The sequence below is a fragment of the Notolepis coatsorum genome (assembly GCF_963971535.1).
Source record: "Notolepis coatsorum genome assembly, chromosome: 9".
NCBI classification, from domain to species: Eukaryota; Metazoa; Chordata; class Actinopteri; order Aulopiformes; family Paralepididae; genus Notolepis; species Notolepis coatsorum.
The window spans coordinates 11,548,518-11,692,696 of NC_140173.1; the positions used below are offsets into that span (position 1 = coordinate 11,548,518).

Below are 144,179 nucleotides of genomic sequence, written 5' to 3' on the forward strand. Positions count from 1 at the left end.
GTATAGAAGACTAGGTAGGCTAGATATAAAGACTAGGTATGCTAGATATAAAGACTAGGTATGCTAGATGTATAGAAGACTAGGTATGCTAGATGTATAGAAGACTAGGTATGCTAGATGTATAGAAGACTAGGTATGCTAGATATAAAGACTAGGTATGCTAGATATAAAGACTAGGTATGCTAGATATAAAGACTAGGTAGGCTAGATGTATAGAAGACTAGGTAGGCTAGATGTATAGAAGACTAGGTAGGCTAGATATAAAGACTAGGTATGCTAGATATAAAGACTAGGTATGCTAGATATAAAGACTAGGTAGGCTAGATGTATAGAAGACTAGGTATGCTAGATATAAAGACTAGGTATGCTAGATGTATAGAAGACTAGGTAGGCTAGATATAAAGACTAGGTATGCTAGATATAAAGACTAGGTATGCTAGATATAAAGACTAGGTAGGCTAGATGTATAGAAGACTAGGTAGGCTAGATGTATAGAAGACTAGGTAGGCTAGATATAAAGACTAGGTATGCTAGATGTATAGAAGACTAGGTAGGCTAGATATAAAGACTAGGTATGCTAGATATAAAGACTAGGTATGCTAGATATAAAGACTAGGTATGCTAGATATAAAGACTAGGTATGCTAGATATAAAGACTAGGTATGCTAGATATAAAGACTAGGTAGGCTAGATGTATAGAAGACTAGGTATGCTAGATATAAAGACTAGGTATGCTAGATATAAAGACTAGGTATGCTAGATGTATAGAAGACTAGGTATGCTAGATATAAAGACTAGGTAGGCTAGATATAAAGACTAGGTATGCTAGATATAAAGACTAGGTAGGCTAGATATAAAGACTAGGTATGCTAGATGTATAGAAGACTAGGTATGCTAGATATAAAGACTAGGTATGCTAGATATAAAGACTAGGTATGCTAGATATAAAGACTAGGTATGCTAGATATAAAGACTAGGTATGCTAGATATAAAGACTAGGTATGCTAGATATAAAGACTAGGTAGGCTAGATGTATAGAAGACTAGGTATGCTAGATATAAAGACTAGGTATGCTAGATATAAAGACTAGGTATGCTAGATGTATAGAAGACTAGGTATGCTAGATGTATAGAAGACTAGGTAGGCTAGATATAAAGACTAGGTATGCTAGATATAAAGACTAGGTATGCTAGATATAAAGACTAGGTAGGCTAGATATAAAGACTAGGTATGCTAGATATAAAGACTAGGTAGGTTAGATATAAAGACTAGGTAGGCTAGATATAAAGACTAGGTATGCTAGATATAAAGACTAGGTATGCTAGATGTATAGAAGACTAGGTAGGCTAGATATAAAGACTAGGTATGCTAGATATAAAGACTAGGTATGCTAGATATAAAGACTAGGTATGCTAGATATAAAGACTAGGTATGCTAGATATAAAGACTAGGTAGGCTAGATGTATAGAAGACTAGGTATGCTAGATGTATAGAAGACTAGGTAGGCTAGATATAAAGACTAGGTATGCTAGATATAAAGACTAGGTAGGTTAGATATAGTAAAGCTTTGGTCTTTTAGTGAGTAGTGAGTAGTGACCGGTTGGTTTTTTCACCGCGGTGCCCGTCTCTGCATTAGCAACATAGTTCTGAGGTCATAATACGGAACAATGAAAGATGAAACCTCAGCCTTCAAAGAACAAGCTGAGTGACAAGCTGTTATTTACATCACAGGGAGGAACACAACAACAAGTCTTTGGCTGAACGTGCTCTTCATTCTGGCTAGCTCCGCGTGAGAAGGGTGAGAGGGGTTCTCCAGGATGGCTTCTAGCTTTTTCCTCATCCTCCTCTCGGCCACCACCTGTAGATTATCCAGCTCACTACGGAGCTAGCCTTCTTCACCAGTTTATTCAGCTTGCTGGAGTCCCTCGAGCTGATGTTGTCCCCCCAGCACACCACAGCAAAAAAGAGGAACGCTGGCTACAACCGACTGGTAGAAAGATAGCAGCAGTCGGTTGCACACGTCAAACGACCTGAGTCTCCTCAGGAAGAACAGCCTGCTCTGTCCCTTCCTGTCGAGGGCCTCAGTGTTGTCCGACCAGTCCAGTTTTTTGTTCAGGTGAACTCCAAAGAACTTGGCGTCCTCCACACCTATGTTTGCCTGGTAAGCAAACTGCAGGGGGTCCAGGGAGTCACTCACCAGGGGCTTGATGTGCTGCAGGACCAGCCGCTCAAAGGTCTTCATTACGTGTGACGTCAGAGCGACCGGCCTGTAGTCATTGAGGGCACTTGGGCGCCCCTTTTTGGGCACCGGGACAATGCAGGAGGTCTTCCAGAGCTGGGGGCACCCTCTCCAGTCTCAGGGAGAGGTTGAAAAGGTGCTGGAATGGTGCCGCCAGTTGTCCAGCGCACACCTTGAGCACCCTGGGGTTGGTGTCGTCAGGTCCTCTGGCACGCCTTGAGCACCCTGGGGTTGGTGTTGTCAGGTCCTCTGGTACCCCTTGAGCACCCTGGGGTTGGTGTCGTCAGGTCCTCTGGTACGCCTTGAGCACCCTGGGGTTGGTGTTGTCAGGTCCTCTGGTACGCCTTGAGCACCCTGGGGTTGGTGTCGTCAGGTCCTCTGGTACGCCTTGAGCACCCTGGGGTTGGTGTCGTCAGGTCCTCTGGTACGCCTTGAGCACCCTGGGGTTGGTGTTGTCAGGTCCTCTGGTACGCCTTGAGCACCCTGGGGTTGGTGTTGTCAGGTCCTCTGGTACGCCTTGAGCACCCTGGGGTTGGTGTTGTCAGGTCCTCTGGTACGCCTTGAGCACCTGGGGTTGGTGTTGTCAGGTCCTCTGGTACGCCTTGAGCACCCTGGGGTTGGTGTTGTCAGGTCCTCTGGTACGCCTTGAGCACCCTGGGGTTGGTGTCGTCAGGTCCTCTGGTACGCCTTGAGCACCCTGGGGTTGGTGTTGTCAGGTCCTCTGGTACACCTTGAGCACCCTGGGGTTGGTGTTGTCAGGTCCTCTGGTACGCCTTGAGCACCCTGGGGTTGGTGTCGTCAGGTCCTCTGGTACGCCTTGAGCACCCTGGGGTTGGTGTTGTCAGGTCCTCTGGTACGCCTTGAGCACCCTGGGGTTGGTGTTGTCAGGTCCTCTGGTACGCCTTGAGCACCCTGGGGTTGGTGTCGTCAGGTCCTCTGGTACGCCTTGAGCACCCTGGGGTTGGTGTTGTCAGGTCCTCTGGTACGCCTTGAGCACCCTGGGGTTGGTGTTGTCAGGTCCTCTGGTACGCCTTGAGCACCCTGGGGTTGGTGTCGTCAGGTCCTCTGGTACGCCTTGAGCACCCTGGGGTTGGTGTTGTCAGGTCCTCTGGTACGCCTTGAGCACCCTGGGGTTGGTGTTGTCAGGTCCTCTGGTACGCCTTGAGCACCCTGGGGTTGGTGTTGTCAGGTCCTCTGGTACGCCTTGAGCACCCTGGGGTTGGTGTTGTCAGGTCCTCTGGTATGGTATAATATATCTTGTTGAATTTAGAGGTTGTATGTAGGGTTGTAACTAACTGTAACTGTACTCTACTGCTTACATGACTGCATATATATCTGTGTCCACTGGAGGGCACTATATGCGGAGCTTCTACTGTCTACGCCAGGTTGGGAGTATTTAAGCCTTTGTTCCCTCCCCCTCTATCTTCTTACCACATCTGCCTCTCACGGAGAGGAGTGCCCATGTGCTGTGCTGCTGTGAATCACTATGAATGAATAAACAAGCCAAAGGCTGAAGATGGAATTCATGCCTCCTACATATATTATTGTCGCCCCATAGCCAATTCTGTCAACATATCTATATGAGTCTTTGGCCTGAGTGTAGACTGGTGAACTGTATGGTTTGGTTTTCTGGAGATAGCCATGCAGTGAACCTGGCCAAACCTGGACCCTGGCTGAGACAGCCACCTTGCACAACCTGGTTTAGCTAATAGGGACAAGGCACTAGTCAACCAGGACTATTCAGATCTGACCACAGAGTCATAGTCAACCAGGACTATTCAGATCTGACCACAGAGTCATAGTCAACCAGGACTATTCAGATCTGACCACTGAGTCGAGTCATAGTCAACCAGGACTATTCATATCTGACCACTGAGTCGAGTCATAGTCAACCAGGACTATTCAGATCTGACCACTGAGTCACAGTCAACCAGGACTATTCAGATCTGACCACTGAGTCACAGTCAACCAGGACTATTCAGATCTGACCACAGAGTCATAGTCAACCAGGACTATTCAGATCTGACCACAGAGTCACATAGTCAACCAGGACTATTCAGATCTGACCACTGAGTCACAGTCAACCAGGACTATTCAGATCTGACCACAGAGTCATAGTCAACCAGGACTATTCAGATCTGACCACAGAGTCATAGTCAACCAGGACTATTCAGATCTGACCACTGAGTCACATAGTCAACCAGGACTATTCAGATCTGACCACAGAGTCATAGTCAACCAGGACTATTCAGATCTGACCACTGAGTCACATAGTCAACCAGGACTATTCAGATCTGACCACAGAGTCATAGTCAACCAGGACTATTCAGATCTGACCACTGAGTCATAGTCAACCAGGACTATTCAGATCTGACCACTGAGTCACATAGTCAACCAGGACTATTCAGATCTGACCACTGAGTCACATAGTCAACCAGGACTATTCAGATCTGACCACAGAGTCATAGTCAACCAGGACTATTCAGATTTGGAGAACAGTCATCTTCAGTTCTTATAAAACATTAGAACCATGACACATGTTGCAGTCAACTCAACTGTCATTTCAGAATCAGAATCAGCTTTACATTACATACAGAGGAGTGGAATGGTTTGTTCTTGGCTCCTCCGCCTAGCAGCAGCATATACATAAAGTAGTACAAAAAAGAAGCAATAAAATAGTGTAAAGATAAAAAAAAATTATAATAATACAATTTAATATTAGCAGCATAGCAATGGTAAAAAAGTGTGGGTGCAAAGTGTAGCTCTTGCTCCTTTAACTCATTCTGCGTCATCGCTTAATCCGCGAGAACGCCACCGCTTTAATCAATGGGGGGACTGGGAGATTTGCGAGTGCTTAAAATATATCTTAAAGTATAGCTATGGGTCTAATACACCCGTCGATTATCAGTGCGTTGCTTCCAGTCAACATGTACAAAACGGATTGTTTTTTCATTGGTACACTTCCGTTTTATACCGTTTTGAATACGAGTAGTTTTGGTGATTTCTAGTAATCCCAGGAAAAGACGCGATAATAGCCCTTTAGTGGAATACACAAAACACGTTGTAATTTTTTTCGCCTGATTATCGAATCTTCCTGAAATCAACGCTAGATCATCATTATTATCCTTCCTCGTGCAAGAATGAAAAGAGCCCTGGACCGCAGGGCTCCCCCCCCCCCCTCCTGCCACCAACGGCACACAGCCACACACACACACACACAGCCACACACACAGAGACAGTGTCGATCGGGGTAGAAATAAATATCAGATCAACGATCAAATTTATATATAGTGTTCTTACCTTGTATCTGATGTAATGCAAAAGAAACAATCCAATTATCTGATCGCCATTCCAAATACTGCTTGTGGAGGTCCGTCATACATTACCGAGCGGTACACACGAACGGCTCCTAATGGAGTGCAATACCAGCTAGAAGGCGTAGGCGGCGGTATTTGCCCTTTTGCAAGCTCAGACCCATTCCCAATGATAACATCCGGCTGGATGGATGAAAATGAATGGATATCGCTAATAAAGGAAATAACGATTAAAACCCGACTATACTCGGGACTGGCGCTGAATGGTCGGCGAGTTTAACCCGACTATCATCGTGACTGGCGCTAAATGAGTTAACAAACACCACGTTGGTGTAGAGCGTGCAAATCAGTGGCAGAGACAGCGATAAAATAGTGTTACTCCAGTTAAGGCCGGGAGCCGGCCGCTAGTGTTATTTGTTGTTTGTAGGAGTCTGACTGGTCCGGGCCTTGAGGCTGTGGTACCGTTTGCAGCACGGCAGCAGCTGAAACAGTTTGTGGTTGGGGTGGCTGTGGTCTTTGCAGACCCACCATCAGTTGTATATATCCTGGGTGGAGGGGAGCTCAGTGGCTCAGGAGGTAGAGCGGTCGTCTGGTAATCTGAAGGTTTTCCCGGTGTGATTCCAGCTCCTCCCGGGCAGCGTGTCGAGACACTTAGCACGGTTTCTTCCACCGTCGGTGTGTGAATGTGTGAGTGAATGGCCATAAGTTGTAAAAGTGCTATATAAATAAGTGCCATTCCATTTACAACCACAGATGTTCTGGGTTATTCGCACTGTAGTGCTTTGTGGTCGAGGGCAGAGCGGTGTGTCGGTGGTTCCTCCTGTAGGAGGCCGGTGGGGTCTGGAGCCCCGTGCAGAGCACACAACACTTGGTGTGCTAAACTGTGCCATGTTTGTTGCAGGGTGATTACCAGAGAAATGTTCATTCCAGATTAATTTAGTTAAGTATTTCTTGATGAGGATGGTACCAAGGGGGGGCATTGGGGCAACTATTTTCAGGCCAAAGAGCCACCTCAATATCGCATGGATAAAAAGGGGAATTACCATTTAATGTCATCATTTAAATGGCGAGACTGAAGCCAGATCCACAGGGGGGCGTCTGGTTTCAGACTGTGGTGTCTCGAGTGCGTAGTCTTTGGGCTCGGGCACAGGACCTGGTATGGGAGGCCAGACAACCCAGTTAGCTGACTAAACTATGCCTATAAGTGGAGCTGTGGCTGTCTGGCTCATCACAGTCATCCAGCCAGGTGAGTAATGGAGGGAGGATCATGGGACGCATGAGACTGAAGAACCCCACAGAGACATTACATCAACAACATACACATGCATGCACATGTGCACGGTTACACACAGAGAGAGACACACAGGCACACGCACACGCACACACACACACACACACACACGCACACACGCGCACACACACACACACACACACACACACACACACACACACACACACGCACACACGCGCACACACACACACACACACACACACACACACACACACACACACACACACACACACACACACACACACACACACACACACTGTACATACCAGGATTTGGGGGTAGAAATGATTTGGCAGTGGCAGTACACCGTTACAAAACCGTTCCTCATTTGCTCTCCTACCCAAAGCACATTACTCCACTGACTCGCATCTCACTCATGAACACTTTCTGGCCTAATATCCTGCCATAAATCTGGCTCAGCCGACCCTATAGCTCCAGCGAGGTGAGATGAGGGGCAACTCAAGGGGCACAAAAATGCAATTAGTCAGAAATCTGACTGGAAGGCAAGGCAATATTACACTTTTTCACCTTCAACATATTACATAACTGTGTAACATTGAATGGGTGAGCAGCCAGTGGGGCCGAGCCAGCCCTTAGGGAAACACTCGCATACTACAACAACAACAACAGTACACTCAGTAGACTTAGCTGGTAATAATAATATATTTTACAAGCCCTTTGAATACATGGAGCCTTGGTTAAATGGATGAGGTTAGTACTTTTTATCATCTCTTCACATTGAAAATATAGCTGCTGGCTATGACTCCGGTGTTCTTCAGCCTGTGCTATAGTGCACAGCTGACCTCGCAGAGGTGGAAGAGGGCCCCTTTTTACTCCACAACAAGAGGAAGCCATCTGTGCAAGGGTGATGGCAAACAATGCCATAAGGTTGAGAGAGATACAAAGCGCTGTTATAGAGGATGACAATATCTTTGGGAATATTGAATCCGTTTCAATCGCTACAATTGACAGAGTGAGAAATTAAATGCGCATGAAACAATTGTAGTACAATGTGCCATTTGACCAGAACAGCGACAGAGTGAAGGAGATCCGGCACCAGTATGTATCTAAAACATTTACGTGTTCTATGCATACTCTAATGTTCAGTGCTGTAAACTGGTTACTTTGTGTAGTGCCATGCAGTACACTTACATGACGGTTCATACTGTACAATATGTTGTCCAAATGCATTATGTTACACAGGAAAAGTTTTTATAGTTTTTCTCTCTCTCTTTCTTCTGTACCAGGGAACCGCTGCACACATTCATATACGTTGATGAGGCCGGTTTCAATCTGGCAAAAGGTAGAAGGTGTGGAAGAAATCACATTGGACAGAGAGCAACCATTGATGTTACAGACAGACAAGGAGGGAGTATTACAATGTGTACAGTGTGTACAGTAATGTGTAACTGTAGATTTCAAATGGCTGTGCAAATAGTGTTTAGGGCTGTCTTGAGCATTTTCAGGAAGTGTTACCAAGATCTGACTTTTTTGCATTGGAAAACACTTACAGAGTGATCTGTCATAATGAAAACATGACAAAGCCATTTGACTATCTTGTTCATAAACAATGGTGTCAGGATTTTTCATTTTGATGACAGTGACACTTTCATTGACATGGATACTTGCTTTTGAGGAAGGAACTATCCATTTTGAGCAAGTGACACGCTTCTGCATGTTATCAACTAGGTTTTGCAGTTTGTACTAATTGTTTTGAGACTGTTGTGCAAAATGTTAAAAGTGATGTGAGAAATGCACCAAAGTGAATGAGAAAAACTGTAAGAGGGCTGAGAGGGAGACACTGTTCTGTCAGGTTCTGGTGGGGACTGATCCCAGGCCAGCAGGGTTACATGTGATTCCTGAGGTGAAGGAGCGGGGACTGATCCCAGGCCAGCAGGGTTACATGTGATTCCTGAGGTGAAGGAGTGACGCGGAAGAGAGAAACCCATCTACAATTCTGACAATATTTAGTTGGTTCTATAGTCTATTTACTGTAGTAGTCAATTGTCTAATAATATATTGATTTAACATGTCATATATCGTGCCCATAGAATATATAACTTCACACTGACATTATACTCATACTGAACCTGACAGCATACTCAAGGGTTCCCACAGACATTGCAAAATGAAATTCAAGGACTTTCAAGTACTTTTCCAAGCACTCTTTTTCATTTGAAAAGGGTACAATTCCCTTTTAAATGCAGTTTCTTTTATTGAAAAGAAAAATCGGATCCAATATTTATGAGAAACGTACAAGCCTCTGTGTGTGTGTGTGTGTGTGTGTGTGTGTGTGTGTGTGTGTGTGTGTGTGTGTGTGTGTGTGTGTCTGTGTGTATGTGTGTGCACGAGCTGGATACAATCCTACCTGGAGGGGAGAGAACAGATGGTGGAGGACTGGAGGTAAACGGTACCCTATCCCCCCCCTCACAGTGAACTGTGGTGTTCCACAAGGAAGCATACTAGGACCACTACTGTTCCTAATTTATGCAAATGACATGTCGTCAGCTTGTGACTGCAACTTGTTCCTGTTTGCGGACGACTCAGCCCTGCTGGTCTCTGACAAGAACAAGTTACAGGTTGAAAAAACCCTCAGCTCGGAACTAGGCAAAATCTGCATATGGCTCGCTGATAACAAACTATCATTACACATGGGCAAAACAGAGTCCATTCTCTTCGGTTCAAATAACAAACTCAGCAAAACCGACGGCTTCTCAGTTACAGTGGGTGACAATATTGTCACGAGGAAAGAAGATATTACCTACCTGGGTTCCATCCTAGAGGCAAATCTTTCCTGTGACAAAATGGCATCCAATGTAATAAAAAAAGTCAATCAACGAACTCGATTCTTGTACCGGATCTCCTCCCTGGTAAACAAGAATACCCTGAAGACTCTGGCAGGAGCACTCATTCAAGGGTACTACGACTATGCTTGCACCTCATGGTACCAAAGCACCTCAAAGGCACTAAAAACCAAATTACAAACATCTCAAAACAAACTAGTCAGACTACTGCTTGACCTGACTCCTAGAACCCACCTCACCCCTGCACACTTTGCCAACCTAGGATGGCTTAGAGTAGACGACAGAGTACAGCAACTTGCAATGGGCCTGGTCTACAAGATACACATTGGCAAGATACACTACACGACCAAGGTACCCATGTACATGTCAAAATACGTCCCAAAGGTCAGTGAATACCACGATCACAACACCAGAGGGAGCTCCACAAATCATGTAAAACCCAGATTCGGCTCAAACAAGGGACTAAACACGTTTCGCAATTATGCCACAACAATGTGGAACGCCCTACCCACAGCCGTAAACAAATGTGAATCACTACCCACCTTCAAAAACACTCTCAAAGAACACCTACGGGAGACTGCAATTCAAAACTGGCCCCTACAAATGTCCTAACCCAGTTGTACAATAAAGACCAAGCATGGCTTTGTCAGTATTCCAATGTACAGCCCCACCCAACCGCACCCCACCTACCCAACCTCCCCCAATGCACAGTGTCAAATGTATATACACTCTTTTTCTGGATTTTTTTAGTATCACAAACAGTACTGTATTTGAAAATCTGGTATGTCATAAATGTATAGATGTAGCAGTACTGTCTATCTGTATGTCGTGTATGTCATATGATGAATTGAAAATGGGGGACCCTGATGTAAACAAGACGAAAGTCTTTCTCTGGTCTGCATCCTCTTAACAATTGTATGTATTGAGCTGTACTGTATTTGTACCCATTCTGCAATCTGTTAATAAACTTTTCAATCAATTCAATCAATCAAAGCAAGCATGTGTGTATATGTAAGGTATTTAACGTACATAATGCTGAGTGAGGTGCTTTGTTTAAGATATGAAAACAAAAAACAAACCTGAGCTGATTTACTTATGGAAATCAAACAAGCCCATGTTCCAATGTCTACAAATGAAACACAACCTGTGAGGATCATCCAGCCTGGTGTTCTGAAGACCCTGAGCCTGAGGACTGTAGCCTGGAGGGGAGGCCCCATGCTGGCTCTCCCAGGCTGCACCACAGAGGACTGTACTGGAGGCCCCATGCTGGCTCTCCCAGGCTGCACCACAGAGGACTGTACTGGAGGCCCCATGCTGGCTCTCCCAGGCTGCACCACAGAGGACTGTACTGGAGGCCCCATGCTGGCTCTCCCAGGCTGCACCACAGAGGACTGTACTGGAGGCCCCATGCTGGCTCTCCCAGGCTGCACCACAGAGGACTGTACTGGAGGCCCCACGCTGGCTCTCCCAGGCTGCACCACAGAGGACTGTACTGGAGGCCCCATGCTGGCTCTCCCAGGCTGCACCACAGAGGACTGTACTGGAGGCCCCACGCTGGCTCTCCCAGGCTGCACCACAGAGGACTGTACTGGAGGCCCCATGCTGGCTCTCCCAGGCTGCACCACAGAGGACTGTACTGGAGGCCCCATGCTGGCTCTCCCAGGCTGCACCACAGAGGACTGTACTGGAGGCCCCATGCTGGCTCTCCCAGGCTGCACCACAGAGGACTGTACTGGAGGCCCCATGCTGGCTCTCCCAGGCTGCACCACAGAGGACTGTACTGGAGGCCCCACGCTGGCTCTCCCAGGCTGCACCACAGAGGACTGTACTGGAGGCCCCATGCTGGCTCTCCCAGGCTGCACCACAGAGGACTGTACTGGAGGCCCCATGCTGGCTCTCCCAGGCTGCACCACAGAGGACTGTACTGGAGGCCCCATGCTGGCTCTCCCAGGCTGCACCACTGTCATACTACATCTTCCACGCTATAACCAAGAACTCTGCATGATAGTGTGCTAATATGATTATGAATACCTCATATTTCCAGTTTAAACAATCACTGACTAGTATCTTGATAATGGCATTTTCTTGGAACCTGATTTGATTTTAAGGACAACGCCTGAGACATCAAAACAAGTCCATTGTTTGCAAAGGTTGGAATATGATCAACACGGAAACTAATTTACATAATATAGGTGTGACCCACAGTTGTAACCTCAGAGCACACAGGGAGTCAGCTAGTGATGCACCGATGTGAAAATTGTGGCCGATACCGATAACCGATATTAATATTGCTGTTCTGGCCGATACCGTTATTTACCGATGTCGATATCTCTGTATAGAAAACACTTTTTTATGATAATCAAATAAAGAGCTATTTTCCAAAACGCATATTTTCTTTACTTTTGTAACTTATTTTCAGAATGACTGATATTTTGAAACTATTTAAGGCCAAAACATCTAAAAAAAAAAAAATATATATATATAAAAAAAAAGAAAAAAAATCTTTTTTAATATCGGCCCATATCGGCCCTATCTTGATATCGGACCGATACCGATGTGTAAAAAAAACTGCCATATCGGCCGATATTATATCGGCGGCCGATATATCGTTAAGTTATTATTATTATCGTGCATCACTAGAGTCAGCAGCATGTACTGGTCTACAAGATACACTACACGACCAAGGTACCCATGTACATGTCAAATACTTCCCAAAGGTCAGTGAATACCACGATCACTACACCAGAGGGAGCTCCACAAATCATATTAAACCCAGATTCGGCTCAAACAAGGGACTAAACACGTTTCGCAATTATGCCACATCAATGTGGAACGCCCTACCCAAAGCTGTAAAGGAATGTGAATCACTACCCATCTTCAAAACCTCTCTCAAAGAGCACCTACGGGAGGCTGCAATTAGAAACTGGCTCCTGTAAATGTCCAAACCCAACCCCCTCCAATGTACAGTTTCCCCCTCCCCACCCCACGTACTCAACCCCCTCCCCACCCCACCTACCTCCAATGTACAGTTTCTTCCCCCTCAAATGTATATACAAGATACAAGATACTTTAATGCCACACAACAATGGTTGGTGGTAATTGTTTTCGGTACAGATTGTTAAGCACTGGTTACATCAAACATGAAACAGACATCAAACATCAAAAATGTCATATACTCACGTATATACTCTCAAATGTATATAATGTATATACTCTCTTTTTTTTTGGAAACTCTGTCTATTAATCAGAGTTTCCAACGTCAGGGTCTATATGACAGGCGTACTCTTAAACAGTACTGTATAGGGGCGCACCGCATAGTGCCTCGCACACACCTACGCGGCCGCCCCGGGTTCGCCTCCCGCTCCCGGTGACATTTGTCGCATGTCTTCCCCACCTCCTCTCCCGTTCATCCTCTCCTCATCTGTCGGTCATGTCTGACCATGAAAAAGCAATAAATGCTAAAAAATCAATCTAAAAAAAATATGAAAAAAACAGTATTTTATATTTGTAGATCTGGTATGTCATAAATGTCTGGATTTAGCAGTACTGTCTATCTGTATGTCATGGTATGTTATATATGTCATTATGAATTGAAAATGGGGGACCCTGATGTAAACAAGACGAAAGTCTTTCTCTGGTCTGCATTCCCTTAACAATTGTGTGTATTGAGCTGTACTGTATTGTACCCATTCTGCAATATGTTAATAAGATTTTCAATCAATCAATCAATCAATCAATCTATCTGCATCTGACTGTCTACCTGTCTGTCTAACATCTGTCTAACATCTGTCTAACATCTGTCTAACATCTGTCTCTGACTGTCTAACATCTGTCTAACATCTGTCTAACATCTGTCTCTGACTGTCTAACATATGTCTCTGACTGTCTAACATCTGTCTAACATCTGTCTAACATCTGTCTCTGACTGTCTAACATCTGTCTAACATCTGTCTCTGACTGTCTAACATCTGTCTAACATCTGTCTCTGACTGTCTAACATATGTCTAACATCTGTCTAACATCTGTCTAACATCTGTCTCTGACTGTCTAACATCTGTCTAACATCTGTCTAACATCTGTCTCTGACTGTCTAACATCTGTCTAACATCTGTCTAACATCTGTCTAACATCTGTCTAACATCTGTCTAACATCTGTCTAACATCTGTATAACATCTGTCTAACATCTGTCTAACATCTGTCTAACATCTGTCTCTGACTGTCTAACATCTGTCTAACATCTGTCTAACATCTGTCTAACATCTGTCTAACATCTGTCTAACATCTGTCTCTGACTGTCTAACATCTGTCTAACATCTGTCTAACATCTGTCTAACATCTGTCTCTGACTGTCTAACATCTGTCTAACATCTGTCTAACATCTGTCTAACATCTGTCTAACATCTGTCTCTGACTGTCTAACATCTGTCTAACATCTGTCTAACATCTGTCTCTGACTGTCTAACATCTGTCTAACATCTGTCTAACATCTGTCTAACATCTGTCTAACATCTGTCTCTGACTGTCTAACATCTGTCTAACATCTGTCTCTGACTGTCTAACATCTGTCTAACATCTGTCTAACATCTGTCTAACATCTGTCTAACATCTGTCTCTGACTGTCTAACATCTGTCTAACATCTGTCTAACATCTGTCTAACATCTGTCTCTGACTGTCTAACATCTGTCTAACATCTGTCTAACATCTGTCTCTGACTGTCTAACATCTGTCTAACATCTGTCTAACATCTGTCTAACATCTGTCTAACATCTGTCTCTGACTGTCTAACATCTGTCTAACATCTGTCTAACATCTGTCTAACATCTGTCTAACATCTGTCTCTGACTGTCTAACATCTGTCTAACATCTGTCTAACATCTGTCTAACATCTGTCTCTGACTGTCTAACATCTGTCTAACATCTGTCTAACATCTGTCTCTGACTGTCTAACATCTGTCTAACATCTGTCTCTGACTGTCTAACATCTGTCTAACATCTGTCTAACATCTGTCTAACATCTGTCTAACATCTGTCTCTGACTGTCTAACATCTGTCTAACATCTGTCTAACATCTGTCTAACATCTGTCTAACATATGTCTAACATCTGTCTCTGACTGTCTAACATCTGTCTAACATCTGTCTAACATCTGTCTAACATCTGTCTCTGACTGTCTAACATCTGTCTAACATCTGTCTAACATCTGTCTCTGACTGTCTACATCTGTCTAACATCTGTCTAACATCTGTCTAACATCTGTCTAACATCTGTCTCTGACTGTCTAACATCTGTCTAACACCTGTCTAACATCTGTCTAACATCTGTCTAACATCTGTCTCTGACTGTCTAACATCTGTCTAACATCTGTCTAACATCTGTCTCTGACTGTCTAACATCTGTCTCTGACTGTCTAACATCTGTCTAACATCTGTCTAACATCTGTCTCTGACTGTCTAACATCTGTCTAACACCTGTCTAACATCTGTCTAACATCTGTCTAACATCTGTCTCTGACTGTCTAACATCTGTCTAACATCTGTCTAACATCTGTCTCTGACTGTCTAACATCTGTCTAACATCTGTCTAACATCTGTCTAACATCTGTCTCTGACTGTCTAACATCTGTCTAACATCTGTCTAACATCTGTCTCTGACTGTCTAACATCTGTCTAACATCTGTCTAACATCTGTCTAACATCTGTCTAACATCTGTCTCTGACTGTCTAACATCTGTCTAACATCTGTCTAACATCTGTCTAACATCTGTCTAACATCTGTCTCTGACTGTCTAACATCTGTCTAACATCTGTCTAACATCTGTCTCTGACTGTCTAACATCTGTCTAACATCTGTCTAACATCTGTCTAACATCTGTCTCTGACTGTCTAACATCTGTCTAACATCTGTCTAACATCTGTCTAACATCTGTCTAACATCTGTCTAACATCTGTCTCTGACTGTCTAACATCTGTCTAACATCTGTCTAACATCTGTCTAACATCTGTCTAACATCTGTCTAACATCTGTCTCTGACTGTCTAACATCTGTCTAACATCTGTCTAACATCTGTCTCTGACTGTCTAACATCTGTCTAACATCTGTCTAACATCTGTCTAACATCTGTCTAACATCTGTCTCTGACTGTCTAACATCTGTCTAACATCTGTCTAACATCTGTCTAACATCTGTCTCTGACTGTCTAACATCTGTCTAACATCTGTCTCTGACTGTCTAACATCTGTCTAACATCTGTCTCTGACTGTCTAACATCTGTCTAACATCTGTCTCTGACTGTCTAACATCTGTCTAACATCTGTCTAACATCTGTCTAACATCTGTCTAACATCTGTCTAACATCTGTCTCTGACTGTCTAACATCTGTCTAACATCTGTCTAACATCTGTCTAACATCTGTCTAACATCTGTCTAACATCTGTCTCTGACTGTCTAACATCTGTCTAACATCTGTCTAACATCTGTCTAACATCTGTCTCTGACTGTCTAACATCTGTCTAACATCTGTCTAACATCTGTCTAACATCTGTCTAACATCTGTCTCTGACTGTCTAACATCTGTCTAACATCTGTCTAACATCTGTCTAACATCTGTCTAACATCTGTCTCTGACTGTCTAACATCTGTCTAACATCTGTCTCTGACTGTCTAACATCTGTCTAACATCTGTCTCTGACTGTCTAACATCTGTCTAACATCTGTCTAACATCTGTTTAACATCTGTCTAACATCTGTCTAACATCTGTCTCTGACTGTCTAACATCTGTCTAACATCTGTCTAACATCTGTCTAACATCTGTCTCTGACTGTCTAACATCTGTCTAACATCTGTTTAACATCTGTCTAACATCTGTCTCTGACTGTCTAACATCTGTCTAACATCTGTCTAACATCTGTCTAACATCTGTCTAACATCTGTCTCTGACTGTCTAACATCTGTCTAACATCTGTCTAACATCTGTCTCTGACTGTCTAACATCTGTCTAACATCTGTCTAACATCTGTCTCTGACTGTCTAACATCTGTCTAACATCTGTCTAACATCTGTCTAACATCTGTCTCTGACTGTCTAACATCTGTCTAACATCTGTCTAACATCTGTCTCTGACTGTCTAACATCTGTCTAACATCTGTCTAACATCTGTCTCTGACTGTCTAACATCTGTCTAACATCTGTCTCTGACTGTCTAACATCTGTCTAACATCTGTCTAACATCTGTCTAACATCTGTCTCTGACTGTCTAACATCTGTCTAACATCTGTCTAACATCTGTCTCTGACTGTCTAACATCTGTCTAACATCTGTCTAACATCTGTCTAACATCTGTCTAACATCTGTCTCTGACTGTCTAACATCTGTCTAACATCTGTCTAACATCTGTCTCTGACTGTCTAACATCTGTCTAACATCTGTCTAACATCTGTCTAACATCTGTCTCTGACTGTCTAACATCTGTCTAACATCTGTCTAACATCTGTCTAACATCTGTCTCTGACTGTCTAACATCTGTCTAACATCTGTCTAACATCTGTCTAACATCTGTCTCTGACTGTCTAACATCTGTCTAACATCTGTCTAACATCTGTCTAACATATGTCTAACATCTGTCTAACATCTGTCTAACATCTGTCTCTGACTGTCTAACATCTGTCTAACATCTGTCTAACATCTGTCTCTGTCTGTCTAACATCTGTCTAACATCTGTCTAACATCTGTCTAACATCTGTCTCTGACTGTCTAACATCTGTCTAACATCTGTCTAACATCTGTCTCTGACTGTCTAACATCTGTCTAACATCTGTCTAACATCTGTCTCTGACTGTCTAACATCTGTCTAACATCTGTCTAACATCTGTCTCTGTCTGTTTAACATCTGTCTAACATCTGTCTAACATCTGTCTAACATCTGTCTCTGACTGTCTAACATCTGTCTAACATCTGTCTAACATCTGTCTAACATATGTCTAACATCTGTCTAACATCTGTCTAACATCTGTCTCTGACTGTCTAACATCTGTCTAACATCTGTCTCTGTCTGTCTAACATCTGTCTAACATCTGTCTAACATCTGTCTAACATCTGTCTAACATCTGTCTCTGACTGTCTAACATCTGTCTAACATCTGTTTAACATCTGTCTAACATCTGTCTCTGACTGTCTAACATCTGTCTAACATCTGTCTAACATCTGTCTAACATCTGTCTAACATCTGTCTCTGACTGTCTAACATCTGTCTAACATCTGTCTAACATCTGTCTCTGACTGTCTAACATCTGTCTAACATCTGTCTAACATCTGTCTCTGACTGTCTAACATCTGTCTAACATCTGTCTAACATCTGTCTAACATCTGTCTCTGACTGTCTAACATCTGTCTAACATCTGTCTAACATCTGTCTCTGACTGTCTAACATCTGTCTAACATCTGTCTAACATCTGTCTAACATCTGTCTCTGACTGTCTAACATCTGTCTAACATCTGTCTAACATCTGTCTAACATCTGTCTCTGACTGTCTAACATCTGTCTAACATCTGTCTAACATCTGTCTCTGACTGTCTAACATCTGTCTAACATCTGTCTAACATCTGTCTAACATCTGTCTAACATCTGTCTCTGACTGTCTAACATCTGTCTAACATCTGTCTAACATCTGTCTCTGACTGTCTAACATCTGTCTAACATCTGTCTAACATCTGTCTAACATCTGTCTCTGACTGTCTAACATCTGTCTAACATCTGTCTAACATCTGTCTAACATCTGTCTAACATCTGTCTAACATCTGTCTCTGACTGTCTAACATCTGTCTAACATCTGTCTAACATCTGTATAACATCTGTCTCTGACTGTCTAACATCTGTCTCTGACTGTCTAACATCTGTCTAACATCTGTCTCTGACTGTCTAACATCTGTCTAACATCTGTCTCTGACTGTCTAACATCTGTCTAACATCTGTCTAACATCTGTCTAACATCTGTCTCTGACTGTCTAACATCTGTCTAACATCTGTCTAACATCTGTCTAACATATGTCTAACATCTGTCTAACATCTGTCTAACATCTGTCTCTGACTGTCTAACATCTGTCTAACATCTGTCTAACATCTGTCTCTGTCTGTCTAACATCTGTCTAACATCTGTCTAACATCTGTCTAACATCTGTCTAACATCTGTCTCTGACTGTCTAACATCTGTCTAACATCTGTCTAACATCTGTCTAACATCTGTCTCTGACTGTCTAACATCTGTCTAACATCTGTCTAACATCTGTCTCTGACTGTCTAACATCTGTCTCTGACTGTCTAACATCTGTCTCTGACTGTCTAAAGAGGACAAGAGGAAGGGGAACTATGTGAGAATGCTATTCATCGACTACAGCTCAGCATTCAATACCATAGTCCCCTCATAGCCAAGCTCAGGGACCTGGGCTTGAACTATGACCTCTGCCAGTGGGTCTTGGACTTCCTGATGGGCAGACCCCAGGTGGTGAGAGCAGGCAACTGCACCTCCTCATCCATCACCCTCAACATAGGGGCCCCCCAGGGCTGTGTTCCGAGTCCCCTCTTCCACTCCCTGTACACACATGACTGTGTGGCTCAGCGGAACAACAACACAATCATCAAATTTGCTGACGACACAGTAGTGGTGGGCCTGATCTCTGCAAACGATGAGAGGGCCTACCTGGAAGAGGTCAAGGTCCTGGCGGGATGGTGCCAGGAGAACAGCCTCTCCCTGAACGTCAGCAAAACAAAGGAGATGATTGTGGACTTTAGGAGGTCGGGGGTCAGGGACTACAGCCCCCTCAGCATCGACGAGGCACCGGTTGAGAGAGTGAACAGTTTTAAGTGCCTCGGCGCCCACATATCCGAGGACTTGACATGGACCACACACATTGACAGTGTTGTGAAGAAGGCACGACAACGCCTCTACTTCCTCAGGCGCCTAAGGAAGTTCCAAGTCAGTCAGAAGATCCTTAAGAACTTCTACTCGTGTACAATAGAGAGCATCCTGACTGGCAATATCACCTCCTGGTTTGGGAATAGCACCGCACAAGACCGTAGCAGACTACAGAGAGTGACACGTTCAGCCGAACGCACAATTGGAGGGTGGCTTCCCACCCTCCAGAACATTTACAACAAGCGGTGCAGGGGTAAGGCTAAGAGAATCATCAAGGACTCCAGCCACCCAAACAACTGCCTCTTTGAACTGCTGCAGTCAGGCAAGCGATACCGGAGTCTTAAGGCGAGCACAGAAAGACTCAGAAGAAGCTTCTATCCCCAGGCCATCAGGCTGCTCAACGAACAATAAACACTATGCAACAACCATCAAATGCACACAGCACACACATCCACACGCACACACTCACTTTAAACAAACAACACACTGCAGCACCCACTCTCCACACTTTAGATCACACAAACACACTTTATATTTATTGGTAAAGGATTTGCACTACAACTCGTACACCTTACTGTAAATTGTACCTAAATTGTACCTCATCCCATTTCTGCTTTGCACTATATAGTATTGTATATTAGTATATTGCATAGTATATTGTATATTGTATGGTAACTCAGTTACTTCTATTCTGCATCGAACATTGTACATATGTCTATACTGAACACTGGGACCTCTATTTTTACTTCTATTTCTACATGCTATACTATTTTATTTCATACTTATCTTGTCTAGCACAGTCTCTGGAGCGTAACAGTAAGAAGCATTTTGTATAAAAGTATTCTGTACTTCTGTATGACAACTATTAAAGAAACTTGAAACTCTAACATCTGCACAAGAGAGATTACTGCCAGTCACCAGGAGGTTTCCACTCGGGGCCAGAAGGCCGGTGGGTTGTTATGACGATGGTGGGCGGTGGCGGTGATGAAGATGCATCCACCAAGCCACAGAATCACGCCGCGCCGCCACTTAATACATCCTGTCTGACGCCGCGCCTGACTATGAAGTCAAACTGTAGTCTAATTATAGACGGCCCGTTGGCCCGGGTCTGGAGCTGGTGGAGGACAGGATGAAGACAGGAGGGAGCGGACCATGACATCTAACTGATGTTAATGAAAGCAGAATTAGGCTCCACCACACTAACTAGATCCAGTGTGGGGGGGGGGGGGGGATGGTGTCTAGTGTCTACGCTTCAACACAGGGTGATATCTGTGGACCGCTAGAAGAACCCACGGTGGCGGTCTTCATCTAACCACCTCTGACAGTGTGGTTAGTGGCTTCAGCGTGTCATCGACCATCGCCTGCCAACATCATGTCAGCGTGGCAGACGTTTCCCGCCATAGTATAACATCATCACATCCCCTCATAATATTTATAATAATCATGTATCACTTCAGTTTGAATGAATTGTAATTTGAATCATGCTCTCCAGTTGTCTATAAAATGTTATCTTGCTACACTAAAGTCAGTCGTGTTTACCCCACAGGTGACAGAAGGGATGGCTCGTCTGACTGGCAGCTTTTTAAAAGCCACAAGATTACAAGAATGCTGATAAGCAGGCAGCGTGGAACATTATCACACCCTCGTTATCTAGTGTACACCCATTACCTGGAGTACAAAGGGAATGTTTTTAATTAGTGTGTGTGCCGCCGAGTAAACACAGCATCAAGTGTTTGATGATGATACAGTGAGTACGGCTCAATAGCTCAGTTGGGTCTATTCTTGGATCACTCTTGTGTTGTTCCCTATATAGTGTGCAGTGTGTGTGCAGTGTGTGTGCAGTGTGTGTGCAGTGTGTGCAGTGTGTGTGCAGTGTGTGTGCAGTGTGTGTGCAGTGTGTGTGCAGTGTGTGTGCAGTGTGTGCGCAGTGTGTGTGCAGTGTGTGTGCAGTGTGTGTGCAGTGTGTGTGCAGTGTGTGTGCAGTGTGTGTGCAGTGTGTGTGCAGTGTGTGTGCAGTGTGTGTGCAGTGTGTGCGCAGTGTGTGTGCAGTGTGTGTGCAGTGTGTGTGCAGTGTGTGTGCAGTGTGTGCAGTGTGTGTGCAGTGTGTGTGCAGTGTGTGTGCAGTGTGTGTGCAGTGTGTGTGCAGTGTGTGTGCAGTGTGTGTGCAGTGTGTGCAGTGTGTGTGCAGTGTGTGTGCAGTGTGTGTGCAGTGTGTGTGCAGTGTGTGCAGTGTGTGTGCAGTGTGTGTGTGTGCAGTGTGTGTGCAGTGTGTGCAGTGTGTGTGCAGTGTGTGTGCTGTGTGTGTGCAGTGTGTGTGTGCTGTGTGTGTGCAGTGTGTGTGTGTGCAGTGTGTGTGCAGTGTGTGCAGTGTGTGTGCAGTGTGTGTGTGCAGTGTGTGTGCAGTGTGTGTGTGGACATAATATATTCTCATAGTGCCGCCTGCTGTGTGAGACCCTGCAGAATCAAGAGTTCAGGGTTGTCTACAAATACAGATCTGTCCAACAGCACGTTTAATCCAGTCTGTTTGTAACTTCCTTTACAGCTATCATAACATAGGCTGCGGAATCACATGAGAGAGAGAGGGAGAGGGAGAGAGAGGGGGAGAGAGAGAGAGAGAGAGGGAGAGAGAGAGAGAGAGAGAGAGAGAGAGAGAGAGAGAGAGGGGAGAGAGAGAGAGAGAGAGGGAGGGAGAGAGAGAGAGAGGGGGAGAGAGAGAGAGAGAGAGAGAGAGAGAGGGGGAGAGAGACAGAGAGAGAGAGAGAGAGAGAGAGAGAGAGAGAGAGAGGAGGGAGGGAGGGAGGGAGGGAGGGAGGGAGGGAGGGAGGGAGGGAGGGAGGGAGGGAATTGATATGGCTATTAATGTTGTAGGTTGTAGCCTATACATCCATAGTCTATATATGGAGGTTGAGGCTCTTATCAAGTGTCCATCAGACGACAGGTGTAAAAAAATAGGCTATTAACCCTTTCACTGCCACACTACCAACCGGTTAACCCTTTCACTGCGACAATACACAGAAGGTTAACCCTTTCACTGCCACGTGACACAACAGCCGGTTAACCCTTTCACTGCGACACTACACAGAATGTTAACCCTTTCACTGCCACACAACACAAGTTACACAACCACCCAGAACCGTCGGTAGTGTGATAGTAAAGGGTTAACCTTCTGTCGTGTGGCAGTGAAAGGGTTAAACCATTTAAATGCATTACTCAACGCGCAAGTTTGTAAAGCGAACAGCGCATGCGCCACTGCGCACACCAGTGGAAGGTGATGCACCTGTCACTGGAGCGCACTGCGATTTTGCGACCATTTGACCTTCATCATCATCATCAACGTGTCCTTTATGTTGCTGTTCTGAGTGACACCGCTCCATCAGGACACACGGTGCTGCTATATTCTCGAAGACAGACCCGCCATGATCGATACTGTAGCCCGTCTGTCTGTCTGTCTGTCTGTCTGTCTCTCGAGCGCCTTCCGTGACTGTGATGCACCGAGTGGAGCCACAGTCACTTGCTCCTCCACAGGAAACCAACCTAGATTTACCCTGAAGGACTGGTTCTAACCGAACCGTTCGTGATACAAGAATCACAGAGACATTACAAAGGTACTCACAGTTGCACGAGGGTTTCGGACAGAGATACGGGATGGTTTGAAAGCTCGGCGTTGCTAATAAACATTTTAAATAATTCTTTATAAACTGCTCAAAACGGCATTATTTCCGGCGTTGGGTGCATGATGCGCATGCGCTGTAATCACCCAACGCCGGAAATAATGCCGTGTTGACCAGTTTATAAAAGTTATTAAAAATGTTTATTAGCAACGCAGAGCTTTCAAACCATCCCGTATCTCTGTCCGAAACCCTCGTGCAACTGTGAGCACCTTTGTAATGTCTCTGTGATTCTTGTATCACGAACGGTTCGGCCAGAACCAGTCCTTCCGGGTAAATCTAGGTTGGTTTCCTATTGAGGAGCAAGTGACTGTGGATTCACTCGGTGCAGCAGTTGTTTAGCTGCTACCAGCGCATCACTGTCTGCAGCAGTGTTTCTTGTTGGCATGAGCAGCAGACTGACTCCTTTTCCGCAAAAGAAAGATGGACTTACCTACATGAACTCTGTCCTGATGCGATATCTTGGCATTATTATTAATATTTTTTTTAGCAGCGCTTAATTTAATAGTTTAATTCATTTAATTCCCCACGACTCCAAAAACTCAGCTCAACATCCCGTCTCCACTGTGCTGCTGCAGGGGGGGCGCAGGTCCTCACAGGGGGGGGGGGGCTGGCTGGAGGTCCAACACCAATAGAGAACCCAGTTACTCTGGATATATATATATATGTACAAACCCTTGATTTACGGTGAAGTTCAAAGCACAGTCGGATAATGGGTCAACAGTCTCAGTCTTTCAGTCTCATGGCCGCTTCTATCCCCAGGCCACCAGGATGATCAATGACTCTGCAAACACTAACCCATCCATCAACATTCATTGCACACACATCCACAACATGCACACACTCACTTTAAACACTCACCTTTAACACTCACTTTAAAAATAATTTAACACTACACCCTATTTGTATCTATTTATTACAAAGATTTGCATGACATCCCTATACCTCATTCTTGCATTTTTGCATTTAAAAATAACTTGCATTTGTACTTTATTGTTTGCATTTTGTACTTCATGTTGTACTTTAGTTTGTATATTGTATATTTTGTATAGTGTTTGGCCTTTATTCTTTTAACTTTTTACTGTATGAAGCACAATTTCAGGAGGCTTGTACAGAACCAAGCATTTCACTGTAATGTACATTATATGTGACAAATGAAACAAAACTTGAACTTGAATATCAAAAGGTTTCCCCAGAAAACAAAACGCCTATAGTGTTATTATAGTGCCTATAGTCTTGTTTCAACTTCACTTGAAGGCCTATTCCGTTGTTTCTGGCATCGTGTGGGGCTCGATCAATAAACCTTCCACACAGCGGGCAGAACAATATTTGGTCAAGAGGGAAACATGCAGCAGACAAAGCTTACAGCGTCAACGTTTTTTTTTTTTATCGGCCCCCTAGACCTCTCAGATATCAATATGGAGAAGTCACTGGTTTAAATAATGTTTTAAATGACTATACGTCAATGAACAATAATAGAGTATAATATAATGCATCATAACCAACGAGGTCTAGTCGTGTGAGACTCTGTCTGTTTCAGCTCCCTGGATTAAGTGTCCTGTTGTGGAGACGTGCCCAGACTCACAAAGGCCCTTCAAGGCTAGTAGCCATAAAGATGGGCAGCCAGTTTAGCCACAAACACACACACACACACGCACACACACACACACACACACACACACACACACACACACACACACACACACACACACACACACACACACACACACACACACACACACAGAGTTTACTCACCCACCCCCTCCACACTCCCATTGCCATAAAACATGGTCTCCTACATGTAGCTCACTCATTACTTTATACTACTAAAGACTCATTACTTTATACTAGATCAGTACGCCACTATGGAGGCATGGGTGAAAAAAGACCCCATACAACATTTATACTTCCACCGGGTGACACAGTGACCACTCACTGAATACGAGTGAGCCTGCTGCTACACCCTATCCCCTCTCATCAGATCTGATAAGGACAAGCTAGGAATCTGGAAGCAACAGCTAAACAGCCGACATCACTCACACACGCTTGCCCTCGCTTCTTGCTTCTTGACACCAGAGCCTCCGTCAGCCTGAGAAGAAGCTGCACACTGGGGGTAAGCAACAGCAACAGACGGTAAACAACGGCGCATAGTACGCATTATTTTTCTTGGCCAGCTTTGACCGCTCCCACGAATAAAACACACACACAGTATCTACTGAAATCAGCACATTCATGTTCCTTCAAACGTTGTCTATTTTGATCCACTCCCACGTGGAACAGATGTGTGCAGGCTGACCAGCGAGAGATGATGACTCCCATGCCGATGGTGATAATGTGACTGATTCCAGACTTCAGCAGCATCCACAGAGTGGATCATCAACCCATTGTTATTTCACTGAGTGCAGGTTGTCAGTGTGAGTGGGCGTGTGCAGCCCACATGGTCGCTCCTCTCCCCTGGGACATGTCAAACACAGGTGTCTGTTGTCATGGATGGATGGAACCCAAAGATACTGTCTCCCTCCTCCGCGTCCCTCTCTTCCGCACAGATGTTCATCCAGGTCCACCACACCCCAACCAGGGTCAAAGTGCATTTGGAATCCCGTTCAGATGCACAGGAAGTCCTTCATTCCGACAGCCATCAGACTATAATACAATGCATCACTGTGCCTCACTGCATCACTGAGCACAGAGTGACAGTTACCATCTTCCTGGACTCTTACTTTTTAAACAGCACTGTCTGTGCAATATTACACCTACTGTAGACTTCAGTATATTTTTTACTGTATTTATTGACTGTATATTCCATTTCATTTTTATTCTATTCTTATCCTAGGCAATTTGATTTGTTTTGTTATTCTTAGTCGTGACCTGTTCTGTCTAAATGTTTAATGTTGAGCGATTTGCAGTGTCAAATTTCCCTCGGGATAATAAAAGTATTTCTATTCTATTCTATTAAGAGACTTTTTTTTGTCGAAGCTCCCTGGAGCCTTGGCTGGGTGGGATCTGTTTTTTCCTTTTTTTTTTTTTTTTAGAGGTAAGTCTGTAGTAATTCAGTTGTGAAATAAAGTGCTAGTGGAATGTCTGATTGCTGAGAGCCAATGGAATGTCTGATGATTGCGGAGAGCCAATGGAATGCCAGATGACAAGTTGTTTTTGGATGCAGGTCCTGTCCTTATCGTGTGATGGTACCTACACACACACACACACACCACACACTAAAGTGGTAACTGTACCTCCACGTTCGCTTGGTAATTCATGGTGACACACCAAAGACTCCGACCTGACCCAACTGAAGAAAAATCCCTCCCCCTTGAAAAATTAGCCCTTAACTTCACAGGAGATTACAGTGGCCTTCTTATTTCCCCATTCCAAGGAAAAAGAGAGTCAGTCTATATTGAATCCTTCAGCTAGCACAGTTCAGGCTAACCCAGGCCAGTGCCGTCTAATATAGCCCTGCCACTCTACCCAGCCTAGTAGTTGAATGCTGAGTAGTCTAGCTACACTACCATTACTCTGGCAGGTACATGGATGACATGTACAAGGCTTTGGCCTAGTTTTGCCAAGAGAGAGACTACGTTAAAATGTCTAGGATTAGAAATGTGCAGGACTAACCTTGAGCCGGCGTCTGGGAGACTATTCCTTCTCTTGTGTCGTTGGGAGTGATCGTGTAAATAGATTAGGACACTTTGACTGCAGGGTCACTAAGGTCAATAGCCAAAGATTCCTGAGTAAGCTTCTGTCTTGAGAAAGACCACCGTGGTGCTGAGACCACTGGGGCTATTATCGTGGGGGGGGGGGGGGGGGGGGGGGTAGAAAGAGGCAGAGAACCTCCTGACAATGTGATGTAAAGTCTGGAGCTGCTCCATAGACGTTGAATGGGGTACTGACTTTGTGAGCCCATAGAGTGTTTGTGTGAGCATTAAGACTTACACCCAAATGAGGTTTATGTTCTAGCATTGCTAGATCTGAACCAGAATATAAAAACCTTATTTGGGTTTAAGAGTGCACGCAAACATTTGATGGCCTCATAGCCCCGGTCATTGATGTCTTATGGAGCAGGCCCAGATTTTACATCCCAGTGATCACCGAACTGAGTTTTCTTTTCCCTCCGATTTCTATCTTTAGGAGAGAGTGGTGCGTGTTCACAAACACTGACTGAACTGTCCTGGGGGCCTGTAGCCTTTCTCCAACGCGTTCGTGTTTCCGCATCTCTGATTGGCCAGGTCATGTGACATGTACGCCCAATCGTGGGACCGCAAGTGTCTACACTGGTTAAGCTTAGGTCCCTCTTTCGAAGTTGGTTAAGGTTAGAGTTTGTCTTAGAGCAGGGCGATAGAACACCAGCCCTGATTCCAAACGCTAACCTTAACCAACTTCGAAAGAGTCGCCTAAGCTTAACCAGTGATAAACTAGGCGTTAGGTCGTTTGCAGGCTGTTCGACCCGGAAATGGGCGCAGAACTTGCCGTCCCACGATTGGCGCACATGTCACATGACCTGGCCAATCAGAGCGCAAAGCGGGAACCCGGAAACACGGACGCGTTGGAGAAAAGCTACACGCATCCTGGGGCACAGGAAGAACATGTGTGAATTCTTAGATATTCCCCTTAAAAAAAAAATCACATTATAAAGAACCAAATCACTTGATAATGAAACATCAAATAGTGATAACAAAATATACAATGACCTAAGCAGAGGAGCACACAGGACACACAGCACACGGAGGAGCCAGAGAGGAGCCAGCTACGTCCCTCGAGGGAACAACCAATTATATCTGGATGAAAATAAACCACAGAGTAGAGCAGCATATCATCAACAATAACATATCTGACGACAATTAATACAGCAAAAGTAATTTGAGTAAAAGGTCATTTAAAAAAGCAAACCGACTCAGAAGGCTCCCAAGACATGATATATGATAGATTTATTTATTTATAGATTATAGATTGCAACGGCGTAGCTGCAAGGTACCAACCTGCAATTTCTTCCATCGACATCGTTTTATGGAGCTGCAAATAACAGGATTCAATGTTCCCGGCGGTGACATCACTGGTGGCCATGTTGTGTGCAAAACTGATTTGAGTTTTTGTGCGTGAGATTATGTGCAATATAAATCTGCAGTTATTTTGCCCCTTTAAGTGTCTTGCTCAAGGACACTTGGACACGCTTACAATTACCAGACGAGAGCCTCCTGAAAAATAGGTAAAAAATCTTCAAATAAAAAAATCTTCAAATAAAAAAAAAAACTCTTACCAAATGAAAAATACAGATGAACACTTAACCCTTTCACTGCCACACGACAGGTTAGCCCTTTACTATCACACAACCGACAGCGATACTCCATCATTAGCATCATTAGCTCCGCAAATCTGTATTGTCACAGTGAAAGGGTTAACCGGCTATCGTGTGGCAGTGAAAGGGTTAAGTGTCTTGCTCAAGGACACTTGGACACGCTTACAATTACCAGACGAGAGCCTCCTGACTGAGCCACTGTCGCCCATTTGTTATTCAACATGAACTTAACTACTATTAACCCTTTCACTGCCGCACTTCCAAACGGCTTAACCCTTTCACTGCGACAATACACAGAAGGGTAACCCTTTCACTGGCACACTACAGAAGGTTAACCCTTTACTATCACACCCGTCGGTAGTGTGATAGTAAAGGGTTAACCTTCTGTAGTGTGGCAGTGAAAGGGTTAAAGAAGCAGGAAGAGTATCTATACACGCACTGGTGGGATGGATGTCTGCTCCCATCTACTGGTGGCTCTTGCTTTTCTTTGAACAGGTGACTGGTACAAACCAGGTGAGAGAAGAGACCTTTATATTATATATAAATAAATCAATCAATGTCGCCTTTTCAAAGTGGTGAAAGTGTGTTAAATATTTGACTGACTATTGCAATGAGGAGAGTGCCATTTTAAAGGGGCCGTCGAAAATATTTGATTATATTCAATATTGGAAATATTGATTCGTCACAAACTGGGAGTTCCTTTCCATCCAAAAGCACTTGGTACAACCAGTCCACCACCGTTTCACATTGATTCAACCTGGATGCCTCAGGTCCAATAAGCACAAAATCAATATATCAGATAGACAAATAAGACAAAAAAAAGGAGAAAAAAAAGAAAATATAAAATCAAGAGAGTTCAGTTAACTTCAGCAGGGGGTTGTGTGTGGGGGTCGAAAATATTTTAAATGTAACCACTCAAGTCATGCAGATTTTCAAGAAAGACATTTATAAAATGTTCCAGAGAGTGAGTAGAGTGAAAAGCTTCAAGATCAAATATTGTATATCATTTTTTTCAACTCCCAGAAGCCATAACATGTGAATATTTGATTTGCGACGTAGATGATCATAGAAACGTTCACCTGTTGTGTTCTGTATACGAGTGCAACGTCTGCTGATTTGGACGAAGCCTCTACTGCAGACAGAGCAGAGGGCCTGAGTCCTGTGACTTCTTATCTGCGTTTACGTCGCTCCACAACGGTGAAACCAACTTCCCACCAGGCAGGACAGCGGAAACCCCACCAATTTCCCCCCGTTGACTAAAAACATTCTTCAATTAATATCTGAAATGAAGAAAGAAAAAAAAATGTCTTTTACCATCATGCACTTTGCCACTAAATAATCTTCCTTGCCTATATTACTACTATGTAGGTACCTAATATGTCTTTACTATGCACTCAAGACTGTAGCACCCAAGTTTCAACACTGTTTGACGAACATAGTTACAAGCTGAGTTTGTACCCTTCCTGCTGACCTGTTGTACAGAACCTTCCTGCTGACCTGTTGTACAGAACCTTCCTGCTGACCTGTTGTACAGAACCTTCCTGCTGACCTGTTGTACAGAACCTTCCTGCTGAACCTGTTGTACAGAACCTTCCTGCTGACCTGTTGTACAGAACCTTCCTGCTGACCTGTTGTACAGAACCTTCCTGCTGACCTGTTGTACAGAACCTTCCTGCTGACCTGTTGTACAGAACCTTCCTGCAGACCTGTTGTACAGAACCTTCCTGCTGACCTGTTGTACAGAACCTTCCTGCTGACCTGTTGTACAGAACCTTCCTGCTGACCTGTTGTACAGAACCTTCCTGCTGACCTGTTGTACAGAACCTTCCTGCTGACCTGTTGTACAGAACCTTCCTGCTGACCTGTTGTACAGAACCTTCCTGCTGACCTGTTGTACAGAACCTTCCTGCTGACCTGTTGTACAGAACCTTCCTGCTGACCTGTTGTACAGAACCTTCCTGCAGACCTGTTGTACAGAACCTTCCTGCTGACCTGTTGTACAGAACCTTCCTGCTGACCTGTTGTACAGAACCTTCCTGCTGACCTGTTGTACAGAACCTTCCTGCTGACCTGTTGTACAGAACCTTCCTGCTGACCTGTTGTACAGAACTTTCCTGCTGACCTGTTGTACAGAACCTTCCTGCTGACCTGTTGTACAGAACTTTCCTGCTGACCTGTTGTACAGAACCTTCCTGCTGACTTGTTGTACAGAACCTTCCTGCTGACCTGTTGTACAGAACATTCCTTCTGACTTGTTGTACAGAACCTTCCTGCTGACCTGTTGTACAGAACTTTCCTGCTGACCTGTTGTACAGAACCTTCCTGCTGACCTGTTGTACAGAACCTTCCTGCTGACCTCTGACCTGTTGTACAGAACCTTCCTGCTGACCTGTTGTACAGAACATTCCTTCTGACTTGTTGTACAGAACTTTCCTGCTGACCTGTTGTACAGAACTTTCCTGCTGACTTGTTGTACAGAACCTTCCTGCTGACTTGTTGTACAGAACCTTCCTGCTGACCTCTGACCTGTTGTACAGAACCTTCCTGCTGACCTGTTGTACAGAACCTTCCTGCTGACTTGTTGTACAGAACCTTCCTGCTGACTTGTTGTACAGAACCTTCCTGCTGACCTGTTGTACAGAACCTTCCTGCTGACCTGTTGTACAGAACCTTCCTGCTGACCTGTTGTACAGAACCTTCCTGCTGACTTGTTGTACAGAACCTTCCTGCTGACCTGTTGTACAGAACCTTCCTGCTGACCTGTTGTACAGAACCTTCCTGCTGACCTGTTGTACAGAACCTTCCTGCTGAACCTGTTGTACAGAACCTTCCTGCTGACCTGTTGTACAGAACCTTCCTGCTGAACCTGTTGTACAGAACCTTCCTGCTGACTTGTTGTACAGAACCTTCCTGCTGACCTGTTGTACAGAACCTTCCTGCTGACCTGTTGTACAGAACCTTCCTGCTGACCTGTTGTACAGAACCTTCCTGCTGACCTGTTGTACAGAACCTTCCTGCTGACCTGTTGTACAGAACCTTCCTGCTGACCTGTTGTACAGAACCTTCCTGCTGACCTGTTGTACAGAACCTTCCTGCTGACCTGTTGTACAGAACCTTCCTGCTGACCTGTTGTACAGAACCTTCCTGCTGACCTGTTGTACAGAACCTTCCTGCTGACTTGTTGTACAGAACTTGTCAGTTGCTTTGGGTAAAAGCGTTGAGCTAAATTAGTAAATGTAAAAGTTCTAGCTCCCAAACAGTGATGAGGTTTTGAAAACAGTGAAGGCAGGATCTCCAAACATGTTGTTCGTCGGTGTGACTGATTAAAGTTTGTCTATTTTAGTTTGCCGAGCACACGTCAACCCTATCCTCAGTCTTGTGTTATGGTTTCACTTTCTTGTGACCTTGTGAAAACTATGAATTGTTAGCTCACTAAATCCTACAGACTGGCAATATTAGCCAAGCAGAGACTCTACACAATATATACAAGCCTTGTGACGTGAAGGTTAATAGCAATCTAGAATCTAATCTATCGAATTGCCTGGATAATTGTGATGAATAGAGAATCAGTTTTAAGTAGTAACCCCAACAATCAAAATTGAATCGTGATTCCCAAAGGCTCCCAACCCCAAATAAATTTAACAGCAATACAGTAATGTAATAAATTTTTTTCAGTTGCTTTGCCTCCAAACATCCATATATTCAATTTAACAATTTATTAAAATGTAAGAACTCATTTGAAATAGGGTAGAATCATCTACAAACCAAATCAACCATGATCTTGAGATGTGTCAAACTATAAGTGACTTATTATAATCACAGTTTAAATGCCTCTCCCCCTTCAAATATGGTTCTCAGTAATCCAGCCTTTTTCAAAAGCATCAGTAATCTCTCATGGATTAGTTACCTCCATGGATTACTATAACCACCGCTCCAAATTATTTGAGCTTCAGTCAGATAAGATTCCTAATTCTTTATTTAAATTACATCTGCAGCACAATATACAAACTACAACAGACGTTGATAGGCTCAGTGGGACTAGACAACCTCTTCCACACGTAAACTTAACGTTAACAAATTGCATATTCATTTTCAGCCAAGTTCACCGCTGAAAGCCATGCCTGGTATATCTCTGCGAAAAGAATCCTCACACCGGTCAGATTCTACGATTCCTCGACTCTGGAAAACATGTCTCGATCGTCGGGAGGAGAGAGAGCAGCCCGGTGAGGGAGCGGTGAGGTCTACAGTGCGGTGGACGCTGTAGGACGCTTCAGGTGTACGCTCTGGGTGAAGCCCCTCTGGGTGAAGCCCCTGGCGTCGTGGGTCACGTTCGAGCATGACAGCGCAAACACACCAGCCACGCACACAGGCACTCGCGAGAACAGCGCGCGTGGCCGGGCACACTGAGTCCAACTTCAGAGCGGGCGAAAGTGCACGGAGGAAGAAGGCACGTTTACATTGGAACAGCTGTAACTGCCTAGTCTATTGCGAAGTCAGTCCCTGTTTGATTTTTTTTTAAGATTTCCAGTTCCAGTGTTCTATTGTCCATTTTGCATGTATAACCAGTATTATATAATTAATTAGAATGTTAGAATTCATTTTAGAATGATGATCAGTGTGACTGAAAAAGTATAGTAATATGGTTTATTTGTATTGGGAAAGATACAGACTAGCTGGTTGAACAACAGGGCTGTACGCTAAGCTTTTTCACAAGGGGCACACTTGCCCCTAAATGAAAAATTTAAAGGCACAGAATATTTTTTTAGGGACACATTTTTTAATAACAATTTACCATTATAGTGCAAAAAAATATGTTCCTCCTGCCTCATTACTGTGGTCCTTTTATTTAACATTTAAGTGCGTTTGTTTTCAGGTTTGTATCTTTTATAATGAACCAACTGAGAAAGTGTGTAAATCACTAATAGAACAAGAACAACAAACTGTGTGTGTGTGTGTGCGCGCGCTTGTGTAGTGCTCCTTGAATGAGATCACCACAACACACACACACCATTGCATTAATCAGGAGGACAAGAAACTCTGCATACATTTGTTTATAAATAAAATGAATTATTATTATTGTAAATAACCCCATGAAAGGTTTATTATTTTTATGGGTAATTACCTGCTTCATATTTGTGATGTTACTGGTTTCAGGGTGTGCCTAAAGTGATCAATGTGTTGGGCCGTTTATAGAGATCTATGCCAATTGATGTTTATGTATATCCGGGACTTTTTTTTATAAGAATTGAGAGGCCTACTACGGTATTTGTATATGTGACCTTTATTTTGAAAACCGTGTTGCGACGCAACCTTGTTTAAGTTTGCGCTTTTGACAGTGAAATGTTCAGTTCAACTTAGCTGAAGGAAAGACTCTAATCAAAAAGGTTTAATGGACCTGTATGAGGCCATAGCTCTTACGGTGGGACTTTATAGAAGAGGAATGTAATACTATGCAAAACGAGAAATAAACAGTGATTTTACCAGCAGTAAGTTGCAAGCCACTTTCATACGGGGAACCGTGACTGACAATTATTACTATTATCTTATTTGCATATTGTCTCATTATTAGATAGATAGGTTGATACTTTATTGATCCCCGGAGGGAAATTTAAGTAGACAGTATTTAAGTATTGAAAAACGTCCTAATAGTGGGCGACTCACCTAATGCATGGCTGAACCTGAACGTTAGAAGTGTGTCCCGTCATTGCAATCATCACTGCCAGATCCGACTTAATTTCACCGGCTATGGTCTCTTATCATCTCTCCACATCGGACGTGGTTGTCATAAGATGGACTGATATCCGCTCCGTTCTTCTTGCAGAGCAAAATTAGTGGCTTAAACTTATTGAAATTAAGTTCTTCTTTGGCGATGCAACATTCAGTTTCGATTCGATGGTTCGCTAGGAATTATGGGATTTGGTGTTGGATGTATGGACTCTACGCAGACGGGACATGGTATTTAATCGCACGATAGACTACAACTACCAAGTATATAGCGTGGCCCAGATTCACGTCACACGCAAATATTTTTTTCCCACACAGGCTATCGCAGTAAGTTCATTCATTGCCGACAGATTTTTTCATAGCACCACGACATTATGTCGCACTGTACAGCCCTGGTTGTAGGCTAATGTTTTACTATTTGTTTTATCCAATTTGTATGGATTAATTTAGGAGTGAAATGCGAATGAAGGGTTGAAATCACTACTCGCAAGGTTTCCCCCCAATATTATTGTCCACTCGCACGGGTCAAATTAAGGGGCAATTTGCGATAATCTCGTCGCAGTGTACAGCCCTGTATGTGTGGTAATAATGCAGATATTGAGTGTATTTCTGTGAAAATGCGCACGGCGCACGCCTCTGAATCCAACTAAAGGGAAAACGATCGCTTCCACCCCGCGAGTCGCACAGCTACGTCCGTTAACATGCGAGCGAAAGTGAAGCGCTGGTCGCCCGCCTTCGCGCGCGACTGGTGTGTTTGCGGCTTCAGGTGTGTGCTCTGGGTGAAGCCCCCTGGCGCGGTGGGTCACGTTGGAGCGTGAGGCTTCAGGTGTACGCTCTGGGTGAAGCCCCCTGGCGCGGTGGGTCACGTTGGAGCGTGAGGCTTCAGGTGTACGCTCTGGGTGAAGCCCCTCTGGTGAAGCCCCTGGCGTGGCGGGTCACGTTCGAGCGTCAGGTGGATGCTCTGGGTGAAGCCCCTCTGGGTGAAGCAGCCCATGGCGTGGTGGGTCACGTTGGAGCGTGCGTCTTCAGGTGGTGCTTCAGGTGTACGCTCTGGGTGAAGCCCCTCTGGGTGAAGCCCCTCTGGGTGAAGCCCCTGGCGTGGTGGGTCACGTTCGAGCGTGCGTCTTCAGGTGGTGCTTCAGGTGGACGCTCTGGGTGAAGCCCCTCTGGGTGAAGCCCCTCTGGGTGAAGCCCCTGGCGTGGTGGGTCACGTTCGAGCGTGCGTCTTCAGGTGGTGCTTCAGGTGGATGCTCTGGGTGAAGCCCCCTGGCGTGGTGGGTCACGTTCGAGCGTGCGTCTTCAGGTGGATGCTCTGGGTGAAGCCCCTCTGGGTGAAGCCCCCTGGCGTGGTGGGTCACGTGCGAGCGTGCGTCTTCAGGTGGTGCTTCAGGTGGATGCTCTGGGTGAAGCCCCTGCCACACACCTCACACTGGTACGGCCGCTCGCCCGTGTGGCTCCGCAGGTGCTTCTTCAGGTGCCCGCTGTGGGTGAAGCCCTTGCTGCAGAAGGGGCAGCTGAAGGGCTTCTCGCCCGTGTGGATCCTCATGTGGATCTTCATGTCGCCCTTGCGGCTGCACTCCTTCCCGCAGACGTGGCAGCGGTGGGGCTTCACGCCCGTGTGGCTCGCCATGTGCTCTGTCATGGCGCTGTTGCTGATGCAGTGTTTGCCGCAGACGTGGCAGACCCGGGCGTTGACGTGGGTCTTCAGGTGGACGTCGAGGTCGGCGCTCGACTCCATGCCCTGTCCGCACACGCCGCAGTGGATCTCCGTGTCCTTGGAGTGGACCCGCTGCACGTGGTTCAACAGGTGCTGCATGTAGGAGAAGGACTTCTCACACAGGTGGCAGCAGTGGTTGGGCTTCTGAACCGAGTTCACGTGGGACAGTTCCGTGGCCGTCCGGGGGGGGGGGACGTGGGACCGCTGTCTTTTCGCCGTCTGCGCGTTCTTTGGTTGAGGAGGGCTATTTAAACACGACAGGGGTCCTCCGTTCTCGCCGCCGTCCTCCAGGCGGTCTCTAGTCTGCTGACCCCGGGGTTGTAGAGACGAGAGAGACGCGTCGTGGTCGTCGTTCACCCAGGGAGACGACAGCGGCGGCAGTGTGAACCGGATGATGTTGGGGTCCTTAAACTCTGGGAGCTGCTGCCCCTCCTCCTCCTCCTCCCGACTGGTCCTGAGCTCCTGCTGCTCCTCCTTGATCTGCGGCAGCGCTGGCTCCTCCAGGCCGAGGTCTCCGTGGCTCCAGTCCTTTCCACCGTACTGTTGGTCAGGGAGGGTCTCGAAGACGGACAGCTGTGTGGCTCCTAGGAGAGGAGGGGGAAGACATGAGCAGGCGTGAGCATCTGTGATTGGAGGGGGAGCACACACACACACACACACACACACACACACACACACACACACACAATCCAAACAAGGCTTCAATGTGAACATTGCTTGTAAATTGTCAGGTCATACATTTAATAGATAACGACTTTTACTACGAAAAGCATAGATTCCTGGAAAAACGTGTGACTCACAAACAAACTATATAGAAGAAGGGTCAGTCCGCCACATTGGGATTCATAATTCATATAGGAAATTAATTGCTGGTGTGCCCAACCTACACAATCAATACTCAACCGCTTAGTATGAGGTTGGGAAATATCATAGGCCAGAAAACAAATAACCACCACCATAGAGGCGAGACTCGGGGGAAAGACTTCAAAAGTACTAAGTAGTTTGTCATCATTACAGTGCCAAATTGCAATATTCACTCAATCGTGTGGAAAGGGCAATGTTTACAATCCCAGTACTGTCTGCATATATTATCTGTGAGACTGTGACGTAGCTGCATTTTGCAGGTGACCTGCCATGCCGAAATAAGTGACCTGGCGGCAGGTGACATCAATCAGGGGAACCCCTCATTTCGCACGGCGAGTCACCTGCCAACGCAGTCATGACACAGATGACGCCATATTATGCAAAGTACTGGGATTATAACAACAATGGCCCTTCCACAAATGATCGAGTGAATAATTATGGCAATTTACAACTGTAATGACAAACTAAGTAATTTTTAAGTCTTTACCTTGAGACGAATATTAGTTTAGTGTCCTACTAGTTTAGTAGAAGTTGGTTATATAGCAGCTACACTATATATTATATATATATATAGCAGCTATAGCCACACACCTGCTCTCTGTTGCAGAAGAACATCCAACAGCCTCCTCTGACGTTCTATCTCCTGCTGAGAGCTGCACACCTCCTCCTCATACTTCACTATCGTCCTCTCGAACACCCGGAATATCTCATCAGCGGCCGCCGTCAACCTCTCGTTCACAAACACTCTGAGTATTTGCGATTTAGACATTTTAATAAACAGTCAAAGGTGTTTGATGTGACTGTCGTGTCCAGGCCTCCTGTTAGCTTGACAAGCTACGGAAGTAAACACAAAAACCGTGGATCTTCTTCTGTGGTGGTTTCCCTTTTTTCGCCAATCACAGAGCCACGTAGGCGGGCCTTCCGCTGTAGCAGAGACATTTCTGTATTGTATTGTTGTTTGCTGCCACCTGCAGGTCACAATGCGCTTTACATGTGCTCCCTCCATGGGCAAATACATGACACATACACAAGTCATTCCTATACGTTTTACACATCTGTAACCGAGAGATTTGAAGTTTGAGTTTACAGTTCCATGGATAAATTATTAGTGAATGGACACTTAAGAAAACCCTTGTTGGGCGGCTGAGTGGCGCAGTGGGCAAGGCGCTCACCACTAACGCAGGAGATGCTGGTATCGAGCCCAGCTCTCTGCGTTGCTACCGGCTTGGCCGGCCGTCATACTAACACAATTGGCAGTGTTAGATGGTGGGAAAGCCGGTGGGTGGGGATTGGACGTTGTGGACAGCGACTCCTACAGGTCGGTTGGGTGACGCCGGTGCGGCGGAAACAGGAAGTATCGGGGGCAGCGGTGAGCCTCTCACGCGTTACTCCTCGCCACTGAGAGTTCGAGCTGCTGCGGTGAAAAGATGCGACAGGCTGCCTCCTCGTGTACCGGAGGGGACACGTGATGCAAGGCTTCTATCCTCACTACAGCCGACCAGTGGGAGGCATAGTCTAGCAACGTTCAAGACAGGGGAGGGAAGAATTGGATACACAAAATTGGGATGGGAGAAAAATAGAAAATGGGGAGAAAAAGTGGATAAAAAAAAAGAAAACCCTTGTTCATCATGATATAAATCTGAATTTACTTGTTACTACATGGGAAAGGTCTACACAACAGTAACATAAAATAAATAAAGTATGTAGAGGATTACAGACTGCCGTGTGTAGAATTTCTTAATTGATATAGACAATCTGCAGTGATGATACATAACAATAAAGCACAGCCATCGTCACTACAAACTGTAGCTCCAGGGAGTTCTTTTATTATTTCATTTGGAGGACTGGTGGTAAATGGTGTTTCTGAACGAGCAGAGAGAAATGCACCAATCACAATGGAAAGCAGATCAAATGGAAACACGGTAGCAGCATTTATAATAGATTACTATACAGTTATAATGCGCTACAGTATCCTTCTACCAATGTACTGCCCCACCACCCACCCCCGCCCCCCCACACACACACATACACACACACACACACACACACACACACACACCAAGTCCATTTTAATCCACATCCCTATTGCAGGTGTCCGGTCTACTAGCAGACAAGAGCAAGCCTCTCAAGATCATGTCAAGCTCTGTTCATCTTGTTAATTTTTTTTGACTGAACTAAATCAATTTAAACCATATGTTTGGGGACATTGGACAAAAAGTATTGAGATAGGCTTATACATTTTCTACATTAGAGATTTAACATGCTTCTGTGACATGATCTAAAATGTAGAACATGCAGGAAATCAAGTCACTTTTTGTTTTGATTTCTGGCCTGTTACATGTCTCTTGGTATCAGATTTGAGTATTAGGGAAATTCTCCCATACATACCTGTTTTGACCTGGTATCAGACCTGATTTAGCCTGGTATCAGATCTATTTTAGCCTGGTATCAGATCTGTTTTAGCCTGGTATCAGATCTGTTTTAGCCTGGTATCAGATCTGTTTTAGCCTGGTATCAGATCTGTTTTAGCCTGGTATCAGATCTGTTTTAGCCTGGTATCAGACCTGCTTTAGCCTGGTATCACATCTGTTTTAGCCTGGTATCACATCTGTTTTAGCCTGGTATCACATCTGTTTTAGCCTGGTATCACATCTGTTTTAGCCTGGTATCAGGCCTGTTTTAGCCTGGTATCAGGCCTGTTTTAGCCTGGTATCAGACCTGTTTTAGCCTGGTATCAGATCTGTTTTAGCCTGGTATCAGACCTGTTTTAGCCTGGTATCGGACCGATACCCAATGCCAGTATCGGCATTGGTGTATCTCTGATGGCTAACTGTTCCCCAGTGCACACAGAAACCGTAGATAGGGTAACAACATATCCTCTTGTATTCCACACAAGGTACCAAGAGAAACGCGTAGCTATTTAGCGCAGAATATCTGTAGGCTATTCTTAGTTTTCCGGGGGGCGGACACACACAACAGCATCACACAGACTGAACTGAATATAAGGCGGCATATATTATATAAGAATGTCAACGACGATGTCAATTCACCAACGACATATTCAACTGCTGATTGGGGCGGGGACAGTCAGAGTGCGACGCCATGTGGCGCACCAGCCGCGAGGTCTGGGTGAACCCTTTGTCGCAGAGCTGGCAGCGGTACAGTCTCTCGCCCGTGTGACTGCGTATGTGCTTCTTCAGGTGGCCACTGTGGGTGAAGCTCTTGCTGCAGTACGAGCAGCGGTAGGGCTTCTCGCCCGTGTGGATCCGCATGTGGATCTTCAGGTCGCCCTTGCGGCCGCACTCCCTCCCGCAGACGTGGCAGCGGTGGAGCTTCGCCTCCCGGTGGCAGGTCATGTGCGCCGTCAGGATGTGTTTTTTGGCGAAACACATGCCGCAGACGTGACACGTGTGTTTGTCCTCGTTGTGAGCGTCCAGGTGGCCCGGCGTGAGACTCTCGGGGGACTCGAGGCCGTCCCCGCACACCGTCTCCTCGTCCTCCGCGTGGGCTTGGCGAAGGTGTTTCAGTAGAAATCCCTGGTACTGGAAGGTCTTCCCGCACACTTTGCAGGAAAAGCTGGTGGGTTTTAGATGCGTCGACTGCACGGGTCCAGACCTCTGCCTGTTTGCTATTCGCGTTTCCTTGGATTCCAGTGCGTTTGATGCGATACCGACCTGGGAGCCTCCGCTCTGCATCTCCGTCACAGTTTCACTCCTTTGAAATCGAGGTTGCAAAGGTGGAGTGGGGTCCTGATCACAGTCACTGTTAGCGACGGGAGAGGAGGGCAACACGAACTGCATGATGTCGGCCTCCTCCTCCTGCTCTTTGAGTCGTCCTCCCCCCTGACCCGTCCAGAGGTCCTGCTGTTCCTCTTTAATGTGTGGAGGCTCAGGTGCCGCCTGGCCCAGACTGGGGATCCAATCCTGCTCACATTGTTGTCGCTCAGGGCGGCTCTTCTCTTCACAGACAGGGAACAGCGAGATGTCTGTGCGAGAGGGACAGAGAGGAGAACGCATTATTCACAGTTAAAGTTCACTCCAATACAACTGCTTTAGTAGGTTAACAATTGGTTATTGGGGCGATACAGTCTCAATAACCCAATGAGCATTAATTTAAAAATAGCCAATATCCACCAGCAACTGCAGCAACCACAATTTTATTGCACACATTTTTTGTATTGGATTCTATTATATGTTATATGTTGTACCAATTGCACATCGTTGCGGGCAAGACCACCCGCATTTCATTGTATATCCGTATGCCGTGACAAATAAAACTCTTGACTTGACTTGAACTGACCTCTCTCATGTCCAGTTGTCCATCTCCCCTAGCTCCACACCCCCCCTCTCTGCACCTCTCTCCTGCTTCCATCTCCCCTAGCTCCACACCCTCCCTCTCTGCACCTCTCTCCTGCTTCCATCTCCCCTAGCTCCACACCCTCCCTCTCTGCACCTCTCTCCTGCTTCCATCTCCCCTAGCTCCACACCCTCCCTCTCTGCACCTCTCTCCTGCTTCCATCTCCCCTCTGCTGCCGATATATCAAAACTCATCCGGAAATCCAAGCCATCCACCTGCCAACTTGACCCCCTGCCCTCCTCCCTGGTCATAGCCCCCCCCCCTCTCTCCTGCCCCTTATAACTGCAATCATCCATTCCTCCCTCACCTCTGGTTCTGTCATCCCTCAAATCCGCTGCTGTAACACCGATTCTAAAGAAACCTGGTTTAGACCCCAACATTTTCAATAACCTCCGCCCCATCTCCAACCTACCATTTCTCTCAAAAATCCTGGAAAAAGTAGTGGCTTCTCAGATTCATGCTCACCTCTCCAACAATAACCTCTATGAACAGTTCCAATCTGGTTTTCGCCCCCGTCACAGCACAGAAACAGCCCTCCTCAAAATCACGAATGACCTACTGATGGCAGCTGACTCCGGACTATTATCCATCCTCATCCTCCTCGATCTAAGCGCCGCATTTGACACCATATCTCACTCCACCCTCCTTAACCGACTAGCCTCCATTGGAATCTCCCACACATCCCTAGACTGGTTCCACTCATATCTCTCTGGCCGTACTCAGTTCATTCAGCTAAAATCATTCACATCCATCCATCCCCCCTCTCCTCCGGTGTTCCCCAGGGCTCTGTCCTTGGCCCTATCCTCTTCATCATCTACCTCCTCCCACTCGGTCGGATTCTCCGTAAATACAGCATCAATTTCCACTGTTACGCGGACGACACCCAGCTCTATGTTTCCTCCAAACCCACTTCCACCCTCCCTCCCTCTTCCCTCTGTGCCTGTTTACAGGAAATCAAATCCTGGTTCACTTCAAATTTCCTCAAATTAAACAGTGACAAAACAGAGGTAGTCCTCATTGGCTCCAAGTCCACACTCACCAAGCACCCCAGTTTCACCCTCACCATAGACAACTCCTTGGTTTCCCCTTCCCCCCAGGTCAAGAGTCTGGGTGTCGTCCTCGACAGCACCCTTTCATTCCATTCCCACATCAATAACACCATCCGGTCCGCCTACTTCCACCTTCGCAACATCAACCGCCTCCGCCCTTCACTCACTCCCAACAGCGCCGCAATCCTGGTCCACTCCCTCGTCACTTCCCGCTTAGATTACTGCAACTCCCTTCTCTTTGGTCTCCCCCACAAACTCCTCCATAAACTCCAACTGGTCCAGAACGCTGCTGCCCGCATAATCACCAGAACCCCTGTCATCAGTCACATCACCCCCGTCCTACGCCAACTACACTGGCTTCCCATTAAACACTGCATAGACTACAAGATCCTCCTCCATACATTCAAGGCCATCCACAACCTCGCCCCTCCATACCTGTCCGACCTCCTTCACATCAACATTCCCACCCGGTCCCTCAGGTCTGCCTCCTCCATCAACCTGACCGTCCCCCCAGCCCGTCTGTCCACCATGGGGTCAAGAGCCTTCAGCTGCTCCGCCTCTGGAATTCCCTCCCCCCCGACATCAGGAACATTGACTCCATCATCCCATTTAAAACCCACCTCAAAACCCACCTGTTTAGGCAGGCGTATGTCTGATTTTATTTTGTCTGATTTTATATTTTTTATATTTTAATAGTTGTGATTGTGAATTTAACTGTTTTTAAATTGTTGTACGGCGACCTTGAGTGCCTTGAAAGGCGCCTTATAAATAGAATGCATTATTATTATTATTATTATTATTATTATTGTGTATTTCTGAAAAATATCTAACTGAATGTTGTTGCTGCTGTCAGGTCACAGTTTGTATATCTTGTTTGCATTTCGGACATAATTAATTTCAGACATCTACTGGCATCATATAACTGAATGTTGTTGCTGCTGTCAGGTCTCAGTTTGTATCATATAGTTGAATGTGTGTAACTTGACAAACCTGCTTGTTGCGGTTTCAGAGCCAGATGATCCAGAAGTCTTCTTTGACGTTGGATCTCCTGCAGGGAGCGGAACGCCTCGTCTTCATACTCTGCTATCGTGTTCTCAAACACACCCAGTATCTCCACAGCAGCCGCTGCCAGTCGGTCGTTGACAAATGCTTTCAATAGCTGTGTTTTAGACATTTTGGGCCGTTTGTTGTTGTGTTTTGACAAGAGGCCGACAACAGGTTAAGCTCCCGGAAGGTAAACACATCGACGGCGCTTCCGGGTGCATCTTCTCTCACGTTCTTCCGGTGTTTGCACCACGCCGTGCAGCATTACCGCCACCTACTGGACTCTTGTTGTAAGTGAATAAAGGTGACTTTGACTCAACTTTCTGAACATGTCATCGTGCCATTTCCTTGTTTTGATGCTTGCCAACTAAATGTAAATATTGGTCGGGTGCTGTCACCCAGCCTGGGATTTCCACTGCCCACTTTGCCTAATTGCTTGTTAATTATATACCCACGTCATGTGGTTGTTGGTCCAGTTATACTGGCCGATTACATCCCCCTGAAATAGGCACGCGTGTACTTTGAAAGTTCATTTAACTTGAGTAAAAGTACTTGGTTCTTTCACCCCCTGACAGATATAAACACGTCTCACAACATGATTCTGCACAGAAGTGACTTCCTCAGCAAACTAATCACAGGGTAGGGCTCCAACTAGTTCCTTCCTCAATCTGCCCAATAAGATTCAAGGTTCAAGAGAAGCCTTCAACCTTCAGCCTTCAGCGAGGCCTTCAACCTTGAACTGGAGAGTCTGGACTGGTCAGATGAACTCAATGGTACACTGGTTGACGAAACATGGCTTGGTTTCAAAACCAAATTCTCAGCAATACTAAACGACATGGCCCCCCTAAGAACCACCAGGGTAAAAAATCGCGCTGAGCCGTGGATGCACTCCGAAATACTGGCCGCTATGAAAACCAGAGACAAAAAATGCTCTGAGTTTCGTAAAAGTCAGTCAAAGCTTACTAAAAGCACGAGCAGTGAACTCCAAGCCCACGTGACTGAACTCAAACTAGAAAGAAACAGACTAAGAAACGACGTAAACTCCATGATCAAAACTGCAAAAAAGAATTTCATCAATGACAAAACTGAGGAAAACAAAAACAAACCACGTGAACTTTGGAAATTACTCAATAATCAACTAGGATGCAGTAAAAAACTTAAAACCAGATTCTCAAACATAAACATAAAAACTGACAACACGCTCATCACAGACAAGCTGGATGTAGCCAATTACTTAAACATTTTCTTCACAAACATAGCCACAACACTGGTAAACAAACTACCCTCCCACTCAGGGCTTTATGGGGTAGAACACATAGTAGCTTTCTACAAAAACCTAGGGGTCCGCAAGGACGACTTCAAGCTGGAAACGGTAACAACAGATGAGGTACTCAATAAACTGAGCGCCCTCCAACCTAACAAGGCCACTGGCCATGACAACATCCCCTCCAAATTCCTCAGAGACTCAGCAGCCGCCATCACACCAATCATCACACACATAATAAACCTCTCCATAAAACAGGGACACGTCCCCAAGGACTTCAAAATTGCGAGGGTGACCCCTCTGCACAAAAAGGGCAGCAAATTAGACCCAGGCAACTACCGCCCTGTTTCTATTCTCACCTCCATCTCGAAAGTCATGGAAAAAATAGTCTACGAACAGGTCGAAAAGTACCTAGCGGAAAAAAATCTAATCTACGAATTCCAATCTGGCTTCAGAACATCCCACTCCACTGACACATGCCTTCTCTATTTGAATGACCACATCAAACAAGAGGTGGACGCAGGCAAATACTGCGGCATGGTCATGCTGGACCTACAAAAGGCCTTTGACACGGTCAATCACTCCATTCTGATTGACAAGCTAAAAGCAATTGGTTTTGATAGTCTATCAGTGAGCTGGATGCAATCCTACCTTGAGGGGAGGGAACAGATGGTGGAGGTAAACGGTACCCTATCCCCCCCCCTCACAGTGAGCTGTGGTGTTCCACAAGGAAGCATACTAGGACCGCTACTGTTCCTAATTTATGCAAATGACATGTCGTCAGCTTGTGACTGCAACTTGTTCCTGTTTGCGGACGACTCAGCCCTGCTGGTCTCTGACAAGAACAAGTTACAGGTTGAAAAAACCCTCAGCTCGGAACTAGGCAGAATCTGCATATGGCTCGCTGATAACAAACTATCATTACACATGGGCAAAACAGAGTCCATTCTCTTCGGTTCAAATAACAAACTCAGCAAGACCGACGGCTTCTCAGTTACAGTGGGTGACAATATTGTCACAAGGAAAGATGAAATTACCTACCTGGGGTCCATCCTAGAGGCTAATCTCTCCTGTGACAAAATGGCATCCAATGTAATAAAAAAAGTCAACCAACGAACTCGATTCTTGTACCGGATCTCCTCTCTGGTAAACAAGAACACCCTGAAGACTCTGGCAGGAGCACTCATTCAGGGGTACTACGACTATGCTTGCACCTCATGGTACCAAAGCACCTCAAAGGCGCTAAAAACAAAATTACAAACATCTCAAAACAAACTGGTCAGACTACTGCTTGACCTTACTCCTAGAACCCACCTCACCCCTGCCCACTTCGACAACCTAGGATGGCTTAGAGTAGACGACAGAGTACAACAACTTGCAATGGGCCTGGTCTACAAGATACACTACACGACCAAGGTACCCATGTACATGTCAAAATACTTCCCAAAGGTCAGTGAATACCACGATCACAACACCAGAGGGAGCTCCACAAATCATGTCAAACCCAGATTCGGCTCAAATAAGGGACTAAACACGTTTCGCAATTATGCCACATCAATGTGGAACGCCCTACCCAAAGCTGTAAAGGAATGTGGATCACTACCCACTTTCAAAACCTCTCTCAAGGGACACCTACGGGAGACTGCAATTCAACACTGGCCCCTGTAAATATCCTAACCCAATCATTCCAACCCCCTCCAATGTACAGTCATTTACCTAGTATGGTTTTGTCAATAGTTCAATGTACAATTGTGTTTGTTTGTACAGTGTCTCCTCCCCCCCCCCCTCAATGTACAGTGTTACTTGTTTATACAGTATGCCCCCCGCCCCCCCCCCCCCCCCCCCCAACCACCTCCAATGTAAATTACCCAGTATGGTTGTCAATATCCCAATGTACCCAACCCCCCCCACCCAACCTCCAATGTACAGTTTCTACGTCAAATGTATATACTCCCTTTTCTTGACTCCTTCTGTATCACAAACAGTACTGTATTTGCAAATCTGGTATGTCATAAATGTATAGATGTAGCAGTACTGACTATCTGTATGTCATGTATGTCATATATGTCTATATGAATTGAAAATGGGGGACCCTGATGGAAACAAGACAAACGTCTTTCTCAGGTCTGCATCCCCTTAACAATTGTATGTATTGAGCCGTACTGTATTGTACCCATTCTGCAATCTGTTAAATAAAGTTTTCATTCATTCATTCATTCATTCATTCATTCAGTGGAATTAAGGTGGCCATGCCCACCTCGATTGTGCAGAAAAATACAAATAATAGAATAAAATAGAATAGATCATAGATAGACATGATAAAAGGTACTAAGATAAAATACTATACAATGCTAAGCTTACGAATTAAAAGGTAATGAGTCCTATATACAGGGGCAGAGCTTCCTATAGGCAGTTGCTTAGAGCGCCACCAAAAACTGCATCCAACAAAAAAAAAATTGAATATAATATATATTATTACTATAGTTTTTTTTTGCTGGGCAGACATTGTTGCGCCCTTCTAGATCTGCAACTAGTATTTTGACATTTAAAAAAAAGTACAACACAACATTTATTTGGGGGGGGGGGGGGGCCCTGCCTATATACACTACTGTATGCTATACATATACATTTATGCTATGTAACTATACTATACTAACTATACAAAAATACATGTATCCAATAATGCCTTGGATTCACAAGTACGCCTCATTTATACCAGAAAACACATGAAACAAGATGGAAAAATAGGCACGCTTGTACTTGTACATTTTGTTTATTGCATATAAAAAGCTAGACAGAAATATGAAAATTCACATTTACAAAATGTTTAATCAGACAATGAAAAACATCTATTTACAAAACATCCCTTTAATTCAGAACTCCCATCCTTCATAGAATATGAACATAAACTCCAAAGATCACTCCTATCACATGGTGAATAAAGGAACTCGATGTATTATTGCAAAAGTGTTGAACTACTTCAACAATTCCCAGTGAATATGTGACGTTTATTCTCAGCGAGGGCCAAAGTGATGGTAAGAGATTAATGATACTGCGCACATTGATGTTTATTCTTAAATTAGGGCCAAATATATGGTAACAGATGATTATACTGTGTGTATTGATGTTTATTCTCAGTTAGGGCCAAAGTGATATGAGATTATAATGATACTTTTCATTTGAATTTGTATCCCCAATTTGCATTTGAAAACCCAAAATGTCTCTTAGCAAGCAAATGAACCAGTGAACCATAATTATGCGTTATTTGACTAGTGCCGTCTGTCAATCAGTGTCCAATACCATTACCAGTCTTTGTAACTTTTAGCAATTTTATAAGAAAGTAGTTATCTTAATTAGCGAATGACTGAAAAACAAAAAACAGATTCAATAAAATGAGGTGACAAACAGGAGAAATGCGTGTGAATTGTGACTTTTCAAATAGTTTTTGAGTTTGTGTTAACGTGGCACGACCAGGGACTTAAAAAAAAAAAAAAAAAAAAAACACCACGTAAGGCAACAGAAGGCTGCAAAACACCACAAACGGACCAAACATTCAATGTTCTAGAAACAAAGATTTTAGGAAAAAGTATCATGGTATCATGGTTGTTGGTCACTTAAAATCACAATAGTGACCAAAAATCAAATACCATTGGTGCCATGGTTCAAACTGAATGATACCATGGTGGTATCAGGTACAAAAGTGGTATCATGGCGATACACGACTTCTAACACGACAGTACCATGGTCAATTATTTAATGCAATGGCTGGTACCATGGTAAAACTGAACATCCAACTACCGTGATACTTTTTTGTTAAGGGTTATATGAAGGATCTGTGAAGAGGACACGATTGGGCCCCCCAGGCACGAGTGGTCACGCTCCAATCTATAGGGTTGACGGCCCCCTCTGGTTCCTCTCCCAAATGGACAAAACAGCCTTTTGTATATCAGTGGAGCCACGTCTCTGTTACATGATGCAAGCATCCAGATATTAGAGAAATATCCAGGGAAATTAAAATGACATCCGTTCACAAAGTGGACCAGTGAGCTAAACATCGCTCTGGTAGCAGTATAGGTTCAATACGGCAGCAAACCGGTACAATCAATATGATGCAATCTTAGTCACCGGCTGACCAGAACAAGTAGGAACAGAGAGTAGACTTCATGACGAGGTCCGAAGCACAAAGAGGGCCCTGTGTTGTGTAGGTCATGTGTTGTGCGACCGGCCAAAGCACATTATTGGACCGAGATTAAAAAAAGAAAGGCACTGTTTTAGGGGGTGGAATGCAATGAAGACACTGAGCGATATGCAGACATGAGGAAAAACTACACTTTCCAAGGCTGTCTGGGGAGGTCTTCTGGGGAGGTCTTCTGGGGAGACTGTCTGGGGAGACCGTATTGCATAGTATCCTTTCAGCCACAAAGTCGTTCAACTCTGGACGACTCATGTGCTATAGGGTCCCATGTAGGGTATTCATGGAGTACAGAGAAGCACCATGGTTACAGGCTCCATGCAAACTAAGGACCTGCCGCTTAATACTATGACAAATTGCAGAATCTTCGCTCACTAGAAGGTACATTCATTACCAACGTTTAACGATCAATCAATGCAGACGAGTTAAAAGAGTCTCATTTGCCAGAATTTTAGACTAGTCTAAGAAAATTTGGCTGCGTGAAAAACATGCTGTGAAAAAAACGTTAGTATAAAAGGGGAAGAGGAAGCTGAATTCCAGGAATCAAATGGTTTTCCTAAATCCCAGTCTAGACTATATTAGTATTCACAAATGTAATCTATATCCAGAAATAAGAAGTCTTGTCCAAGGCTCCTCAACAGCCTATACAAATGTTCTAACCACTGGAAGACATCAGGCTAGATTCAAACTATAGATAAAGTCACCTGCTTCAAGTGTCTACTGAACGATCATCTGCCATTATGGGACCTATTCTTAAAAAGGTGCTATAGATAACATTCAGCCACTAGATGTCGCACTAGAGCACCAGCATGTCATTAATCCAATCAGGTGCATTCCACGTGGGGAAATGGGAAGTAGGGAAAGATACATGCAGGCAACATGTAAACATTCATTTTTCGACCTACGACATTTATTTTTTCAATCAATAATTCAATCAAAAAACAATACTTTATTCCACACCTTTCTAAAAGCTGTGGATGTATTTGATTGTTTATATAAATGATTACTCTCTGCATACACATTTTATCTATAGCACCTTTTAAGTTAGTCTACATTTATGTTCTACACTAACATACGCTCACAGGGCTGAGGTGAACGACTTAAGACAATAATTAGAAGATGTTATTAGCTAGATATCTACATGTTAATTTACATCTCTTGCTTCCCTTGAGGCAGTGGTGTTGCAAGGAGGAACATATTGCTGCCAGAATAGCACATTAAGACCAACTGAAATTCATCAAAACAGGTGTGTTGCCCTTTTGGTTTCAACACTTCTTTTTTGGTTTAAAAAAAAGACTGGACTACAACTCCCCAAGAAGTTGGTTAAAGATGACTTTAATGTCATCATGCCATACGACACGACACACACACACACTAAATTAAAGCTAGTCTGGTGTATTAAGTGCACTTCTCGCTTGTTCACCCAGTCTCTTAACCGAGTCACTCCAGACCAGTGTTACGCTACACAGCTGCTGTGGCTCCACGGTGGGGGGGGGGGGGTTCAGTTTCTTATCTCTCTGGGGGTGGCAGTGGTTCAATAAGGACCATTGCTTCCATTCCAATGTATATTCCTTTCTCTGGTAATTAGATTAAGACCATCATTTAATGCATCACAAACTATTGAACTGTGAAAAAAAGAAATAAAAAGGCAGTAAGAAATGTTTAAGAATATAAGAGTTCCTACGCAGATAAAGTCTATTGAAGAGCACAGCCCTTAGGGGAGAGAGGCACATTTGAAAGTAGTACTGTAGCCGTTGAAAAGGCAGCTCCACGGTGAGTGGCCCGGCTACAGCGCTTGGCCCGGGGGGGTGGGGGGTGTCTCTGCCCCAGGAGCAGAGATACAACAGATGAAGAGGCCACTGTTCCTCACCTCTCTCTTTCAGGATTGAGGTAAAAGTGTTGGATGCCTGAAGATAACAGGAGAGACCGGGGTGGAGAGAGAGAGGAAAGGAGAGCCGTGTTGTTGTTCTCTCTCCAGTAGAGAGAGAGAGAGATGAACGGGTAGCTTCTCCGCTCAGTTAACAGGACGTGGAGACACGAGTGAATCCATGTCCTGTCCTTTCCGACGGAGAGGTTCTGGTCCCGACAGGCGGTCAAACGTCCACGCTGCTCTCTAGTAGTTGAACTTGACCTTCTCGATGTCTGCGATCAAGGTGCGGGCCAGGTAGATCCCCACCATCTGAGGAGAGCAGAGGGAGAAGGAGAGGGGTGTGAGAGAAGGGAGAGAGAGAGAGAGGCAGGCGTGAGGGAGAAGAAGATATGTCACAACAAACCAAAACGTGTTCAGACCATCAACTCTCTCGGTCTCTTGTTCACATGCACACGTTCTATCCCGATTAAAGGAATACCCGGTTAAAAGAATGCCCGGTTAACCTCTTAACAGGTGGCGGCACGTATAGGTCCCGTTTGGCACTTGTGAGCGCACGTCACGGCACTTTGCGAGCGTCTACCGGCTCGGGGATGCATTTTTCGCCGAACATATAATATACCGTTAGAAACATCTATATTTTCCGCCATTCGAACGCCACCTCACTCGACCAATTCCGTGCCTCAGTTCTCGAGTTACATGGCGATATGTCAGACGAGCGTCTTTTTACGCGCGTCAGATGACCACGCCGGACTGTATACGCTCCAGAACGGACCAATCACAGCTGATAGCGAAAATGATTGGTCAGCGTTGTAGCCAACAAGTATCTGCTTCCAACGATACCCCACGTGGTGATGAAAGTTGACGAGCGAACATGAGTTGTGACTCAGACTTCACAACACACGGAGGTGGATTGGCATTTGTTTACTAAAACGTCTCAAAGACCCATTTCTGAACGGATTTTATAAAATTTGGACCTGTACTACATAAGACTTCTATGTGCAGTGGTTCGGCCAAAAAAAATTCAGAGTATATATCTGCTTAGAAAACAAATGTCAAAAAAAATTCTCCCTGTGATAAATACACAGGTCACAACATGTTTACAGGAACGTTTTGGAGTTGTATTTGGAGTGTATTTTCGTGACTGTTGGGAACTAGGCTACACTGGCACACCTACTTCCAGTGAATGACGCTAAGCTAAGCTAGGCTAACGGTGCGGCTGTTCCCTAAGCCTAATGCATGCACAGAGAAGAAAAAGGTATGCATCTGCTTGTCTAATTCTAGGGTAGATGGCAAATAAGCCAATTTCCCAAAAAGTTGGCATATTCCTTTAAAGTTGATGGCTGTACCTCCAATGTCCTGTCTGTCCTCAAGGGGGTGCCACAGGGCTCTGTGTTGGGCCCCTTATTGTTCACAATCTATATAAATGATTAAGGTAAGGATGTACCCAATGCTAATTTTCATTACTACGCGGATGACACTGTAATCGATTGTTGTGCAGTAACTTTGTCTCTCGAGTATTTACAGGCTGCTTTTAAACTAATAGAAACCCAACTTCTTCTAAGACTAGTAATAAATGCCTAAAACCAAAATGGTCTTTTCAAAATCGAAAGCAAAACCCCATCTGCTGGGAAATAGTTTCTACTTTCAAATACCTTGGAATTATTCTGGATGACAACTTGTATTTTAAGCCACATATTGAAAATCTCGCTAAGAAGCTGAGGTTTCCATTTTAGAAACCAGGCTTGTTTTTCCTTTCATTCTAAAAAGAGGCTCGTCGCTGCTACTTTTCTACCGGTACTCGATTATGGTGACGTGTTGTACATGTTGTTCTACCTCGTTGCTTATGCTGGATGCCACTTATCATGGTGCGCTAAGATGCATTACTGGCTGTAGACCCCTCACTCATCTCTGCATTTTGTACAAGGAGGTAGGTTGGCTGTCCCTGCCTGCTCGTAGCTCTCTGGCCTGCTTTTACCTGGAATAGACTTAAAAATCTCTTAAACTCCAGGCCCTCATTCATCAACGTGTCTTACGCACAGATTTGTGCTTACCCTGTGCGTACGATCATTTCTAAGCAAAGAGTGGGATTCATCAATTTCAACTTGAACTTGACTTCGTGCTTATGTGTACGCACAGCTCGGAGCACACTTAGCTGACGCCCAGTGGTAGAATATATTATTACAACAAGGAAATGAGCTTCTGTGCATTAGTTTCAACACTGGCATGTTCTGTATGAACCGTAATTCATTATAGTTCATTGTAAAATAGCAACAGTAGTGTAATTATGGTCAAAACCCTATAAATAGCATTTGGAATAATAGATCTTTCTCTCAGAATGAATGCAGCATGGTTTATATAGCGTTATCAGAATATACGGGGTGTACTGACTGACTGCGCTCCGCGTAGCTCAACTCGTTATTATTTTGCGCACAGACCGCAGAAACACGGGAACGTTTTGATTATATTTAAAGGGCTTTACGTTAAACGAAACAAGTGGAGTTTCGAAGCTGTAAGCAGAGTCATATGAACACCCACGATATAGTGTTCTTCCCCCTTTTTACTGCATAAGAAAGAATAGAAAACGCATTGCAATGACACCAGATAGTGGACAGACTATGTATATGATGGGATTGAAGTTCGCGTTTTTGTTGATCATAGGCATGCTGTCAGAGTATGATATCTTAATCAAACATTCTAGAACATTTGTCGTCACAGATCATGTCCTAATAGAACATAGGCTATGGCATGGATCGTGATATTGTGTGGACTGTTATTATTACTGTACTGGTACCACCCATTGTGACAACAGCCTTGTGAGTCCCGCACACAAACATGATGGAATTCAAGTTCATGTATTGAAAGGCAGGCTACATCATACATGCAGTGAGATTCATTGTTCTTGTATATGCTCTCGTATTATTGTTTATATAGGCTACCCAATACCGACATCAAAATAGATTGTAGTATGCCTCTAGAAATCATATGCAGCAGGTAGAAAATTGACGGGAGATCCATCGCGATTTGGAATAAAATTGAGAACTTTAATCCCTGGGTATTAATCAAACAACACAGGAAAAGGCAGTCATATTCCAGCGCGGTCTTTATTAGTGTTTGCGCTGCCCAGGCAGCAATGGTTAATAGATATCATATCCGACATCACCGTTCTCATAACACGCTTCCCTCGGCTTAGTCCATTTTTCCACATTTCATGGGGGTATACCATTACCGTATATGGTTGATCGGGGCGGTTCTGGTATGCAAATACTTAAAACAGTGCACAAGCTCAAACGTAGGATCAAAGTCATATTCATCATGACAGGTGTGCGTAGAGCCTGCGTACGCACGTGTGATGAATCCCGATTTTCCTGTGCGTGCACTGATTCTACATTCTGTGCTTACGTGTGGAAATAGAACATGTTCTACGTCCACGTTGATGAATGAGGGCCCAGGCTTTTATTACTTTGCACAGTTTTAAAACCCTAATTACTGACCTTTTAATTACTAATATGAGAGTGTGCAAATGCTCCTCTGCTTAATTCCTACTGGTTACTGTGCACGCTGCAGTAATGTTATGTTTGATGCTTAGCCTCACCTGACCTTCCCTCTCAATCACTTCCCTGTAACGGTGAAGAGGCGAGGCGTTGTGCTCACGCCTGGCGATACAAAGGTATCACTCACTTCTTTGGTTTATGAGTTGCACACATGCATATTACACACACAGACTGTTTAGGATCAATAGTAATGCAGACGACCTGTCCTGATTTCCCTCAGGCTGGGGAACTAGATGTACCGTTGCGGCCTGGGTGTGTGCTGTGTGTGTGTGCGGCGCCGGGTGTTTCACTCATTCAGTTCAAGTGTAAGTCTAGCTCTCTCTCTGTCGTTTGTATTACCGACCGTGACTATAAATGTTTGTCTTGTAGTGTGCAACAGCCAGCATTTAATATAGGAAGGTTCATGAACTGCTGTCATGCTCTGTTATGGTACAATGTTGGATCTACTTTGTAGCCATGGTTAAATGTCTGTTATGCTCTGATATTCATTGTTTAATTTCCATGTCATGACAGGTGGTGGTCCTGGTCAACAGGTGGTCACTGTTTTTGGCTACTACAGGTTAGGGTGTAGTGTGGATTCAGTCTGTCTCTGTTTGCTTATTTATACATTGTGATAACTCTATTTTGTATGAAATTCAACTTACTCTCTTATATTATAGCATTCAATAAAGATAATTATATTAAATATAATTGCTTTGTCTGTCTGTTATATGCCCTAAGCCTCATGGTTACATCTGGATTATCTTGTTTTTATAATCGTGGGAAGCCAAAATCACAAACATGTATTCATTAACTTATTTATGTAGTCATGTTCCTCCCTCATACTCTTCCCATGTAAATTATTAAAGCTAGGAGTGCAAGTGTAGCTGCAGAGGTGGTGAAGATGAGTTATTACCTGTAGCAGTGATATGACGATGAACACTATGGCCACGGTGTAGAGGTTTCCAGGCAGCCAGGCCTCCAACGCTGTGATGCAGCCCTTGTTGTAGATATAGGTGCTCCATTCGCTTGTCTGTTAACACGCAAATAACATTGTTCACAGAAAAAATAACATTGAAAAATAACATTGAAAAATAACATTGCAACGTCATCACAGCCATAGAAAAGCAAAACGAGGAAGAGAGATAAGAGTGGGCAGGGACATGAGCACCCATGTGTCCCAACACCGTTATACCTGTATAGTGAATGAACACTCCAGGGTCCTTTATAGGAACACTGGTGTGTTACTACGGTTTGGACCATGTATACTATCAGAACTATTACTACCGAATGATTGAATCCTGCCATTCACTACTGCCATCACTATTACCATCATCATTATTACTTTGCTCAATGCTCCATTATTATTAGTATTACCTATCCTCCAAGAACCTTTATAGTGAATAACCGCTCCAAGAACCTTTATAGTGAATAACCGCTCCTAGAACCTTTATAGTGAATAACCGCTCCAAGAACCTTTATAGTGAATAACCGCTCCAAGAACCTTTATAGTGAATAACCGCTCCAAGAACCTTTATAGTGAATAACCGCTCCAAGAACCTTTATAGTGAATAACCGCTCCAAGAACCTTTATAGTGAATAACCGCTCCAAGAACCTTTATAGTGAATAACCGCTCCAAGAACCTTTATAGTGAATAACCGCTCCAAGAACCTTTATAGTGAATAACCGCACCAAGAACCTTTATAGTGAATAACCGCTCCAAGAACCTTTATAGTGAATAACCGCTCCAAGAACCTTTATAGTGAATAACCGCTCCAAGAACATTTATAGTGAATAACCGCTCCAAGAACCTTTATAGTGAATAACCGCTCCAAGAACCTTTATAGTGAATAACCGCTCCAAGAACCTTTATAGTGAATAACCGCTCCAAGAACCTTTATAGTGAATAACCGCTCCAAGAACCTTTATAGTGAATAACCGCTCCAAGAACCTTTATAGTGAATAACCGCTCCAAGAACCTTTATAGTGAATAACCGCTCCAAGAACCTTTATAGTGAATAACCGCTCCAAGAACCTTTATAGTGAATAACCGCTCCAGGAACCTTTATAGTGAATAACCGCTCCAAGAACCTTTATAGTGAATAACCGCTCCAAGAACCTTTATAGTGAATAACCGCTCCAGGAACCTTTATAGTGAATAACCGCTCCAAGAACCTTTATAGTGAATAACCGCTCCAAGAACCTTTATAGTGAATAACCGCTCCAAGAACCTTTATAGTGAATAACAACTGCAAGACACTTAACTTTTTCTTTAGACAAATGGATACATGTTGAGGGGCTGGGAGAATATGTGTCAGGTGGCTTATTTCAGAAGATATCTAGTCAAAATCCTCTCTAACACAATGTAACATCGGACATTACGAGGCTCACCTTAAATTTCTCTCTGACGTCATAACCACACTGCGTGTTCACCACAGAGTCCTGAGGAGAGAGAAAACATTTGTTATTTCTTAACCACTTCTTCTGTTACCCCAGGGATATCATCATAACAGGGCAGCACAGGAAGTGAGGTTGACACAGGCAGTGTATCTGTGTTGCAACACCCGTTTCCCGTCAGTGATGATGACGTGTCTCCAACATGCGTGTCATGTATCGACTCGTGTTGCTCATGGAAAGAGACAGGAAGACGGAGCGACACAGACGAGCATCAACTGGTGGAAACCTTGTTGAACGTGCTGCACAGCCAACGGTCAAACTAAACTAGGCACTGCAGATAAAACATGACTCAAGATCCAGCAATATCACATGAAACGCACCACTGAAAACATGGTCAGAGAGGTATTTTAGAGTCAACTTTAGGTAGAAACAGAGAACGTGGACAAGTGTACTGGAGCAGTTAGGGGTTTAAGTGTCTTGCTCAAGGACACTTCGACACGCTGCCGGGAGGACCGGGAATCGAGCCAGGAACCTTCCGATTACCAGACGACCGCTGGAGAAATGGTAAGTAGGGAGGGGCTACATCACGCAACGTGCACATATCAACGTGCACACACCCGCTGCCCACAGGCCGATGCCCAGAAGCGTGCCGAGCACGGCGGGACAAGAAGACGCATAACCCTGCAGATAACTATAAACAAATGAAAAATAGTTTGTAGGTCCGGCTTCTGACAAGTGTCCACAACTTGAGGCCCGTGAGAGCGACCCAGCCGCTGCCCCCCTGCAGTAGTGTGTTCCCCTCACCCCGACCCAGCCGCTGCCCCCCTGCAGTAGTGTGTTCCCCTCACCCCGACCCAGCCGCTGCCCCCCTGCAGTAGTGTGTTCCCCTCACCCCGACCCAGCCGCTGCCCCCCTGCAGTAGTGTGTTCCCCTCACCCCGACCCAGCCGCTGCCCCCCTGCAGTAGTGTGTTCCCCTCACCGCCGGGGGGCCCGTGAGAGCGACCCAGCCGCTGCCCCCCTGCAGTAGTGTGTTCCCCTCACCACCGGGGGGCCCGTGAGAGCGACCCAGCCGCTGCCCCCCTGCAGTAGTGTGTTCCCCTCACCCCGACCCAGCCGCTGCCCCCCTGCAGTAGTGTGTTCCCCTCACCCCGACCCAGCCGCTGCCCCCCTGCAGTAGTGTGTTCCCCTCACCCCGACCCAGCCGCTGCCCCCCTGCAGCAGTGTGTTCCCCTCACCCCGACCCAGCCGCTGCCCCCCTGCAGCAGTGTGTTCCCCTCACCGCGGGGTCGGTGAGGCAGCAGGAGAACGGCACGCCACACTTCTCCCGGCTGCGGTGCGTGCCGTTACAGCTGAAGTACACGTTCATGTTCCAGTCATCCGGGTCCGTGGCGCCACAGCAGTGGTTCTGTCGTGAGAGAGAGGAGAGAGGAGAGAGGAGAGAGAGGTTCAGAGTTGCTCAAGGACACTTCGACATGTTGCCTGGGAATCTAACCGGGAAGCGTCTATGCTTTTACCAACCGGTTCGTGTTTCCGGGTTCCCGTTTTGCGCTCTGATTGGCCACTGACCTACACTAGTACGCCCCCCTCGCTATGAGCGTAGAGAGAGAAATAATGTGTGGACACTTTGAAATGGGTACGCCCTACTGCCTCCAGGAACAGCTGTTTCCGCGTGACTTTATGTGTGCTAAAGTTCAAGTTTAAAGTGCTTAGAAATGCCGGTAAATGCCGGTTCATTCATGCTTTGAGGCACACTTCCTGACAGGACTTTATAATATTGTATTTTATAATATTGTAGCTTGACAATTTTAAGAAACTACGCTCTCAGCTGAGAGTCAAGAAACGACGCTCTCAGCAGTCATCTTATGCAGCATCACTTTTCACATCAAAACAAAAGTAGAACTGGAATGTGGACTTTCGCATATTATTAAAATCCTGTCAATACAATATTATAAAATCCTGTCAGGAAGCGTGCCTCAAAGCATGAATGAACCGGCATTTACCGGCATTTCTAAGCACTTTAAACTTACCAGAACTTTAGCGCACATAAAGTCACGCGAAAAGCAAATACACACACACACCCACCCCTTACCAGTTTCTGCAGAGAGTCTATGAGGTTCTGGAGGTCTATGTCGTCTCTGTAGGCTTTGATGTTGGCGAGGAAGAACTCTTTGATCCAGTCCCTGACCTGGCCCTGGAAGACGAAGGCCAAGATGGCGGCGGTGAGCTCCAGGAAGAAGATGAAGCCGATCACTCCGGAGAACTGAGGAGGAGAGTGGGGAGAGAGAGAGGAGAGTGGGGAGAGAGAGGAGGAGCGTGGGGAGAGAGAGAGAGGACAACCATCTGACTTGGTGACGGGGGCTAGCAGCAGGAAAGAGATCACCACCAGTGCTAGAGAGAACGTGGGACGTTAATGAGACACGGTTATTCACCCTAACTAGTGTGGGCCCCTGTATCTCATACGACGAACCATAAAAGTCTGTTTTAGGTTTTCAGAGGAATAATGTTTTTAGATTTTATTATCTAAATATGCATGTGCATATCGGTGTGTGGAGTGAAGTTGTGGAATAATTTACCCGAATACATCAAACAGAGTAAACATGTGGCACAATTTAAAAAGCAGCTAAAAAAATACACATTGGAAAAATACTGAAATGAGTATTGAGGATAAAAAAAGTTATGTTATATTGTGTATGTAGTGCTGTACTATATTCACTGCTGTCAAGTGAATCAAGTTTTTTTTTTCTTGTAATCTTTTAATATAAGTAAAAAGTATATTCTATATTGTAATACACTAAATTATGTTATATCTAGTCAAATTAATGGAAGAACAAAGATAAATGTAAGGGGGTAGGGATCAATAAGCTTAGCTTCCCTCTACTCCTTTTTTGGACATGTCTGCTAACCAAACACATTGCTCTTGACCTTTTGTTTATAATTCCTTTTTTTTTCTTTTTTTTAATGTTTTTCTTTTAATGTTTTTTTAATTTGTTGCTATGATTGTTTGGTTCGACGGAACAAGATAACGTGAGTTGTTTGGAGAAATATGGAGAATAACATGTCCAAAAATAAACGTTTTCATTGATTCATTCATTCATTCATAAATATGCTAAGTTAGAGTGCCGAGTTCACTCAGTTAAAGACGACAAGGTCATCATATTCACACTCCCAAGTGATTTAGATGACCTTCACACCGGCAAATGCATTTCTTTTTTAAATATTCTTTTTAAAGGACTTCAGTGCAAGGGTTCAATTATTATCCCAATAAGAACACTTTTAGAATCATAACCCACCAAAGAGTCATGGCTAGACACTGCTGTCCAACTAATAACAGTACAAAATGAATAATATGAAAACACAACTAGGCTTATAGTACACGTAGTTATTATCTCACACCAGCAGGGGGGGCCCGGTACAAGCCCACTACAACACTTGACCAGCAGCAGGGCCCGGTACAAGCCCACTACAACACTTGACCAGCAGGGGGGGCCCGGTACAAGCCCACTACAACACTTGACCAGCAGGGGGGGCCCGGTACAAGCCCACTACAACACTTGACCAGCAGGGGGGGCCCGGTACAAGCCCACTACACCACTTGACCAGCAGGGGGGGCCCGGTACAAGCCCACTACAACACTTGACCAGCAGGGGGGGCCCGGTACAAGCCCACTACAACACTTGACCAGCAGCAGGGCCCGGTACAAGCCACTACAACACTTGACCAGCAGGGGGGGCCGGTACAAGCCACTACAACACTTGACCAGCAGGGGGGGCCCGGTACAAGCCACTACAACACTTGACCAGCAGGGGGGGCCGGTACAAGCCACTACAACACTTGACCAGCAGGGGGGGGCCGGTACAAGCCACTACAACACTTGACCAGCAGGGGGGGCCCGGTACAAGCCCACTACAACACTTGACCAGCAGGGGGGGCCCGGTACAAGCCACTACAACACTTGACCAGCAGGGGGGGGCCGGTACAAGCCCACTACAACACTTGACCAGCAGGGGGGGGCCGGTACAAGCCCACTACAACACTTGACCAGCAGCAGGGGCCGGTACAAGCCCACTACACCACTTGACCAGCAGGGGGGGCCCGGTACAAGCCCACTACACCACTTGACCAGCAGCAGGGCCCGGTACAAGCCCACTACAACACTTGACCAGCAGGGGGGCCCGGTACAAGCCCACTACAACACTTGACCAGCAGGGGGGCCCGGTACAAGCCCACTACAACACTTGACCAGCAGCAGGGCCCGGTACAAGCCCACTACACCACTTGACCAGCAGCAGGGCCCGGTACAAGCCCACTACAACACTTGACCAGCAGGGGGGGCCCGGTACAAGCCCACTACAACACTTGACCAGCAGCAGGGCCCGGTACAAGCCCACTACACCACTTGACCAGCAGGGGGGGCCCGGTACAAGCCCACTACAACACTTGACCAGCAGGGGGGGCCCGGTACAAGCCCACTACAACACTTGACCAGCAGGGGGGGCCCGGTACAAGCCCACTACAACACTTGACCAGCAGGGGGGGCCCGGTACAAGCCACTACACCACTTGACCAGCAGGGGGGGCCCGGTACAAGCCCACTACAACACTTGACCAGCAGGGGGGGCCCGGTACAAGCCCACTACAACACTTGACCAGCAGCAGGGCCCGGTACAAGCCCACTACAACACTTGACCAGCAGGGCCCGGTACAAGCCACTACAACACTTGACCAGCAGGGCCCGGTACAAGCCCACTACACCACTTGACCAGCAGGGTACAAGCCACTACACCACTTGACCAGCAGGCACATCGTTATCACTGCAGCAAAAGCAGACAGTTGTCCGCCTACACATTAATAATTCTCCATCTCAGGCACCAAGGCTGCTACACAAAGTACTCAAAGATAAAACACCAGGCGACTCACCATTAGAATAGCTAAGGGAACTAGTGTCCCGCTAGCAGGTCTGTTGTGGTCCAGGGCTGTGTCTGTGGCCCGAGGATTGACCCGAGGGCCGGGGGGGCAGAGGTGATGGTCCCACTGACGCACGCTTTGTGCCACACATTGCAAGAACTGCTTGGTACTACTAGGTGAGCTGGTTTGGTAATCACAGGATCGCCACATGCTTGGGTGGTGCCCGCAGCGGCTACTGAGTAACTAACTAAATTAACCCACTAACTGCTGACTGGCGTTAGCTTGTGGCTGTTCTAGCAGCAGGACGTAGCCACAGATCGACCGGGCACCGAGGTCTCCTCCATCTCACACATCTCGTTCCTGCCCTTTTCTACAGGCCCAGGGCTGTTATTATAGAGGTTTATAATAAACCACAACGTAAAAACATTAGTCTCCGAAGAGAAAAGATGCATTGCACTAGATTGTAGCTTTAGCTATTTTACATGTCCAGTCCCTTGTACATACAATATAAAAAAAAGGGATGTCCGATATTATCGGCCTACCGATATTATCGGCCGATATCGGCATTAAAATGTGATATCGGAAAATATCGGTATCAGTTTTCAAAAACATTTCTATAACCTTTATTTACTCAGGCAAGCAAGTAAGAACAAATTCAGATTTTATTTATTGTCAAAAGTACAACAACAAGAGATATGTAATGTTAATTACCTGAAATTATTCCGTTTTTTGGGGGGGGAAACCATGCATATATCGGTATCGGTTGATATCGGTATCGGAAATTAAGAGTTGGACAATATCGGTAGCGGCAATACAATAAAAACATACAATGTAAAACAATACAATACAAACATACAATGTAAAACAATAGTGGTCCCAGGTGCAATACTCTGGTTTCAAATGCAGTGCAACTTGTTTATCAAGCTAGGCTACATGTGGCAAACTCGAGGGCTATGGAGCCATTAAGCGCCCAGTGTTTTCATCTGGCCCCCCAGACTGAATCCACGTATCAATACACTTTGGCCCACTGCCTCGCCGAGGTGCATCTGTGTGTGTGTGTCTGTATGTGTGCGTATGGCTGTGTGTGTGTGTGGCTGTGTGTGTGTGTGTGTGTGTTCCACTTAGTTCTCAAAGTCCAGGACCAGTTTAACTTCAGTTTAATTTCACATACCTACTACTAAGCTGTGGAAATTAGTTTGTGTTTTGCACAAGACCAGTGAAAGAGGTCTGTGTGTGTATTCTACTTCCCTCCCAGAAGTGCATTTGCAACAACATATTGAGCTGCTATGCATAAATCGAATACAAATAAAAAAATACCAATTAAGCAAGTGACTTATGGAATAGGCACCCATTTTTTTGTCTCCGTTATTAAGTGGTCATCAGTATTTTTCATTTGATAAGAGTTTTTTTGGCCCAAAAGGACCAAAGAAAAGAAAATAAAGTCCTCCCTCCTCACCCCAATACCAGACATAATTTTTTTCTAAACATTTCTTAAATCGCCAGACATTAGTGAATATATACATCTCTTGCAATGAAGTGGTAGAAAGGCTGGTCACATCGTCACTGTCCACTTCCATGCCCTCAAAAAAGGCCAAGAAAGGTTGCCAAATATTATGGAATTTTTCCATACATCCTCTTGACAGTATACCTGATTTTTTTCCAGTTTAATATGATACATGACTTCCCTCATCCAGTGACTGTATGCAGGCGGATTTGGGTCCTTCCATTTAAACAATATCAGTCTCCTGGCGAAGAGTGAGCAGAAGGCCAACATTCTAGATTCCCACCGTCTAAGAGGGGTGTCCACTGGGGCTCCTGCGAACAGCGCAATAAATGGAGATGGCACCACTACCTTTCCAAATATCTTAGATAAGGTCTCAAAAGGGCGGTTAGGTGGCCGAGCGGAGATTGCGTTCGTCACCAGCCCCGGAGCTGTGAGCTGGATTCGCCTGTTCGAATCCAGCTCACAGCTCCGGGGTTGTCACCAGCTTGGCTGGCCGTCTGCACTAATACAATTGGCTGTATTAGAGGGTGGGAGAAGCTGGCGGGGTGGGTCCGGGTCGTTGTAAACAGCGACTCCTACAGTTCGGTCGGGGCGCCTGCTAAGCGCGGATAGGACTCAAGGGGGATAGTGTGGTCCTCCCACACGCTACGTCGCTACGCCCTCTCGATGAGAATCCGCGCTGCCAGGTGAAAAGAAGCGGTGATTGGCTGGACGTGTGTCGGAGGAAGCACGTGATAGCCTCCACTCTCCCAGATGATCTGACTGTGGGGGGTAAGTGCGCAGCGACCAGGAAGGGACTGGGAATTGGCATACGACTAACATTGGGATGGGAGAAAATCGGAGGAAAAATGGAGGAAAAAAAAAAAAAAAAAAAAAAAAAGAGAAGGTCTCAAAGATGGTTTGCCAGTAGGTGTGTAGCTTTGGACACGTCCAGAACGCGTGAATATTTCCCCTGACGGGGGTTGCACTTCCGCGTTCGGTTTGCGCGATCCGATTGGCCACTGACGTTTCTGGTCATGTGACATGTGCGCCAATCGTGTGACGCCCGTTTCTATCACCGGTTAAGCTTAGGCGACTCTTTCGAAGTTGGTTAAGGTTAGAGTTTGTCTACAAGCAGGGCGATAGAACACCAGCCCCGATTCCAAACTCTAACCTTAACCAACTTCGAAAGAGTCGCCTAAGCTTAACCAGTGATAAACTAGGCGTTAGCTAGTTTGCAGGCTGTTCGAGGCGGAAATAGTGATAGAAATAGGCGTCACACGATTGGCGCACATGTCACATGACCAGAAACGTCAGTGGCCAATCAGATCGCGCAAACCGAACGCGGAAGTGCGGAGCCTGTCTGCATATATCGCACATAGGATCTATGTCGGCATATATTTGAGAGTCTGTCTTTAGACCAGTGTAGCCGGTGTACAATCTTAAATTGGATAACAGCACGTTTAAGGCAAATGGAGGAAGAGAAAATCCCCTGTATTATTCTGTCCCATGCGTCTTGTTGTTTTTTTTATCCACTTTCTCCCCATTTTCTATTTTTCTCCCATCCCAATTTCGCTGTGCCAATTCTCCCCTCCCCTGTCTTGAACGTTGCTTGCATATGCCCCCCACTGGCCGGTTGTAGGGAGGATAGAAGCCTTGCATCACGTGTCCCCTCCGATACACAAGGAGGCAACCTGTCACATCTTTTCACCTGCCAGCGCAGACTCTCATTGGTGAGGTGTAACGTGGTTTAACGCCATTTCCTGTCTCTGCTGTGCAGGCGTCCCCCAACCGACCTGTAGGAGTCGCTGTCCACAACGTCCAGATTACCACCCATCGACTTCCACCCGCTAACTCTGCCAATTGAGCCAGTATGACAGCCAGTCCAAGCCGGAGGCAATGCTGACACCCTTATTCGAGACCGGAGTCTCTTGCATTGGTGCTGTACAAGTACCACAACATAAAAAATAAAAAAAATATTTTTTATAATATATATATATTTTTTTTTTATCTCGAAGCTTCGAATTAAAATCGAATCTCGGCCCAACACGTGAATACTTTACCCAACGCAGTTCAAAAAAAATTTCAAAGGTCAGCCCTACTTTATTAATTTCCTTAGATTTTTTGTACACATGATCTCAAGAAGGTACTTAACGAGATCAGTGGCAGTTTTTCATGTCTGGTCATTATTAGCATGGTGTTATTCACCGTCAAAGATGCAAAGAAAAATCATAATTCATATTCTCCTTTGTTTCATCACAATTTGCACCTCGGTACCACTTCGTATTTCCACCTTTACCTCTTGTAGCTCATTTTTAATAAAGTTGAAGTCTTGTGCGGCCGGGTAGCGCAGCGGACTAAGCGTTTGTCTACCACCGCAGAGACACTGGTATCGAATCCGGCTGTCAGCGGTGCCTCCGGCTTGGCCGGCCGTCATACTGACTCAATTGGCAGTGTCAGCGGGTGGGAAGCCGGTGGGGTGGGTCCTGGTCGTTGTAAACAGCGACTCCTACAGGTCGGTCAGGGCGCCTGCACAGCGAGGAGAGAACTGGGGGAGGTAGTGTGATCCTCCCACGCGTTACACTTCCCCAGTGAGAGTCCTCGCTGTCGGGTGAAAAGAGGCGGCTGGCTGTCTCTGCATGTATCGGAGGAAGCATGTGATGGACTTCAGCGCTCCCTAGACCGGCAAGTGGGGGGCAAATGCGCGCAACGACCAGGAAGGGGAGGGGGGAATTGGCATAACGGCTAAATTGGGATGGGAGAAAATACAGAAAAAGAGTAGGAGAAAAAGTAGATAAATTAAGTTGAAGTCTTTGGAAAGTGCACCTTTCATTTCTGACTTTATTATCGCCGAAAATGTCCACTTTTAGCGAGAGAAGAATCTCTGACTTCAAGGCTGTGGTGTCCGCCGCCGGCATTCTTGACGAGCTGGTTGATGATGGCTTGGCAGCGGGACTAGATATCGAGGCTCTGTCGGGCCTAGTAGTGGCTGGTCCGGTGTACAAAAATGTACGCAAGTTCGCGGCCATCTGTCCACATAAACATTGTCCACTGACTTAAGTAATATATCCTGAGCAAAATTCACAAAGTTTTGTGAAGTAAAACGCTTACTAACTTAAGATAAAACAGAACCTCGACGAGAGCTCAAACTAAATGCGTGTTACTCCATTGCCAGCTCAACAGCGCCCCCTTGGTAATAAGAGTTTGACACCACCGAGCTAAGACCTTGTCCAGACAAAGACGGAACCGATCTTCTTTGTTCTTAGGCCTTGTCCAGACGAAAACGATTTTGATCTTTTTCGTTTATTTAAAAAAATACGTTTCCGTAAAAACGAAAACGTCTCAAGATAATAAGTGCCTGCCACTTAGACGTCGCTCTTTTATTTTGAAAACCCCCGACCGGAAGTGTTGTTTTCGATAACTTGAGCTAACTTTATTTTTTATCCTCTTTTTTTATCCACCTGATTTTCTATGCTTTTCTCCCCATCCCAATTGAGTCGTTATGCCAATTCCCCCCTCCCCTACCTGGTCGCTGTGCACATGTTCCCCCTACTGGTCGGTACAAGGGAACCCTGAAGTCTACCACATGCTTCCTCCGACACATGTGGAGACAGCCAGTGACTCATTGGTGAAGCGTAACGCGTGGGAGGTCACGCTGCCTTCACCACTTCCTGCCTTTCGCTGAGCAGGCTCGCAGACCTGACCTGTCGCTGTCCACAACGCCAGATTACCACCCACGACTTCCCTCCCGCTAACTCAGCCAAACGAGTTAGTATGACGATCGGCCCAAGCCGCAGGGCAATGCTGACTCCGGGAGTCAAGACCGCAGCCTCTTGCATTGGTGACGAGCGCAATCTCCGCTACGCCACCCGACCGCCCTAACTTGAGCTAAAGGAGTGGAGAGAGAGACAGAGACCGCGGCTCAAACGACCAGTGTTGTATTAAAGTAATTGATTGATGTTTAACTTGTCCCTGTGTCCAAACGTTGTCTGTATTTAACGTTACCTCAGGATACCGCTGTCTATTGTATTTAGTTGGTTAGCTATTTAGTAGGGATGCCCCGATCGATCGGCCAGCGATCGGTATCGGCTGATATTCAGTATAAATATGAGATCGGTGAATTCCGATAATGCTTTATTTTCGCCGATCGTGAAAACCGATCGATGACACGGAAAACATGATCCAATTCTCTGCGGCGTTCTCACTCGCTCTTCTCTCACAGCCACACAGCTGCTGCACGTCTTGCCCCTCCTCCTCCTTCTCCCCCTCCCAGACCCATCTCATGTCAACAAACCCTTCTTACGGCAAGAGTCGAGTGCATGAGCAGCTCAGAGCTCCTCTTTCAACATAACAAGCATTAAACAAAATGGCCCAGTCATCTATTCACTTTTGTTTAATACATGAGGCGTTGTCTAATGTTATCTAGCTACTGATAGCTCCTGATATCAACATCTGATATCATCAGTTTGGCATTAGTTTTCACAGGTGCTGGCTAGCGTTGGCTAACTAGCCATCGCTCGTGAGCTAACGTTAGCTACCTAGCTAACGTTACTTTCAGACCCTGTTAGTGAAGTTGAACTATCGCTCTGACGGGACGCTGAGGGCATGCTGAATGTGATTTGACCAAAGCAAAGTGTACACAGACAGTGGAGCTGTTTGCAGATAGCGAGCATTTTGACTCGCAGATAATACAACTACTAGTACAATTATATTATATATATATTTTATTAAATTTGTTTTATATATTTAAATTTGTTTATTCTTTTTATTAAACCAAAAACTATCGGTATCGGCCGATATGGCTCATAGACGATCGGTACCGGTGGCAAAAAACGTGATCAGGGCATCCCTACTATTTAGCTAATGTTGATAGCATTTTGAATAGCATCAATGCTAGCTGGCTGGCTACAGCTTTATTTACTAAATTATGGAGGCTTTTTAATCGTCAAGGTAAGAGGATTTGTCATGATCAACTGAAGGCATATGCTATGGAACAGTATGTGCTTGGCTACTACTTGGGTTTTCAGAAAAAGGCCAGCTATGTGACGCTAATCTCTAGCTAGTATCGTGTATTGCATCACAGTAGCCTCCTGATCAAGCCCAATTAGCTTCTGTAACACGAACGCAACCACTCTGCCATTGTTGTTTAATAATAACTCCCGGTGTTTAATAAACACTTCTAGCCAGGATATCTGGACATAAGACATATGTATCATGTTTCTTTTTGTTGGCTGGGTTTGCGCATGCAGATTAAGGGAGATGTCAATCTGTTGTCGACGGTGGTAGTACAGGCGCAGTACATTTAGCTGTAAAAGCCTGATCAAGCTCAATAGCTTCTGCAACACGAACGCAACTACTCTGTACATGCCATTGTTGTTGTGATGTTGGCTGAGTTTGAACATGCGGGTTAAGGGAGAGGTGGGCTGTCGCGTCATCGGTTCAGGAGAAGAGCCGGTCTCAGAAAGTAGCGTCTTCAGGCTGCCAGAACGCAGTTCCGTGTGGATGAAATACTTTGACTGATACGACGAAAATTGGTTTCGTCTGGACATGGCCTTAGGCTGCGGTTACACTAGGGCCATTTTCGTTTCGTTTTCAGGGTCAGTTTAGCTTTTCAGAACGCAACGTAATGGCAGGCAAGTTAGACATCCGTTTTTGCCTCCTGAGCACAGTGGTGTATATACACATGTAGTACAATGCCAAAGCAGTAGGTGGCGATGTAGTTCAAACATGAAGGGCATTTTCAACCAATCAGAAAAGTTGAATGTGCCAATACACTTCCTGCTTAAAAACAACAAAGCCACCATCTTTAAATGCCTCGCGTGAGCCATTTAGCCAACGCAGCATTTATTTTTCAGTAAAGAAAGTGCAATAAACAAAACGGATACATTCACTGTGTGTTCTGCCTCTCATTTGTTGATGAAACAAAACTAACATCAACACAATTGACCACCAAGAGCGGAGTTTAGTCTCACAAAAAGATTGTCGCCAATTTTGTTAGCTTACGTGCTAACGTGATGGGGATATGCCATTATAACAGTATAGCATTGTTGCTAGCAGCTTGGTAACGTTAATGCTAGCAGAATGAATGGATGTAAACTTTATTTAACAGATTGCAGAATGGGTACAATACAATACGGCTCAATACAAACAATTGTTAAGGGCATTAATGCAGACTGTTGTAGGTTGGACTGGGCTCTAGGGGTGGACGGTATAAACGGTATACGGTATAAACGGTATGAATTTGCTCTACGGTATGGATTTTGACTATACCTTGTAACCGGTAGAGCAGATCTAAAATAGCAATGACGTCATGTAACCACAGCGCGACTATTTCACTCGCATTTGCCCCTAAAAATAGATAGAATTAGTAATAGATATGTGCAAACTGGAAAAAGTTATTTAGGAGGCTTCGCGCAGTGGGCGTGTCAACACGCAATTGTCATTTCATAATAAACGCATATCACCGCGACGCACAGCAAGTTTAAATTTCAGTTCCTGGCATTTTTAACCAGTGGAGAAAGGTAAGAGATTTCCCTATCGTTTTTCTTATATGAATTATTCTACGTTAATAAAACATACCTGGTGATCAACTACAGTTTGCTGTGAACATTATGATATGTGTGTAGTGTTCTGATAACGACGGCTGGGCAGCGGGGCTGGATGCTGGATTTTGCGAGAAGCATGCAGCTGCAGAGCTGGACAGCTGTGCCTGCACAGTGCAATACTCCAATTCAGCCATTGGCAATTCAGCCATTGGGTGGGGGGCGCTGTTGAGCGGGCATGTGTGACCGGACCTGAAAGCGCCCCTGATCTGCGGCTCTGCAGTTGCATACTATTGGGATTCGTTGGGAGCAGCACGGAGTCTCGACTCTGGACTTATTTTATTTGGAATATAATGACTGTATACGCAAACGCAAAAGTAGCCTAGTTTTAAGTTAAAATATTATAAATCTACATGCCTTGAGGATGTCACTCTTTATATAGCCTGCCTATCAGGCAAAAAAATAAACCTGATACCGTGATATATACCGTTACAGTCTATGCTTCAAATTATACTGTGATATACATTTTAGACCATACCGTCCACCCCTACTGGGCTCCTTATAACAATAACTTGACAACACATGGTAGCCGCAGCTCCTTGGGACAGCTCTGCTGTAAACACTGGAAATAACCGTGCGGGTCTCTACTGCGCATGGGCGTTGAGCAACAACGGATCCGTATCCGGCTCGTGCAGATTACATGGCACGATTGTTGGCGAGTATCCAAAACGGAAACACAATTTCAGCGTTGCCAGTAGGACAACGCGTTTTCCTGCCAAAACTGCGTTTCTTTTTTTTACTTGGACAGCAAACGTAATCATTCAGTAACAAAAACGTTGCTGTATTCAGCAGTGTAACCATGGCAGAATCACACACTCGTGATCCAACTGTAAACAGTCAACCCAGAATCACACACTCCGTGATCCAACTGTAAAGAACTCAAAGTGTATGCGAGGAGAGAGAGAGAGTGGAAGTGCCGAGTGTTACACACAAGACAAAGGAGAAACTGAGACAAAGGAGTCTTCCTTTGACCACCTTTTGTTCCTTTGACTTGTAATAAACGCAAAAGATCAAGTGTCGGGGGCTGTGTTGGGAAACGGCTACTCACAAATTTGAGTAGGCAGATGTTCTCCCGGAGCGCTCCCACGCAGCCAGCGAAGCCCAGGATGAAGGTGACGCCTCCGACCACCAGAACCAGCCACACTGGGTCGAAGCCGTGCAGCCTGGTGACTTGGGTCAGGTCCAACAGAACACCCTGCAGGAAGACGGCAGAGAGAAGCACATTTATCCTGGTGTTTTTGTCCCGCAAAATCATTTCATCATAAGTATTAAGAATCAGGGCAGGCGAGCGATTAAAATATTTAAATCGCAGAATTATCCATAGTTAATTGTGATTAAACTCATATGAATCACACCTTTTCAAAAACAAGATAAGATATTCCTTTATTGATCCCCTTGGGGAAATTCAGGCATCATAGCAGCCTGGGGGAGGGGAGGTACAGGTATGGTAATGGGATAAATTATTATAAAAATAAAAATAAAAATAAGCAGTGTAAACAATATAATTAACTCTGAATAAGCATATGAGCAAGTAGGTAGTGTAATCAAAGGTGGAGATGAGTATGTTCCATCAGTTATATTATAACTTACAATAAATAGTCAATAACACTGAATATGAATATATACAGTACTATGAGTAAGTAAAGTATACAGTATACACAGGTGCAGTGTACTTAGGGTACCCTAACTGGCATGTCTGTTCTGGCATTTTATCTGTTCAAAATGTACCTTAACCTGTTAAGCTGTAAGGTCCCCCTGCTTTTCTTTATCATAAATCGATCAATAGAGACCGTATTAGATCCCCAATTATCATATCATGGGGTATCATTGGAAAGCCACACTCATTGGCTACAACCCTGTCCAAAGATATTCGAGATCGCCAAATGATTGACGGAGCTAGAGCCCCGGGAGTCGGGGGTGGTAATGTGTACTTTGTCGCACGCCTCGCATATCGGCATGTAACTCGAGAACTGCTGAACGGATTTTGTCACCTGAATGGGCAATCGACAGGCAACAAATAGAATTATCTATCTATATATTGTATTAAAAGAAATGCACATCCCAGAGGTCGACAAAGTGGCGTGGCGCGAATCGTCCTCATGAGGGCCCACATGTGGGCCCTTGGATGTTAACCATTTGGAGGCCAAACCCGAGATAGTCCGGGTTAACTCGCCATGCTCTGGGCGCCAAACCCAAGAAATGTCGGGTTTTAATCAATATTTCTTTTATTAGCTATATCCATAAATTTTTCATCCATCCAGCCTGACGTTATCATTGGGAATGAGTCTGAGCTCGCAAAGGGAAAATACCGCCGCCTAACGTCTCCCGGATGGTATTGCACATAATTGGAATCCCTCTGGCTGGGGCTGTGCATCAATCTAAGAAGTGCGGTCCAGGTTTTCCTTCTCGGGCATGCAGTATCGTTATAACGCATTGACTGGGGACACTCGGGAGCAGCGTGGATTATGCGTTTTGAATATATAACGTTGGATCAATAAACGCGGTCAATATTTGGAACGGCGATCGGGAATTGGATTCAAACCAAATTACTGACCTCAATGCATCACAACAACAGACACATTGGTAAGATACATGTTCCATTACTCAAAGATCCTTCCCTGGATCCCTCACACTTCTAAAGCAAATCACACAATATCTCTGTATACAATGCATTTCTCCATCTCTCTCCCCTCTCGTCGCACTAGTGTTCTCCCATCTAGAGAACCGAGTGCGTGTGTGTGACTGTCCCTTAAGGCTGTCCCCGAACCCCGTTTTTGGGATTCGAACTTCAGCGTTTTTCGAACCTTTGTTTTTAATTAAAAAAATTAAATAAAAAAAAAAGGAAAAAAGTTTAATATTTTTTATTATATTTTTTTTACTATCCTCAAACTAAATCCTCAATTTGAATAAAGTGATAATCTGATTAAATTAGTATTTTTTTATTAAATCAACTTTCCAGCCCCAGACCCAGGGAGAAGCCCCAGCCTAACTAAATCAACTTTCTTTAATGAATATAACTATTCAGTTTCTTTTAATACTATAATATTAGTGTAGCCTAATCTGTATCTGCAACTGTGAAGAAAAACCCCATTGGTTTAAACAGAAATAAAAGAGAAAAAAAAAACGTATTAAAAATTAAAAAATTCAAATGTTGATTTAGAATTCGAATGCCAACGTAACGAACGAAGGTTCGAACGTTCGGGCTCAGCCCTACTGTCCCTCTCTCTGTAGCCCATCTCTCTCCTCCTGCATGCATCTCTCTTCCTGCATGCATCTCCCCCCCCCACCCTCTCCCTCTGTGCGTCGGGCCAGGGGAGCCGTCGCCTTCCAATGGGCCGCTGCGTGGTTCTGAAATGACTCGGCATGCACTAGAAAAAGTCTTGAGTACGTAACGACGGCGTCAAATAAATAGGCTGCGGTTACACTGGTCCATCAATGAATGGATAGAAGATTTATTGGATTCTGTCAGAAAGAGACGCATTACAGATATATTTAGATGTTGTCGGGATTTGGGACACAAAGCTTGAAACTGGGACAATCCCAGACAAACTGGGAATATACTCTGACGGCAAACTTAATGCCGTAGAGCAGTTTGTTCGTTTATTCAGAACGCGTCATCACAGTCTTGCTATAAATATGTGCATCTGGTGAGAAAAAGCCACACAGTTCTGTGTTTTTCATCCACATCTCTGCAACAGCTGTGAGTTATGAAACACCACCGGTTCTCCGTAACCACACAGGTATTTTAGGCCGCAGTCACACCAGAGCCGTTTGGTCCGCTTAAAAACACACCAGGGTTCGTTTCCTCGGATAGTCCGCTTGGTTTGGGGTGGTGTGAAAGCTCATTCAAACTCTGGTGCGGACCAAAAAAGCGAACTCTGGTCCGCCTGAAAACATAGGTCTCGGTTCGCTTCCAAGTGAACCCTGGTGCGTACTTTTGTGGTGTGAATGATGCTCATCAGACCAAACACAAGACCAAATATAGGAAGTGACCCGATAAACTGTGCAGCTTGAGTAGAAGGAAACAAAACAAACACCGCGGCGTGCACTGAAAAACAAGCACGCGTGGAACATGTCTCATGGACAGACGTGGGCGAATGAGGAGGTAAAAGCCCTGATAGAAATATGGTCAGACGAGCTAATTAAACAGCTGCTTGTGGTCACTCACAAAAACAACGAGGTGTACAAGTTGTTTAGCGAGAGAATGATGGCAATGAGCTTCAATCGAACAATCGACCAATGTCACATCAAAGTAAAAAAAACTGCGTCAGCATTTCAGCAATATATGAGAATAATGTGTGTGTGTGCGCTGGGCTGCTTCGCAGAATAATGTGGTGCGTGTGTGTGCTGGGCTGCTTTGCAGAATAATGTGGTGCGTGTGTGTGTGTGCGCTGTAGAGCTGTGCCCAAAGCCTGTTTTTAGGATTCTATATATCCAATAGACGAGCGCCCTTTTCGATCGCGTGACATTGTTCAGAAAGTTTGGTGCACTTGACAAATTGCAATGTGAAAGCAAACCGAACCAAATGAAGAATGCAACAATGTTGCAACTTCACCCCCCCCGAATCGCACCGAGTCCACCAAACTATATGTGAAAGCGACCCTAGGGTCTATTTTAGGTTCAAATCTTGAGCCACCATTTTATACACACATTTTTACACTATGTCTTCACATGCACATAATGAGGTGTTACTAACTACTAGATTCTGAATGGCTTGTTTCAATAGGGAGGGTTCTTGTCACAGCTGCACTGCACTATGTTGAGACAACCAACCAGTCATTGTGTAAAAACTGTTTCCATGTGTAAAATACAAAACACAGGAAAAGGCCAATTAAATTAAATTAACTTTTTGGCTAATAATAGTGTATAGGGCTACTTGGCAGCTGTGGCTTGTTGGGCTGGACTTGTTTAGGCTAACATTATATGAAGATAGACATTTGCATTCTATGTTGAAAGTCATTTTTAGACCACAGCTGTATTATTACGGTGGTTCCCCATTTCATAGTTCATCGGCTACATGGCTTTTAAATAAACAGGTAACGTTAAGTAAATGAGAACCGTCTCATTTAGCTTACTGGCTAACTGGTGTGTTGTCATAATGAACCAAGTCAACTTCCTCTTGTAGATTGGACTGATGAGTTTGTCTCTTGCCCAATACAATCTTAAACGACCTGATTTCACCTGCTGATGCAGGAAACTCATCCCTACTACTACTCCTTGACCTCTCAGCCGCCTTTGATACGGTAGATCACCACATCCTTTTAGCTCGCCTCGAGCATTACGTAGGCCTTAGGGGCCCCGTCTTAGACTGGTTCCGGTCCTACCTGAGTAATAGGACCTTCTCTGTCCAACTCGGTGACCTCACTTCCTCTGTGGCCCCCCTCACCTGCGGGGTGCCCCAAGGCTCGATATTGGGTCCCACAATCTTCCTCCTATACATACTCCCCCTAGGCCAGATCTTGGCAAAACACAATATCTCATTCCATTGCTGCGCCGATGACGTGCAGGTTTACCTCCCCTTAAAGCCCACCCAAGGGAAGACGTCAATAGAACCACTGCTTGACTGCCTGGCAGAAATCAAGTGCTGGATGTCCGAAAACTCCCTGACATTGAACGAAGGGAAAACCGAGGTCATTGTTTTTAATAGTGCCCCCCCGGCCCCCCTCATTGACGCACTTGGTCCCCTGGGTCCAAACCTCTCCACTTCTGTCAGGAACCTCGGGGTCATCTTCGACAGCCATTTTAAATTCGACAAACAGGTCAGCGCCGTAGTTAAAAACAGCTTTTACCACCTTAGACTCCTGGCGAAGACAAAGGCATACCTCTCCCAAAGTAACCTAGAGACGGTGATACATGCCTTTGTCACCACTCGCCTCGACTACTGCAATGCCCTCTACACAGGCATCGACAAGTCCCTCCTCCGCCGCCTACAACTGGTGCAGAACGCAGGCGCCTCCTCACCAAAACAAGAAAACACGAACACATCAGCCCAGTTTTGGCCTCGCTCCACTGGCTGCCTGTTAGCTTCAGGATCGATTTTAAATTAGCCCTAAATGTTTTTAAATCATTAAATGGCACGGCTCCCTCCTATCTGTCCGAGCTCTTGCACCGCCACACCCCCCACCGATCCCTCAGATCAGCTGACCAGCTGCTATTGGTGGTACCCAGAACTAGGCTCAAGACTAGGGGAGACAGAGCTTTCTCCACCGCAGCGCCTAGATTGTGAAACAGCCTCCCCCTCAGCGTACGGACCGCCCAGACCGTGCAGACTTTTAAATCACTCTTGAAAACCTACCTGTTCTCCTTGGCCTTCCCCCCACTTAATCACCACTAGACCCCTGGCCCTTCTATCAGCTTTGTTTTACTGTGTCCTACCAGTTTTTACTTTCATTGCTTTATTATGTTTTTAATCTTATATCTTGCACCATATTGTTTTGTTGCTTTCATTGCTTTGCTATGTTTTTTTTAATCTTATACCTTGCATCACACTATTTTGTTTTTATCAACTTGCTTGTGAAGCACTTTGGTGTCAGCTGCCGCTGCCTGGAAATGTGCTATATAAATAAAACTGACTAGACTTGACTTGGTGTTGGACAATTATTTACCGTTGGTTCCAGACCCGTTCACACTGATGTTCCAGACCCATTCACACTGCCCAAGAAAGCCACCAATTTGCAGACACATCCCCTTTCACACAAAACCAAGTTGCAAGTCGTGCATAGTTTTTTTGTACTTTTTTAAAGTGTGAAAGAGCTTTTCAGGCAGGAAAATGACACCTCAGTAATGAAGTTAGAGTTGCGAATGACAGAGATGAGACGTCGCTCAATTAATCTGGCAACAGAAATCCTCCAAAGACGGTCCGATGTGATACACGTCACTGTGGTATAGAACTCAATTAAAACACATTTGAGGGGGAAGGATGTGAGATTAACGCAAGAAATTACCAAAAAGGGAGCTGGAGAAAATAAATAAAATTAATGTAAGGACACGTAGCCACCCTGCAATATTAATTCCTACACAATCACCAGTTCAAGTGACGGGTGCAACGACACTCGTTAACTATCATGAATGAGATACAAGAGATTAACGACTAAACAGATGCAGAGCAGGAGAAATTGTTAACATTAAGTAGAAAGTAAAGCAAGAGACATTGGGTTAGCCAACTAGCTAGCTAACCTTATGCCATTCAGACAGACGCTACGGTGGCCATCAGGGGACAAAGTTAGAGAACATGAATAGCAAAGACCAAAGACTAACGTAATAACGAGGCATTTGAATTCAACTCGTTGAATTCGTCAAAGATGAATTTGACTGGCGTTTGGCAGTTAATTTTGGACCCCGCTTACAGCATTCAATTAAATATTTCGAGACCTTCCCAAATAGAAGGCCTTATTAGTAAATGTGAATAGACATTTTTAACACACCAAGTGCCACGGACGTGTTTTGTCGTTAGTTCATGCCGACCTTTGAGTGCCCCCGACGCTATATAGTGTTTGTTTGTCGTTTTATTTTTATTGGCAATTTGAATTCATATTTCATCAATCGAGCCTCGGGTTAGTGCTGCAGTGTCTCTCCGAGCTCAATTGGGAAGATACCGCCCCCTATCGTCTCTCCCTGTGTAACTGCACCCCATTACTTTACACTGACGAAGGGGGGTGGCCAGTTTGCTCATTTTACTTTTCCCTCAAGCCAACTGAAGAATCCATTGTGCTCGCCGGGCCGGAAAACGTGTGGATTATGTATTTACAGTACCCAACAATGTAATCAATAAGTGTGATCGATATTTGGAATGGCGATCAGGAATTGGAATAATCTTTTTGGACAACAACTGATCTCAGGTAAGGAATTTATTTTACCAGTCTTAGGATAATCAGACCCGTTTTCACGGCGATATAAGCGCTTGCCCTACGCGCGTGTGTGCGCGATCAGGAAATGAGAGAATCGATATTTCAGCCCGCCTCTATAGCGTGCATAAGTACACGTATACTATCGATAATCTAGCGTTGATTTGAAAACGATTCATAAATAGGCAGAAAAATTACAACGTGTTTGTGTATTCCAGAATATTCCAGTAAATGCCTTTTATCACGGAATCTATATATTTTCCTTGAAAACGAGGGCTTTTCAAAATGCTATAAAACGTAAATGAACCGATTAAAAAACAATCCGTTTCGACAATGTTGACTGCAAACAAGTCATTGATAAGCGACAGGCAGATTAGACACATAGCCATAATTTAAGACAGAGATAATACGTTCACAACGCTATCATTTTTTGCATCTTGAACGGAAGGTTCTTACTGTCAATAATATAAAATGTAGATTTAGCTCTACAAACAAGATGACGCACAGTGAAAGTTTGTAATGGAAAGCTGGCGCCGTCTAATGGCTGGCACCCATTGAGTTCAGTGTAATTTCGATTGTTTATTTATTGTTTCGAGTAAGGGGCAGGCTAAATAGGATTTTCTTCTCCCTGCTCCTTTCCGCTCATGCAATGTGCAAATTGAGAGGTGCTTTTATTATGAAATGAATTATACTACTTTATATGGAACTGTGCATTACCATGAACGGAACAAATACAAATTAAATATCACTACTAACGGGGGCAGCACAGTCCCCCATTACTGAAACCTGTGTGTGTGTGTGTGTGTGTGTGTGTGCACTCACCTTCTCACTCCATGCCCAGAAGCCAATTGCTATGAACGCCGCTCCAGCCAGCTGTAAAAGACAGAAAGGAAAGTTTATAATAATGAACAGTCCCCTGTAAAGAGCTTTCATTTTTAGTTAATTTTAATATAGTCATTGTCCTGCAAGAAACATCCCACGTTGTATTATCTCTATACAAGGACAGATACAACCTCGACGACATACTGCAAGCAGCCATTGTTCTGTATCACAGACATCAGTTAAAGGTCCCATGTCTTATAAATCGCCTTTTCCAGTGTTTAGCATTGTTTTCTAGCAATGTGGGGTTGTATCAATGGGGTCTGTGTCCAACGCACACGGCGGGCGATTTTTTGCCAGGCGACCGACAGAATTGTATCGTGTCCATTGTTATGAATGAGACAACCCACGCGGCAGGAGATTTTGAAGCGACGATCGTGCAGCAACTTCTGTCGCCGGGCTAAAAATCGCCTCGATCCTATTTTTTTAGGTGACGGCAGGCGACACAGCAAGGACAATGAGGAAATTAACATGACTTCTACTGGTGTATCATTTGTAATATAAATTACATACATACAAATACATTCATTTATCAATAACCTACGTATTATTACCATGCTATTTATGTTAATTATTAATTAACAGGAACAATTTAAATAAATAACGTTGGAGATGGGATGTGTGTGCTAATTTAAGGCAGTCAATTGTGCTCTCTCTATCTCTATATATATATATATATATAAACTCTCAATAGACCGGTCTATCCTACATTATACGCACAACCAATGAGTATATCTGACGGCCACGGAGGGACCAGTTTAATGTTGGCATTATTTTAGTATGTATATAATGTGTTCTGTATATGTTTGATGCTGACGTTATTATGTGGAATTGCTTTGGGGAAAGTGCAGCCACCCACCAGGTATGTTTCTTGGCATGGTTTCTTAAAGCAGCCACCCACCAGTTACCAGGTATGTTTCTTGGCATGGTTTCTTAAAGCAGCCACCCACCAGTTACCAGGTATGTTTCTTGGCATGGTTTCTTAACACTTTTGAGTGCCAGCGACGAGATTTCTCGTTAGTTCATGCCAACCGTTGAGTGCCAGCCGACAATAAATCTTGTTTTTAATCGTTATTTTTTATTCATTATCGATTTCCATTCATTTTTCATCAATCTAGCCTCACGTTACCAGTGGGGATCTGTCTGAGCTCGAACAGGGAAAATACCGCCCCCTATCGTCTCTCCGGATGGTATTGCACCCCATTGGATTGCACTGAATGAAACGCATGGGGGGAAAAAAGAGTCCGGAATCCACTTTTGACTTGTCAGGCAAGTAACCGGAGACGATCCCAGTCATCGCCCACCATCAGAACAGCGTGGAATATGTCTTTCGACCACCCAGCGTTGGATCAATAAATGCGATCGATATTAGGAATGGCAATCCGGAATTGGAATAATCTTTTTGGAGAACATCCGATCTGAGATAAGGAATCTATTTTACCAGTATTGGGATAATCAGAGCTGTTTTCACCTATATATCAACGTGTCCCATATGTGTGTGTGTGGCTGTGTGTGCTGATTAGGAAATAAGATAATCGATTTTTCAGCCCGCTTCTATAGCGTGCATAAGTACACATACTATCGATAATCTAGCGTTTATTTGAAAACTATTCATAAATAGGCCGAAAAATGACAACGTGTTTTGTGTATTACAGTAAAGCGCGATTCTCATTTTTTTTCTGAAAGTTTCAAAAAACAAGCGGTTTTCAAAATGGTATAAAACGGAAATGAACCGATTAAAAAACAATCAGTTTCGACAATGTTGACTGCAAACAAGTCATTGATAAGCGACGGTCGTATTAGACACATAGCCATAATTTAAGATATAGTTTATGCGTTCACAAATGTGAGCGCTGTCATTGAATAGAGCGGTGGCACTCAACGGGGTATATAGGACTGGCACGGCCGGCACGGAAAGTGTTAAAGCAGCCACCAGGTATGTTTCTTGGCATGGTTTCTTAAAGCAGCCACCCACCAGTTACCAGGTGTTTCTTGGCATGGTTTCTTAAAGCAGCCACCCACCAGTTACCAGGTATGTTTCTTGGCATGGTTTCGGGCAATCTTTTGTGTTTTCAATGGACACGTCTCCCTCATTACCTTTGAAACACCCTTGACTTTAATTATAAAGATTGCCCTGCAGATTTATTTCAGTTGTGTGTGTGTATGTTTTGAATATTTAAAACGTTTGCACAACGGATTTAACAAAGGGGTATGGCCTGTTCGTCATGACATGCAGAATATAGGTGTCGAATAATGATCAAGTTAGATTAAATAAATTAATAAAAAGCTGGTTCATTACCCTCGCTTTGTTTTGGACCTAGTTCCCTCAATGTATAAGATCATTCATTTCGCATCTACTTATAAACTTCACCTTGCAGAGATCCTGCACCAACAGAAGAAAACCAAAGGCTTTTCAGAACAGGATGAGTCAACGCCCTACCTTACAGAAAAGAAAAGTAAAACTTTTTTTTGATCCACTTTTTCTCCCATTTTCTATATTTTCTCCCATCCCAATTTCGTATCATCCAATTCAACCCTCCCCTCACGAACGCCGTTTCTTGCCTCCCACAAGCCGGCTGCAATGTGGACTAAGTCATACATAGCACAAGTCCCCTCCGGTACTTGAGGTAACAGCAGTCGCATCTTTTCACCTGCGCAGCTCGATCTCTCAGTGGCGAGGAGTAACGCGTGGGAGGCTCACGCTGCCCCCGACACTTCCTGATTCTACTGCGCAGGCGCACCAACCGACCTGTAGGACTCGCTGTCCACAACACCCGATCCCCACCCATCAGTTTCCCACCCCCTAATACGGCCAATGTGTATTAGTATGAACGACCAGCTAAACTGAAAGCAATGTGGAGCGCTGGGCTCGAACAGGAGAGCCCAGCGTCTCTGCATTCGTGGCGAGCGCCTTGACCACTACGCCAAGTAGCCGCCCAAGAAAAGTAAAACTTAAACATGAGTTCAGAATTACCACCGAAGGGCTTCCTGTTGAGATGTATTTTATATATATAATATATACAATTTCAACATATTATGTTACAGTGCACATTGTATATGTATTTTACCCCATGGAACTACATAAGCGCAGTGCGCGCCACAATTCATTTTTACATCTGCTCGCCACTGTCCCACTGGAACAATAAGGGAAGGAACCATAAGACCATCAGCTGAGACAAAAGGAAGCAAGGAGGGGAAACGTGGCCCCAAGTCTAAAGCTATTGGGTCGGACCCATTTTTTTACATTCTGTTACATGTCCCCTCCTGCTGGCTCTGCGCCCTGAACATACAGCCCAGAAAAGCCTCCGGCTGCTAACCAGATCAACACTAAAGCCGTGCGTACAACGAAACTAACCGGGAACTCTTAATTTAACTACATTGTACAAAACTTTAAGTCCCTTTGGTCCATTGTTCTCGCAGTTTGCACTGCGGTGAAAAGATCAGCCAAGATTAGGCAAATTAGTCGGCTGAAAAAACGTGAAAGGGACACTTTTCTCTGATCAGACCTTTCAAATGAACAGACCCATGTTGCCTGCGTACTCCTTTGCCATATATTGGTAAATGGACTGCGTTTATATAGAGCTTTTATCCAAAGCGCTTTATAGGGATGCACAGATATGAAAATTTGCCACCGATACCGATTGTTCAACTAACACAATCAGCCGATACCGAGATTTGTGGCAAAAAATAAATAAAAATTATATATATATTAGAGGTGGGCATAGATAATTTTTTTTTAATCTAGATTAATCTATCTGCAATCCTGGATTTAATCTAGATTAAAATGGCTCAAAAAGAAAAAAACCTGCCGAAGGCATTCAAAATATGCGTGTTCTACCCAAATAATGACCAGAAGTAAGTCCTTACTTTTTCTTTCCTCCTTATGTTTCTCAGGCCAGGTTGCCCATTACACCATGAGCCCATCTCCCGTTTCCAAAATGCATTACAGACCGTTTGAAAAAGCTGTTTTGCTATGATAATTGGTAATGAAATATCAAAATAATGTTCAATAAGATGTACTTGTGTTTAATAAGTTGTTTTATTCAGAAGTTAACACAAATAAATAATATTACCAGTACAGTATCTAGCACACTCTCAGGAGCAAAACAGAAAGAATAATTTCAAACTTGAACTATGTGACATGGCTTGAATCAACTGCTCCAGTGGAGTTGCTCAGTGGCCAATGGTGTCAACTGTGGTTGTACTGGGCAGCTCCCAGGTGTGAATGGAACTGTGTGAATGTGAAGCAGGGCGTTCCTGAAAAAGAGCATCTGTGCTCAGAGAACCTACCCTGGGTAAATAAAAGTAATTAGATTAATGCGTTAATTATATTATCGCGCGATACTAGTATAGCGTTAACGCAGCACGTTAACGCCGTTAACGGCCCAGCTCTAATATATATATATATATTTTTTATATAATTTATTATTCTTATTTTTTTTAACTACTGTATATTTGTATGTCTCTAAATGTTTTGATTAATTGAAAATGGAGGAGCCTTATGTAAAAAAGCCGAAAGTCTATTTCTGGTCTTCATCCTCCAGTACTGTATTGTACCTGTTAAGTTAACTTCTACTGCAGCCTTTACGGTAATCTGTGAAAAGGTGAATGGGCGCTGTTGTTGCGCGTCACTGGTTTTGGACTGGAGGAAGGCTGTGGCCACTATGCTGTGGAGAGCGTGAAATAAACCTTGAATGAAAAGATAACAGTTGTCTTATTTGCGGATTAACATGGTAGCAGAGGACGAAAAGACGTCTTTTGAGAAGTGGAAGAATGAAGTGGAAATGTGGAGTCGGGTGACGGATTTAGCCAAGAAGAAACAAGCGTTGGCTGTTGCTCTATCGTTGACGGGTAGGGCGAGGGATACTGCGTTGGAAATACCTGTCGATGATCTAAATAAAGATGATGGAATGACAACTTTGATTCAAGAACTTGACAGGGTGTTTTTGAGAGAAGAGAAGGACCGGGCTTACGAAGCCTATTCGGAGTTTGATCAGATTTCGCGAGGAGACGGCGTCTCCATGGTGGACTATATTGTTGCTTTTGAACAGAAGTACAACCGGATCAAGAAATTCGACATGGTTCTACCCGACGCTGTTTTAGCATTCAAACTACTGGATACAGCAGGCCTCGACATCAAAGACAAACAACTGGCATTGACTGCCTGTGGTAAGCACACCTTTGTTGAATGATATGAAGTCAGGACTGAAACATATATTTGGGGAAAAGACGGCCATTCGCAGGCACAAATCGGCTTGATAGATTTGGAAGACGAACGAAGTGTGAGATTTGTCAGAGCACATTCCATTGGGTGAAGGATTGCCCAAACAAGAAAGAATATGTAAAGGTGATGGAAGAAAATGAAGAACCAGATGAGTGTAATATAAAACCTTTTTCTAAGGAATCAGATGCGGAGATATTCATGGTTGAGGCTCTGGGAACGGCCGTCATTGATACGGCATGCACACGGACTGTATGTGGTGAAAAATGGCTGGATAACTATGTTGGGGGACTAAATGAGAAACAAGTCAAAGGATTGGTTAGCACAGAGAGTAGCAAACTCTTATCTTATCTTTTCCCCCCTCCTTTTTCGTTATGCCAATTCCCAACCCCCTTCCTGGTTGTTGCGCACCCCCCCCCCCCCCCCCCCCCCCTACTGTTGGTCCGGGAGGCCGGAGACTGTCACATGTTTTCCTCCGACACATGTGCAGCCAGCCGGCAGCCAGCCTGGCAGCGCAGATTCTCACCGGGAGAGTGTAACGTGTGGAAGGTCACACTACCTTTCTCCAGATCCTACCCTCGCTGTCCTACCGAACTGTAGGGGTCGCTGTCCACAACGCCCAGGACCCACCCACGGCTTCCCTTCCCCTAACTCAGCCAAACAAGTTAGTATAGCGATCAGCCCAAGCCAAGGCAATGCTGACTCTCCGGGAGTCGAGACCGCAGCCTCTTGCATTGGTGATGAGCACAATCTCCGCTACGCCACCTGACCGCCCATTGTTTATTAGTTTTAATGAGCACTATCTCTAGGGCTGTCTTAAATACTTCAAAGCTTCGTTCGATGGCACAAGCTTCGAAAAGAAAATATCAAAATAATTTTTTTTTACCTCAAATCTTGCACCTTTATTCCAATGAAACGAAAGTAAGCGGCGCCTCTAAAAACAAGCACATGGAGATTATCCGTGTTGAAAACAACAAGGACATGTGCAGCAGACATGTCGACAAAGAAGTCATCAGACATGTGGTTACACTTTAAAATATGCAAAGACAATGCCCAAAAAGTCGAGTGCCAGATATGCCAGAAGAAAATGGCATATCACAACTTAATAAGGCTATGCCTATGCTGCTATGACTAATGTGTTACCAAGTTGGCTAATTTAATTGTAATCATCTGCTTTTGTAGGTGCATTGTCTGATATAATTATAAATTAAATATAATATAAGTTTGCTTGATAGACGAAGGTTGCAACATAATTATGTAATGTCATGTCATTGGCTGTGAGAGCAGCCCCACTGCACCCAGGCAGCGCAGCCGAGTGAAACCTTGTTGGCTGCGTCAGTCACGAAAGGGGCTACTTAATTAATTAATCCAATCCACTTTATTTATAGAGCACATTTAAAAACAACAAAGTTGACCAAAGTGCTGTACAAGTCCCACAACACAAGATAAAAAAATAAAAATATTATTTTTTTAATATTTTTTTTCTCTCTCAAAGCTTCGAATTAAAATCGAAGCTCTGTCCCGAAGCTTCAATTGCCAAAAAAAGCTTTGAAGGTCAGCCCTAACTATCTCTCAACCAAAGCAATGCAACAGAACAATTTTGATTGACAGTCGATTCTGCCAATTACATCACACCGCTTGCACCCGCCTCTGCTCTTCTTACCAATCGGCAATCGCTTATTCGTTTTTTTACTTCCGGGGATGTCGGCCATTTAATTTGACGAGAGCTCAACAACAAAGCTAATAAAGTTAGCTCCCCGCGGCCCACGAGTAGACTACCAGCGCTCCACAGGAGTACTAAACGAGGCATAATGATTTTACTGCAACGAATGTTATAATAAAAGCTTTTCTATACATTTGTCTGATTGAAAACTTTATTAACAGATTGCAGAATGGGTACAATACAGTACGGGCTCTCTGAGCAAAGGAAGGAACTGAGATATGAATGAGTAATGCTTGCCATGTTCGGGTAAATACGCTGATGTTATTGAACGTGTAACTATATAACGTTTATGCCACAAAACGAATGCCTTTGTTAATCATAAGTAGTAACTTTGATGCAGTAGCGTGTGTGTGGGGGCGGCGTTGTGCAGGTCGCTTGACTGAAACTTTTCAAAGTTTGAATGTGTGGACCAGATTGACGCGACACAAATTGATGGATATTTATCGGCTACTGCCATCGGCACATTTGAGCTTATCGGCCGATGGCAGTCAACAAGGCACTTATCAGTCGATACCGATACCCGACCGATATATCGGTGCACCCCTATTTACAATGTATGCCTCACATTCACTCATTCTCACAGACGGCGGAGGCGACCATGCAAGTTAGGGGGCAGTTAGGGGTTAAGTGTCTTTGCTCAAGGACACTTAAGACAGGCCACTGGGGGAGCCAGAATTGAACCAGGAACGTTCCCATTACCAGAGGACCGGTCTACCTCCTGAGCCACTGTCGCCCTTATATTGGTCCTTGCATTGAACAGGATGTCTGTTGCACAATGTTGTGCACCGGAAACTAAATAGCCTCCTTCCACTACATGCATTATAGCACCATTTCTCAATGATGCCCAATACTAGAGCATTTTTTCATCATCATCAATCATGAAGAACTTGAGGAGGAAGAACTCTGCTTCAGTGTCCAAAAAATGCATCTTTTGCGCTGAAACCATAGAATTAGCCATCAAAATGTGAAATATGCACGACGTCATTTAGTATCATCTGCATGGCTCTCCTTCTCGGTGGCAGTGAGCATTAGAGCTGGGTCAGGATCTTAGTGTTTGGTGCCCTTGCATACCTTAGTAATTGCACTCCACTGTCTTTCCACAGGAAAACCTCCGGGGACATTGTGGATGAAAGCGTTGAGTAGGCGAGGGTAACTGAACACAGACAGGTCATGAAGGTAACTGAACACAGAGACGGGTCACGACGTCTGGATGAAAGCGTTTGAGTAGGCGAGGGTAACTGAACACAGAGACGGGTCATGACGTCTGGATGAAAGCGTTTGAGTAGGCAAGGGTAACTGAACACACAGACAGGTCATGACGTCTGGATGAAAGCGTTGAGTAGGCGAGGGTAACTGAACACAGACAGGTCATGACGTCTGGATGAAAGCGTTTGAGTAGGCGAGGGTAACTGAACACAGACAGGTCATGACGTCTGGATGAAAGCGTTGAGTAGGCGAGGGTAACTGAACACAGACAGGTCATGAAGGTAACTGAACACACACAGGTCATGAAGGTAACTGAACACACACAGGTCATGAGGGTAACTGAACACACAGGTCATGAAGGTAACTGAACACACACAGGTCATGAGGGTAACTGAACACACAGACAGGTCATGAGGGTAACTGAACACAGACAGGTCATGAAGGTAACTGAACACAGACGGGTCATGAAGGTAACTGAACACAGACAGGTCATGAGGGTAACTGAACACACAGACAGGTCATGAGGGTAACTGAACACACAGACAGGTCATGAGGGTAACTGAACACACAGACAGGTCATGAGGGTAACTGAACACACAGACAGGTCATGAAGGTAACTGAACACACACAGGTCATGAAGGTAACTGAACACAGACGGGTCATGAGGGTAACTGAACACACAGACAGGTCATGAAGGTAACTGAACACACACAGGTCATGAAGGTAACTGAACACACAGACAGGTCATGAAGGTAACTGAACACAGACGGGTCATGAAGGTAACTGAACACACAGACAGGTCATGAAGGTAACTGAACACAGACGGGTCATGAAGGTAACTGAACACACACAGGTCATGAGGGTAACTGAACACACACAGGTCATGAAGGTAACTGAACACACACAGGTCATGAGGGTAACTGAACACACACAGGTCATGAGGGTAACTGAACACACAGACAGGTCATGAAGGTAACTGAACACACACAGGTCATGAGGGTAACTGAACACACAGACAGGTCATGAAGGTAACTGAACACACAGACAGGTCATGAAGGTAACTGAACACACAGACAGGTCATGACGTCGCATGGTTTCATCCGGACCGCCCCTGTGGACATCCTGAACCAAAATGTCATTGCCGCTACAAACAAAGAATGTTTGTGTAGCAGTCTCTCTTTCAACATGGCCGCACGTAACCATCGGTAACCACTTTAGAAAGAAAATGCCTAATTCATGTGTTGTGGTACGGTAGATACAACATTGGAAAATAATAATATTACTGCTCCTCCACTTGTGGCTTGTTTAGAAGATCCGTAGATTAAAAAAATATAAACTATTTGTGACATTTTGGCTGAATATTTCTAATATATCAATACATAGCAACCATTACTTTGCACATATCAACTGTTGTTGGGGGAAGAATAGCCATTCAAAACATTCTGTGCAAGGCCTCTTATTGACAATTCACTTTATAATATGCATCTAACGCAATCGTGTCAAAACAGTTAGGCTGCAAATTGCTCTTGAGCAGGCTTAGTACTCAACAAATACCATGATATTGGTAGTCAAAATGTTTCTATGTTTTCTAAATAAACCATCAACAATTTCACTGGAATCCTGTTGCTAGGGAACAGTTTGGACCCAAATGTATTTCCTGTCAACTATTGCATTAGCCTGAACAGAGGAAATAAAACACTGGTCCTTTTAAAAGTTATTGTTGTCACTTTGAAACAGTCTATGGGTGGTTCACCAACTACACCATAAATCAAACAGAGGAGTCGTTTGTACATTTCCTGTTGCAATCGCTACAAGGGCAGCTAGCAACACAGACACTATCACCACATCCTGTTGGCTCAGCTGACACAGGAAACAGACACCACAGACTCTCCGGATGTGAAATAGATACACAGCGGTCCCACCAGGGCTAATTGAACCCCAAGTGGATACACTGCCAACATGGGCGGGCAACAGTGGCAATGTTTGCTCCATAGCCATGCTTTACCCACTGAGCTCCGTACGGACCCCAGTTGGTGTTGGTAGAAGTTGGCTGGGGCAACTGTTGGGGGGGGGGGGGGGGGGCGTCTCTACAATTCGTAGCCGCATTTCTGCAGACCCCTCTCTGATTGGTTGAACTCCATTTTTGCAGACCCCTCCCATTTCTGCAGACCCCTCTCTGATTGGTTGAGCGAAGCCCCTCTCTGATTGGCCCCCCGCATGAGCCGAGACAAGCTCCTCTAGCCAGGAGTCGAAACTCTGTTAACTCCAGAGAGAGAGGCTGAACGCAATTTATACGCATGGAAGTATTGATTACGCCATAACGAATCATTAAAAAAATATACCGTTAACTGGAATATGTTGTGTGTGCCTTTACACATGTTGGATAGGATTATGTAATTGGTTTGTATGAATGAATGAATGAAAACTTTATTTAACAGATTGCAGAATGGGTACAATACAGTACGGCTCAATACATACAATTGTTAAGGGGATGCAGACCTGAGAAAGACGTTTGTCTTGTTTCCATCAGGGTCCCCCATTTTCAATTCATATAGACATTTATGACATACATAACATACATGACATTTATGGCATAGGGACATATAGGTATTTAGTACTGATACATTTGTGACATAGGCGGTATTCAAATATACAGTACTGTTACCCCTAGATCCTGACAGAGTATATACATATGATGGGGAGGGGACTGTACATTAGGAGGGGGTGGGTGGGTGGGAGGGGAATATACATACGGCGGGGAGGGAATATATACATGCGGTGGGGAGGAGACTGTCTATTAGGAGGTGGTGGGGGTTTTGGGCATTTACGGTGGCCAGTTTCGAATTGCAGCCTCCCGTAGGTGCTCTTTAAGGGCGGTTTTGAATGTGGGCAGGGATTCACATTCCTTTACAGCTTTGGGTAGGGCGTTCCACATTGTTGTGGCATAATTGCGAAACGTGTTTAGTCCCTTGTTTGAGCCGAATCTGGGTTTAACATGATTTGTTGAGCTTCCTCTGGTGTAGTGGTTGTGGTATTCACTGACCTTTGGGAAGTATTTTGACATGTACATGGGCACCCCGGTCGTATAGTGTATCTTGTAGACCAGGCCCATTGCAAGTTGCTGTACTCTGTCGTCTACTCTAAGCCATCCTAGGTTGGCAAAGTGGGCAGGGGTGAGGTGGGTTCTGGGGTTCAGGTCAAGTAGTAGTCTGACCAGTTTGTTTTGTGATGTTTGTAATTTTGTTTTAAGCGCCTTTGAGGTGCTTTGGTACCATGAGGTGCACGCATAGTCATAGTACCCTTGAATGAGTGCTCCTGCCAGAGTCCTCAGGGTATTCTTGTTTACCAGAGAGGAGATCCGGTACAAGAATCTAGTTCGTTGGTTGACTTTTTTTATTACATTGGATGCCATTTTGTCACAGGAAAGATTTGCCTCTAGGATGGAACCCAGGTAGGTAATTTCGTCTTTCCTTGTGACAATATTGTCACCCACTGTAACTGAGAAGCCGTCGGTCTTGCTGAGTTTGTTATTTGAACCGAAGAGAATGGACTCTGTTTTGCCCATGTGTAATGATAGTTTGTTATCAGCGAGCCATATGCAGATTTTGCCTAGTTCCGTGCTGAGGGTTTTTTCAACCTGCAATTTGTTCTTGTCAGAGACCAGCAGGGCTGAGTCGTCCGCAAACAGGAACAAGTTGCAGTCACAGGCTGACGACATGTCATTTGCATAAATTAGGAAGAGTAGCGGTCCTAGTATGCTTCCTTGTGGAACACCACAGCTCACTGTGAGGGGGGGGGATAGAGTACCGTTTACCTCTACCATCTGTTCTCTCCCCTCCAGGTAGGATTGCATCCAGCTCACTGATAGGCTATCAAAACCAATTGCTTTTAGCTTGTCCATTAGAATGGAGTGATTGACAGTGTCGAAGGCCTTTTGTAGGTCCAGCATGACCATGCCGCAGTATTTGCCAGCGTCCACCTCTTGTTTGATGTGGTCGTTCAAATAGAGGAGGCATGTGTCAGTGGAGTGGGACGTTCTGAAGCCAGATTGGAATTCGTAGATTAGGTTTTTTTCCGCCAGGTACTTTTCGACCTGTTCGTAGACTATTTTCTCCATGACTTTCGAGATGGAGGTAAGAATAGAAACAGGGCGGTAGTTGCCTGGGTCTAATTTGCTGCCCTTTTTGTGTAGAGGGGTCACTCTCGCAATTTTGAAGTCCTTGGGGACGTGCCCCTGTTTTATAGAGAGGTTTATTATGTGTGTGATGACTGGGGTGATGGCGGCTGCTGCGTCTCTGAGGAATTTGGAGGGGATGTTGTCATGGCCAGTGGCCTTGTTAGGTTGGAGGGCGCTCAATTTTTTGAGTACCTCATCGGTTGTTACCATTTCAAGTTTGAAGTCGTCTTTGTGGACCCCTAGGTTTTTGTAGTATGCTACTATGTGTTCTACCCCATAATGCCCTGAGTGGGAGGGTAGTTTGTTTACCAGTGTTGTGGCTATGTTTGTGAAGAAGATGTTTAAGTAATTGGCTACATCCAGCTTGTCTGTGATGAGCGTGTTGTCCGTCTTTATGTTTATGTTTGAGAATCTGGTTTTAAGTTTTTTACTGCAGCCTAGTTGATTATTGAGTAATTTCCAAAGTTCGCGGGGTTTGTTTTTGTTTTCCTCAGTTTTGTCGTTGATGAAATTTCTTTTTGCGGTTCTGATCATGGTGTTTACGTCATTTCTTAGTCTGTTTCTTTGGATTTAGCGTCGCGTATAACGTTATTTCGCGTGACTTCACGGTTTATTCACATTTCACAACACAGCCAGCGGTCAACTTGTTTACACTCCCCACTTACTGTACAATGTAACATTTAGATTAACCCAGTTGTCTATCTGTATGTCATATGTTACGATGAATTGAAAATGGGGGACCCTGATGTAAACAAGACGAAAGTCTTTCTCTGGGGTCTGCATTCCCTTAACAATTGTATGTATTGAGCTGTACTGTGTACTGTACCCATTCTGCAATCTGTTAATAAAGTTTTCAATCAATTCAATCAATCAATAACTAGACAGTTACAATATAACATTTAGATTAATTAACCCAGTTAATGCCTTAAGAGAGAGAGGCTGGTGGTCAAGTCAATAGTTATTTGTCACAAGTTGTTTATTAGCCTAGACATTTTCAATTCATCATCTTGTTTACATCAGGGTCCCCCATGTTCAATTCATGATAACATATATGACATACAGGTAGACAGATGGACAGTACTGCTACATCTAGACATTTATGACATACCAGATTTTGAACTTGTGGTAGGCCTAGACATTTTCAATTCATCGTCTTGTTTACATCAGGGTCCCCCATGTTCAATTCATGATAACATATATGACATATATGTATGGGCCACTCTCCAGGTGACCTGCATCGACCTTGCCCACACCAGGATCTCCTCCTCAGACTGGTGAGTCATTCGCACAGTGGCCTCAAAAGAGGTATGGTCAACGCAGGTCCAGGATGGGTTCACCGCACGTCTGTACGTGCAGACATGATATGTGTAACCCTTCGGTAAAAGTCCTTCAACACACAAGCAACAAGATGTTATTTTTTTGAAAGCCAGTAAATACTGACAAAAAAAAGCATAGACACTTAGAAGAAGCAATGTATAGTCCCCCCCACCCACCCAACCTCCTCCAATGTACAGCTTCTACGTCAAATGTATAGCCTTTCTTTTCTGGACTCTTTTTGTATCACAAACAGTACTGTATTTGTAAATCTGGTATGTCATAAATGTCTAGATGTAGCAGTACTGTCTATCTGTCTACCTGTATGTCATATATGTTATCATGAATTGAACATGGGGGACCCTGATGTAAACAAGACGATGAATTGAAAATGTCTAGGCCTACCACAAGTTCAAAATCTGGTATGTCATAAATGTCTAAATGTAGCAGTACTGTCCATCTGTCTACCTGTATGTCATATATGTTATCATGAATTGAACATGGGGGACCCTGATGTAAACAAGACGATGAATTGAAAATGTCTAGGCCTACCACAAGTTCAAAATCTGGTATGTCATAAATGTCTAGATGTAGCAGTACTGTCCATCTGTCTACCTGTATGTCATATATGTTATCATGAATTGAACATGGGGGACCCTGATGTAAACAAGACGATGAATTGGAAATGTCTAGGCCTACCACAAGTTCAAAATCTGGTATGTCATAAATGTCTAAATGTAGCAGTACTGTCCATCTGTCTACCTGTATGTCATATATGTTATCATGAATTGAACATGGGGGACCCTGATGTAAACAAGATGATGAATTGAAAATGTCTAGGCTAATAAACAACTTGTGACAAATAACTCTTGACTTGACTTGACCACCAGCCTCTCTCTCTTAAGGCATTAACTGGGTTAATTAATCTAAATGTTATATTGTAACTGTCTAGTTATTGATTGATTGAATTGATTGAAAACTTTATTAACAGATTGCAGAATGGGTACAGTACACAGTACAGCTCAATACATACAATTGTTAAGGGAATGCAGACCCCAGAGAAAGACTTTCGTCTTGTTTACATCAGGGTCCCCCATTTTCAATTCATCGTAACATATGACATACAGATAGACAACTGGGTTAATCTAAATGTTACATTGTACAGTAAGTGGGGAGTGTAAACAAGTTGACCGCTGGCTGTGTTGTGAAATGTGAATAAACCGTGAAGTCACGCGAAATAACGTTATACGCGACGCTATACAAACCAATTACATAATCCTATCCAACATGTGTAAAGGCACACACAACATATTCCAGTTAACGGTATATTTTTTTAATGATTCGTTATGGCGTAATCAATACTTCCATGCGTATAAATTGCGTTCAGCCTCTCTCTCTGGAGTTAACGGAGTTTCGACTCCTGGCTAGAGGAGCTTGTCTCGGTTCATGCGGGGGGCCAATCAGAGAGGGGCTTCGCTCAACCAATCAGAGAGGGGTCTGCAGAAATGGGAGGGGTCTGCAAAAATGGAGTTCAACCAATCAGAGAGGGGTCTGCAGAAATGCGGCTACGAATTGTAGAGACGCGGGGGGGGGGGGGGGGGGGTAGAGGAGGTGTGGTGGTGATAATGGCGGATCAAAACCTAATAAATTCACAACATAGTATAACAGGGAAAATAAAGAGTGGCGAAGTGTGGGATGTTAATACTTGAAGGTACTGGCATACATTTGTACTCACCAAGTTCTCAAGAGTAAACGACATGAGCCAAGCCAAACAAACGCGATCACAAAACTGCACTGTGTGTTTTTCAAAGAGTGGGTCAGGACTCCAGGGCCTTCATTTATCAACGTGACGTACGCACGGATATGTGCTTAACCCGTGCGTACGACCATTTCTAAGCAAAGTGTGGGATTTATCAATTTGAACATGAACTTGACTTTGTGCGTATGTCTGCGCACAGCCCAGAGCATGCTTAGCTGACGCCCTGTGGTAGAATATGGGGACTGCAGACGGACGGCATAGATCAGTTGCATGCATTAGTTTCAACGCGGAAATAAGCTTGACTGACGTGTTCTGTATGACCCCCGTAATTCATTATAGTTCATTGTGAAATAGCGATATTAGTGTAATTATTGTCAAACCCTAAATAGCATGTGGAATAGGTCTCTCTCCGAATGAATGCAGGTTTATATATATAGCGTTATCGGGTGCACTGACTGCGCTCGCAGGAACTGTTTTCCGAGATAGCATCAGATAGGGATGAATGAATGAATGAGGGGCAGTCTAATTGCAGAGAGAACATAATATTAACTAGAGTCCACTACCCGAGACACCTCCTTCATTTGTACCGCAATTTGGGACCCAAATTGGAGCTATAAGCTTAAAAGCTTTTCCGTGCTTATTTGAGAAGGTCCAGCTGCAGAGCCGGAGAGACAGACAGCAGAGAGACAGACAGACAGACAGATAGACACTGTTCCACAGTGTGTACAGGGTCAATGACGTGACGCATATTTTTTCTGTCCCACTGAATTTCTTACCTTAAAAAAACATTAAAATGCATAAAAAGATTACATGTATCTCTAATACCTTCCCCATATACAGACCCACTCTAACTCCTCCAAACATTCGAGTTATTGGTAATTTTTCTGCTATCTGAAGTGTCAAATGTCCATGTGGGGCGACCGTCCAGCATTGACTTCTATTTGGACAACCGGATTAAAATCACTTTAAATCTATTTAAATATTTCCCTTGCCCTATTTGGCATAATTTCAAATGCATTCATTGACAAAATTATGTAGCATTTGCACATTATACTTCCATCATAATATACAAACGAATGTTGTCGGCATATGTTAATTTTATGAAATATCATCTGGGGCGACCATCAAGAAAACACAATTGTGGGACTTTTATTTTGAAACCACCTCAAGGACAGGATGTTGCATCAGCCGGTCACATGTAAGTCTCTTTCATATTGGCAAATAAATCTCTTTTTTAACTGCTGTAATGTAATTGCCACTTTTGGATGTCTTGTGGGACGACCGCCCCAAAACTGTGAATAATACGTTTTATCTGAAAATCTATATTTTGATGATGAATTTGGGATGAATGTGGTAAGAGCTAGCTAGTTTGGTTTCTGTAGCTAATGGTTAGCCTGTAATATTTGACTGACCTTAAAAACATCATCTGGGCGACCGAGTATCATGTGGGGCGACCACTGCTGAGTGTTTTAGATGATAGATATATGTCCTGTATTTGTAGTTTCTGTATATTTATATTTTATTCATGTTTCATATACATAAAGTTTTGTTTTAGCATAACTCTTTGTATACTTTTTCATATTTTTTTCAACATTTCTGTCATTTTTCATTCCTATTTAGGAATTAACGTTTATTTTTGAGTATTGTACCATCTTATGAGAACATTTTTAAAACGGTATAGCATGACATTCCATTTAGGTAATTGTACATGTATTAGTCATGTTTAACTAGTTTAACCTATTTTCTAGATGGCACAAACAAGCAAACAGACACTCACTACAGACAGCGGGTCAATGTAGACTATCTTGCCAGGAAAAGAGAGGTAAAAAAAACTATAGGTAACATGCAGTATATCTTTCTCTGGTGTATTTCAAACTGTCATGTTAGTAGGATTAGGAATGACCTTTTCTGTAATATCTTGAACTTAAGTTTGTATGTAATTTAGCCCACCAGAATTAGTATCACATTATACACTATTGTTTCAGCGAGAAGAAAACAGGGCAAGATTCCATGTGAAGTCAGATGAGCTATCGGAGAGGAAGAAGGCTGCATCCAGAGGTTACAGGGAGAAGGAAAAAGATGGAAAAGGCGATGCTGGACCTGACACCACCATCCATGGAGAACACTCCACCAGTTCTGGCTGGTGTAGAAGTAGAGAAGAGCAGCAGGGCAAGCTGTGGTGGATCCCCTACCTCTAAATGAGGATTTGAATCACTAACATTTACTTTGATTCTACAGTAGGTTTAACATCCCTTGAAACCATAGGTTATATATCCAGCTCATGATCAACAGTGACATATTTCAACAATAAATGTTCAGTGGATTGCACTGTGCAACATCTCCATTATAATCTGATCAAAGTTTGTTTCGTGTTTGATATATCTTTGGGGAATGTTGACTGTAGGAGCCAAAGCTAAATTGTATTGTATGAATGTTTATATGTTTATTTTTATAACCTTACATTGAAACGGCATTAGGAATATTGATTGGATTTAGATAAAGTCATTGAACCGGCTTATTTGTCATAATAGAACATTCTAGAACATTTGTGATGTCACAGTATGATGTCATGACCGAACGTTCTAGAACATTTGTGATGTCACAGTATGTCATGATCGAACGTCCTGGAACATTCATGATGTCACCGTATGATGTCATAACCGAACGTTAATAATTTAACTAAATGTAAAAAATATCAGTGTTTTGTTTTTTGGTGTGCTTATTCTAGGTGTTCAGGTTGCCTGATTTGTTAAAACATGCACATGTACCTCAATTTGAAATGCCTGCAGTTTACCATGAGATAATATAAAAGGAACTAGGGATGGCACCAATCCGATACTCAGTCTCGGTATTGGTCCGATACTGGCCAAATTCACAGGATTGGATATCGGCCGATCCGATACAGGCCGTAAAGCATGCCATCACGTGAACAGTAGTAGCGTGACAACAACGTTAGCATTAGCTAAACGTAAGTCAACTTGTTAGCAGCACGCCGCGATCATGTCAGCTGTGGAGTTATTTTAAGCTCAAAGAAGAAAAAGGCAAAACAGCCTGTGGTGTTATGCTAATGTGTGTGCATTAATACGACACAGAGTACAGGCCACCGTACTGGGGTCACAGACAGGTACGCAGGGCAGAGTAGACTAAGAGCGGATAATAACGGACCTGTATGGTGGAGCTAACAGAATGAAGACACGCACAAACAAATACAGAGGACTCACATGTATACTTGTGGAATAACACGACACAGCCAAGTGTAATATCTGCGACGCAAGTATTTCTAGGGGTGGCAGCAACACTGGAAACTTCAACACCACACAACACTTGCAGATTAATCATGGAAAGGGAGTATGCAGAGTTCAGTGCAACGAATGCCAAGAGGAAAAGTTTTGTCGCAGCAGCTAACATAGCTGGAAACCATTCAGAAGCGAGAGAAACTCCCTGCAGACGGTAACAAAGCAAAGCTGAAGAAAACTGAGAAAATAACCACATTTATTGTGCTGGACGACCAGCCCCTTTCTGTTGTTGAAAATGTAGGTTTCCGACGCTTAGCCTCACTTCATGTTGCCAAACCGTTATTATCTCTGACACGGCTATCTCAAATAGGTACAATGTTGTGTTTCTTTTTCAAATGTAGCCAAGAGTAAAGACCCTAACCCTATCAAAACAGCAGTCAAAGTGTATATTTTCAGCACTATGTTTGTTTACCAATGATTGGAAACTCTCCACGCATTGTACCGGTAAACAGACGTTTTAGACGCGAGGACAGGAAGCCGTCATGAAATCGCTGTAGTCTTATTAACGTATTAACTAAATAATTTGAACAAAATAAAAAGCAGCAGCACTATTGCATAACTGAGTCATGTGTGGTATGTATTTCTTCCTTTAGGAGAGTTTGATGTTTTATAGATGGCTAGGTTAAACACAGGTTTTTGTTTTTTAAGGGAGTATCGGATGGGTATCGGTATTGGCAGATACTCAAGGCTGTGATATCAGTATCGGACATGTATAAGTGGTATCGTGCCATCCCTAAAAGGAACTGATACAACTGTGTTGTAGTTGTTTAGCGTTGATTTCATCCATGCAACTATGTTGGTGGTTGTTTATCGACTATAGAACTGTGTTGGTGTTTAATTTTTATTCCATACATACAACTGTTTACCTTTTATTATTGACTTAAAATTGTTAATCCCTGTCCAATGTGACTACCATCACAAAAGTGATGCTACTTAACCCACCTTCTCGCTCTCATACATTGACAAAACCAATGATGATATGAGGACATGAAAATGGACATTTGTGAAATGTTCAAGTTCCTGAAGCATGTAATGTGTATTGCACTTTAACTTTTTGAATGTTTAATGTTTTTAACATTTGTGATATTTGAATGTTCCTGACGAAGCTTGTAACCTACCGTGCCAAATGATTGACGGAGCTAGAGCCCCGGGAGTCAGTGTTGTATTTGTACAACACTGTGTACTTCGGCGCACACCTCACATATCGGCATGTAACTCGAGAACCGCTGAACGGATTGTGTCACCTGAAATGGCTATCGACAGGCAACAAATAGGGCTTTAATTCGATATATATATTGTATTAAAATATATGCACACCCGAGCCGGTAGAGGTCGCCAAAGTGCAGGTGGGAAAATCTTCCTGAAGAGGGCCCACATGTGGGCCCTCGCATGTTAACATGTTTTACTTTTGTGATATTTGAATGAATTGAAGAATATTTTTGTTGACCACTTGAAAAGATTGTAATAAAAACATTGTTCAGTTTTCTTTTGTCTGAACTGCATTGTGTAACATTTTAAATAGACTTTTAACTACTCTCATCATTTTGGGCGACCATTTGTCATGCGGGGTAACCAATGATTGTCAATAACTGTACTAAATTCAAAATAGAATATCCATCAGTTTTGGCTCAAATATTAATCACTGGTATACTATGCTTAAGTGGATACTACCTGTACACATTTTAAATCAGTTTTATGGGTTTTAGAGCAAATATGGGTATTGTAACTGCATTACGAGGGAGACACTGCCATTATAGAATAAACTTGTGAAATCATGGTTTACAAAAAATTAAAGGGCACACAAGCCTGTCTTTCTTGAGATGTATATTTAATTACTGATACCCGTTAAAATATTAGTAATGTTAATGAAATATATTAATTTTGAGATAAATTACGGTCGCCCCAAATGACTTTTATTAAGGCCATGTCCTATTAATTCAACTTTAAAAACACTAAAATCTCTTAATTTTTTTTTCTTCATAAATGCATGTATACACTACATTCCAAATGTTTGAAAAATGGCCAAATATATCCTTATTTTTGTATTTTAAAATTGGCCTATTGAAAAGTCTTATCCGTCAATGACCCAGTGTGTGTGTGTGACCACTAGTCTCCTAGTAGATTTCTGAAATGTATGTTTATATATGCAAATGAGGCACTTCCCCATTAAATATGTGGACATTTATGGATGCAATAAGGCAAAATGAAGTAAAATAAACAACTAAATGTGTGTTATTGACGTTTTATTGTCACTAGTATCATAGAAGACATGTTTAGGAAGCAAAATATAACAAAATCTCAAAATCAACAAAAAAAGTATATTTGCCTATTCACCTGCAGTGTCTCGCCTTAATCCTCATCTTCTTCCTAGAGAAGTCTCTACTAGGAGGTGGTCCAGAGGGGGGGGGGGGCTGAGTCTCTACTATTAGACTAGTAGTCACACACACGCACACACACACACACTGTGGAACAGTGTCTGTCTGTCTGTCTGTCTCTCTGCTGTCTGTCTCTCTGCTGTCTCTCTCAAAATAGTATAAGTGCTATCTTGGCCCTGAGAGTTGCTCTCCGGCTCTGCAGCTGGACCCTTCTCAAATCAGCACGAAAAAAGCTATAAGCTTATAAAACGATTTAATATGCTAAACTTCGTTTTAAATTCCTTAATTCACTTTTGTTTATTTCATAAAGATTTTCCCGACATAATGCTACCTGCCCCGACCAGATCCGTGACTCTGTTGCGATACAGATGAATTATCTACTCAGAATAGTATTATAAAGTGGCTATCTTTTATGCTGTAGATCACTGCTGGTATGTGCGTGCAGAACCTTTATTTCAGCGGGGACTGTAGTATTTATTTGACGTTACTGTACAATATATGTGTATTAAAAGACGGAGCTGTCTTTTATTGTATTATAATAATTATTAATATTAAAAATAAATGAAGAAAGGCATTCTTATTCCAGCATGCATTAATGACACCAACGGGCAACGGCAAAACAGTGGTTAATGGTCTTTATTAGTGTTTGCGGTGTCCAGGTGGCAATGGTCTTTTAGGAAGTTAATAGATATAATATCCGACATCACCGTGTACAACACGCTTCCCTCGGCTTAGTCCACTTTTCCACATTTCATGGGGGTGTTCCATTACCGTATATGGTTAATCGGGGCGGTTCTGGTATGCAAATACTTAAAACAGTGCACGAGCTCCAGCTTAGGAGCAAGGTGATATTTATCAAGACAACTACTGTGCGTAGGACCTGTGTACGCACGTGTGATAAATCCAGTTTTTTTGTTGTGCGTGCACACATTCTAAATTCTGTGCTTACGTGTGGAAATAGAAGGTTTTCTAAGAAAACTTGATAAATGAGGGCCCAGGACTCAACACCACATGTGGGTCTTTGAGAGATTAAAATGGGGTCACCAGATTATTAAGTATCTATGAAGTATCTATGAAGCAAAAGCCCTTTCAAGTCCACTGAAAAACAGACCGCCTTTATCCAAAGTGCTTTACAATTTATGTCTCACATTCACTCACACACAGGCGGTGGAGGCGACCATGCAAGGTGGAGGCGACCATGCAAGGTGCCGACCTGCTCATCAGGACCAGTTAGGGGGTTAAGTGTCTTGCTCAAGGACACTTCGACACACTGCCGGGAGGAGTCGGAATCTAACCGGGAACCTTCAGATTACCAGACGAATGCTCTACCTCCTGAGCCATTGTTGCCCCACAAAAAGCAAGTTACGTGTTGCGTTTATCCTGCCCAATGTTACACCATATTCTGTCAAATCAGTTTTGGGTCCTAACAATATTTCAGTCCTCTGAAAAAATAGTTTGAAAGCCACTGATTTACGGTGTGAGTGAGTGAGTGTGTGTGTATGATTGTGTGTGTGTGTATGTGTGTGTGTATATGATTGTGTGTGTGCGCGTCTGTGAGTGTGTGTGTGTGTGTGTGTGTGTGTGTATGTGTGTGGGAGCTTCATCTGGGAGGGATGTTAGCAGGGTTGTGGCAGGAGGGAGAGGCAGTGGAAACAGGACCTGATATCAGCCAGGGAGCAGGAGGTCAGCCAGCAGAGAGTCCGACGAGGAAGAACACACTGCTGTCTAAAGGGTGGGGGTCTGGGGGGGATGTGCGTACCGCTCCACCAAGAGGGCCAGAGTGAGGCCCACACACTGCTGTCTAAAGGGTGGGGGTCTGGGGGGGCTGTGTGTACCGCTCCACCAAGAGGGCCAGAGTGAGGCCCACACACTGCTGTCTAAAGGGTGGGGGTCTGGGGGGGCTGTGTGTACCGCTCCACCAAGAGGACCAGAGTGAGGCCCACACACTGCTGTCTAAAGGGTGGGGGTCTGGGGGGGGATGTGTGTACCGCTCCACCAAGAGGGCCAGAGTGAGGCCCACACACTGCTGTCTAAAGGGTGGGGGTCTGGGGGGGATGTGTGTACCGCTCCACCAAGAGGGCCAGAGTGAGGCCCACACACTGCTGTCTAAAGGGTGGGGGTCTGGGGGGGGCTGTGTGTACCGCTCCACCAAGAGGACCAGAGTGAGGCCCACACACTGCTGTCTAAAGGGTGGGGGTCTGGGGGGGGTGTGCGTACCGCTCCACCAAGAGGACCAGAGTGAGGCCCACACACTGCTGTCTAAAGGGTGGGGGTCTGGGGGGGATGTGTGTACCGCTCCACCAAGAGGGCCAGAGTGAGGCCCACACACTGCTGCCACATTGAGACGCGTAGCCAGCAGACTCCACGAGAAGTGCAGATGTAGGTAAATACCATCACATAGGTGCTATTCTAACCATCTTTCGGTCTACAAGTCTGAATTTGTGAATGTGACTTTAAAAACCCAGAGACAATAAATGGAACTATGGAAAGAAACATATTTAACCCTTTCACCAGCACACTACAGAAGGTTAAACCTTTAACTGCCACACTACAAAGTGTTAACACTTTCACTAGGGTTAACCGTCTGTAGTGTGGTAGTGAAGGGTTAACCTTCTGTAGTGTGGTAGTGAAAGGTTAACCTTCTGTAGTGTGGTAGTAAAAGGGTTAACCGTCTGTAGTGTGGTAGTGAAAGGTTAACCTTCTGTAGTGTGGTAGTGAAAGGTTAACCTTCTGTAGTGTGGTAGTGAAAGGTTAACCTTCTGTAGTGTGGTAGTGAAAGGTTAACCTTCTGTAGTGTGGTAGTGAAAGGGTTAACCGTCTGTAGTGTGGTAGTGAAGGGTTAACCTTCTGTAGTGTGGTAGTGAAAGGTTAACCTTCTGTAGTGTGGTAGTAAAAGGGTTAACCGTCTGTAGTGTGGTAGTGAAAGGTTAACCGTCTGTAGTGTGGTAGTGAAAGGTTAACCTTCTGTAGTGTGGTAGTGAAAGGGTTAACCCTTTGTAGTATGGTGGTGAAAGGGTTAACCTTCTGTAGTGTGGTAGTGAAAGGGTTAACCTTCTGTAGTGTGGTAGTGAAAGGTTAACCTTCTGTAGTGTGGTAGTGAAAGGGTTAACCGTCTGTAGTGTGGTAGTGAAAGGGTTAACCCTTGTAGTGTGGTGGACGAAAGGGTTAACCTTCTGTAGTGTGGTAGTGAAAGGGTTAAATATGTTTTTCCATTTATTGTCCATGAAGTCTGTTTCTATTTACTGGCCAACTGAGCGGCACAGTCTCTTGTTTCTTCAAGAAATTAATCAGAGACAGAGCCCCACCGATATATTGGCTTATCACACAGATATATCGGAATCAGTGTCTATGTTACATATATCAGGGCTGTACGTTAACTTTTTTTGCACATAGCACTGGTGCTCCAGAGGTTGATAGTTTTGTAGCACAGGCCAAAATCGTGTGGCACGAGTATAAAACGTGTTATATTTGTAACGGTCACAAATGTGCCTATTGTATTTGTGTTGTTATTTAGTTGCAGTGCCATGTTTGGTCACCGAGTGGCGCTCCATTGTTTGTACCTGATGTAGCTACAGGCTTCATTTGATTTAACCTGAGACAGTGACTTCTTCACTTCCTGTTCCACCTGACGACCGACAGCAGCGGCAAGCGTCAACTTGTTACAGTAGTTTCTCTAGTAACGATGTGGCTAGTAGTGGTTTTAATATAGTATATTGAATAATGCCGTATGACCAGCCATCGTAGGGCCATAGTCCTTATTTCCTCACTAATGGAACTGTTTTCTCTGCCTCTGAACAGGTGTTGTGCCGAATTCGGACTCCCTGCCAGAATCCGACTCCCCCTCAGGTGAACGTGCAGCATACTCCATCAGCCTACCCGGCATGTAATACGTACTTTGTTAGAACTCAACTCGTTCTTATTGGCACATAGATTTCTGTCATAAAACGATAAGCTGAAATTTTTATTATACTAAGAATAATACGATAAGATATTCCTTTATTGATCCCCTTGGGGAAATTTGAGCATTATAGCAGCATGGGGGAGGGGAGGAGGTACAGGTATGGGCAGGGTAATAGTAGAAGACATTACCATGCCCAACATACCTGTACCTACCCACCCCCTCCTGCTATGACGCCCACATTTCCCCAAGGGGATCAATAAAGGAATATCTTATCGTATTATTCTTAGTATTAATGTCACCAATACTCGTATTTAACAGTTATAGTGATTGTAGTTAAATTTTTAAACAGAAATAGTAACTGTCAAGATATTTTACTGTGGCATTATATAAGGTTTCACCCAGGGTTAGAAATTAAAAAAAAATTCAATGGCTTTTTTTGCCCCCCTTAATTGATTTTCGGGGGCTTTTTTTTGTATTTCGGGGGCACTGAATTTTTATGATAAACGGTAGGGGTGGGACGGTTCACAAAATGGACGGTTCGGTTCGTATCACGGTTTTGGAGTCACGGTTTTCAGTTCGGTTCGATATACGTAAATATTTATAAAAAAAAATGTAACACTCAAATCTAAACATGCTTCTCATTTATTAAAAAAAAATAAAAAAGTTTACAGTGTTACAGTGTTTACAGCCTTAAATAATGTTTGGCACACAAAGACCGAACTGACTGAAAAATATAGGCTACATTTGTAGCATTAACTTAGTGCAAACAAACAATATGCTCAGCCAGCACTAGACTTTCCTTTCTTTAATATAAACACAAAAAAACAATGTCAACCATGTTTAAATTCCCTGATTGTCAGTTCTTAATGGAAAGATTCGTGTTCTGCTTGAAATTATTATGCATCTGTCTACATTTATTTAGACTAACATTATTTAAATATTGAGTGCAACTGTGGTGGATTACGTAATTCGGTGAGTTGGAACTATCTATGGGTTGGCGCCAGGTCCCCACGGACATTTTAGTGTCACGCACCTTCAGCTCAGGCAATGTTATCATCAGCTCCGGTAGCTCCGGTAACGTTAGGAGGTGATGGCATGCAGTGGGAAAGCGGCAATAGTCCCGGTTGGAGTTAGTAAAACACAGTTGTATGTTAGCCTTCTTGGATGTTGAATAAACGCCTATCATTGTCTTTAAACACTCCGCCTCTCAGACTCCCATTTCCTCCTCTGCTAGCTAGTAGCTACGGTAACATTTCGTTGACTGTATTACCTCGCGGGCTGATTCTATAGTTAAAACGTGCGTTGTGTTGTACAAACTGCTAACGCTATGGCAAGATGTGTGTATGCCTATGTAATGTTAATGGCTATGTTTTTAAAGTCGTAATGAAGATTGATTTAGATTGTGCTTGCCATTTGTACACAAACTGACTAGCACCTGGCTCAGCTGCAGTGCTGCAGCAGCCAGTGCTCACCTCCGCCAAATGAATTTTTTTTTATTTGCGCGTCATCTGAACCGTACGATACACACGCGCCATTACCGGGTAAATATATATATTTAATTAGTAAACAGTCGGGGGCATTTTGTGCCCCCCTTAACTGATTTTCGAGGGCTTTTTGTCCATTTTCAAGGGCATTATGCCCCAAGCCCCCGTTAATTTCGAACCCTGGTTTCACCCATAGTATCCAGCATGAAGAACGGCATGGATAGTGTTGAGAAAGGACAACATCATTAGCAAGTAGGAAATAGGGGCCCAAAATGATCTGAACCCTATTACTAAGGTTAAGTGTGGTTAGCTAGTAAACCTGGCTACTTGGCTGTATATAATGCTCACTCACCCAGAAGATGATGTTGTAGCTGAACATGAGATACTTGTAGCAGCAGCTGACCTCAGCATTCTCATACCGATAGTAGTGCATCTTTCACCTGTTGAGAGAGAGAGGTGGGAAATTATTATACATATTTAGCATGTATGGCAATATAACATGCACATTGATTTGAATGCATTTATTTAACTGTAATTGAATAAATGTGTGGACTGGGCTAAAGATCTGTGTGCCCCTCTGACTGTAACAAAGTAGCAATTGGTGATTCGATTTCTTGGAAATGATTGCACGATGACTGCACGATGGTTCACGGAGTAGCTCAACTCAAATAGATTATTCACACAAAACCCCACCTCCAAACATTCCGACATGTATGGAACTTAGCAGGATCAAATCAATCTAGGAGTATTTTTTTTTAGCTGTGAATGACCAGCAGCTTTAACCCTTTCACTGCCACACGACAGAAGGTTAACCCTTTACGATCACAAATCTTTTGTGTTGAGCAAGCTTGCACTAACCAGCATTTAACACATGCTGAACAGCCAACAGTGATACCACCACCTGTGGTCGTCATGGTGACTCACCATCACTCGTCACAAGTTACACAAGTCAACTGCTACATTTTATGTCCAATCTCAACGTAGACTTTCATTAACTTACTTGCCACAGATTGCCTGATAAGTTATTCTAATAAGTAGGCTATTTTGTCATAAATATATTATAAGTTTAGAACATGTCTATGGTTTCCATGGTGACAACAAGTAGCAAGAAGGTGGCACAAGATGGCTCCCGGGAAAATGTCACATTTGGGTCAGAAATATTGGAATAGTTTCAGACAAGCATGCTGAGAATCACGAAGGAAATTAATTTCGTGAAACTGTTTAAAATGTGCATGGTCTGCTGTGACATTAGGAGTAGAGTTCAAATGTACATTTACTTCACCTATGTTTTCATTAACCGTTATTATATTTGTGTACCCACCTATATGGTGTCTGTCCGTACAAGAATTGGAAATAACTTATTGATGTACATTTTCTACAGATTAGCCAACAACATGGAAGCAGAACCTTCAGGATCTTTTAGTTACAACCTTTTTTCTCTGTGAAAGGGTTCTTCTTCTTGAAGTGGTCCATAATATCTCACCCACTTAGACCACTTGGTTTGCCCACAGTGACTAGATCTCTTAACCCTTTCACTGCCACACCAGTCGGTTGTGTGATAGTAAAGGGTTAACCTTCTGTCGTGCGGCAGTGAAAGGGTTAACCGTTTTGGTAGTGCGGCAGTGAAAGGGTTAACAGTGCCGCGGCGCCCTACAAAGGCAAAAGCCTCAACTTCAGTTAATATACTTTGCCTTTGTAGGGCAATACTGATATAGTTATTAGTACACATTTAGGGATACAGATGTAGTGGTATTAATACACACACAGAGAGGGGTACAGATATGGTGGTAAGGATATGTAGAGGGGTGTCTGTTGTACAAAGACAAATGGCAGTAACAGGAGGACGTACAGAGTTTTGTTTTTGTAGGGCAGAATGAGATCGATTTATAAAAAGAGATTTATTTTTGCAACTAGTGAATAATTGGCTAAACTGGTAAAGTAGAAAATGACAAAGTTCAGAAAGAAATATTAAGGGTTGGAATAAATAAATGTCTACTTTACACCAAGCAGTGCCTGTAAGAATCGTTGGAATGTTTTTCTCACCGTTTTTGGTTTTAACTTAATAATAATAATAATAACTTTATTTGTATAGCACTTTTCATACAGAGGTTGCAGTTCAAAGTGCTTCAACTTAAGAATAGTTTACCCAGGTGAGGAGAGATAGCAGCATTTTCAACCCACTGCTTTAACAGCAGTGTCTCCTAGGGATAGTATCTGTGTCGGAGCGCACTATCCAACTTTAAACACGCCAACGCCTATAACATGACAAATTTAAAGCTGCAATAATCTCCTTACAACCCTGGTTTTAAAAAGGGTGCTGTAAGTGGTATTTTTTGTTGATCTACATTCTGTCAGCAATCACTGATACAGAGTGTTTGGTCAGTAACATGGGTCTCCCAGTCCCTCTGCTCTGCAGTAAACAGTCATCACTGATACAGAGTGTCTGGTCAGTAACATGGGTCTCCCAGTCCCTCCACTCTGCAGTAAACAGTCATCACTGATAGAGTGTCTGGTCACTGGTCAGTAACATGGGTCTCCCAGTCCCTCCTGCTCTGCAGTAAACAGCCATCACTGATACAGAGTGTCTGGTCAGTAACATGGGTCTCCCAGTCCCTCCACTCTGCAGTAAACAGTCATCACTGATATAGAGTGTCTGGTCAGTAACATGGGTCTCCCAGTCCCTCCACTCTGCAGTAAACAGCCATCACTGATACAGAGTGTCTGGTCAGTAACATAGGTCTCCCAGTCCCTCCACTCTGCAGTAAACAGTCATCACTGATATAGAGTGTCTGGTCAGTAACATGGGTCTCCCAGTCCCTCCTGCTCTGCAGTAAACAGCCATCACTGATACAGAGTGTCTGGTCAGTAACATGGGTCTCCCAGTCCCTCCTGCTCTGCAGTAAACAGCCATCACTGATACAGAGTGTCTGGTCAGTAACATGGGTCTCCCAGTCCCTCCTGCTCTGCAGTAAACAGTCATCACTGATATAGAGTGTCTGGTCAGTAACATGGGTCTCCCAGTCCCTCCTGCTCTGCAGTAAACAGCCATCACTGATACAGAGTGTCTGGTCAGTAACATGGGTCTCCCAGTCCCTCCTGCTCTGCAGTAAACAGCCATCACTGATACAGAGTGTCTGGTCAGTAACATGGGTCTCCCAGTCCCTCCACTCTGCAGTAAACAGTCATCACTGATATAGAGTGTCTGGTCAGTAACATGGGTCTCCCAGTCCCTCCACTCTGCAGTAAACAGCCATCACTGATACAGAGTGTCTGGTCAGTAACATAGGTCTCCCAGTCCCTCCACTCTGCAGTAAACAGCCATCACTGATATAGAGTGTCTGGTCAGTAACATGGGTCTCCCAGTCCCTCCACTCTGCAGTAAACAGTCATCACTGATATAGAGTGTCTGGTCAGTAACATGGGTCTCCCAGTCCCTCTGCTCTGCAGTAAACACTGCAGCCATCACTGATATAGAGTGTCTGGTCAGTAACATGGGTCTCCCAGTCCCTCCACTCTGCAGTAAACAGCCATCACTGATATAGTGTCTGCCTGGTCAGTAACATGGGTCTCCCAGTCCCTCCTGCTCTGCAGTAAACAGCCATCACTGATATAGTGTCTGCCTGGTCAGTAACATGGGTCTCCCAGTCCCTCCTGCTCTGCAGTAAACAGCCATCACTGATATAGAGTGTCTGGTCAGTAACATGGGTCTCCCAGTCCCTCTGCTCTGCAGTAAACAGCCATCACTGATATAGAGTGTCTGGTCAGTAACATGGGTCTCCCAGTCCCTCCACTCTGCAGTAAACAGCCATCACTGATATAGAGTGTCTGGTCAGTAACATGGGTCTCCCAGTCCCTCCACTCTGCAGTAAACAGTCATCACTGATATAGAGTGTCTGGTCAGTAACATAGGTCTCCCAGTCCCTCCACTCTGCAGTAAACAGACATCACTGATACAGAGTGTCTGGTCAGTAACATAGGTCTCCCAGTCCCTCCACTCTGCAGTAAGTTTAGTCATCACTGATACAGAGTGTCTGGTCAGTAACATGGGTCTCCCAGTCCCTCCACTCTGCAGTAAACAGCCATCACTGATACAGAGTGTCTGGTCAGTAACATGGGTCTCCCAGTCCCTCTGCTCTGCAGTAAACAGTCATCACTGATACAGAGTGTCTGGTCAGTAACATGGGTCTCCCAGTCCCTCCACTCTGCAGTAAACAGTCATCACTGATATAGAGTGTCTGGTCACTGGTCAGTAACATGGGTCTCCCAGTCCCTCCACTCTGCAGTAAACAGCCATCACTGATATAGTGTCTGCCTGGTCAGTAACATGGGTCTCCCAGTCCCTCCACTCTGCAGTAAACAGCCATCACTGATATAGAGTGTCTGGTCAGTAACATGGGTCTCCCAGTCCCTCTGCTCTGCAGTAAACAGTCATCACTGATACAGAGTGTCTGGTCAGTAACATGGGTCTCCCAGTCCCTCCATTTTGCAGTAAACACAAAATACATTCTGGTATCCCGTTCTCACTTTATCCAATCAGGAGAGAGAACGCTAGATGTTTTTGTTTTATTTTACTTATTTCAAGACATTTTGTCAAACCAAATTTGCTGGCAGATTATTTTACTTGTTTCAAGCACATATTTGTTTTTATCAATTTTTTTTGTGGAGTTCTCTCTCCCGAATGGATAAAGTGGGAAGGGAAACATTTTGTTTGCGTTTTACTGCTGAGCGGAGGGACTGGGAGATGCATATTACTGATCAAACACTATTGATTGAAATGAACAGATTGCAGAATGGGTACAATACAGTACGGCTCAATAAACACAATTGTTAAGGGGATGCAGACCAGAGAAAGACTTTCGTCTTGTTTACATCAGGGTCCCCCATTGTGGAAACAGTGGAGCAACACTCAAGTTTCAACACTTTGATGAACATTGTTACTCGGCTGTAAGAAGAGTTGTCGCTTTGGATAAAAGAGTCCTGGAGCTAAATGTAATGTCAACCTAACGTTACACCTGAGACTAGTAGCGTTAACCCTTTCACTGTTGCACTACCAAACGGTTAACCCTTTCACTGCGACAACACAACAGCAGGTTAACCCTTTCACTACCACATGACAGCAGGTTAACCCTTTCACTGCCACACTACCAAACCGTTAACCCTTTCACTGCCACACAACAGCAGGTTAACCCTTTCACTGCCACACAACAGTAGGTTAACCCTTTCACTGTCACACTACCAAACAGTTAACCCTTTCACTGCCACACAACAGTAGGTTAACCCTTTCACTGTCACACTACCAAACTGTTAACCCTTTCACTGCCACACAACAGTAGGTTAACCCTTTCACTGCCACACTACCAAACAGTTAACCCTTTCACTATCACACCACAGCAGGTTAAAGGACAACACATCTAGTTAGGTTGCCCAGGGCTAACTCTGCTAGCAGCTAACCGCCACCAGGGGGCTGAGATCTCCATAACTAGCCAACTTGAGTCCAGTTAACGGCGGCTAACCTCAGCCCAACCGTGGCGTTACTTTTGTTTAAAATATCCAAAAGTTTCTGCTCAAACACGGACCGGGGGTGCGATAATAACGAATCATATTATACAGCGAACACTGGGTGGGAACAATGGGCTGAAACGTTTGAGCTAATGTTGGACAACAAGAGACACAACAAGAGCCTCTTCATTCACAATCAACTGAGCTAATCAGCGGCTAACGTTACAAACCCGACGTTAACTGAGATAAAGCGCTGGGACAACTAACGTTAGCGGAGGTAACGTTCCTATACTATGTCCACATTATTACGAATAAACATTCAGACAATGTATAACTAAATGAGAGAACCCAGACAGTGTTGTACACACGGACCTGTTTGTTTGTGTCCCTCCGCTCCGGTGGTGGCTGCTGTGTGTCGCTGCTCGGGAGGGAGTTCCTGCTCCAACTTATTCACTTTGTGAGTTCACTCCGCGGGCCGCGCGACTGGGCGGGGCCAGAGGGCGGGGCCACTCCGCCAGGGCAGAGGTGGGCGTTCACTGCGGCTGCCACCTGCTGGCTCGTCGATGTAATTACACAAGTGTGAATGAATAGGTGTAGTGGTGACGTCATTGTTGCCGTTTTTCCGTGTTCCACCCTCTGTTCCAACAATGCAATGTATTTCCCCCATTGCCCATTTCTAAATCGCCTCGTTTAAAACAAATAAAGCATGGACATTGGCATGGTGTACCTTTCTGTGCTTATTCATCCACAATTTATAGCTCGACATGAAAATATTTGCAATTAATCATAAAAAAAAATCGCGAAAATGTTTTGAGCAAAAATGTAAAGCTTTTCAATTTCCATGCGGCAGAATTGTTACAATAGCCGATAATCCATTTTCCCAATGATAAATCCCTATACGGGTGGAACAACCAGTGACGTCAGACTACACCTCCCGCCAGGGATGTGTTCTTCATGGGACGGGGTTGCACTCCGTGCACCCAAAGATTTGAGCAGAAGCGCGTGCACGCACGTGCACACAGGAAATGCGCTGCACTCGCCAACTCGCTATAAGTACCCACCTGGGCTACTTTGCATATCAATAGTGCCGGTCGTCAGGTGTGTTAAATACGTTCTCAGATACATTCACACCTAACTTGTGAAGGAAATGTGTTACATTCCATTCATAGAGGCAATTAGGCACCGTCTTTAGTCTGCGGTTAGACTGACTGATGTTTTCGTTTCGTTTTGAAGATGAGTTTCGCTTTTCCAGGTCGCAACGTAGCGGCAGCCGAGTTAGACATTCGTTTTGCCTCCTGAGCACAGTGATGTAGTACAATGCCAAAGCAGTAGGTGGCAGTAGGTGGCGAACATGAAGGCAATTTTCAACCAATCAGAACTTGAATGAGGACACTCCACATCCTGTTCAAAATCTCAAAAGCCACCATCTTTAAATGCCTCCGCGAGCCATTTTAGCCAATGAAGCATTATTTTTCAGCAAGCAATAAAGTGCAATAAACAAAAACGGATACATTCACTGTGTGTTCTGCCTCATTTGTTGATGATTTGTTGATGAAACAAAACTAACATCAACACAAGTGACCACCAAGAGCGGATAGTTTAGTCTCAAAAAAGATCGCAGATGTTGTTAGCTACATGCTAACGTGAATGGAATATGCCATTATAACAGTATAGCATTGTGGCTAGCAGCTAACGTTAGCTCACGTCAGTTAGCCAGCCAGCACCAAACTGATATCAGGAGCTATCAGTAGCTAGTTAACATTAGAGACAACGCCTCGTGTATTAAACAAAGGTGAATAGATGACTGGGCCATTTTGTTTAATGCTTGTTAAGATTGAAAGAGGAGCTCTGAGCTAACAGGGTCTGATAGCTAATGTTAGCCAGCTGCTCATGCAATCGTTAATGCTAGCAGAATGAATGGATGTAAACTTTATTTAACATATTGCAGAATGGGTACAATACAATACGGCTCAATACAAACAATTGTTAAGGGAATGCAGACTGTTGTAGCTTGGACTGGGGTCCTTGTAACAATAACTTGACAACACATGGTAGCTGCAGCTATAGCTCTGTTGTCACCGGACGTTGGTGAGGGGCACGCAGATGTGGGCATCTACTGCGCATGGGTGTTGAGCAACAACGGCTCTGCGCAGATTACACGACACGTTGTTGGCGAGTTTTGGCGAGTGTCCAAAACGGAAACACAATTTCAGCGTTTTCAGTAGGGCCAAAACGTGTCCTGCCAAATCGGCATTTCTATCTAACAGGGACAGCAAACGTATTCAAAACGAAAACAAAAACAGTCTGTGTAACCATGGCCTTAGTCTGTGCTTAAGCGAGGGAACATTTATGCGCATGCGCGGGAGCGTGCGCGTGCACGTGGCGTCATTAGCGTGCGTGCAATCAGTTGATATGAGGAACGCACCTCTGCCTCCCGCACTTCCACGTTACATTGAGCTCATGGAGGAGAGCGGGGGGAGAAAATGAATGAATGTGGATGAGAGCCTTGACATTAAATGGTTGTAGCTAAGGCTGTGGGGGCGCTGGAGACACGATCCAATAGACCTTTATACGCCTGAGTCTCCTGAACACGGAGAGACCAATTCCAAGTCGATCGGCACTTTCTCGGCCGAACTATAGTCACTTTTCCTGCACCTACACCCGAACTACGCATGCGCAGATTGATTGCAAGTTTGTGGCCTGTCCTGGGACAGCGTCAGATGGCCTTGCTGCGGAGAGGTTGAATTTGGAATGGATATAGGTATTAACGCTGATGTGATTAAGACGCTCCGTCCACTGCCACGGTTTACGCAGGGAAGTGGCATATATTTTCAAGAGTGGTGTCGGGCTGAGGGTTTGGAGCCGATGTCATGTCCTTTAGACTCAGTTCTGTCCTTCCTTCAGTCTATCTTGGATAGGCTCTCCGCTCCAACAGTGGAGGTATGCTGCTGCTTAGCCCCTTACGTGACTGCGATCTGCAAGCCAGGGGCTTTTGGTATCAGCAGTCACTCTCAGCTATGTAGCTACCAGGCTAGTTTGGACCACCAAGCGCTGCTTCTGAGCTGGGGGTGGGTCAAAATATATCAGATATGAATTTCAAAAGGTACCCAGCGTACAATATGGGTTTAACACAGCTTTACGGTGGGGTCTGAAAGCTCGGAGTTGCTAATAAACAGTTTAAATCATTGTTACAAAACGAGTGGTACTCAGAGAGCGAGCCGTGTATTTCCGCCGTTGGTGTCACAGCGCATGCGCACCAGGCTATTTGGCTGCCTGGTGCGCATGCGTACCCAAACCCTAACGCTAACCGTTCTATCGCCATGCTCTAAGACAAACTCTAACCTTAACCAACTTCGAAAGAGTGCCTAAGCTTAACCGTCGAAAGAACTTGCCGTCACACGATTGGTGCGACCAGAAACATCAGTGGCCAATCAGAGCGCAAAACGGGAACGCGGAAGCATGCACCGTTTGGGTTAAGAATACAGGCTCCCGGTTCACCCGTCATCCTGGGATCGACCGTACCCTGTCCCTGCTGAGGCAGCACTTCTGGTGGGTCTCCATGAGGGAGGACACCCGCGCCTTCGTCCTTGGACACCCGCGCCTTCGTCCTTGCAGGCTCCTCCGGCCGCTCCCTGTTCCCGGTCGGCCCTGGTCGCACGTCGCCCTGGACTTCGTCACCGGTCTGCCCCCCTCACACGGTAACACAGTCATTCTCACTATCGTTGAGCGCTTCTCGAAGGCCGTGCACTTTGTTGCCCCTCTGCTTCAGAGACCGCGGACCTGATGGTGCTCCACGTCTTCCGCCTCCACGGGATCCCGGTGGACATCGTCTCCGACAGGGGCCCACAATTCATCTCCCAAGTCTGGAAGGCCTTCTGTCGGGCCCTGGGGGCCACGGTCAGCCTCTCCTCTGGGTTCCACCCGCAGACCAACGGCCAGTCGGAGCGGGCCAACCAGGACCTGGGGTCCGCCCTCCGCTGCGTGACGACCTGGGACCCCTCCGGCTGGAGTGCTTTCCTGCCGTGGATTGAGTACGCCCACAACTCTCTGTCCTCCGCGGCCACAGGTCAGTCCCCCTTCGAGTCCTCTCTGGGCTACCAACCCCCGCTGTTCCCTGCCCAGGAGGAGGAGATCGCCGTTCCATCGGTGCAGGACCACCTTCGCCGCTGCAGGAGGATATGGGAGGACACGATGGTCGCGCTTCTCCGCTCCGCTGAGCAGAACCGCCGCTTCGCCGACCGCCACCGGACCCCGGCTCCCGACTATCAACCAGGTCAGATGGTTTGGCTCTCGTCTCGGGACCTGCCGCTCAAGTCTGTTTCCCGTAAGCTCACCCCCCGTTTTGTTGGTCCCTACAAGATTCTGTCGAGAATCTCATCAACCCCTGTGTCGTCAGACTCCAGCTCCCCTCCCATATGCAGATTCACCCCTCCTTCCATGTCTCCCAGCTGAAGCCGGTGGTCTCCAGTCCCCTGTCTCCCCCTGCTCCGGAGCCTCCTCCTCCGCTGGTCATCGACGACCACCCGGCCTACATTGTCCGGCGGTTGCTGGCTGTGCGGCGCCGCGGCCGCGGCTACCGGTACCTGGTCGGCTGGGAGGGCTACGGCCCCGAGGAGAGCAGCTGGGTCTCCCGCCAGATGATCCTGGACCCAGACCTCATCCGGGACTTCCATCGGGCCAACCCTGACAGGCCTGGAGGGCCGCCAAGAGGCGCCCGTAGAGGGGGGGGGGGTCCTGTCATAATCACAGCAAGAGCCTTCTTCACTCCTCCTCATCCTCCCTCCACATTCACCACACACCTTCTTCACTCCTCCTCATCCTCTCCCACATTCACCACGGAAGCCTCACATCCTTATGTGGGCAGCACCCCTCCACCCCCTGTCAAGCTCCTCACTCAACACGGCTGCACCTCATCTCCTGATTCACACGCTGCCAGGCACCTCACTCCACACAGCTGTATCTCATCCCCTGATCAGCAAGGCACTACATCTACCAGCAGATTCTGACCAGACCTCATCGTGGTGTTATTCTAAATTACCTAGGACCCCCCCGCTCCAGTGAACCTTCCTGCCTGGACACCTGGAGCTTCACAAAGAGAGCCCCTGCTCTCTCTCTCGACACAGACCTGTGTCTTCTGCCCACAGCTGCACTGGAGTGCACCTGTCCTCATTCCCCCAAGAACATTCTAACCCTGTCTGTTGCACATTCCTTGATGTCAAACCTGTCTGCTTGGGGAACAATATTAAATACCCTAAAACGCTCCACTCTCTCTTCTCCTGTGTTCAGCTATTGGGCTCTGCCTAAACCCATTCTCACAATATGAGGCACTGTACGACTGAGGCAACAAGTTTCCCCTGAAGGACGATAAAGTATCTGTCTGTCTCTCTTTATCCGTCTGTCTATCTTATATCCATCTATTTATCTAAGAGGTTTTCCCCCTTTTAATCTTTTACCTCATCTGCAAAACCAGTTTTGAAGATGACCTGATCCTATTCTTCTGACAGTAATCTAGATACATTATTATCAGTGAATAACCTTCTGACACTAATCAGAAGTATCTGACCTTTTCCAGAATGTAAACATCTCCTTGGTTAACCTTGTCTAACATACACAGTGTGGCGGCACGGTGGTGTAGTGGTTAACACTGTCGCCTCACAGCAAAAAGGTCCAGGGTTCTATTCCCGCTTGGGGACCAGGTTTCTGCGATGCCAGGTACCCAGTTGGGAGTATCTCCCGGGCCTTTCTGTGTGGAGTTTGCATGTTCTCCCCGTGCTTGCAAGGGTCCCCCCCCCCCCCCCCCCCCCCCCCAGATAAGAGAAACCCAATGGAAAAACATGCACAACAGATCGCTGTCGCGTCCCTGACGAAGACGGGCAGGAGCACTTGGATTGGTCCCCGGGCGCGGTACCTCGCCGACGCCCTGTCTGCACCCGGCTGCCCTTGGGGGGAAGGACGACGGGATGGGTTAAGAGCAGAGCTCAATCGCATCGGCGACCCTGAGAAAGACAATTGCATGTGTGTGTATTCCTGTGTGTGTGCCACCCATTGCATGCCGAATAAAGACCTCTCTAAAGAGGTCCTGCATTATTATTAGATTAAATGGTCACAGGAAATGCTACATAAAGCAAAATTAAGAACATTTAATACGATAAAAAGTTGTTATAGGCCGGTATGAGAGCAGACGGGTAACACACGTGCGATAGAGCTCCTGGTCAAATGAGCGAAAAAACGGATAAAAAAAGACCAGAAAAGTAATTAAAAATGAAAATGCACACGAGAAGTAAGGAAGAGACAACGATTGTGAAGGAAATAGAAATGGAGAACACACGAGAAGAAGAAAATCTGAAGAAACAGAGTCTCCGAAGCGAAGCCGAGAAAAGACAGGCGGAAGAAGGGGGAGGTACCGCTGAGGCAGACACGGGAATGCCAGGATGGGCCGTGGTCATGCAGGCCGGGATACTGGAGAACATAACAGCGGCGATAAAACTGAACACGGACACGATAAGGAATGATATTGGGAAGCTACGGGAGGAATTGAGGAAGGAACAGGAGGACTTCAGAGGTGAAATGAATACAGAACTCAAAAGGGTGGAGGAGAAGATGGCGGAACAGGACAGAAACGTGACCGAGTTACAGACTAGGACGGCACACGCGGAGGAATGGAACACGGAGATACACGAGGTATTAACATGTGTGATTCAGAAACAAGAACAGATGGAGACAAAGATGTCAGACATGGAGGGGAGGTCACGGAGAAATAACATCAGAATATGGGGACTGAAAGAAGGAGTCGAAGGGGAATCGGTGACCCTATATGTGGAAAAGCTTATCAAAGAACAACTGAAGGAAACGGGACTGGAAAAAATGGAGATACAGAGGGCCCACAGGGCGTTGGCTCCGAGACCACAACCGGATAGACCTCCGAGGGCGGTGATTATTAACTTTCTGAGATTCGAGGTTAAGGAATTGGTACTCAGAACCGCGTGGACCAAGAAGATTGAAATCGAAGGGAAAAGACTATCATTTGATCACGATTACTCGACAGCGGTAGCGATAACACGCAGGTCCTACGCGGGACTGAAGAAAACTCTGAAAGAAAACGGAATGAGATTCCAGTCACCCATGACCTCGCTAAGGATTCACTGGGAGGAAGGGGCGGTGATGTACGCGACGGCACGAGAAGCGGAGCGAGAGATGAGACGACGAGGGATGCGGATGACGGAGGACGGAGAAGGAAGGAGGCAGGAGGACCAGACGCGGAGCTTGCAGCAGAGATTGGAGGGAGCCCGCAGATGGATCAGAGCGGGAGACCGGAGGGAGGAGAGAGGAGAAGGCCGAGGTGAAACGTGACGGAGCGAGGACGGAGATGGATGAGGAGGCCAGAGATGGAGAGGAGGCGGGAGGAGGCGAACGGATGAGTACACGCACAAGAGATTGAAAAAACTATTCAAATAGAGACAAAGTATAGAAACTGAAATAACATATGCATAAACACACATTCCCAGGTAGAGGCGGATATAGAAATGAACGTAACGTATACATGGACACATAATACACAAGCTGATGGAGGAAATAAATGGAAATATAACTAGGTTTGATAGGCGAGACACAGAACATACTGAAACAGATACATAGACACACGCTGTGAGTAACACAGATGGGAGGGATTAAGGGGATAAATAGACATCACATAGAAAATAGAGGAGAGGAAAAGAAAGTAAAAAGGGGTACACAGGAGACACCGCACACGGATATGGGAGGAAGGAGGGACAATGAAACATATGAGTCACATTGAGAGGGACCAAGAAAAGAGGGTCTTTGATAAAAAAGAAGGACAGAGCGCTTTTGACCAGGAGCTCGAAAGCAAAAAAAAAACAGTAAGAAAGCTGGACAAATATGACGAGCGATTGGGGATAAGGGTTTCAAACCCCCAAGCCGTCAGGAGGGGGCCCCTCGCTAGGAGGGCAATTACCCCTCACCCACCAGCAGGGAACAGGGGGGGACACAGGGACCCCCCGAATGCCTTGGGAGCACTTTATGTAAAGTTTATGTTTTTTATTTATGTTAATCATTATATGTATTCGGTGAAGAGAGCGGAGGCTCCAACCGGAGGGGGGAATGAGTGTGACATGGGGGGGACTGACAGACGAAAGAAGAAGAAAGATGACAAGGGTTAAAGGGATAAAAATGATGTCGTTAAACGTTAATGGAATGAATAATGCGATAAAGAGGGGCAAAGTGATGTTGAAATGTAAGAAAAGTGAGATGGAAGTGATTTTTCTGCAGGAGACACATTTGGTAGCACAGGAGCATGAGAAACTGAAGAGATTTGGATATGAAAATGCATACTATAGTTCCTTTAAACAAAACCTGAGGAGAGGAGTAATCACGTTAATCAAAAACAGTCAAATTTGAATTGATCAAGGAAGTAAGAGACAAGGAGGGAACGAGCACCCATCAGTAGATATATGAATATTCAGATGACGGAAATGGGAATTACAGACGTTTGGAGGGGGATGCACGCCATGGACAGGGAATACACACATTACTCACACCCACACGTGACATATGCGAGAATAGACTACTTTTTGATGACGACGGGGGACAGTTACAGGGCACGGGAGAGCAGTATAGGAGTGGCGGACATATCAGATCACAGTGCCATATATCTGACAGTAGATCTAGAAGGGAGACGGAGGAACACGATTTGGAGACTAAATGTAGGAATATTAAATAACAAGGGGGTGGTGAGTCAGATCAAGGAGGAGATAGCCAGATATAAGGAAGAAAATGACAACGGGGCGGTAGACCCGAACATTCTATGGGACACACTGAAGGTGGTGATAAGGGGGAAATTGATGGAAAAAACAGCAATGCTGAAGAAGGCCAGAACGGAGACATATCACAATCTGATAGGGAAGCTGAAGAAGCTAGAGGGGAGACACCAGATATCAAAAGAACAGGAAACGCTCGGAGAAATCAAAGAAGTAAAGGCCAGGATAAATAGGGAATTATTGACGGAAATAGAAAAGAAAGCGAGGTTCATGAAACAAACGTACTATGAAGGGGGACCAAAAGCGACCAGACTGTTGGCTAGGAGAATTAGGACGCAACAGAAGTTGAACACGATACACACAATAAGGGATACAAAGACTAATGAAATATTGAGGGACCCAGCTGAAATAGAGAGGACATTTAGAGAATACTATGAGAAATTATACGCACAGCCAAAAGCAGCGGGAGAAGAGGAAATAGAAACATATCTGGAGAAGCTAGAGTTACCATCGATAGGGAAAGAGCAGAATGAAGAATTAAATAAAATAATTACGGAACAAGAACTGGAAGAGGCAATTAGTAGAGCTAAAAACAACAAGTCTCCGGGGAGCGACGGATTCCCATCGGAATTCTACAAGACATTTAGAACTGAATTAGCACCCATGTTAGGGGCGGCGTTCAGACACACGATGGAAGAGGGAAAAATGCCCCCCTCGTGGAAGGAAGCCATAATCACCACGATACCGAAGGAAGGGAAGGATAGGGAATTATGTAGTAGTTTCAGACCTGTGTCCATACTTAACGTGGATTACAAGATGTATACATCGATAATATCAAAAAGATTTGAGACGTTTATGCCAGACATTATAGATGAAGATCAAACTGGATTTATTAAAGGGAGACAGACACAGGACAACGTGAGAAAGACATTACACATAGTAGAGGAGATACAAAAACAAGGGGGTAGCGCGGTACTGATTAGCCTAGATGCAGAAAAAGCGTTCGACAGTGTGAGCTGGACATTTTTATATAAAACATTGATGAGGTTCGGACTGAACGGGAGGGCGATGAAGATGATCAAGGCGCTATATCAAGAACCGACAGCGAGGGTTAAGGTGAATGGCAGCTTGACGGATAGAATCAGATTAGAGAGGGCTACCAGACAGGGATGTTGTCTCTCACCGACGCTCTTCGCCGTTTTCATAGAACCACTGGCACAACTGATCAGACAGACCGAGGACATCAAGGGAGTAAGGATAAAGGGAACGGAATATAAACTAGGCCTATTTGCAGACGATGTGATAGTATACATGAGGCAACCAGACAAGAGCTTCCCGGCACTGATGGATCTACTGAAGGAATATGGCCACTACTCAGGATACAAACTAAACGTGACAAAGACACAGACCTTAGCATGGAACTATACCCCAACGACGGAAATTAGAGAACAGTACGGGATAAGATGAGACATGGACAAGATTAAATACTTAGGGGTGAACATCACGAGAGGGGTGGAGAAACTGTTTGAGGCGAATTATACACAGATAAATCAGAACATCAAGAGAGACTTAGAGAGATGGACAGTAATGCCCTTGGACTTCAATTCAAGAATAGAGGTAATTAAAATGAACATACTATCAAGGTTACTGTACCTATTCCAGTCACTACCGATACAAATACCACAGAATCAATTCAGGGAGTGGGACAGACTGATATCGAGGTTCATATGGGCGGGGAGAAGACCACGGGTCAGATATAAAACACTACAACTACCAAAGGAAGAGGGAGGGATGGCAGTACCCAGCCTACAAGATTATTACTATGCAGCACAACTGAGAGCAGTGACGTGCTGGTGTAACGACAGATATGAGGCAAGATGGAAAGACATTGAAAAAGAAGGGGAGGGATACAAGGTTCAAGCTCTGGTGGGAGATAGGGAACTATTTAAAGAGAAAGAGGGAATATTAGATCCAATCACCAAATACACCTTGAACATATGGAACAGAGTAGTAAAAACACACAAATTGGAGAAGCAGTCAGGGGTCCTGAGATGGGTAGCACATGACAAGAGATTCAAACCAGGGAGGTTAGACCATGGATTCAGAAGGTGGGAGAGGGGGGGGGGCAACAGCAATATGCAAAATGATAGAGAAGGGGGAAATGCAAACACTACAAAAATTAAAGGAGAAATTTGGACTAGAAAACAAGGACCACTTCAGATATCTACAGATTAGAGACTACTATAATAGAGAAATAAGAGGGGACAAGGAAGAAGAACAGAATGGAATAATTAGGATGATAGTAAGGGCATACGAAGGAGGGAAAGGAAGGGTAATATCAGCACTGTACCGGGCTATAATGACCAGCAAGGGACACACAACCGATTATATAAGGGAGAAATGGGAGAGAGAACTAGAGATAGGAATAACAGGGAAGGAATGGGGGAACATATGCGAGGTACAACATTCAACAACAGGATCGAGAATATGGAAAGAATTTGGATGGAAAAACATAATCAGATTCTTTATAACCCCAGAGCTGAAGGGAAAATATGCACCAACACAAAGAGCATGCTGGAGGATGTGTGGGAAGGAGGGGGCAAATCACACGCACATATTCTGGGGATGTCAGAAGCTGAAGGGGTATTGGGAGGAGATAGGGGAAGCAATGATCAGAATATTAGGATACGGGCTACCACAAACAGGACTGGTGCTTTACTTAGGAGACCTGACACACGAGGGAATACAAGGGGGGGACAAATATTTAATAAAGATAATGTTGATAGCGGCCAGAAAAGCAATAACGAGACTGTGGTACAAGGAAGACCCACCGACAATAGTACAATGGGTAGGAATAGTGGAAGAAATACAGGATATGGAAAGGATAACACACATGCTGAGGTTACAGGAAGAGAAATTTGGGGAAAGATGGGGAAAGTGGGAGGATTATAAAGGGAACGAGAACGACATCACAGAGGAAGAACCAAATGCAACACAAGAGGGCGAAGGGTAAAGGAGGAAAGAAGTTCAAGGAGGGTCTCTGAACCCATGTCACACACCTGTGCTTTAGTTAGTATTTTCTATCTTTTTGGGGGTATTACAATTGCTTTATGTTTTTATACTCTATTATTTATGTCTGTTTAACGATGTGATATGAATATTCAGGGATGATGTGGTTTGTGTATGGGTGAAACAAAAGGCAAAGTGAAAGTTAATAAAAAAAAAAAAAAAAAAAAAGGACGAAGGATAAGGGAAGAAAGAAGCTCAAGGAGGGTCTCTGGACCCAGATCACACATACAAGCCTTAGTCAGTATTTATCATCTTTGAGTAGGAATTACTTGTTTATGCCTGTTTAAGGGAGATACACAATCAGCCTTTGTATTAAGTACCTGGAAAACAACTGTAGGGGAACCAGACAACTAACCATGATACCCATGTAAATATTTATGTGCACTGTTTTTTCTTTTTGTTTTTATTGTGATGTTAGTTTCTGTTTTTTTTTTTTTTATATGTAAGTGCTGTTTGTCTAAAACTGTCAATAAAAATGTAAGTTTAAAAAAAAAATAAAAAGTTGTTATAGAAATAAAAAATGTGTGCTCCATTATCTAAAAGATAATTATTTATGTGCCCAGCTCTGGGATTTTGCCCCTGCACCTCGAAACCAGACACTACCGGGGGGTCACAGAAGAAGAGCGGCTCTGTATTTACTGTAATATTGATATTGAGAATGAGTTTCATTTGATGTTTTATTGTCCATTATATTGTGAGTTGCGTCAAAAGTCATTTGACAGGTGTAAAAAATCTTGAGTTAATGTGGTTGAGTGATGCAGAAAGACTCAAATGGATTTTTGATCACCGGGTATTTGCACTTGCAGACTATTTAGAGAAATCTTGGGATAAACGTACGAAAAGAACATATATGTGATATATTTATTTTGGCCTCTGAATGGTGTGCATGGTGTAGCTTACAAACCTTGGAAAGTGAATGCTATATTCAATTATTGTTTTTTTTCGGTGTCCCGTAACGTAAGGGATGGGTCGTCGGACATGACACGAAAATAACATTTCATTCATACAGTATTATCAGTGAATAACGTTCCGACATTAATCTATACATTATTATCAGTGAATAATCTTTTTCTTGTATCCACTTTTTCTCCTTATTTTTCTATTTTTCCCCCATCCCAATTTCGTATTGCCAATTCTCCCCTCCCCTGTCTTGAACGTTGCTAGACTATGCCCCCCACTGGTCGGTTGTAGTGAGGACAGAAGCCTTGCATCACGCGTCCCCTCCGGTACACGAGGAGGCAGCCTGTTGCATCTTTTCACCAGACAGCGCGGACTCTCAGTGGCGAGGAGTAACGCGTGGGAGGCTCACGCTGCCCCCGATACTTCCTGTCTCTGCTGTGCAGGCGTCACCCAACCGACCTGTAGGAGTCGCTGTCCACAACGTCCAATCCCCACCTATCAACTTCCACCCGCTACCTGCCAAATGAGATAGTATGACGACTGGCCCAAGCCGGAGGCAACGCTGACTTGGGGAGTAGAGACTGGAGTCTCTTGCGTTGGTGACGAGCGCAATCTCCGCTACGCCACCCAGCCGCTCAGTGAATAACCTTCAGACACTAATCTAGATACAGTATTATCAGTGAATAACCTTCAGACACTAATCTAGATACAGTATTATCAGTGAATAACCTTCAGACACTAATCTAGATACAGTATTATCAGTGAATAACCTTCAGACACTAATCTAGATACAGTATTATCAGTGAATAACCTTCAGACACTAATCTAGACACTGTATTATCAGTTAATAACCTTCAGACACTAATCTAGATACAGTATCATCAGTGAATAACCTTCAGACACTAATCTAGATACAGTATTATCAGTGAATAACCTTCAGACACTAATCTAGATACAGTATTATCAGTGAATAACCTTCAGACACTAATCTAGATACAGTATTATCAGTGAATAACCTTCAGACACTAATCTAGATACAGTATTATCAGTGAATAACCTTCAGACACTAATCTAGATACAGTATTATCAGTGAATAACCTTCAGACACTAATCTAGATACAGTATTATCAGTGAATAACCTTCAGACACTAATCTAGATACAGTATTATCAGTGAATAACCTTCAGACACTAATCTAGATACAGTATCATCAATGAATAACCTTCAGACACTAATCTAGATACAGTATTATCAGTGAATAACCTTCAGACACTAATCTAGATGCAGTATTATCAGTGAATAACTTTCCGACACTAATCTAGATACAGTATTATCAGTGAATAACCTTCAGACACTAATCTAGATACAGTATTATCAGTGAATAACCTTCAGACACTAATCTAGATACAGTATCATCAATGAATAACCTTCAGACACTAATCTAGATACAGTATTATCAGTGAATAACCTTCAGACACTAATCTAGATGCAGTATTATCAGTGAATAACTTTCCGACACTAATCTAGATACAGTATTATCAGTGAATAACCTTCAGACACTAATCTAGATACAGTATTATCAGTGAATAACTTTCAGACACTAATCTAGATACAGTATTATCAGTGAATAACCTTCAGACACTAATCTAGATGCAGTATTATCAGTGAATAACCTTCAGACACTAATCTAGATGCAGTATTATCAGTGAATAACTTTCCGACACTAATCTAGATGCAGTATTATCAGTTAATAACCTTCAGACACTAATCTAGATACAGTATTATCAGTGAATAACCTTCAGACACTAATCTAGATACAGTATTATCAGTGAATAACCTTCAGACACTAATCTAGATGCAGTATTATCAGTGAATAACTTTCCGACACTAATCTAGATGCAGTATTATCAGTGAATAACCTTCAGACACTAATCTAGGTACAGTATTATCAGTGAATAACCTTCAGACACTAATCTAGATACAGTATTATCAGTTAATAACCTTCAGACACTAATCTAGATACAGTATTATCAGTGAATAACCTTCAGACACTAATCTAGATACAGTATTATCAGTGAATAACCTTCAGACACTAATCTAGATACAGTATTATCAGTTAATAACCTGACACTAATCTAGACACTGTATTATCAGTGAATAACCTTCAGACACTAATCTAGACACTGTATTATCAGTTAATAACCTTCAGACACTAATCTAGATACAGTATTATCAGTGAATAACCTTCAGACACTAATCTAGATACAGTATTATCAGTTAATAACCTGACACTAATCTAGATACAGTATTATCAGTGAATAACCTTCAGACACTAATCTAGATACAGTATTATCAGTTAATAACCTGACACTAATCTAGATACAGTATTATCAGTTAATAACCTTCTGACACTAATCTAGATACAGTATTATCAGTTAATAACCTGACACTAATCTAGATACAGTATTATCAGTGAATAACCTTCAGACACTAATCTAGACACTGTATTATCAGTTAATAACCTTCAGACACTAATCTAGATACAGTATTATCAGTGAATAACCTTCAGACACTAATCTAGATACAGTATCATCAGTGAATAACCTTCAGACACTAATCTAGATACAGTATTATCAGTTAATAACCTTCTGACACTAATCTAGATACAGTATCATCAGTAAATAACCTTCTGACACTAATCTAGATACAGTATTATCAGTGAATAACCTTCAGACACTAATCTAGATACAGTATTATCAGTGAATAACCTTCAGACACTAATCTAGATACAGTATTATCAGTGAATAACCTTCAGACACTAATCTAGACACTATTATCAGTGAATAACCTTCAGACACTAATCTAGACACTGTATTATCAGTGAATAACCTTCAGACACTAATCTAGATACAGTATTATCAGTGAATAACCTTCAGACACTAATCTAGATACAGTATTATCAGTGAATAACCTTCAGACACTAATCTAGATACAGTATTATCAGTTAATAACCTTCAGACACTAATCTAGATACAGTATTATCAGTTAATAACCTTCAGACACTAATCTAGATACAGTATTATCAGTTAATAACCTTCAGACACTAATCTAGATACAGTATTATCAGTGAATAACCTTCAGACACTAATCTAGATACAGTATCATCAGTGAATAACCTTCAGACACTAATCTAGATACAGTATTATCAGTTAATAACCTTCAGACACTAATCTAGATACAGTATCATCAGTTAATAACCTTCAGACACTAATCTAGATACAGTATTATCAGTGAATAACCTTCAGACACTAATCTAGATACAGTATTATCAGTGAATAACCTTCAGACACTAATCTAGATACAGTATTATCAGTGAATAACCTTCAGACACTAATCTAGATACAGTATTATCAGTGAATAACCTTCAGACACTAATCTAGATACAGTATTATCAGTGAATAACCTTCAGACACTAATCTAGATACAGTATTATCAGTAAATAACCTTCAGACACTAATCTAGATACAGTATTATCAGTGAATAACCTTCAGACACTAATCTAGATACAGTATTATCAGTTAATAACCTTCAGACACTAATCTAGATACAGTATTATCAGTGAATAACCTTCAGACACTAATCTAGATACAGTATTATCAGTGAATAACCTTCAGACACTAATCTAGATACAGTATTATCAGTGAATAACCTTCAGACACTAATCTAGATACAGTATCATCAGTGAATAACCTTCAGACACTAATCTAGATACAGTATTATCAGTGAATAACCTTCAGACACTAATCTAGATACAGTATTATCAGTGAATAACCTTCAGACACTAATCTAGATACAGTATTATCAGTGAATAACCTTCAGACACTAATCTAGATACAGTATTATCAGTGAATAACCTTCAGACACTAATCTAGACACTGTATTATCAGTGAATAACCTTCAGACACTAATCTAGATACAGTATTATCAGTGAATAACCTTCAGACACTAATCTAGATACAGTATTATCAGTGAATAACCTTCAGACACTAATCTAGATACAGTATCATCAGTGAATAACCTTCAGACACTAATCTAGACACAGTATTATCAGTTAATAACCTTCAGACACTAATCTAGATACAGTATCATCAGTTAATAACCTTCAGACACTAATCTAGATACAGTATTATCAGTGAATAACCTTCAGACACTAATCTAGACACAGTATTATCAGTGAATAACCTTCAGACACTAATCTAGACACAGTATTATCAGTTAATAACCTTCAGACACTAATCTAGATACAGTATTATCAGTGAATAACCTTCAGACACTAATCTAGATACAGTATTATCAGTGAATAACCTTCAGACACTAATCTAGATGCAGTATCATCAGTGAATAACCTTCAGACACTAATCTGGATACAGTATTATCAGTGAATAACCTTCAGACACTAATCTAGATACAGTATTATCAGTGAATAACCTTCAGACACTAATCTAGATACAGTATTATCAGTGAATAACCTTCAGACACTAATCTAGATACAGCATTATCAGTGAATAACCTTCAGACACTAATCTAGATACAGTATTATCAGTGAATAACCTTCAGACACTAATCTAGATACAGTATTATCAGTTAATAACCTTCAGACACTAATCTAGATACAGTATTATCAGTTAATAACCTTCAGACACTAATCTAGATACAGTATCATCAGTGAATAACCTTCAGACACTAATCTAGATACAGTATTATCAGTTAATAACCTTCAGACACTAATCTAGATACAGTATTATCAGTGAATAACCTTCAGACACTAATCTAGATACAGAATCAGTGAATAACCTTCAGACACTAATCTAGATACAGTATTATCAGTGAATAACCTTCAGACACTAATCTAGATACAGTATCATCAGTTAATAACCTTCAGACACTAATCTAGATACAGTATTATCAGTTAATAACCTTCAGACACTAATCTAGATACAGTATCATCAGTTAATAACCTTCAGACACTAATCTAGATACAGTATTATCAGTGAATAACCTTCAGACACTAATCTAGATACAGTATTATCAGTTAATAACCTTCAGACACTAATCTAGATACAGTATTATCAGTGAATAACCTTCAGACACTAATCTAGATACAGTATTATCAGTTAATAACCTTCAGACACTAATCTAGATACAGTATTATCAGTTATTATTACATGGCGTTTTCACATTCGCCGAAATGCTTGCTTGTGATTGGTCAACAGCCCCCCGACTGCGGTCATTATTTTTCGATAATGACCGCAGATTTTTCAATAATGACCGCAGAGCGCAGCTGTTGGCAATCAAGCCCACTGACACACACTGCTGCCGGCGATGACAGGGGGCGGAGCGCCGAGCGGAGCCCGAACACAGCGGAGCCAGAATAGAGCTGCTGCCCGCGCGATAATAATAATCACTTTATTTGGGCTGACAGAGCCACAGAACAACTGCGATTTGTCAAATGAATTAGGTATATTGTTAGTAAGTTAGCCATGTAATAAGCGAGATAATGTATAGCCTACTCGGTTGACCGACACTCCGTTTAAAACACCTCGGCGCGGCGCCTCGGTATTTTAAACTCCGTGTCGGTCAATTATTTTGCGACAATGACCTCCTAGCCATACATTATCCCTTACATAACCTTCAGACACTAATCTAGATACAGTATTATCAGTGAATAACCTGACACTAATCTAGATACAGTATTATCAGTTAATAACCTTCAGACACTAATCTAGATACAGTATCATCAGTGAATAACCTTCAGACACTAATCTAGATACAGTATCATCAGTTAATAACCTTCAGACACTAATCTAGATACAGTATTATCAGTGAATAACCTTCAGACACTAATCTAGATACAGTATCATCAGTTAATAACCTTCAGACACTAATCTAGATACAGTATTATCAGTTAATAACCTTCAGACACTAATCTAGATACAGTATCATCAGTTAATAACCTTCAGACACTAATCTAGATACAGTATTATCAGTGAATAACATTCAGACACTAATCTAGATACAGTATCATCAGTTAATAACCTTCTGACACTAATCTAGATACAGTATTATCAGTTAATAACCTTCAGACACTAATCTAGATACAGTATTATCAGTGAATAACCTTCAGACACTAATCTAGATACAGTATTATCAGTTAATAACCTTCAGACACTAATCTAGATACAGTATTATCAGTGAATAACCTTCAGACACTAATCTAGATACAGTATCATCAGTTAATAACCTTCAGACACTAATCTAGATACAGTATTATCAGTGAATAACCTTCAGACACTAATCTAGATACAGTATTATCAGTGAATAACCTTCAGACACTAATCTAGATGCAGTATTATCAGTGAATAACCTTCAGACACTAATCTAGATGCAGTATTATCAGTGAATAACTTTCCGACACTAATCTAGATGCAGTATTATCAGTTAATAACCTTCAGACACTAATCTAGATACAGTATTATCAGTGAATAACCTTCAGACACTAATCTAGATACAGTATTATCAGTGAATAACCTTCAGACACTAATCTAGATGCAGTATTATCAGTGAATAACTTTCCGACACTAATCTAGATGCAGTATTATCAGTGAATAACCTTCAGACACTAATCTAGATACAGTATTATCAGTGAATAACCTTCAGACACTAATCTAGATACAGTATTATCAGTTAATAACCTTCAGACACTAATCTAGATACAGTATTATCAGTGAATAACCTTCAGACACTAATCTAGATACAGTATTATCAGTGAATAACCTCCAGACACTAATCTAGATACAGTATTATCAGTTAATAACCTGACACTAATCTAGACACTGTATTATCAGTGAATAACCTTCAGACACTAATCTAGACACTGTATTATCAGTTAATAACCTTCAGACACTAATCTAGATACAGTATTATCAGTGAATAACCTTCAGACACTAATCTAGATACAGTATTATCAGTTAATAACCTGACACTAATCTAGATACAGTATTATCAGTGAATAACCTTCAGACACTAATCTAGATACAGTATTATCAGTTAATAACCTGACACTAATCTAGATACAGTATTATCAGTTAATAACCTTCTGACACTAATCTAGATACAGTATTATCAGTTAATAACCTGACACTAATCTAGATACAGTATGATCAGTGAATAACCTTCAGACACTAATCTAGACACTGTATTATCAGTTAATAACCTTCAGACACTAATCTAGATACAGTATTATCAGTGAATAACCTTCAGACACTAATCTAGATACAGTATCATCAGTGAATAACCTTCAGACACTAATCTAGATACAGTATTATCAGTTAATAACCTTCTGACACTAATCTAGATACAGTATCACCAGTAAATAACCTTCTGACACTAATCTAGATACAGTATTATCAGTGAATAACCTTCAGACACTAATCTAGATACAGTATTATCAGTGAATAACCTTCAGACACTAATCTAGATACAGTATTATCAGTGAATAACCTTCAGACACTAATCTAGACACTGTATTATCAGTGAATAACCTTCAGACACTAATCTAGACACTGTATTATCAGTGAATAACCTTCAGACACTAATCTAGATACAGTATTATCAGTGAATAACCTTCAGACACTAATCTAGATACAGTATTATCAGTGAATAACCTTCAGACACTAATCTAGATACAGTATTATCAGTTAATAACCTTCAGACACTAATCTAGATACAGTATTATCAGTTAATAACCTTCAGACACTAATCTAGATACAGTATTATCAGTTAATAACCTTCAGACACTAATCTAGATACAGTATTATCAGTGAATAACCTTCAGACACTAATCTAGATACAGTATCATCAGTGAATAACCTTCAGACACTAATCTAGATACAGTATTATCAGTTAATAACCTTCAGACACTAATCTAGATACAGTATCATCAGTTAATAACCTTCAGACACTAATCTAGATACAGTATTATCAGTGAATAACCTTCAGACACTAATCTAGATACAGTATTATCAGTGAATAACCTTCAGACACTAATCTAGATACAGTATTATCAGTGAATAACCTTCAGACACTAATCTAGATACAGTATTATCAGTGAATAACCTTCAGACACTAATCTAGATACAGTATTATCAGTGAATAACCTTCAGACACTAATCTAGATACAGTATTATCAGTGAATAACCTTCAGACACTAATCTAGATACAGTATTATCAGTGAATAACCTTCAGACACTAATCTAGATACAGTATTATCAGTTAATAACCTTCAGACACTAATCTAGATACAGTATTATCAGTGAATAACCTTCAGACACTAATCTAGATACAGTATTATCAGTGAATAACCTTCAGACACTAATCTAGATACAGTATTATCAGTGAATAACCTTCAGACACTAATCTAGATACAGTATTATCAGTGAATAACCTTCAGACACTAATCTAGACACTGTATTATCAGTGAATAACCTTCAGACACTAATCTAGATACAGTATTATCAGTGAATAACCTTCAGACACTAATCTAGATACAGTATCATCAGTGAATAACCTTCAGACACTAATCTAGACACAGTATTATCAGTTAATAACCTTCAGACACTAATCTAGATACAGTATCATCAGTTAATAACCTTCAGACACTAATCTAGATACAGTATTATCAGTGAATAACCTTCAGACACTAATCTAGATACAGTATTATCAGTTAATAACCTGACACTAATCTAGATACAGTATTATCAGTGAATAACCTTCAGACACTAATCTAGATACAGTATTATCAGTTAATAACCTGACACTAATCTAGATACAGTATTATCAGTTAATAACCTTCTGACACTAATCTAGATACAGTATTATCAGTTAATAACCTGACACTAATCTAGATACAGTATGATCAGTGAATAACCTTCAGACACTAATCTAGACACTGTATTATCAGTTAATAACCTTCAGACACTAATCTAGATACAGTATTATCAGTGAATAACCTTCAGACACTAATCTAGATACAGTATCATCAGTGAATAACCTTCAGACACTAATCTAGATACAGTATTATCAGTTAATAACCTTCTGACACTAATCTAGATACAGTATCACCAGTAAATAACCTTCTGACACTAATCTAGATACAGTATTATCAGTGAATAACCTTCAGACACTAATCTAGATACAGTATTATCAGTGAATAACCTTCAGACACTAATCTAGATACAGTATTATCAGTGAATAACCTTCAGACACTAATCTAGACACTGTATTATCAGTGAATAACCTTCAGACACTAATCTAGACACTGTATTATCAGTGAATAACCTTCAGACACTAATCTAGATACAGTATTATCAGTGAATAACCTTCAGACACTAATCTAGATACAGTATTATCAGTGAATAACCTTCAGACACTAATCTAGATACAGTATTATCAGTTAATAACCTTCAGACACTAATCTAGATACAGTATTATCAGTTAATAACCTTCAGACACTAATCTAGATACAGTATTATCAGTTAATAACCTTCAGACACTAATCTAGATACAGTATTATCAGTGAATAACCTTCAGACACTAATCTAGATACAGTATCATCAGTGAATAACCTTCAGACACTAATCTAGATACAGTATTATCAGTTAATAACCTTCAGACACTAATCTAGATACAGTATCATCAGTTAATAACCTTCAGACACTAATCTAGATACAGTATTATCAGTGAATAACCTTCAGACACTAATCTAGATACAGTATTATCAGTGAATAACCTTCAGACACTAATCTAGATACAGTATTATCAGTGAATAACCTTCAGACACTAATCTAGATACAGTATTATCAGTGAATAACCTTCAGACACTAATCTAGATACAGTATTATCAGTGAATAACCTTCAGACACTAATCTAGATACAGTATTATCAGTGAATAACCTTCAGACACTAATCTAGATACAGTATTATCAGTGAATAACCTTCAGACACTAATCTAGATACAGTATTATCAGTTAATAACCTTCAGACACTAATCTAGATACAGTATTATCAGTGAATAACCTTCAGACACTAATCTAGATACAGTATTATCAGTGAATAACCTTCAGACACTAATCTAGATACAGTATTATCAGTGAATAACCTTCAGACACTAATCTAGATACAGTATCATCAGTGAATAACCTTCAGACACTAATCTAGATACAGTATTATCAGTGAATAACCTTCAGACACTAATCTAGATACAGTATTATCAGTGAATAACCTTCAGACACTAATCTAGATACAGTATTATCAGTGAATAACCTTCAGACACTAATCTAGATACAGTATTATCAGTGAATAACCTTCAGACACTAATCTAGACACTGTATTATCAGTGAATAACCTTCAGACACTAATCTAGATACAGTATTATCAGTGAATAACCTTCAGACACTAATCTAGATACAGTATCATCAGTGAATAACCTTCAGACACTAATCTAGACACAGTATTATCAGTTAATAACCTTCAGACACTAATCTAGATACAGTATCATCAGTTAATAACCTTCAGACACTAATCTAGATACAGTATTATCAGTGAATAACCTTCAGACACTAATCTAGACACAGTATTATCAGTGAATAACCTTCAGACACTAATCTAGACACAGTATTATCAGTTAATAACCTTCAGACACTAATCTAGATACAGTATTATCAGTGAATAACCTTCAGACACTAATCTAGATACAGTATTATCAGTGAATAACCTTCAGACACTAATCTAGATACAGTATCATCAGTGAATAACCTTCAGACACTAATCTAGATACAGTATTATCAGTGAATAACCTTCAGACACTAATCTAGATACAGTATTATCAGTGAATAACCTTCAGACACTAATCTAGATACAGTATTATCAGTGAATAACCTTCAGACACTAATCTAGATACAGTATTATCAGTGAATAACCTTCAGACACTAATCTAGACACTGTATTATCAGTGAATAACCTTCAGACACTAATCTAGATACAGTATTATCAGTGAATAACCTTCAGACACTAATCTAGATACAGTATCATCAGTGAATAACCTTCAGACACTAATCTAGACACAGTATTATCAGTTAATAACCTTCAGACACTAATCTAGATACAGTATCATCAGTTAATAACCTTCAGACACTAATCTAGATACAGTATTATCAGTGAATAACCTTCAGACACTAATCTAGACACAGTATTATCAGTGAATAACCTTCAGACACTAATCTAGACACAGTATTATCAGTTAATAACCTTCAGACACTAATCTAGATACAGTATTATCAGTGAATAACCTTCAGACACTAATCTAGATACAGTATCATCAGTTAATAACCTTCAGACACTAATCTAGATACAGTATTATCAGTGAATAACCTTCAGACACTAATCTAGATACAGTATTATCAGTGAATAACCTTCAGACACTAATCTAGATGCAGTATTATCAGTGAATAACCTTCAGACACTAATCTAGATGCAGTATTATCAGTGAATAACTTTCCGACACTAATCTAGATGCAGTATTATCAGTTAATAACCTTCAGACACTAATCTAGATACAGTATTATCAGTGAATAACCTTCAGACACTAATCTAGATACAGTATTATCAGTGAATAACCTTCAGACACTAATCTAGATGCAGTATTATCAGTGAATAACTTTCCGACACTAATCTAGATGCAGTATTATCAGTGAATAACCTTCAGACACTAATCTAGATACAGTATTATCAGTGAATAACCTTCAGACACTAATCTAGATACAGTATTATCAGTTAATAACCTTCAGACACTAATCTAGATACAGTATTATCAGTGAATAACCTTCAGACACTAATCTAGATACAGTATTATCAGTGAATAACCTCCAGACACTAATCTAGATACAGTATTATCAGTTAATAACCTGACACTAATCTAGACACTGTATTATCAGTGAATAACCTTCAGACACTAATCTAGACACTGTATTATCAGTTAATAACCTTCAGACACTAATCTAGATACAGTATTATCAGTGAATAACCTTCAGACACTAATCTAGATACAGTATTATCAGTTAATAACCTGACACTAATCTAGATACAGTATTATCAGTGAATAACCTTCAGACACTAATCTAGATACAGTATTATCAGTTAATAACCTGACACTAATCTAGATACAGTATTATCAGTTAATAACCTTCTGACACTAATCTAGATACAGTATTATCAGTTAATAACCTGACACTAATCTAGATACAGTATTATCAGTGAATAACCTTCAGACACTAATCTAGACACTGTATTATCAGTTAATAACCTTCAGACACTAATCTAGATACAGTATTATCAGTGAATAACCTTCAGACACTAATCTAGATACAGTATCATCAGTGAATAACCTTCAGACACTAATCTAGATACAGTATTATCAGTTAATAACCTTCTGACACTAATCTAGATACAGTATCATCAGTAAATAACCTTCTGACACTAATCTAGATACAGTATTATCAGTGAATAACCTTCAGACACTAATCTAGATACAGTATTATCAGTGAATAACCTTCAGACACTAATCTAGATACAGTATTATCAGTGAATAACCTTCAGACACTAATCTAGACACTGTATTATCAGTGAATAACCTTCAGACACTAATCTAGACACTGTATTATCAGTGAATAACCTTCAGACACTAATCTAGATACAGTATTATCAGTGAATAACCTTCAGACACTAATCTAGATACAGTATTATCAGTGAATAACCTTCAGACACTAATCTAGATACAGTATTATCAGTTAATAACCTTCAGACACTAATCTAGATACAGTATTATCAGTTAATAACCTTCAGACACTAATCTAGATACAGTATTATCAGTTAATAACCTTCAGACACTAATCTAGATACAGTATTATCAGTGAATAACCTTCAGACACTAATCTAGATACAGTATCATCAGTGAATAACCTTCAGACACTAATCTAGATACAGTATTATCAGTTAATAACCTTCAGACACTAATCTAGATACAGTATCATCAGTTAATAACCTTCAGACACTAATCTAGATACAGTATTATCAGTGAATAACCTTCAGACACTAATCTAGATACAGTATTATCAGTGAATAACCTTCAGACACTAATCTAGATACAGTATTATCAGTGAATAACCTTCAGACACTAATCTAGATACAGTATTATCAGTGAATAACCTTCAGACACTAATCTAGATACAGTATTATCAGTGAATAACCTTCAGACACTAATCTAGATACAGTATTATCAGTGAATAACCTTCAGACACTAATCTAGATACAGTATTATCAGTTAATAACCTGACACTAATCTAGATACAGTATTATCAGTGAATAACCTTCAGACACTAATCTAGATACAGTATTATCAGTTAATAACCTGACACTAATCTAGATACAGTATTATCAGTTAATAACCTTCTGACACTAATCTAGATACAGTATTATTAGTTAATAACCTGACACTAATCTAGATACAGTATTATCAGTGAATAACCTTCAGACACTAATCTAGACACTGTATTATCAGTTAATAACCTTCAGACACTAATCTAGATACAGTATTATCAGTGAATAACCTTCAGACACTAATCTAGATACAGTATCATCAGTGAATAACCTTCAGACACTAATCTAGATACAGTATTATCAGTTAATAACCTTCTGACACTAATCTAGATACAGTATCATCAGTAAATAACCTTCTGACACTAATCTAGATACAGTATTATCAGTGAATAACCTTCAGACACTAATCTAGATACAGTATTATCAGTGAATAACCTTCAGACACTAATCTAGATACAGTATTATCAGTGAATAACCTTCAGACACTAATCTAGACACTGTATTATCAGTGAATAACCTTCAGACACTAATCTAGACACTGTATTATCAGTGAATAACCTTCAGACACTAATCTAGATACAGTATTATCAGTGAATAACCTTCAGACACTAATCTAGATACAGTATTATCAGTGAATAACCTTCAGACACTAATCTAGATACAGTATTATCAGTTAATAACCTTCAGACACTAATCTAGATACAGTATTATCAGTTAATAACCTTCAGACACTAATCTAGATACAGTATTATCAGTTAATAACCTTCAGACACTAATCTAGATACAGTATTATCAGTGAATAACCTTCAGACACTAATCTAGATACAGTATCATCAGTGAATAACCTTCAGACACTAATCTAGATACAGTATTATCAGTTAATAACCTTCAGACACTAATCTAGATACAGTATCATCAGTTAATAACCTTCAGACACTAATCTAGATACAGTATTATCAGTGAATAACCTTCAGACACTAATCTAGATACAGTATTATCAGTGAATAACCTTCAGACACTAATCTAGATACAGTATTATCAGTGAATAACCTTCAGACACTAATCTAGATACAGTATTATCAGTGAATAACCTTCAGACACTAATCTAGATACAGTATTATCAGTGAATAACCTTCAGACACTAATCTAGATACAGTATTATCAGTGAATAACCTTCAGACACTAATCTAGATACAGTATTATCAGTGAATAACCTTCAGACACTAATCTAGATACAGTATTATCAGTTAATAACCTTCAGACACTAATCTAGATACAGTATTATCAGTGAATAACCTTCAGACACTAATCTAGATACAGTATTATCAGTGAATAACCTTCAGACACTAATCTAGATACAGTATTATCAGTGAATAACCTTCAGACACTAATCTAGATACAGTATCATCAGTGAATAACCTTCAGACACTAATCTAGATACAGTATTATCAGTGAATAACCTTCAGACACTAATCTAGATACAGTATTATCAGTGAATAACCTTCAGACACTAATCTAGATACAGTATTATCAGTGAATAACCTTCAGACACTAATCTAGATACAGTATTATCAGTGAATAACCTTCAGACACTAATCTAGACACTGTATTATCAGTGAATAACCTTCAGACACTAATCTAGATACAGTATTATCAGTGAATAACCTTCAGACACTAATCTAGATACAGTATCATCAGTGAATAACCTTCAGACACTAATCTAGACACAGTATTATCAGTTAATAACCTTCAGACACTAATCTAGATACAGTATCATCAGTTAATAACCTTCAGACACTAATCTAGATACAGTATTATCAGTGAATAACCTTCAGACACTAATCTAGACACAGTATTATCAGTGAATAACCTTCAGACACTAATCTAGACACAGTATTATCAGTTAATAACCTTCAGACACTAATCTAGATACAGTATTATCAGTGAATAACCTTCAGACACTAATCTAGATACAGTATTATCAGTGAATAACCTTCAGACACTAATCTAGATACAGTATCATCAGTGAATAACCTTCAGACACTAATCTAGATACAGTATTATCAGTGAATAACCTTCAGACACTAATCTAGATACAGTATTATCAGTGAATAACCTTCAGACACTAATCTAGATACAGTATTATCAGTGAATAACCTTCAGACACTAATCTAGATACAGTATTATCAGTGAATAACCTTCAGACACTAATCTAGACACTGTATTATCAGTGAATAACCTTCAGACACTAATCTAGATACAGTATTATCAGTGAATAACCTTCAGACACTAATCTAGATACAGTATCATCAGTGAATAACCTTCAGACACTAATCTAGACACAGTATTATCAGTTAATAACCTTCAGACACTAATCTAGATACAGTATCATCAGTTAATAACCTTCAGACACTAATCTAGATACAGTATTATCAGTGAATAACCTTCAGACACTAATCTAGACACAGTATTATCAGTGAATAACCTTCAGACACTAATCTAGACACAGTATTATCAGTTAATAACCTTCAGACACTAATCTAGATACAGTATTATCAGTGAATAACCTTCAGACACTAATCTAGATACAGTATTATCAGTGAATAACCTTCAGACACTAATCTAGATGCAGTATCATCAGTGAATAACCTTCAGACACTAATCTGGATACAGTATTATCAGTGAATAACCTTCAGACACTAATCTAGATACAGTATTATCAGTGAATAACCTTCAGACACTAATCTAGATACAGTATTATCAGTGAATAACCTTCAGACACTAATCTAGATACAGCATTATCAGTGAATAACCGTCAGACACTAATCTAGATACAGTATTATCAGTGAATAACCTTCAGACACTAATCTAGATACAGTATTATCAGTTAATAACCTTCAGACACTAATCTAGATACAGTATTATCAGTTAATAACCTTCAGACACTAATCTAGATACAGTATCATCAGTGAATAACCTTCAGACACTAATCTAGATACAGTATTATCAGTTAATAACCTTCAGACACTAATCTAGATACAGTATTATCAGTGAATAACCTTCAGACACTAATCTAGATACAGTATTATCAGTGAATAACCTTCAGACACTAATCTAGATACAGTATTATCAGTGAATAACCTTCAGACACTAATCTAGATACAGCATTATCAGTGAATAACCTTCAGACACTAATCTAGATACAGTATTATCAGTGAATAACCTTCAGACACTAATCTAGATACAGTATTATCAGTTAATAACCTTCAGACACTAATCTAGATACAGTATTATCAGTTAATAACCTTCAGACACTAATCTAGATACAGTATCATCAGTGAATAACCTTCAGACACTAATCTAGATACAGTATTATCAGTTAATAACCTTCAGACACTAATCTAGATACAGTATTATCAGTGAATAACCTTCAGACACTAATCTAGATACAGAATCAGTGAATAACCTTCAGACACTAATCTAGATACAGTATTATCAGTGAATAACCTTCAGACACTAATCTAGATACAGTATCATCAGTTAATAACCTTCAGACACTAATCTAGATACAGTATTATCAGTTAATAACCTTCAGACACTAATCTAGATACAGTATCATCAGTTAATAACCTTCAGACACTAATCTAGATACAGTATTATCAGTGAATAACCTTCAGACACTAATCTAGATACAGTATTATCAGTTAATAACCTTCAGACACTAATCTAGATACAGTATTATCAGTGAATAACCTTCAGACACTAATCTAGATACAGTATTATCAGTTAATAACCTTCAGACACTAATCTAGATACAGTATTATCAGTTATTATTACATGGCGTTTTCACATTCGCCGAAATGCTTGCTTGTGATTGGTCAACAGCCCCCCGACTGCGGTCATTATTTTTCGATAATGACCGCAGATTTTTCAATAATGACCGCAGAGCGCAGCTGTTGGCAATCAAGCCCACTGACACACACTGCTGCCGGCGATGACAGGGGGCGGAGCGCCGAGCGGAGCCCGAACACAGCGGAGCCAGAACAGAGCTGCTGCCCGCGCGATAATAATAATCACTTTATTTGGGCTGACAGAGCCACAGAACAACTGCGATTTGTCAAATGAATTAGGTATATTGTTAGTAAGTTAGCCATGTAATAAGCGAGATAATGTATAGCCTACTCGGTTGACCGACACTCCGTTTAAAACACCTCGGCGCGGCGCCTCGGTATTTTAAACTCCGTGTCGGTCAATTATTTTGCGACAATGACCTCCTAGCCATACATTATCCCTTACATAACCTTCAGACACTAATCTAGATACAGTATTATCAGTGAATAACCTGACACTAATCTAGATACAGTATTATCAGTTAATAACCTTCAGACACTAATCTAGATACAGTATCATCAGTGAATAACCTTCAGACACTAATCTAGATACAGTATCATCAGTTAATAACCTTCAGACACTAATCTAGATACAGTATTATCAGTGAATAACCTTCAGACACTAATCTAGATACAGTATCATCAGTTAATAACCTTCAGACACTAATCTAGATACAGTATTATCAGTTAATAACCTTCAGACACTAATCTAGATACAGTATCATCAGTTAATAACCTTCAGACACTAATCTAGATACAGTATTATCAGTGAATAACATTCAGACACTAATCTAGATACAGTATCATCAGTTAATAACCTTCTGACACTAATCTAGATACAGTATTATCAGTTAATAACCTTCAGACACTAATCTAGATACAGTATTATCAGTGAATAACCTTCAGACACTAATCTAGATACAGTATTATCAGTTAATAACCTTCAGACACTAATCTAGATACAGTATTATCAGTGAATAACCTTCAGACACTAATCTAGATACAGTATCATCAGTTAATAACCTTCAGACACTAATCTAGATACAGTATTATCAGTGAATAACCTTCAGACACTAATCTAGATACAGTATTATCAGTGAATAACCTTCAGACACTAATCTAGATGCAGTATTATCAGTGAATAACCTTCAGACACTAATCTAGATGCAGTATTATCAGTGAATAACTTTCCGACACTAATCTAGATGCAGTATTATCAGTTAATAACCTTCAGACACTAATCTAGATACAGTATTATCAGTGAATAACCTTCAGACACTAATCTAGATACAGTATTATCAGTGAATAACCTTCAGACACTAATCTAGATGCAGTATTATCAGTGAATAACTTTCCGACACTAATCTAGATGCAGTATTATCAGTGAATAACCTTCAGACACTAATCTAGATACAGTATTATCAGTGAATAACCTTCAGACACTAATCTAGATACAGTATTATCAGTTAATAACCTTCAGACACTAATCTAGATACAGTATTATCAGTGAATAACCTTCAGACACTAATCTAGATACAGTATTATCAGTGAATAACCTCCAGACACTAATCTAGATACAGTATTATCAGTTAATAACCTGACACTAATCTAGACACTGTATTATCAGTGAATAACCTTCAGACACTAATCTAGACACTGTATTATCAGTTAATAACCTTCAGACACTAATCTAGATACAGTATTATCAGTGAATAACCTTCAGACACTAATCTAGATACAGTATTATCAGTTAATAACCTGACACTAATCTAGATACAGTATTATCAGTGAATAACCTTCAGACACTAATCTAGATACAGTATTATCAGTTAATAACCTGACACTAATCTAGATACAGTATTATCAGTTAATAACCTTCTGACACTAATCTAGATACAGTATTATCAGTTAATAACCTGACACTAATCTAGATACAGTATGATCAGTGAATAACCTTCAGACACTAATCTAGACACTGTATTATCAGTTAATAACCTTCAGACACTAATCTAGATACAGTATTATCAGTTAATAACCTTCAGACACTAATCTAGATACAGTATCATCAGTGAATAACCTTCAGACACTAATCTAGATACAGTATTATCAGTTAATAACCTTCTGACACTAATCTAGATACAGTATCACCAGTAAATAACCTTCTGACACTAATCTAGATACAGTATTATCAGTGAATAACCTTCAGACACTAATCTAGATACAGTATTATCAGTGAATAACCTTCAGACACTAATCTAGATACAGTATTATCAGTGAATAACCTTCAGACACTAATCTAGACACTGTATTATCAGTGAATAACCTTCAGACACTAATCTAGACACTGTATTATCAGTGAATAACCTTCAGACACTAATCTAGATACAGTATTATCAGTGAATAACCTTCAGACACTAATCTAGATACAGTATTATCAGTGAATAACCTTCAGACACTAATCTAGATACAGTATTATCAGTTAATAACCTTCAGACACTAATCTAGATACAGTATTATCAGTTAATAACCTTCAGACACTAATCTAGATACAGTATTATCAGTTAATAACCTTCAGACACTAATCTAGATACAGTATTATCAGTGAATAACCTTCAGACACTAATCTAGATACAGTATCATCAGTGAATAACCTTCAGACACTAATCTAGATACAGTATTATCAGTTAATAACCTTCAGACACTAATCTAGATACAGTATCATCAGTTAATAACCTTCAGACACTAATCTAGATACAGTATTATCAGTGAATAACCTTCAGACACTAATCTAGATACAGTATGATCAGTGAATAACCTTCAGACACTAATCTAGATACAGTATTATCAGTGAATAACCTTCAGACACTAATCTAGATACAGTATTATCAGTGAATAACCTTCAGACACTAATCTAGATACAGTATTATCAGTGAATAACCTTCAGACACTAATCTAGATACAGTATTATCAGTGAATAACCTTCAGACACTAATCTAGATACAGTATTATCAGTGAATAACCTTCAGACACTAATCTAGATACAGTATTATCAGTTAATAACCTTCAGACACTAATCTAGATACAGTATTATCAGTGAATAACCTTCAGACACTAATCTAGATACAGTATTATCAGTGAATAACCTTCAGACACTAATCTAGATACAGTATTATCAGTGAATAACCTTCAGACACTAATCTAGATACAGTATCATCAGTGAATAACCTTCAGACACTAATCTAGATACAGTATTATCAGTGAATAACCTTCAGACACTAATCTAGATACAGTATTATCAGTGAATAACCTTCAGACACTAATCTAGATACAGTATTATCAGTGAATAACCTTCAGACACTAATCTAGATACAGTATTATCAGTGAATAACCTTCAGACACTAATCTAGACACTGTATTATCAGTGAATAACCTTCAGACACTAATCTAGATACAGTATTATCAGTGAATAACCTTCAGACACTAATCTAGATACAGTATCATCAGTGAATAACCTTCAGACACTAATCTAGACACAGTATTATCAGTTAATAACCTTCAGACACTAATCTAGATACAGTATCATCAGTTAATAACCTTCAGACACTAATCTAGATACAGTATTATCAGTGAATAACCTTCAGACACTAATCTAGATACAGTATTATCAGTTAATAACCTGACACTAATCTAGATACAGTATTATCAGTGAATAACCTTCAGACACTAATCTAGATACAGTATTATCAGTTAATAACCTGACACTAATCTAGATACAGTATTATCAGTTAATAACCTTCTGACACTAATCTAGATACAGTATTATCAGTTAATAACCTGACACTAATCTAGATACAGTATGATCAG

At 42.9% G+C, this 144,179-nt stretch overlaps 3 protein-coding genes across 3 annotated transcripts; all 3 read right to left on the reverse strand.

Annotated features, from left to right (window-relative positions):
* Positions 1–35,512: 35,512 nt before the first annotated feature.
* LOC311234140 (uncharacterized protein) lies at positions 35,513–37,590 on the reverse strand (the record flags this gene model as incomplete). The annotated part of the gene is made up of 2 exons (XM_084321256.1): positions 35,513–36,541; positions 37,413–37,590. 2 exons carry the CDS (start codon positions 37,588–37,590, stop codon positions 35,595–35,597), a joined length of 1,125 nt encoding a protein of 374 aa, XP_084177382.1. The 3' UTR covers positions 35,513–35,594.
* A 1,264-nt stretch (positions 37,591–38,854) lies between these two features.
* On the reverse strand, positions 38,855–43,406 carry LOC311234316 (uncharacterized protein). Its single transcript, XM_084321455.1, has 2 exons — positions 43,217–43,406; positions 38,855–40,806 (listed from the first exon to the last, which is right to left on the reverse strand). Exons 1-2 carry the CDS (start codon positions 43,398–43,400, stop codon positions 39,863–39,865), a joined length of 1,128 nt encoding a protein of 375 aa, XP_084177581.1. The 5' UTR covers positions 43,401–43,406; the 3' UTR covers positions 38,855–39,862.
* A 3,896-nt stretch (positions 43,407–47,302) lies between these two features.
* tspan14 (tetraspanin 14) lies at positions 47,303–110,598 on the reverse strand. The gene is made up of 9 exons (XM_084321591.1): positions 110,565–110,598; positions 105,046–105,133; positions 78,181–78,231; positions 70,563–70,709; positions 58,615–58,785; positions 57,805–57,930; positions 56,519–56,569; positions 55,043–55,159; positions 47,303–50,905 (listed from the first exon to the last, which is right to left on the reverse strand). The coding sequence occupies exons 2-9, from the start codon at positions 105,124–105,126 to the stop codon at positions 50,840–50,842; spliced, it is 810 nt and encodes a 269-aa protein (XP_084177717.1). The 5' UTR covers positions 105,127–105,133; positions 110,565–110,598; the 3' UTR covers positions 47,303–50,839.
* Between the last annotated feature and the right edge of the window lie 33,581 nt (positions 110,599–144,179).

Coding starts and splice junctions, on each gene's coding strand:
- LOC311234316 (XM_084321455.1), bottom strand. CDS start 43,400: ATGTCTAAAACACAGCTATTGAAAGCATTTGTCAACGACCGACTGGCA. Junction 40,807..43,216: donor TCTGAAACCGCAACAAGCAG/GTTTGTCAAGTT, acceptor CCTCTCGCACAG/ACATCTCGCTGTTCCCTGTC.
- tspan14 (XM_084321591.1), bottom strand. CDS start 105,126: ATGCACTACTATCGGTATGAGAATGCTGAGGTCAGCTGCTGCTACAAG. Junction 55,160..56,518: donor ACGTCAGAGAGAAATTTAAG/GTGAGCCTCGTA, acceptor GCGTGTTAACAG/ACAAGCGAATGGAGCACCTA. Junction 50,906..55,042: donor TCGTCATATCACTGCTACAG/GTAATAACTCAT, acceptor TGCTCTCCTCAG/ATGGTGGGGATCTACCTGGC.